This window comes from Oryctolagus cuniculus, chromosome 7, assembly GCF_051225735.1.
Source record: "Oryctolagus cuniculus isolate XC-2025 breed Fujian yellow rabbit chromosome 7, ASM5122573v1, whole genome shotgun sequence".
Taxonomy (NCBI): Eukaryota; Metazoa; Chordata; class Mammalia; order Lagomorpha; family Leporidae; genus Oryctolagus; species Oryctolagus cuniculus.
The window spans coordinates 61,140,852-61,278,693 of NC_142873.1; the positions used below are offsets into that span (position 1 = coordinate 61,140,852).

Sequence of the window (137,842 nt, forward strand, 5' to 3'; positions counted from 1 at the left end):
GCTTAACGACCGCCCGGGCGGCATGCAGGGGCCCCGCAGCCCGGGGCCGGGGGACGTTGGCGGGCGGGGGTTGGGAGCCGGTGGCGGCCGCGCAGGCGCCGACTTTGGGCTGTCTTCCCCCAGCTGGCGCACGCCATCCGCCTGCTGCTGGAGTTCACTGATACTTGCTACGAGGAGAAACGGTACACGTGCGGCGAAGGTAATGTTGCCCGGAGCTGGCCCTCCACCTGCCCGCTGTGCCCAGAGAGTGGCATCCCGCCGAGGTCCCACGGGACGTCCCCCCACCCCCGAAACCCGGGGAGCCCTGCTGTGCCCTGTGGGAGGAGAGCCGCATCCTCTGCCCGAACCCCGCCTAAATGCTTAACCAGATGGGCCCCAGACACGAAATGGTTAAGCCTTGGGAATTTGAGGTAAAGAAACTAAGCCATTTCTTTGGCTCTTTGCACTCCTCGTTAGGCAGGGTATTCAGGAGGTTGGGCCCCTAACGTCTCTCTCTTACAGCTCCTGACTATGATCGAAGCCAATGGCTGGATGTGAAATTCAAGCTCGATCTGGACTTTCCCAATGTAGGTGGCTTTAGGGGGAGAGGGAGCAGAGGGAAGGCCTGGACGGGTATCCATCCCCGCGGCTTCTTCCTGCTCCGAGGGGCAGGGTCATAGGGGCGTTTAACCTGGATGGATAAGACTCAAGGATCCTTGAGCTGCAGAGAGAAAATAAAATGTTTTCCTTTCCACTAACAAGTTAGCATCTCCTGTGGTGAAGTGATGTCAGTTATTAACCATGACTGTGTTTGTCACTGGTAGGGATCAAGTCTCCATATTCCATTAAATGTGCTGTGGGCATCTTTACTGTTATTTATATTCGCGACTTTGAAAGTGTGGTCACTCTTACTTCTGCTGGGCCACACATATTCACGTTTTACTGTGAGGATATCTCAAAAAGTCCATGCAAGCAAATTAAAAGATAGGTTTATTTTGGTGCAAAAATGTTGAAATCCATGCAAAAATGGATGGAAAATAGGAAAAGTATGCATGAATTTCAAGATTTTTTTTGCACTAAAATAAACTTTTCTTGTATTTCCATTAATCCAGAAACTTTTTGAAGTACCCTCCTATCATAATTTTGCTTTAAAATGTCTTATACTTGTGTAAATACATGAATTGGCTTTATGGTTTTGGAAAGCTTATTCTGAGAAAGGTGCTGTGGCCTGCACACACATGCACACACACGAGCCTAAGGATCCTTGCTAGACTCAGCTCAGCACCCAGCTGCCACCGGATTTTCTTCTTTCTCACACCATGGCACCTTTTCTCTCCTATTCACTGCCTTGCAAACTCCCTCTCCCCCAGGAGAGAGGTGGGGAGGCACAAGAGATGTAGGTTGCTCACTTGGCCTGTCCTTGCCCTTCCAGCTGCCCTACCTCATGGATGGGAATAACAAGATCACCCAGAGCAATGCCATCCTGCGTTACATCGCTCGCAAACACAACATGTGTGAGTGCGGTAGGCCTGGTAAGGGAGAGCAGGCGATTTGCTCACCTGGGGGTGTCTGATCCCAAGGGTGCATTGTTGTCATTTGGCCTGCAGGTGGTGATACTGAAGAAGAAAAGATTCGAGTGGACATCATGGAGAACCAAATAATGGATTTCCGTATGCAGCTGGTGCGGCTCTGCTACAACTCTGACCACGTGAGTTTCCTGAGCCACGCTGGCTGAATGTGGGGCATCAGGAAGAGTATTTAGGAACCCAAGAGTTACTTCTACTCCATTCTGCTACTGCTGCCTTCCCACCAGCCCCTGCAAAAATAAGAAGCAGATCTCCTTATTTTTTGGTTTTGCCATATAATTCTGCTGTTAGCCCCCTCCTTGCTTTCCTAACCCCTTCTTTCTCTACCACCACCCCTAAGTAAAGGCAGTGAGAGGGGGCTCCCAGGTGTCTACCCACGGCCTGCGCCGTGCTCAGCTGTGACGCTAACAGCCGTCCTGTCTGTGAAGGGGGTAACAGCGCTCCTTGCTCTCTTTGCATCTCTCTTTTCCCAGGAAAAAATGAAGCCTCAGTACTTGGAACAGCTACCTGGGCAGCTGAAGCAATTCTCCCTCTTCCTGGGGAAATACTCGTGGTTTGCAGGAGAAAAGGTGCGGAAAAGGGAAAGAAGAGGGAACCGCACTGTGTCTGCAGTGTCGATGAACTCCCCAGATCTGACCGTCTTACTGTCTCCTTCTAGCTCACCTTCGTGGATTTTCTCACCTATGACGTCTTAGATCAGAACCGGATGTTTGAGCCCAAGTGCCTGGATGAGTTTCCGAACCTGAAGGCCTTTATGTGCCGTTTTGAGGTGATGCTCTCTGATAACCCCATTCTTACAAAAACATGTGCCCACCCGCGGGTCCCAACGGACCCCACTATGAGAGATCCTGCCCACCACCAGCTTTTACCCGCAGGGATCTGCGGTTGGACACCTGTAGACCTTTGAGTCTTGGGAAAGTCCTGATATCTGCACCCCAGAGGCATTGGCTGCAAGACACGGGAAGGTGGAGACAGGCCGCCTGTGGACGTGGCGGGCTGTTTGGCTGGGCTGGGTTCTTGACAAGGGTTCGTGTGCTTTCCCATCAGGCTTTGGAGAAGATTGCGGCCTACATGCAGTCTGACCGCTTCTTCAAGATGCCCATCAATAACAAGATGGCCAAGTGGGGCAACCGAAGTCTGTGCTGAGCAGGGCGCACCGGTCGCTGCGTGCTCTCTCCCCACTCCCATCCCCAGGGGGCCTGCAGTCCATTTTCTCTGCTCTTTTCAATAAATTGTGCTTAAACTGGTGTCCAGCTGGCTTTCTCTTGGGCCAGAAGAGAATAAGGAGACGAATAGAAGGATCAGTGTCGGGATGGGAACTCGGCAACACTGAGATCCTCTTCCTCGCCAGTTTAGTGTCAGGGCCAGCAGGTCCTGCCCAAACCTTGAGAGTGGGTGCTGGAAATAAAGGTCACACGCCCAAAGATCAGGGCTTCTAAAGGGACTGGAGCCCTGTGAGGACCTGGTGGTAGCTGAAACTGCGGTACTGAAGTTCAGAAACCTGTGTGTATGGGAATTCAGTGTGATAAAAGTGGTGTTTTTAAAGTATTTATTTATTTGAAAGGCAGAGATACAGAGAGAGGAGAGACACAGAGAGATATCTTCTACCTGCTGGTTCACTCTCCAAATGGCCTCAAAAGCCAGGACTGGGCCTGACAGGAGCCAGGAGCTTCATTCAGGTCTCCTGCATAGCTACAAGAGCCCACAGAGTTGGGCCATCCTTCATTGTTTTCCCAGGCCATTAGCAGAGGGAGCTGGATCGAAGTTGCCGACATGGCAGGAGGCAGCTTAGCCTACTTCATCACAACGCCAGCCCTTAAAGGTGGTATTTCAAACTGGCAGCCTAGGAATAGTTGCTTACCAATTTAAAATAATAAAACACTAGCATACTATTCCCTAAAAATAATTTATGTGTGATTTATCTGATTTTTTTTTTCTTTTTTTTGACAAGCAGAGTGGACAGTGAGAGAGAGAGACAGAGAGAAAGGTCTTCCTTTGCTGTTGGTTCACCCTCCAGTGGCCGCCGTGGTCTGCACGCTGCAGACTGTGCACCACGCTGATCCGATGGCAGGAGCCAGGTGCTTATCCTGGTCTCCCATGGGGTGCAGGGCCCAAGTACTTGGGCCCTCCTCCACTGCACTCCCGGGCCACAGCAGAGAGCTGGCCTGGAAGAGGGGCAACTGGGACAGAATCCAGCATCCTGACCGGGACTAGAACCTGGTGTGCCGCAAGGCAGAGGATTAGCCTATTGAGCCACGGCGCCGGCCTATTTATCTGATATGTAAGGCCCAACATTAAACACAAAGCTGTTGGAGTTTTCACAGAACTTGGAGAATGTTTGTCATTGACTAGGAAAAATTTCTCTTATTAAGGCATAAAAAGTGAAAACCATGAAAGGGAAGGTTTACCAATTGAACAGCATCAAGTTCTAAAAATAAGCAAACTTAAATGACAAATTCAGAAAAAAGTATAAAGATTAAAGAACTGTCATGGCAGTTTTTAAAAATGGACAAAATATGCATAAGCAATTTAAATATAGAAATATTGGTGGCCCCCAAAATGTTTAAAAGATGTTACCCACGGAGCTGTGAATTAGAACAGCAAGTGACCGTTCTTCCATCAGGTGACCAAAGGTGTTGCTCTCTAAAGTGCTGGCAAGGCTTAGCACAGGGGTAGCACTTCTAGGCTAGTGGGTTTGTAAAGGGACACATATGTCAGTATCTTGAAATTCAAATCCTACTCTACGATGCATACACAAAGATGTTGGCTATGGCCTTGTTGGCAGTAAGTAAACAGCTGTCAGCAATGGAGTACCACATGGCAGTTAACAGAATGAGACTGATTTGTATAGACCTGGGGAAATCCCCAAGATACATCATTGAATTTTTTTTTTAAAAAAAAAAAGTAGCATTTTTTCAGATTTATTTACTGGAACTGGTGCTATGGCGTAGTGGGTGAAGCCACCACCTGCAATGCCAACATCCCATATGGTCGCCAGTTTGAGTACTGGCTGCTCCACTTCCAACACAGTTCTCTGCTATGGCCTGGGAAAGTAGATGATGACCTAAGTCCCTGGGCCCCTGCAGCCATGTGGGAGACCTGGAAGAAGCTCCTGGCTCTTGGCTTCGGATCAGCACAGCGCCTGCTGTTGCAGCCATCTGGGGAGTGAACCAGCAGATGGAAGACTTCTCTCTCTTTCTCTTCACCTCTGTCTGTAACTCTATCTTTCAAATAAATAAATAAATAAATCTTTTTTAAAAAAAGATTCAGAGGTAGAGTTACAGACAGAGGGAGAGACAGAAAGATCTTCCATCTGCTGGTTCATTCCGCAAATGTCTGCAGCAGCCTGAGCTGAGCTGATCAGGAGCCAGGAGCTTATTCCAGGTCTCCCATGTAGGTGCAAGCAGTTGAGCTCTCTCCCAGTGCTTTCCCAGGCCATCAGCAGGGAGCTGGATCGGAAGTGGAGCAGCCAGGACACAAACAAGCAGCCATATGGGATGCTGGCACCACAGGTGGAGGTTTAGCCTACTGTGCCAAAGCACTGCATTTTAAAATTAGTTTGCAGAGTGTTGTGTACAGTATGGCAGCTGTCATGATTTAAAAAGGTGTAGATCCATGAATGCATGTGGTCCGTAGCAGAGGGCCTGGTAACATCTCTTCAGGCAAATGGGAGAAAGGGTTAGGTTCCAGGGTGGAAGTTAAAGGGACTTGCAAAATAAGGCCAAGATTTTCTTTTTTTTTGCTGGGAGAGTGTGTGCAGGTATTTGTGCATTCCTTGTGTGATAAAATCACGTTTTAAAGGAAGAAAGCAAATGTCAGAGAAACAGCCCTGTGGAGATTGAATTGGCTGCCCTGTCCATTTGCATAGGAAAGTCTCTAGTGGCCTCCAGCCTGAGACAAGGAAGCACTGGCCCGAAGCACGCCCCTGTGGACTAGAAGCCAAGATCTCTCCAGTGAGGGTGGATGGAGGGCCCGAGTAACTAGGAGAGCCAGCACCCTCAGAAGGGATAGCGCAAACACAGGATGCTAAGTGGACACTTCAGCTGATGCCTTTGTCACCCCTATAAGCAGGAAGGCGCCTCAGGTGTGGGAGCCTTTGGCCGGAAGAGGTGGAAAGCTGACGAGTTTCTCTGCTGTCTGATAGGGGCTGCTGTGGGTTTCCATGAGGCAAAGGGTTGGAATACTGGAAGGGCAGATCTCTTGGATTTAAGGGCTGTCCGAGAAGATGAGGATGCCTCTGAGAGTAGATAGTGTGACCAGGAATCTAAAAAGGAATGTTAATTTCTTTATAAACATATACTGGAAAGGTAGTCTCTTTTGAAAGGTGATTTATTTGAAAGGCAGAGTTGGAGAGGTCTTCCATCTGCTGGTTCACTCCTCAAATGGCCACAACAGCAGGCTGAGCTAGACCTAGAACTCCATCCAGGTCTCCCATATGGGTGCAGGGGTCCACACACTTGGGCCATCTTCAGCTGCTTTCACAGGCCATAGCAGAGAGCTGGATTGGAAGTGGAGCAGCCAGGACTAGAACTGGCACCCAAATGGGTTGCTGGTGTGGCAGGCAGCAGCTTAACTGGCTAAGCCACAACGCCAGTGCCAGGAATATGCTGTTTATTCCTGTGTAACAGTATTAGCACAAATCGGACAACATTTATTACTTCGAGTTTCTGTGGGTGAGGAGTCCAGGGCCTGGTCCTCTGCTCAGGTGCCTCTCCAAGCTGCACTCCTGTGTCAGCCAGGGCTACAATCTTAGCAGGGCCACATGACTGTAGACTGACTTCAGTCCCTCGTGCCCTGCTGGACAGAGGGGCCTGTGTTTCTTCCTGGCTGGCAGCTGGAGGCCACCCCAAAGGGACCTGCTCAGTATGGCGAGTAGAGAAGTGTCCTGTGTGAGGTGTTCAGTGACGTCCTGACACCTGTTCTACTGCAAGTTGCACTCAGAGAGAGGACATTTCACAGGAAGTGAGTACCAAGAGTGGCATCACCACAGCCAGCTTCAAATCTGCTCATCACAGGACAGAAGGCAAGGAAACAGGAAGTTGGCCCTGTAGTCCTCGGAGCAGAGGATCCTGGGAAAGAAGATGGCTGGAGAGAACAGCCTGGTAGGGGGTGAGCCATGGGCAGGAGAAGTGTGTATAGCACAGGATGTGGATGAAGTGGATTTCACATGAATTCCAGATAGACCCCAGGCAAACCACGTGTTCCGCTTGTTCTAGGTACTGTGTGTGTTGGTGAAAATCCACCTGGTAGTTCTCCAGAACCAGGAACCTCACTGGCCCAGAAAGCACGCAAGGCCACCGAGGAGACCGGATCCTCCCATAGGAAAGGCGGGTTTCCAGTCCCAGGGCTTCTAACTCTCATTCTGACATAGCCCAGACGAGCCCGGGCACGGGGAGACACTGTGTCATCCCGTGGGCAGAGATACATGAATATTAAGAAATTAATATGCCAATGATGAGTTCATGCAAGTTAGCCTCAGGGAGAACTACTTAAAAAAAAAAACTTGTAACAATTGCATTAAGTTTGGGGTGCGGATCAACCCCTGAAGGCATTAAGAACTCATTTGTGTTCATGGTTGAGGGGTGAGCAGCTGGCTGACGGAAGGAAAGCGTTTCTGTGAGTAAAGGACAGGTCGCTGCGAAGCTGCTTCGCTGATACCACGGCGGAGTAGGGGTCAGTGAGGACGCGGCGCCGGTTTGGCGAGCTTCCTTATCTTCCAGCTGCGGCACAGGGGGCGCAAACGAGCTGCGCTGTGCCCATATCGAGGGACTTGGGAGTTCAGCGGGGCACTAGGGGAGAAAGGCGGAGTTGGGGTCCGCCAGTGGGAATTTGCTCGCATCATTCCCCTGCCTTAAATATTTGTAGTTCTGTAGCCTCGGCGAAACAAAACAGACTCTCCCCACGATCGGCCCGCCGCTTGCTTTCCACCGCGACTGTGGCAGGCGTCCACCCGACCTCACCCCCACCCCCCACCCCCCACCCGCAGCCCTAGTGTGCCTCTGGGAATCCCCGGGGAGCGGGACTCAGCGTCTACTCTGTGAACCGTCCCCTGTGAGCTTGTTAGGAGCACCCGCTCGGTACTTCTAGAACACTTGGAACAGAGCAACGTTGCATAATTGTGTCTTTATCAATTAGCCAAAAGCACTGTGTTCCCTTTTATATTGTCTCGCTGCGCTCCGATAATTGCTGTTCCCGCAGCCCCAGCCCCGAGCCCCTTTGGTCTGCCTAGTGCCAGGCTTGGAGGTCACACCAGATAGCCCTGGCAGACCGTTGATGACGGCCACAAGACTTTCCCATTGTTTTCCCTTTGGGCAAATTTCACGACTCTCTGAAATTCAGCTTAGCCCCGGAACTTGCGTTGGCCAAACACGTGTAGAAATCACACGTGCTTTCTAATAAGTCCCCAAACCCGCTTCCCACCATGGTTGTGAGTAGGAGCAGCTGCCAGGCTCAAGCCTTCATCAGTCTGGGTTTCTCATCACAAAGAGCAGGGCCCTCAGTGGCCCACACTGGTATGGAGCACAAGTGGGAAATAAGCCCCTGAAATCTGCTTTACCCTGGCCAACATTCCTCCTGCTTTTTTTCGTGGACACGTGACACACTGATCTCTAATTGCTTATTTTTTTTTTCTGCCACTAAATTGTTTCTGCCACTAAACTCTAAGTCACCTGGGAGCGGGGACTATGTCTTATGCAGATTCCTTTTAAAAATTTATTTATTTATTTGAAAGGCAGAGTCACAGAGGCAGAGGTAGAGGCAGAGAGACAGAGAGGTCTTCCAATCGCTGGTTCAATCCCCAAATGGCTGCAACCACCAGAGCTGTGCCGATCCGAAGCCAGGTGCCAAGAGCTTCTTCCAGGTCTCCCATGCAGGTGCAGGGGCCCGAGGACTTCTATTGCTTTCCCAGGCCATAGCAGAGAGCTGGATGGGAAATGGAGCAGCCAGGACTCAAACTGGCACCCATATGGGATGCTGGCACTGCAGACAGTGGCTTTACATGCTACACCACAGCGCCAGTCCCAGGCAGATTTTCAGTGTTCACCTAAAGCCTGATCCCCAGTAGGCACTCACAATCCTGCACTGATTCCCCGCGTTCTAATGAGAACTGGAGGAGAAGAGAAGAGCTTGCTTGACATAGCGTCTAATGCCCTCAAGGAACTGTTAAAAAATCTTCTGTGTTCCAGTTGGGAGACAAAACACAGAAAAATGGAATGCCCTGTTCTTACAACAGAGAGTTCAGGTACAAGTGTTTGAAGTTGGGGCAGAAGTCCAGGTTCTGGGAAGTCCTAGGGGGCCAGCCAAGAACTCTGAGGCTGGCCAGGGGCATAGGATGGTCCTGTGTTTGAAATAAACAAGTGTTGCTGTGTTACCAGGGGGAAAAGGAATAGGACCAACAGGGTAGCACCGCTGTTGGAAGACTGAAGGACAATTAGAGTTATTATCAGATCTATATTTCATCAACTCTGGTGCAGCATTAAATACACGTATTCTTTTCAAACTGTGAGCCCTACTGTGTCCTTTCCAAAACAGATGCTTTGGGGCTGGTGCTATGGTGTAACAGGTAAAGCCGCCGCCGCCTGCGGTGCTGGCATCCCATATGGGCACCGGCTGCTCCTCTTCCCATCCAGCTCTTTGCTGTGGCCTGGGAAAGCAGAAGATAGCTCAAATCCCTGGGCCCCTGCACCTGCATGGGAGACCTGGAAGACCCTTTCAAATAAGTAAATAAAAAAATCATTTTTTAAAAAGTAGATGCTTCAAGTAGGAAGAGAGCCGAAGGAAAGTGGGAAATGCAAGGGGACTGCAGGGCCGTGTGGGTAGGACTGTACCTCGGTGAGGCGATTGTTGGGGCCTCCCCCTGAGGTGAAGGAAGTTGAGAAAAGCTGGAACTGGCATCCATAGGAAGTGTGGTTCCGGACTCCGTCAGGGTTGGCCCGTCTCATGTGCTGCTTCCAAGTCTCTGGTTACCGTGTGGTGGCAGCAGGCGTGTGTGTTATCAGTAAAGGTTTCCCTTCCCATGCCACACATGCCACACATGCCACACAAGGTAGGAAAGTGTAGGCCAATGGAGGGGATGACAGCGAACCTGAGAGAGAGGTCACTGGCGGTGGAGACAAGAACCAGCGCAGGGAGCTGAATGTTGAGTATAAAAGGCTCATAATGCAACTTTGGAACTTCTCACCACAGCAGGGCATCCTATCAGCACAGCAACGAATGCAAAACAGCGGAGCTGCAAATCAGAATGCAGATCCCTAATTCCCCCTTTTCCCCACTTCCCATTCTCCTACTGTGTTTTATAGGGTGAACTGGGAGTCATGGACATTTAGCTTGTCACTTGCAAAATCTCAATCTCATGGGCTTTTCAGCTGGATCCAAATGCCTTAAGGGCTGATTCTGAGGCCAGAGTGCTGTTTAGGACATCTGACATTCTATGAGTTTGCTGTGTATCTTGCTTCCCATGTTGGATCGTTCTCTCCCTTTTTTATTCTATAGGTTAGTATTAGCAGACACTAGTCTTGTTTATGTGATCCCTTTGACTCTTAGTCCTATCGTTATGATCAACTGTGAACAGAAATTGATCACTTGGACTACTGAGATGGCATTGGTACACACCACCCTGATGGGATTGAATTGGAATCCCCTGGCATGTTTGTAACTCTACCATTTGGGGCAAGTCAGCTTGAGCATGTCCCAAATTGTACATCTCTTCCCTCTCTTATTCCCACTCTTATATTTAACAGGGATCATTTTTCAGTTAAGTTTCAACACTTAAGAATAACTGTGTATTAATTACAGAATTCAACCAATAGTATTAAGTAGAACAAACAAAAAAAACTAAGAGGGATAACGTATTAAGTTGTTCATCAACAGTCAGGGCAAGGGCTGATCAAGTCACCGTTTCTCATAGTGTTCATTTCACTTTAACAGGTTTCCTTTTTGGTGCTCGGTTAGTTGTCACCAATCAGGGAGAGCATATGATATTTGTCCCTTTGGGACTGGCTTATTTCACTCAGCATAATGTTTTCCAGATTCCTCCATTTTGTTGCAAATGACCGGATTTCATTGTTTTTTTACTGCTGTATAGTATTCTATAGAGTACATGTCCCATAATTTCTTTATCCAGTCTACTGTTGATGGGCATTTAGGTTGATTCCAGGTCTTAGAGTATTTCAGGCATGGAAAGCCAAGACACTGTCAAAAAAAAAAATGACCTAAATGAAAGATCTCCGTGAGTGAGATCCCAGTGGAAAGAACAGCTCATCAAGAAGGAGGTACCTTTCTCTGAAAGGAGGAGAGAACTTCCACTTTGACCATGGCCTTGTCTAAATATGATCAGAGTCGGTGAACTCAAAAGGCTTCCATAGTCTTGGCAACTCATGACAAGAGCCTAGGGTGATTACTGATGTCATAAACAAGAGTGTCAATTTGTTAAGTCAACAACAGGAGTCACTGTGCACTTACTCCTCATGTAGGATCTCTGTCCTTAATGTGCTGTCCAATGTGAAGTAATGCTATAACTAGTACTGAAAGAATATTTTACACTTTGTATTTCTATGTGGGTGCAAACTGTTGAAATCTTTACTTAATATATGCTAAACTGATCTTCTGTATATAAAGAGAATCGAAAATGAATCTTGATGTGAATGGAAGGGGAGAGGGAGTGGGAAAGGGGAGGGTTGAGGGTGGGAGGGAAGTTATGGTGGGGGGGGGAAGCCATTGTAATCCATAAGCTGTACTTTGGAAATTTATATTTATTAAATAAAAGTTAAAAAAAATCTCAATCTCACATGACCCGCAATCTCCAAAACTAAAACTCGGAGCTGGATGCAGTAGTTGATGGCCCTGTGAGCCGTTCCTGCTCTGGGGAGAAGAGAGCGCGTGTGTTTTGTTTGCACGGGGAAGTGTGAGTTGTGTTAGGCGGCAGCATTGTGTGGTGGCAGCTGGTGTGTTGTGTTAGACATCCGACCTCTGCATCCTTCGTCAAGTGTTGTGTTTGTTTTTCATTTTATTAAAGAGAGAGAGAAAATGAATCTCTCATCTACTGGTTCACTCCCCAAATGCCTGCAAGGCAGGAGCCTAGAAACTCAATCCAGGTCTCCCACATGGGTGGCAGGGACCCAAGCACTTGAGCTGTCACCCACTGCCTCCTAGGGTGCACACCAGCAGGAAGCTGCATTGGAAACAGAGGGGCCGAGACTGGAACTAGGCACTCCAGCGTGGTAAGGGCGCATCCCAGGCAGCGCGTTCATCATTAAAGCAGTTGTGTACCCCACCTCCTGCCCGTCTTTTGAACAGGTGTGATCGTTGAGGCTCTAGCTGCCATTTTGGACAGTGAGGTGACAGAGCATGGAAGCTGTGCTGAAGATGGCAGAGCACACCGTTAGGGAGCTGAGCCACCAGGTGCACTGTGGAGCCAGCGTTCCCCGCACTGAACTCTAACCTGAGAAATGAGCTTCGTCCTGTTTCAGCCTCTACTAGGTTTTGGTGACTTACAGCTGCACTTCGTCCTAACTAATTCCCTCTTCTTCCAGCCTTGCTGGTGGCGGAGGCGTAGCTGTGCCCCGGGTTCTGCTCCTCACACACAGGGGTGCAGGGCCTCAGTGCTAAAGAAGCAGATGCTACCTCGTCGGTTTACAACGGGGTGGTGCTGGGGATCAGGATTTGGGAGGCAGCCGTGGTGAGACTGACACTCAGCCCGCGCCATGAGCGGGGGCTGCAGTGTCTGCGCCTGGCAATGGCCGTGGATCTTTCTCCAGGACAGGCCCACGTGCACTGAGGTCAGCTTCCAAGGGCTACTCCGTGGACCTCCCGGAGATACCATGAGATACTTGATCTTCCTAGTAAGTTCTTCCCCTGTTCTAGCAACGAGGAATGCTGAATGATATTCCATTCCCTTTATGTCTGGCTGAAGATAAAGAGCTTGGGTTTAATACCTTAGCTTCTACCCTATCTGCTTTAAAGCATTCGCTCAAACCCGAGGTCTCTCCTGATTTGGATCTAAGTAAGCTTTATCCCCACTTTTAGGGGTGTGGGAGAGACTGCCCTTGGCCACCAAAGTGCCACACGGCCACATCTCAGCTGACAGGTGCCACGGGTGCCTGGCCTGCATAACGAACGTTGCTTCCTGGCCTGGAGCTTTTTCTCTCTTTTCCTTCCATAGTCAGCAAACAGCTTCAGCTGAGGCGATGAGCAAGCAGCTGGAGGATGCCGGAGCCGACGGCAGAAGGATCCCCAGCGCCGGGGTGACGCCGTGGCGCAGGTCCTCCTCGAGGCACGGGGACAGAAGGAGGAATCCGCCCGTGTCCTAAGCGCTGCGGGCCTGGGGTCTCCGGCTGTGCAACCCCTCCCTTCGTACGGGCCTTGTTAAGTACGGCAGCTGCGGTTAAGAGCAGACGACTTCGAGCCAATGAGGCAGCCACCTTCCCAGGGCGAGTCTGGGTTTCTAGGTCCAGAAGGGGAAGAGGCCAAATGACCCCGGGCTGGGTCCCCGGCTGCATCCCCGGCTGGGCCTCAGCCTCATCAGGCCTCCTTTTTTGATTGCCTAAATTCGAAGCCCGTGGTTCAGATTGCTTCTACCGGAGACTTGAAAATGTTCTTTTTCACCTTGTCTGATTTGGACCACACGGCTCAGAACATTGTTTTCATTCGCAGTTATTGTTGTTTATCACGGCTTCCCTCCTTTTAAATGTGGATTATTTGCTATGTGAGCCTCCTTGATAATCATCTTTTAAATTTCAAATATAATATTTGAGCTTTAATATAGCTATGCCCATCTAGTTTCAATTCCTAGACCAGGAATCAGGAAACCACACTCATCTGTTGTGCTGTGTTTTGTCTTTTTTTTTTTGACGATTAGACTGTATTTATTTATTTTTTTAATTTATTTGAGTCAGAGAGAGAAAGGTGGACAGACAGAGCTCTCCCCTTCACTTGTCCACTCCCCAAATGCCCGCACAACCAAGGCTGGGCCAGGATGAAGCCAGTAGCCAGGAATTCAATCCAGGTCTCCCATGCGGGTGCAGGGACCCGGCGATGGAACCGTCACCTGCCGCCTCCTGGGTACACAGTACCAGGAAGCTGGAACGGGGAGCGCAGCTGCACATCTGACCCACGCACTCCCACACGGGCTGCAGGTGTCTTAATGAGCATCTCCACAGCTACTCCGAGAGCCCGTCCCTGTTTCAGTCTTTATTGTTTTATTTTATTACAGTAAAAGGACATAAACTTCACTCCCTTAACAAGTTTAACATCACAGTGGTAGTAAATACAGTTATAATGTTGAGTAAGCAGCGGCACCATCCATCTCTCTAACTCTTCTCCCATAAAACCGGAAGTTACACCCATCCAGCAGTTATGCTCCCCTCCCCGGCTCTCAGCAAGCTGCCGTTCTGTGTTCCCGCTCTGTGACTTTTGACCTGATTATGTCCTGCAGGTGGAATCCTGTAATTTTCTTCATGCAGATGACTTAATTGCACTTGGCACAGGCCCTCGTGGTTGCTCCACATCGTAGCATGTGTGGGAATTTCCTTCCTTAAGGCTGCATGATAGGCTTTCATCTGTGTGCACCACAATCTGTTTATCCACTCATCTGTTGTCGACATTTCCATGGTTTTCACATTTTGTCTGTTGTCAATAATGCTGCTATGGGGCCGGTGCTGTAGCACAGTGGGTAAAGCTGCCTCCTGCAGTGCCGACATCCCATATGGACACTGGTTTGAGTCCTGGCTGCTCCACTTCTGATACAGCTCTCTGCTATGGCCTGGAAAAGCAGTAGAAGATGGCCCAAGTCCTTGGGCCTCTGCACCTGTGTGGGAGACCTGGAAGAATCTCCTGGTTCCTGGCTTCAGATCAGCCCAGCTCTGGCCGTTGTAGCCATTTGAGGAATGACCCGGAGAATGGGACACCTCCCTCTCTCTGCCTCTGCCTCTCTGTAACTCTGCCTTTCAAATAAATAAATATTTTTTTTTAAATAAGGCTTCTATGGGCCGGCGCCATGGCTCAATAGGCTAATCCTCCGCCTTGCGGTGCTGGCACACCGGGTTCTAGTCCCGGTTGGGGCACCGGATTCTGTCCCAGTTGCCCCTCTTCCAGGCCAGCTCTCTGCTGTGGCCAGGGAGTGCAGTGGAGGATGGCCCAAGTGCTTGGGCCCTGCACCCCATGGGAGACCAGGAGAAGCACCTAACTCCTGGCTTCGGATCAGCGCGGTATGCCGGCCATGGCGGCCATTGGAGGGTGAACCAATGGCAAAGGAAGATCTTTCTCTCTTTCTCTCTCTCTCTCTCACTGTCCACAATGCCTGTCAAAAAAAAAAAAAAAAAAAAAAAGAAAGAAAGAAAAAAGAAAAAAGTAAAAAAAAAAAAATAAGGCTCCTATGAACATGGGTGTACATATACAATTATCTCTTGAAGACCTTGCTTTTTTTTTGGGGGGGGGGGGCAGGCAGAGTGGACAGTGAGAGAGAGAGACAGAGAGAAAGGTCTTCCTTTTCTGTTGGTTCACCCTCCAATGGCCACCTTGGCCAGTGCGCTGCACTGATCTGAAGCCAAGAGCCAGGTGCTTCTCCTGGTCTCCTATGGGGTGCAGGGCCCAAGCACTTGGGCCATCCTCCACTGCACTCCCTGGCCACAGCAGAGGGCTGGCCTGGAAGAGGGGCAGCCGGGACAGAATCCAGCGCCCCGACCGGGACTAGAACCCGGGGTGCCGGCGCTGCAGGCAGAGAGGATTAGCCTAGTGAGCTGCGGCGCCGGCTGACCTTGCTTCTTTTTAAGATTCATTTATTTATTTGAAAGAGTATAGGAGGGTGGGGAGGGAGAGGGGGTCTTCTCTCCACTGATTCACTCCCCAAGTAGTCAAAACTGCCAGGGCTGAGCCAGGACAAAGTAGGAGCTTCACTCAGGTCTCCCTTGTGGGTGGCAGAGGCCCAAGCACTTGGACCATCATCTGCTGCTTTCCCAGGCCATAGACAGGGAACTGGATTGGAAGTGGAGCAGCTGGGACATGAACGGGCACTCATAGGGGATGTGGGCACTGTAGGCAATGGCTTTATCCGCTAAGCCACAGTGCTGGCCCCAAAGACCTTGTTTTTAATTCTTTCTAAGGAATACCTAAGAAATGGGATTGTTGCATCATATGGTAATTCTGTCATTTATTTATTTGTTTATTTTAAATATTTATTTATTTTATTTGAAAGGCAGAGTTACAGAGAGGCGGGGGGGTGGGGGTCATCCATCCACTAGTTTACTCCCCAAATGGCCACAACAGCTAGAGCTGAGCGGATCCGAAGCCAGGAGCCAGGAGCTTCTTCTGGGTCTCCCACGTGGGTGCAGGGTCCCAAGGACTTGGGCCATCTTCCACTGCTCTCCCAGGCCATTGCAGAGAGCTGGATCAGAAGCGGGGTACACAGGACTCGAACTGGTGCCCATATGGGATGCCAGCGCTGCAGGTGGCAGCTTTACCTACCACGCTGCAGTACCAACCCCCATTTATTTATTTTTGAGGGGCCACCCCACTGATTTGCATGATGGCAGTATCATTCGACACTCACACCCACAGAGCCAAAGGGGTCCAGTTTCTGCACATCCTCATCAACACTCATTTCACTCTGCTTTTTGGTTCTGGCCGTTATAAGGAGTGTGAGCGGTGTCTCATTGTAGTTTTCATCTGTGCTTCTATAGTGGTTAGTGGTGTTGAGTGATTTTTTTTTCATGTGCTCATTGGCCAATTGCATATCTTCTCAAAGAAATGTCTGTGCAAGTCCCTCACCCATCTAACCGTAGAGTTGTTTGCTTTTTTCTTGTCGTACTCACCTGTTTCTGTAAATTAAGTTCTGTTGGAACATAGCCCACATGTTCATTCATGGGTTGACTGCAGCTGATACTTTACAACAACGATGGAGTAGAGGACTTGGGACAGACATCAAACCAGGAACTTCCAGAAGCTGCCAGAGGACCGGGCATTGTGGCAGAGCAGGTTACGCCACCACACGGACACCTGCGTCCCTTATTGGAGTGCTTGGGATCAAACCCTGCTTCCACTTCTGGTCCAGCTTCCTCCCAGTGCACACTCTGGGAGACAGCAGGGATGGCTCAGGTCCTCAGGACCTGCCACCCCTTTCGGAGACCCAGACAGAGATCTGAGCTCCTGGCTCCTGGCCCAGCCCTAGTTGTTATGGACATTTGGGGAGTGGACCGGCAGATGAAAAATCTCTCTCTTTTTCTTTTTCTCTGTTGCTGTGCCTTTCAAATAAAAATGTTAGTGAATATAGCACTAAAATATAAAAATCTAAGTTTTATTTCTCAGCAGATGCTTCATCGAGTTCCAGATCTGGGAAGTGGTGATACCAGCCATTTCTTCCATCCCTAAAGAGCTGAGGGCCCTGGCTTAACCATGTCAATGCAGGGGTTTTTACATTATTAACTGAAGAAAAATCGGTGCTCTTTAAAAATTTATCTTAATAATAGGAAGCAAAAATAAGTCAGAAAGAACCAAATCAGGTGGATGCCCGATGACTTCTCATGCAAATCCTCACAAAACTGCTTGTTTGGAGAGAGAACTCAGCAGGAGCGTCGTCCTGGTGAAGAAGGAATCTCTGGGGAAGCTTTTCCTGCTGTTTTTCTGCTAAAAAGCTAGAGCTTTGGCTCATTTTCTCAAAACACTCATAATAGACAGATGTTATCATCTTTGGCCCTGCAAAAAGGCAACAGCAAAATGCCTTGAGCATCCTGAAACACTGTGGCCATGAACTTGGCTCCAGGCTGGTCTGCTTTTGCTTTGACTGGACCACTTCCAGGTAGCTTGGCTTGTGCTTTCTCTGGGGTCACATTGCTAAAGCCATTTTCATCTCCTAGTACCACGTGTGGAGGAAATGCTTCAGGATCTTGTTCCCACAAGTGGAAAGTTTCCTTTGAGAGTTCTGCTCTTATCTGCAGCCGATCTGGACACGCCGCGTTTGGCGCCCACTGAGCCGCAAGCTTGCTCAGCTGTGGTTGTGTGAGCTGAGCCGGCTGAACTGCCTCTGGTGCGGTCATTGTTTCTGCTGTTGGTCGTCAGTCCTTTGCAGTTAGGACACAGACAGGATGAAGCTTTTTCCCTTTGCAAATTGGTGCGGTCTGCCATAGCAGGCTGCATCTTCAGTGTTGTCCCTGCCCTTCTTAAATGAGTTTGCCGTTTGTAAACAGATTTCCTGAGGGCGTTGTACGCACAAACTTTTTTGTGAAGAATCCATGGTGTCACCATTCTTCCACTCAAGTTTCACTACGTTTGATGTTTGTTCTTAACTTCAATTTTAGCAGAATTCACGCTCCTCTAAAATGGAATCTTTTTTTTTTTTAAGATTTACTCATTTATTTAAAAGGCTGAGTTACAGAGAGGGGAGAGGCAGAGGTAGAGAGAAGTCTTCCAGTTGCTGGTTCACTCCGCAAATGATCGCAATGGCCAGGGCTGGGCCAGACCAAACTTAGGAACCAGGAGCTTCTTTTGGGTCTCCCACATGAATGCAGGGGCCAAGCACTTGGGCCATCTTCCACTGCTTTCCTAGGTCATTAGCAGGGAGCTGCATGGGAAGTGGAGCAGCCAGGACTCAAACTGGTGCCCATATGGGATGCCAGTGCTGCAGACAATAGGTTAACCTGCTCTGCCACAATATGCAGGCCCCTAGGGATTCTTTTTAAAGATTTCTGTGTGTATGTGTATATGTATGTGTGATGTGTGTTTGTATATATTTGAAAGGCAGAGCAATAGAGAAACAGATCTTCCATTTGCTGCTTCATTCTGCAAATGGCCTCTACAGCCAGGTCTGGGCCAGGCTGAAGCCAGGAGCCCAGAACTCCATTCCTGTTCCCCACATGGGGACAAGGGACCCAAGCCCTGGGGCCACCTTCTTCTGCCTTCCCAGATGTGTTAGTAGGAAACTGGACCTGAAGCAGAACAGGAAGGAGGACTCTGGTACTGAGTGCCCGGGGCGCCAGTGGAGGCTCAGCCTGCTGTGCCACCCAACAGCTAGAATAGGGGAGTCTGCTCAACTCATGGTCACCCCTTGAGTCCTCCTGCTTTGCAGGGACCTCGTGTGCAATACCCACAACACCTCTGACCACTTGGACTGAGACACTGTGGCCCAGCACACCAGGCCAGCCCATCTCAGACAAGTTGTTCCAAGGGCAGCCAGAGCCTCTTGAATGCTTAGGTTAGGGGCTGGCACTGTGGCATAGCGGGTAAAACTGCTGCCTGCAGTGCTGGCATCCCATATGGGTGCCGGTTCGAGTCCTGGCTGCTCTACTTCCGATCTAGCTCTCTGCTATGGCCTGGGAAAGCAGTAGTAGATGGCCCAAGTCCTTGGGCCCCTGCACGCACGTGGGAGACCCAGAGGAAGTACCTGGCTCCTGGCTTCAAATCAGCAATCATCCCATCCAGCTCCCTGCTAATGACCCATCCAGCTCCCTGCTAATGACCTAGGAAAGCAGTGGAAGATGGCCCAAGTGCTTGGCTCCTGCATTCATGTGGGAGACCCAAAAGAAGCTCCTGGTTCCTAAGTTTGGTCTGGCCCAGCCCTGGCCGTTGTGATCATTTGCGGAGTGAACCAGCAACTGGAAGACTTCTCTACCTCTGCCTCTCCCCTGGCTTTAAACCAATCAAATCAGTGGGATCCTGATGAAAATGCTGCCTGTGCCAGCCCCCCGAGGAGGGACTCACAAGTCGGGACTGTAGCAGACCACGGCGAATTGCACGCAGTCGTCCATAACCTGGTTCTCCAGAATGTCCAAGATGAGGTCGGACAGCTCCTTGCACCCCCGCCTTACCACATGGGTCAGTGATTGGCAGCTGTAGTGGTGCTGAGGGCTGACGGCTCCAGCTGAACTCTGCGCAGGTGTGTGTCCACGACTGCCAACCCCAGCCACACCACATCCACCGCCCCTTGTTGACCGGGGAGGTCCTCGATCACCAGCTCTAGGTGGTGCAGGTTCTCAGAGGCCACAGCTGATCCGCCAGAGGACGGCTGCAGCCAGCGCCTGTGACTCAGCCCTACCCAAATCCTCTCCTCTTCCGTCTCCCCACCTGCAGCCCACACCACAGAGACCTAAGCGGCCAGGCCCAGCCACGCCCAGGGGACGCCCCCCGCCCCCACCCTGCAGCCAGCCCCACTCACACAGGCCGTGCTTGTGGGCCAGGTAGCGCAGGATGGCGTTGCTCTGCGTGAGCTTGTGAGTCCCATCAATTAGGTAGGGCAGCTGCGTGGTGACCAGGGCAGTCAGCTGGGCTCCCAGGCTCCCAGCATCCCCTTCCCCGAGCAGGGGCAGACGGGACACCCGGCACCCTCTGTGCCCAGCCCATGGCAGGCTCTAAGCACACACTCTGTACAGTGAGTGAGTGAGCTATGACACAGAACATCATGGAAAAGTACTGCAGAGAACCAGGAAGGGCAGTGGTGAGCACAAGGCCCTGACCTCAGACCTCCAAGCTGGGGAAGGAGAGGGAGGCACAGATACCTTCTACCTCCCACCCCACCCTCCCACCCCCCATCCTGTCCCCTGCACCTACATTGGGAAAGTCCAGACCCAGGGTGAATTTCTCACTCAGCCACTGGCTTTGATCATAGTTGGGAGCTGTGGATTAGATGAAGTGAGAACAAAACCTCCCCAGTGTGCAGCCCTCTCCCCCAGGACCCTGCCGAGGAGTCTAGGGCAGGACCCCCTCCCCTGAGACAGGGGATCTGGGATGTGAACCACTCAGTCTCACATGACAAGATCCGAGGGGAAAGAATGATTATAAGGGCTCTGGACTCTACATGCCACAGGCTTACAAAAATGATAGAGAAACCATAAGGCAGAAGCCATAGTGCCCAGCGCCCTGCCTTGAGAGGTCACACTGCACCCTCCAGGGGACCCGGGAGGGGCGGGCTCAGCTCCAGCTGGTGAGGGCTGCACAGGTGAGCAGTAGGCAGCCACACAGGGACTGCTCTGTGCCAGTCGGCAGGGGCTGGGCAGAGGTGAGAGCAGGCAGGTGCATTACCGTCCCCCATCGAGTTCCTCTTCCTCATAGCTGGAGTCCTTGTATTGCAGGGGCTTCTTCCTCTGCCGCACCACACCACCAACCCCACAATGATGAATTTAAATTCAGAAACCAGACCAATCCCACAATGGGCCATCAATGAGGTGCTCAGAAATGTCCTATAAGTCAGCTAGGAGACTCTCACCTTGCCCTTGGCAGTGACCTAGAGAGCAGAGGCCACAGAGGGATTGTGAGCAGCCTATAGAACCTGATTTAGAAGGGCCCAGAGCCCTGCCCTACTGTTGACCGAGGACACAGCTGGTGTCCAGGGGAGAGCCTGGAGGACTCCCCACAGTGTAGGGTGGCTTGGCCAGGACGGAGCCTCAGCTGTCCTGGTCCATGGATTCTAGCGCTGGCTTTAGCCGCTGATGGAAGTGCTCTTGGGCAGGAGAGGGTGGCTCCACTGGCCTTTGAAGTCACTGTGACCTGTGACCTGCGCTATAACCTGCCCAAGAAAGACGTCCTGGGGCCAGCACCGTGGAGCACTAGGTTAATCCCCCGCCTGCAGCTCCGGCATCCCATATGGGCACCGGATTCTGTCCTGGTTGCTCCTCTTCCAGTCCAGCTCTCTGCTGTGGCCCGGGAGGGCAGTGGAGGATGGCCCAAGTGCTTGGGCACCTGCACCCGCATGGGAGACCAGGAGAAGCACCTGGCTCCTGGCTTCGGATCGGTGTAGCTCCGGCCATTGCGGCCATTTGGGGAGTGAACCAATGGAAGGAAGACCTTTCTCTCTGTCTCTCTCACTGTCTATAACTCTACCTGTCAAATAAATAAATAAAAATCTAAAAAAAAGAAAGAAAGACATCCTACCTGCCAGCTTCCATAGTGGACGTCAGAAGCCTACTTCAAAACCAAGAGATAGCCAATGAATGGGCCTGAGGTTGACTCTGCTGTTTTAACTTCCTAAGAGATACTGGATATATGAAGAGATGAGCGGCACATTGACAAAGAAATGGGTGTATAAGTGAAAGGGCACTGCAGAAACACAGGTGTGGAAATCAGCCAGCACTTCCTAGGACGGCAGGGTGGGAACCCCAGATGTCAACACAGGTTTCAACCCCGCTGGGTGAGGTGTGAAGTAGAGAACGCGGGGAGACTCCGTGTCATCTGTAGTAAGTCCTGGAAGTCAGGATCTGCATGGCACAAGGCAGAGACAATACCAGTGGATCTGGCCGAGTGCACTTCCTGTTGCAAATGTTCCCCACCTATTCAGACTGGCCCACGCCCCCGGCCTAGGCTCCCCACGTGGGTCCATTCTCAGGTAACCATCTCCTGATCCATTCTGTGCAGGGCTGCAGGCATGGAGCTGGTACAGGCTGGGGGTGCTGCTAGACATCCTGGCACACACAGCATAGCCACGCAGCAACAATTATGAGATCCACAGGTCAGCAGTACCAGTCCTGCATGGCTGAAAATCTGCCACTGGAAAACCACTGCCTTCAGAGTTCTGGCCCGCAGGGAGGAGACCGGAAGGCCACACCCCTGGAAACCAGCCAGCCAAAGGGGTCCTTGCAGGAAGGACACAAAGAATCCAGCTGTGGGGCACTCCCTGCAGGCTTTGGGCTGCAGGTGAGGAAAGAGAGGAGAGTGGCACAGAGACGGAAGTCGGCCCCGTGCAAGGCTGGGCAGCCTGGTCTTGCAGGGCTAGGGGTAGGGAGTGGTGGACTCTGAGGCAGCAGCCGCCAGCACAGCTCTCAGCACGTGGCTACAGGGCGGGGCAGCCTGGGTGCAGGGCCAGCTCAGTCATTCTTCCAGAACTGCTGGGACAGGGCTGGGCAGGATGAACTGAATTCTTCTGATATTAGGCTTCTCTTTATTTTTATTATTAGTTGAGAGACAGAAAAGCTCCCATTCACTGGTTCACTCCCAAAATGCCCACAACAGGCAGGGCTTGGGGCTGGGTCAAGCTGAAGCCAGGAGCCATAAACTCAATCCAGGTGTCCCACCTTGTTGGCAGGGTCTAAATGCTTGAGCCATCACTGTTGCTGCCCAAGGTGCAGACCAGCAGGAGGCTAGATCTGACGTGGAGCCAGAAAATGAACCTGAGGGCTCCAGTGTGGGGAACAGAGGAGTCCCAAGTGGCATCTTTTTTCTTTTTTTTTATTTCTTAAAGATCTTCCTTCCATTGGTTCACCCCCAAAATGGCCACTACGGCCAGTGAGCTGCACCTATCCGAAGCCAGGAGCCAGGTGCTTCCTCCTGGTCTCCCATGCGGGCACAGGGCCCAAGCACTTGGGCCATCCTCCACCGCCTTCCCGGGGCACAGCAGAGAGCTGGACTAGAAGAGGAGCAACCAGGTCAGACTCCAGCACCCCGAATGGGACTAGAACCTGGGGTGCCAGTGCCACAGGCGGAGGGGAGAATTAGCCAAGTGAGCCACAGCGCCGGCCCCCAAGTGGCATCTTAACCATGGCCAAACGCTCACCGCTCCTGATGTTATTCTTAGTTGGGGTTCAGCATGACTCAGAAGGGTGTGCAGACCTGCAGAGACCCTGCAGGTCTCTGCCGAATTATCACGGCCTTAAAGGTACCCTCCCCGCATCTCCCACCCTCTCACAGGGTGACCAAAAGCGCAATGCATAAGCACCTCATGAGCACCCCAGACATGGACAGTGTGATGGGGGCCACCAAAACCCCAGCCCCTTCCTCACTGCTCACCCACCGTCCACGCCTCCCTGAGGTCCTGGCTGAAGTGCAGGCAGGCAAGGGATTCCCTCTTTGGACGCCCTCAAAACAGTGACAAGGAACAGGGAGATTTAGGAGGACATCCATCCTAAGGTATGGCCGCCAATCCATTCCAAAGAGACAAGGTCCCAAGTTAGGAGACTGGCTCCAGCATTCTGTGTTCTCCTTGCCTTTACCAGCTTAGTCACTGATTACCTGGATCGGCTTGTGTATTTGGTCACTAGGTGCACTGGTCGGGTTGCGACATGAAGAAGAACTAATGGGTGGTACGGACACACTCCACTACACATACGTATGCATGCGTGCACATGGCGTCCTGGGCTTTGGCTACCATGATTGTGAAAGTGGAGAAGGTGTATGAACTGCTTTATGCAAGGAGAAGCATCTGCAAGCCTGAGAACCAGGAACACAGATGGCCCAGGGCGGGAGACAGTGGATGGCGCATCAGAGACAGTGAGTTCTCCCTGCTTATGTTTTATGTTCCAGGACGCCAGGTGGATTGGATGATGCCACTCCCATCAGTGAGGGTGAGGTCTTTCACTCCATTCCTGCTGTAAATTCCGATTCCTTCTGGAAACACCCTCATAAACCCACCCAGAAATAAGGGTGTAGCAGCTATGTGGGTGTCTCTTACCCAGCGAGATGACATGTTCAAGGAAGCTCGTGTGGTCTCCAGGAAACCCAGCACACAGCAGCCACGAATACCATGGTGCCTGCAGGAAAGGAGGGCGTCGCGCCCTACGCAGCTTCTGACCTCTCTCTAGGAATTCACTTAGCCTTGGGCACACAATGAGCAAGCAGAGAGTTCTAAACTGAAGGATTGACAGGCAGGGAGACCATAGACAGAGGGTGGAAACATGACCTGGAAACATGCAAGGCTGATAAGCAATTAACACGGGGAATGTAGAACGTCCCAGAGTGTTTATTATAAACCTACACAAGCATCATTGGGTGAAATTGTGGGCCTGCAGGTGCACCCTCCACTGCAGATTGAATTCTCATGGAGAGCACTCAGACAGTTGTTATAACAGCACACAGCTATTCTGACCCTTGTATCACAGGGCCTGCCTTGGGAGTCTCCCTAAGAAAGTAATTAAACTGGGGGAAGCCAACAAAGTCAATTGTGATGATGTAAAACCTACCTCTATTATGTCTCATATATTATGTATGCATTTGGGTTTACTGTCCGCTTCCTCCTCAGATGTCAATGGCAAGAGGGCATGTATTATTTTATAGGAGGAAGATATACATAATTTTTGAAGACAAAACATGAGAGAGAATCTTCCACCCACTGATTCAATCCTCAATGCTTGCAATATCCAGGATTGGGGCAGGCCAAAGTCAGGAGCCGAGAGCTCCACCCAGGGCTCCCACCTGAGCGGCAGGGAGCCAAGCACTTGGGCCATCACCTGTTGCCTCCCAAGGTGCGCATTAGGAGGAACCTGGCCGCTCATCCAGTATCTCGTATGAAGTTAAAACAAAGCAAAATCAAGGGCCGGCGCTGTGGCATAGTGGGTAAAACCGCCACCTGCAGTGCTGGCTTTCTACATGGGCACCAGTTTGAATCCCAGCCGCTCCTCTTCCCATCCAGCTCTCTGCTGTGGCCTGAGAAAGCAGTAGAAGATGGCCCAAGTCCTTGGGCCCCTGCACCCACGCGGGAGACCTGGAAGAAGCTCCTGGCTTCAGATTGGCACAGCTCCAGCTGTTGCAGCCAATTGGAGAGTAAACCAGCAGATGGAAGACCCCCCCCCCCCTCTGACTCTCCTCTCTGTGTGTAACTCTGATTTCCAAATAAATAAATAAATCATAAAAAAAGGAGACTGCAGTCAAAAGGGCATCGATCTCTTGCTCAGACATGTGCAACCTCAGACAGCAGTGGGTACGTGAACCCATCAGAGGGCTGAAGATCCCAAGTCTACAGTGCTGTACGCAGAGTATTCATGCAGTGGACACTGGGTTAAAGACTTCCTCCACAAGGCAGCAACTCGAGAAATGCATCCCACAGGTGTCCAGGGATGCGAGGAGGGAACCCAGGAACGAGTGTCCCGGTGACAGCTGTGCAGCCGGCCTGGGGAGGTCCCTCCAAGGCCACTGAGAAAATGAGTAGACAGGGCCCTGGACACCTAGCAGAGGGGACAGAGCCACACAGTGCGGAGGCCAAAGGCTCCCGGCTCCCTCTGCTGGGGACCCCACCCCGCTGGTCCTGCTTGCTGAGCTTCATGGCTCTGCACAAAAAAGCCATGGGGAACACACCATGGTGCAGGGGGCACGAATGAGAGAGGCCCAGGCCCAGAAAGGGCCACCTCTGTCCTCTAGGGAGCCTCAGGGGGCTGCCTGCCCTCAGGGGGTCACACATGGGAGCAAAATGGCTCCCCAGATCTCACTCATTCCTATGAATCCAGACTGCCAAAGTCACTGGTCAGTGCATCCCCTGGAGGACTGGGGGAGAAGGGCCTGTACCCCAGGCAATATAGCATCTTCAGGGAAGTGCCTGGGACTAAGCGCCCCAAGCCAGAGGATCAGCTGGGCTCCTTGGAAGAGACACAGCCACTGACAGGCAGGATGGTGGACTTGGTATTATTGGTATAAGACACAGCAATGGTGGGAACAGGAATTTACTGACATGAACACAAGGTGAGACTTTTAAGGGTATTTATGTGACAAGGATCTGGGGACAGCAAAGAGGGCCAGTGAGGCCTTGGGGCTGAGAAGGAATGAGAAGTAGGATAAAGGAAAAAAGAAGGCTGTGCAAGGATTCGGGCTGCACCCCAGGGCCCTGGGCAGCGGGCTGAGCGCGGGCTCCTCACTCGCATCTCCTGGCCTCTCTGGGCCCTACTTGTTGCCCCACGTGGCCATTTTCATGAACACAGGTCTCGGCAGGAAGCGGCTGGACTTCATGTGGGCTGATTTCTCCTCCAGGCCCTGAGAGTGGGGACAGGGACAGAGCTCAGGGTCTGCGGCCTCTCCGGGCTTCCAGCAGCCCCAGTGCAGGCCCAGCACGGCAGGACCCTGGCAGCTGCCTGCACGCGGGCTCCATGCCTGGAGAACCACACAGTCTCCTTAGGGTCCACGGCCCTGGGGAGCTCACTCTTCAGGGACCTTCGACTGAGGTCGTTCCTGAAGAGGACCCAGCAGTCAGGGAGACTCTGCACTGAGCAAGGTGGCTGCCCCGCTGGAGACGGCCGTGGAGGCCCAGAAAGTCTGCTCCACCGCCCTGCGAGTTCAGGTCTATATTTACCCAGAGGGAACCTGAGCTGCACGGAGGAGAGCCGCCTCCCCATGCTCACATTTCTTGTCCATGGGACAGGGCTGGGCACAGCCTGGCTGAGCCTCTGGGATCCTGTGCTCTGTGTGCACGCCCCTCCTCCCCTCCCACAGGAAGCCCTGTCCCTCTCAGTCTGCTCAAGAGGTCTCCTTTCCCTGGGAAAGTTCCTGGTTTGCCTGGGTTTGTTCACAAAGGAGGGACCTGTAACAACAAGGGGCTGAGAGCGTGCCAGCGCCTCTCGGAGGCCAGCCCCGATGTCACCCACTGACGCAGCAAATCCCCAGTGAAAGTGGATACAGGGAGGTGAAGCAGAAAAGGACGTGCAGGCCGGGCCCTAATCACTCCCCTGAAAGCCGGAAGTCCAAGCTTCTCCCCCTGGTGCCCGACAGCCTCACCATGCCCCAACCCCTCTGCCCCCAGCCCGGCCCCAGGTACCAGGCAGAAGGACACGCAGCTGTGTGCTCTCCGCCTTCTTACCAGGACTGCGAGCACCCAGAGAACCACTGAAAGAGCCAAAGAGATCGAGGGCTGCCTGTTCCAACATCCCAACACGGACAGGCCGCAGCTCCCTCCCACAGTCGGGCCAGCTCCTCCTGAGTCCCCAAGGCCACTCAGCCTGGCCCTGAGCCGGCGCTGCAGAGAAGCTGGCTGGGGAGTGGGACAGGAAACACAGTCTGGGGTGGACCAATGCCTCCAATGGCCAAGTCTGGCGTGAAGGAGGCTTTGCTGCTCCCAAAGAAGCTGAGTCTGGCTGATGGGTGGGTAGCCGGGAGCTGAGGTCAGCCTGTGCTCCCCGGCACCCAGGAGTGCCATGCACCCCACCCAGTCTGCCAGGCCTACAGCTCCCTAACTACACTCGGATCACTGTGCCTCACACAGAGGGTCAGGGCCCAGGAGTGAGAATAAGGACCTGCCCGTGTCACAGGCAGAACACGTGGGACCCTGGAGTAGAGAGAGGGAAATGGGGAGGGGTGAGACGTGCCTGCCATCAGATACTTGAAGCAAACTCCATCAACACAAGGACCCACATGAACACTCAAATCCAGCACCAGCCACAGCCCCGGGACCTCAGCGCTCCCCAGATGTCAACTCACTTCGGGCAAGGCACACCCCAGAGATCACACACAAGGACTGTGTGTGTCTCTGACCCCAATCCTCCAGCCTGCCTCATCTCAGCCCTCCTGAATCCAGCTGCATACACCCTGGTGGCAATCCTGACTCTCCCACAGGGTCCTGAACTAGAAACTCGGAACAGACAATGGCCTGAAGTTTTTGCTTCCGGCACAAAATTGGAAGAACCACTGAGTGCTGCACACAGATGCCAGGAGCCCTCAGAGAGCCCACAGGGAGCCCAGCACAGCCTCGACCAGCTCTGGGCTCAAGAGCAAATGACTCACTCTCTGCGGCCTCACTTTCCTGACCTGTCTGATGGCAGTGGTCACTCTGTCACCTGTGTAACGTTATGGGGCCTGACATTGTTCAGGCCAGCGTTGGGGCCCAGCAGGGTAAGCTGCCACTTGCAGAGCCAGCATCCCACATCAGCGTAGCAACTTGAGGTCTAGCTGTTCCACTTCCCGTCACACTCTCCGTTAGTGGGCCTACGCAGCCAGAAGATTATGGCCCAAGTACTTGGGTCCCTGCCGCCTATGTGGGAGACTCAGATGGAGGTCCTGGCTCCTGGTTTCAGCCTGGCTCAGTTCTGGCTATTGTGGGCCCTTGGGGCGGTGTGAACCAGAGGATGGAAGATCTCTCTCTCTCTCTGTTTCTCCCTCTTTCTGTCATTCTGCCTTTAAAATAAATAAATCTTAAAAGAAAAAAAAAAGATTAACAATGATGGAATGGGCATTTGCCCAGGGGTTAAGGTGTCAGTTGGGGACTGGTGTTGTGGTACAGTGGGTTAAGCTGCAGCCTACAATGCTGGCATCCCATATAACGGGCACTGGTTCAAGTCCCGACTGCTCTACTCCTGATCCAGTTCCCTGCCAATGCTCCTGGGAAGGCAGCAGAAGATGTGCAGGCCCTTGGGCCTCTGCACCCATGTGGGAGACCCAGAAGAGGCTCCTGGATCCCGGCTTTGGCCTGGTACAGCCCCGTTGAGGCCACTTAGGGAGTGAGCCAGCAGATGGAAGATATCTCTCTTCTCTCTCTCTGTAACTCTACCTTTCAAATAAGTAAATAAATCCTTTTAAAAATACCAATTGGGACATTGACATCACATATCAGAGAGCCTGGGTTCAACATCTGGTTCCACTTCCAATCCTAGCTTTGTGCTAATGTGCACCCTGGGAGGTACCACGTGGTGGTTCAAGTGCTTGGGTCTCTGCCACGCACATAGGACACTTGGATTGAATTCCCAGCTCCCGGGTTTAGCCTGGGCCCGACCTGGCTGTTGTGGGCCTTTGGAAAGTGAAGCACGGATGAGTGATCTCTCTCTCTCTCTCTCTCTCTCTCTCTCTCTTTCTCTCATAAACATTTTTAAATTTAATAATGTCACAATAGATTTGAGATTCTGAGAACAAGTTCTACCATAAACTCAGTCCTCAAGATATGCTAATTATCATTTTAGTTACATGACTAGGAAAGCCTCAGGAAAATGTGAGAGACAAAACATATCCAAGAGAAAAGAGAACCGGAAGCATCACCTCACAGGGAGACATAATGTCCCTCAGGTTGGAGAATGTGCCCAGACGCCTGAGACCAGGTGTTCGATGCTCGCCAAGGCTCATGATCAAGGAAATCCACAAAGGCAACCTGCAGAAGGCCAAGTTGGGTGGGCACGGATCTCCACGCCCTGAGAAGAATGACGACACCCACTTCCTTCCGTTGCACCTGGTCCCCTGCAGGCCACGGCTGCTTCCACAGACACTGTCAGAAGAGCTGCTCCTTCTCAGGGAATCCCTCTGAGTACTGGGCCTTCAGCTTCTCTTGTGGGAGAAAACAGCCGCCGCCTCCCCCAGACACAGAGAGGCAGCCCTTGCAGTGCCGTGCGTGCCCCAGCCGGCCCCGGCTGAGCAGCCATCTTCCACGAGACCGGCCCTGGGTGAGTGTCCAGGCCTCAAATGACTGCATCAGCATTGGGTTAGCTCCTCCTGGCTTCTAGATCCCCTCTGTGAGAGGCAAGGGAAAGGCAAAGAAATGACGACTGTGTCTCTGCACCTGCCACTACGCAGGGCCGACGACCCGTGGTTCAGATGCAGCAGTGCTGGGAGCAGATCCTAGTGCCAGACACTGAGCAGAATCAAGGAAGGAAAGAACAAGAACCCCAAAGCCAAAAGTTCTGCCCAGTGGGATGATGGAAGAATGAATTATATCGATGTGAGTAGTTTCCAGAAAGACAAGGAGCGTGTGAGGCCGACAGGCAGGGCGGGGAACAAAAAGACACACTGAGCTGACCTGAGCTGCCTCTCAGGAGTACAAGCAAACCGATGCAGGAGTCAATGAGACAGCACTGGGGACAGAGAGCAGTCTCAACTCCAGTGGGCCCTTCCAGCACTCCCTCCCCTTTTGACCTCCCTTTTTCATAGGTTCAGTCTGTGTGCAGGAGACGGATGTCATGAACCAGCTGGGTGGGATGATGCTTGGCAAAGATCAGAGGTGAGGGGTGATCAGAACATTGAACACGAGACTTTGTAGGAACTGAATGTCCAGCACAGGGAGGGGAGTGCCTCGGAGTTCTCATTTGATGTGGTTTGGGGTGAAGAGGCCATGGGGGGCAGCACAGATTCCCACTTGCAGTAAATATCTCTAAGGAGTTCACACGAGAAACTGGAGAGATGAGACGTGGGTTAGGAAAAGTCCCGGAGTCCTGGCTCTGGACCTAACTGCACGGGGCGACAGCAGACGACCCAGCTGCAGGAGACGCTGGCCAGCTGATGAGAGATGCCCAAAGACTGGTACAGTAGCCATCTCTTCTGTCTCCTCGCCTGCGCCCTCACAACAGAGACAGCCTCAGCGTCCCAGGGGACAGCCACCGCCCCTACGGCATATAGGTTGTGCTTGTACGAAAGTCGTAGTCAACAACAGGCGGGTACAGACCAGAGTGGGAGACACTAACATAGCCATGGGACAGAGACATCAGTGGCTCCTGGTCTAGAAGACAAGAGGCCCACTGCAGGGTGTGTGAGCTCACCCAAAGGATGCCAATCAACTCCCGGCAGCCCCTCACCCAGGTCCCAGCCACATCAATCACCTTTTTGGTTGCCTAATGTGAAGTCCACAGACTACTTCCATGCAAGACTGTCAATGTGTGTTTCCACCTTTATAATTTTGGCCCTGGGTAAGAACACTGCTTTCACTTGTAGTTGATACCATTTTCAACTTCCTGCTATTTTATTTATTTATTTATTTATTTATTTATTTATAGGCAGAGTGGACAGTGAGAGAGAGAGACAGAGAGAAAGGTCTTCCTTTGCCATTGGTTCACCCTCCAATGGCCGCCACGGCCGGCGCGCTACGGCCGGCGCACCGCGCTGATCCAATGGCAGGAGCCAGGTACTTCTCCTGGTCTCCCATGGGGTGCAGGGCCCAAGGACTCGGGCCATCCTCCACTGCACTCCCGGGCCACAGCAGAGAGCTGGCCTGGAAGAGGGGCAACCGGGACAGAATCCGGTGCCCCGACCGGGACTAGAACCCGGTGTGCCGGCACTGCAAGGTGGAGGATTAGCCTAGTGACCACGGCGCCGGCCTTCCTTCTATTTTAAGAAAGGCATTATTTTTTATTATTTTCCTTTAATAGTCATTTTAAAATATTAAATTTAATAAAATGTTTTATCTAAAAATAGATGCACCCTTTAAATTAGAGCTTTGAGATCAGGAACTTAAGGAGACTTAAAAAAGGTCTATGGAAAATGGAATTAAAAGACAAGTTTTTTGTTTGTTTGTTTGTTTGGTTTTTTTGACAGACAGAGTTAGACAGTGAAAGAGAGAGACAGAGAGAAAGGTCTTCCTTCCATTGGTTCAACCCCCAAATGGCTGCTACGGCCGTGTGCTGCACAGATCCGAAGCCAGGAACCAGGTGCTTCCTCCCAGTCTCCCATGCCGGTGCAGGGCCAAAGAGCTAGGGCCATCCTCCACTGCATTCCCGGACCACAGCAGAGAGCTGGACTGCAGAGCAGCACCGAGACAGAATCAGGAGCCCTGACCGGAACTACAACCCTGGATGCCAGCGCCACAGGCGGAGGATTAGCCAAGTGAGCCGTGGCAACGGCCAAAAGACAAGTTTATATCGGTTTGAATCAAAAGAATTTAGAAACCCATGCATATGAGGGACAAAAATGCATATTATGAAAATGCTACACACAGAATTCAAACTTTCTTTTGCCACAGAGTAAACAGATTACTTCATTTCCAAGAACATTGTGAAGAACTCTGACACAGCAACCTGTTGTTTTGTTGTGTCTTAAAGGTAGTATTTGTTATGCTGCTGATTACACGTACCATGTGCCACCCGCCCATTTTCACAGCTCAGATACCGGGAACATCCACAATGTGTTGCAGCCGTGACGACCACCCACCTCCATTACTGCTCTCCTCCTGCAAAACCGCAGATGGGAACATGACACCAATCCCCCCACCCCTGCCCTGACCCCTGCAACCACCTTCCATTTTCTGTCTCTGTGACTTTGGCCCCTACACTGCGTCCTGGCGCTGGAATCAGAAAGCTGTTGTCTTGCGGGACTGACGGGTGTCACTCAGCCTCATGCCTGCAAGGGTCACCCAGGTTGCCTCGTGCTCAGAATTCCCTTTGGTTTGGGCTCAGCAATAGAGCCTGCAGGTGGGCACATCCTGTCCTCACCCACTCCTCTGCTGGGGGACACTGAGGTGGGTGCATCCCTGTCGTGAGTGGGGCTGTTGTGGTCCTGGGTGGACAAACAGACCTTCAAGAACTTGCTCTTTTTTTCCTTACTTGCCCAGAAATGGAATTCTTCCATAATATGTAATTCTGTTTTGTTTTTTTGTTTTGTTTTGTTTTGTTTTGTTCTGTTTGGTGAGGAACCACAATGCAGATTTGCACAATAGCTGGGCCATTTTACATTCACACCACAGAGCATAAGGGTTCCAATTTCCTCAAGCCCACTGTACTTGCTCTGTACGGCTTTTGGCCACAGCCATCATAATGCGTGTGAGGGGCAGCCCAGTGCAGCGGCGCCTTGCCCTTCTCTGCTCAGTGCTGTTGGGAAACTTCCGGGTGCCTATTGTACATCTCCTCTGGGAAATGTCGGCTCGAGGCCCTCACCCATTAAGAACTGAGCTGCTTGGTCTCATTGTTTCTGCACCACGTGCTTGTGTAATCTAGTCGTGCTGGTCACAGCCCTGGCTCATTCCTGCACGTATTATCCACGGTTGATTCTTCACAAACGTGGGGTGGGGAACTCAGCACAGACTGTGTGCCCTGCAAAGCCTGAATACCGGCCGCTTAGGGAAGATGCTCGCTGCCTCCTGTTCCAGATGGACGTCTACCACCTGATTTACAACATGTCACCTGAAACTTCCAGGACTTTTCTCTCTTCTGACTTAAAGTGTAAGAAAACTTTGGCTTAACTACTTTTGCACTACAGGTTTCAGAAACATTTGGTTTGTCTGAACTCTGACCTTACAGACTGTATCTTTTTAAATTAATCATTTATTTTTTACTGACGCTACCAATAGTTCTACTGTGGATTTTTATTTGACTTCAAAGTGCAGCTTCAGGCAGTGATTGTACTGACAGATTCCAACAGGACAACCTTGTGGGTGCTACTCTACACCTCCTCTGGCTCAGGAAACTCCTCCCAGGGCGCCAAACCCCACGATGAGTGACAGGCAGGCACACCTGGCAAAGGCTTCTGTGAGGTAATTAGTCCATATTTCTAAACTTGGGGTACACCTCCTGTATGCCAGGCACCAGGACACAGGACTCAGGTAAGACACAGAGGGATGCCTCCTCCATGGGTCCATGACTCAGCTGGGGTTTCAAATACACACAGACAACAATGATTATACAGTGGGATGTTTTATTGAGAAACATCCTGAAACTGTAGACGAGAACATCTGTATCAGGGAAAGCTTCTGGGAGGAGGTGACAGAGGGGTCTGCCCAAGCCTGCTCAGCCCCGTCCCCATCAGCCCAGCGGCTCTCAGAACCACGGCACGGCTGCACGTGGCCCTTGGTGCCCTCCCTCCAGGGTGAAGGAACGAGGAACCCGGGCAGAGGAGAAACCCAGGGAGAGGAGCAGAGCGACATAGATAGGGCCCAGAAATGCACAAGGTCCCTCATAGCCCTGCATGAGCACCCACTCCCCCCACACTAATCCTGCCCCACCCAGCCATGCTGTGGCAGCAGAACAAAGAAAATCCCACAAGGTCTGCGAAGTCAGGGCCCAGTCCAGCACATCACAGGTGGTAAGAAGGGTCCCAGCTGAGGTCAGGCCCTCCTGGGTACTCGACAGCACTGGGGAGACCCCGCTGGGAATAGGGCCAGCAACCCAGGCACAGCCATCTTTCTGCGCTCGGGGAGCTCAGACAGGGCCCACAAAGAGAGATGAGGACCGTGGGGTCGGCTTAGTGGGGAAAGAGCAGCCTTAGAGAGGCCATGGCTGAGAAGGGTGGGGGCTGAGCCTGGCCAGAGCCTGCATAGTGGGGGCTGGCTCAGGACACAGGCAGGCAGCAGGTTGATGAGGGGGCGGAGGGGAGAGTTGGAAGAAGAAAGGGGTGAAAAGCTAGAGGAGGGCCTGGGAGACCTGAGCTCCCAGTGCACGCCCACCTCCTTCCAGGACCCTATATTCCCATCCATGTGGCCGTCTTTAAAAACAGAGGGACTCGGATGAAGCGGCTGGACTTCATGTAGGCAGAGATCTTCGGCAGGCCCTGGAGTTGGAAACAGAAAGCACAAGGAGTCAGGGTCTGCGGCCCCACTGGGCTTCAGGCAGCCCCAGCGCATCACGGCAGGTCCCCGACAGCGCCTCTGCCCAGGGCCTCACTGGCTGCAGGGAGTCTCATAGGACCACAGCCCTGCTGGGTCCACGCTGCCTTACTTACGACTCACGTCCCGCCTTCATGAGAACTATGGGTAGGAGACGCTGACAGCGCGGTGCAGACTCAGAGCCCACCCCACTCCCCGCAGGGTCCGTTCCTGGCCACCTTCCACCCGAAGGGAACCCGAGCATCACAGCGAGTCAGAGGCTTTCTCGGGGTTAAGGGACTGGGCAGGGAGACGGGCAGGACGCAGCCTGGCTCTGTCTCACTCCCACTCTGCCCTACCTCCCCACCCCACAAAGGCCCTGTCACCCCCATCTGCACAAACATTCTTCTTTTCACAATGAGGCTGCCGGCATCCCTGGGATTGCACACAAGGAGGGACATCCGATGGGACAAAGGGGCTGAGCGCACGCCAGGGCAGCTTGCAAGGCAGCCCGGCTCTCACCCAGTGACTCTGCAAGCTCTGAACTAGGGAACAGGAGGAGCTGAAGCAGCAGAGCAAGGCCAGGCCAGGCTCCACCCACTCCCCCTTGGACACAGGAAGTCCTCACTCCTGCACTCAGCGTCTGCGCCCGATCTCACTGCCTCAACCCTTGTCCTGAGCCCTGCTCCACACACAAGGCCAGGACACACATTGCCAAGTCCTCTACACCAGGACAACCGTGCCCAGCGACTTCCTAAGGAACTCAGTGGGGTGCACGGTGTTCTGGACCTAACGGGCCTGGCCTGTTTGGGCCCGAGGGTCCAACACAGATCTAATCTCTGCCTCTCCTCCTGGGAACACAGCGTTGAGCCGACTGTTGCAGAATCACCAAGGCCACAGGCCTGGACCTGATCCAGAGCTGATGGAGCTGAAAACAACATCTTTTGATGGCAGTGGAACAGAAGAAAGATTGGAGACTGGAAAAACCTGTTTTCCAAATGCCTCATATTTCAAATGTGTGATAAAGTAGGATTTGTTGGGAGCAAACAAGCCGTCCCTGGGAGATGGACGTGCCTGTGTGTGAGGTCAGGGCTCTGCTCCTCAGCACCACCACCCACCCCCCAGCTCTGCGGAGCCTGCAGCTCTATGCTCAGGTCCAGCATGGAGTCACCATGCACGTGCATCCGTGCAAAAACAGGCCCTGCGCTACGTCACAGGCAGAACAGTGGGGCGCTGCATCAAACAAGAGGGAGGGAGGGAGTGGAAGGAAGTCTGCATCGTCCCACAATCAGGACAGGATCCTGCACCAGGGGCGCCTGCATCACATCCATCCCGGCACCTGCACAGCCCTGGGACCTCAGTGCTTCCCCACAGGGACCTGATTGGTGGGAGCACACTGTCCATCATTATGATCGCTGCCAGTGTCCCTGACCTGAACCCTCAATCCTCCCTGGTCTCAGCCCTCCTGACCAGCTGCACACACGGCTGAATGTCCTGCCTCTCCCGTAGAGTCCTGGGAGGGGTGACACAGGCTGCACAAGGGCCTGAGGCTGCACCTCTTAGCACAAAATTGGAGAATCCCTGACTGCTGCCCACAGCCACCAGTGCTCACAGGGAGACCAGCACAGCCCAGCCTGACGCCGGGACCCCAAGCAATGGCCCACCACCTGCAAACTCAGTTTCTTTATGTCACATGGGAGGAGGACCTCGTGAAAATACACCTGACTCAACCGACATCGGATTCGAAGCCTGGGTCCTAAGTTCCCAGCTGGGCTGCACTTTAGCTCCAGGACTCTGAGCATGGAGGGACGGGAACAGGGAAAAGACAGCGCAGGGGGAGGAGGCTCAGGGGGTCACCTCGAAGTGGGACATGAAATCCTTCAGGTTTGGGAACGCGTCCAGGCACCCAGGCACAAATATCCGGTTCTGGTCAAGAACGTCGTAGACAAGGAAATCGGCGAAGGTGATCTGCAGGAGCCAGGATGACAGAGCTCAGTCCCAGAGGAAGACCCCCCCCCCTTCCGCCCCACCCCCCACCCCCACTCTACCTTGTCCCCTGCGAACCAGGGCCGCTTCCCCAGGAACTGCGAGTACAGCTGCAGCTTCTCAGGGAGCCCCTTCAGGTACTCGGGCTTGAGCTTCTCCTGAGGCAGAATCAGCTGTCACCACCCTCAGACACACAGCCCTGCAGACAGGCACCGCCCAGTGCTGCCTGGCCCCGCTGGCCAGGGCTGAGCAGCAGAGTGGCCCTGGGCAGTGCCCCCCTTCCACTTCGTTCATCAGCACTGAATAGACACCTACTGGGTACCACACCCTGCCTCTCACAGAAACGGGAAGTCACAGAGGAACCCAGCACTGTCCCTGATCCTGTCACCACCGAAGTCCACAGAACCTCTAAGGGTCAGAGCCAGGAGTGCCATGAGCACCTGCTTCCCCTGGACTCAGACGTGGGGAGAAAGCAAAGAGACAAAGAACTGAGAGATCTCGGGAGAGCAGCCGAACCCTCCCCTGGGCGACAGGGGAACGGAACAGGTATCTGCAGATACAGAAGAGGAGACTTCAACACTGAGCGGTGGAGGGAGAGGAACAAAGGTCCCTGGCTGACCTGGATGCCCACGGGAAATACGCTTATCCTTATGGGGGGCACGGAGACTGCCCTGAGAAACAGGGCACCATCTGATGATGCCCCATCTAGAGCTACTGTAACTCATGTACTGGACTTGGTACCCAGGCGCTGGCACACGGCAGGAACAGCTGGGAAGACTGCCTATGGCCAGGGGTCAAAGGTTAGATATGAACTGGATTCTGGGGCAATTACATGTTTAGAAACTGCAGTCCCTCCAGGGCATCTTGTTGTATCATAAGATTTGGGAAACTGATTCAAAGGTATTATTTCACCACATTTACAAGGTATGGAATCAACAAGTTGGACAGAGAGATAATTTCTGAAGAAGCGGGGAGTTCATTGGCAAACAGGACCAGCGCCGATGCGAACACAAGAGCACAATTCCTCACTGATCCCTGCCACGTCCAACCCAGCGGGCACTCACAAAGTCAGGACTGTAGGTCACCATGACGAGTTGCATGCGGTTGTCCATAACCTGGTTCTCCAGAATGTCCACGCGAATCCTCTCCTCTTCCGTCTCCCCACCTGCAACCCACACCAGAGACCTCAGCAGCCCAGCCCAGCCATGCCCAGCGGACGCCACCCGCCCCCGCCCTGCAGCCAGCCCCACTCACACAGGCCGTGCTTGCGGGCCAGGTAGCGCAGGATGGCGTTGCTCTGCGTGAGCTTGTGAGTCCCATCAATTAGGTAGGGCAGCTGCGTGGTGACCAGGGCAGTCAGCTGGGCTCCCGGGCTCCCAGCATCCCTTTCCCCGAGCAGGGGCAGACGGGACACCCGGCACCCTCTGTGCCCGGCCCATGGCAGGCTCTAAGTACACACTCTGTACAGTGAGTGAGTGAGCTATGACACAGAACATCACGGAAAAGTACTGTAGAGAACCAGGGTGACAGTGGTGAGCACAAGGCCCTGACCTCAGACCTCCAAGCTGGGGAAGGAGACGGAGGCTCAGACACCTTGCACCTCCCCCATCCCATCCCCAAATCCGTCCCCTGCACCTACATTGGGAAAGTCCAGGCCCAGCTTGAATTTCTCACTCAGCCACTGGCTTCTGTCATAGTCAGGAGCTGTGGAGTAAATGAAGTGAGAACAAACCTTCCCAGTGTGCAGCCCTCACCTCCAGGACCCTCCCGAGGAGTCAGGGGAAAGACCCCCTCCCCCAAACAGGCATCTGGGATCTGAACCACTGGGTGTCATATCCAGTTCTGGGGGAAAAGAGTGAAGGTAAGGGGTCTGGACCCTGCATGCAACAGGCTTCCAAAATGTGTGGACGTCTATGGGAGACCTCAACCCAATCACAGCCAGCGCCCTGCCTTGGGACGCCACACCTGCACCCTCCAGAGGACCCGAGAAGGGGCAGGCTCAGCTCCAGCTGGTGGGGCTACACAGGAGCCATTGGGTGGCCGCGAGGGGTTGTTACGTGTTAATCGCCACGGGCTGGGCAGAAGTCAGAGCAGGCAGGTGCATTACCGTCCCCCATGGTGTATCTCTTTTCCTCATAGCTGGTGTCCGTGTATTCCAGGAGCGTGCGGATGGGCAGAACCAGCTGGAGGAGGTGACCCGGGGCAAGGGACAGAGTTGGGTGGACTCTGCCTGCGGCCTCGTCTCCTCCCAGTGATCCCCCATGCTAGGCCTCATACCACTCCCTCTTCCCTCCATTCCCCCTACCCACCAGGGTGTCCATACTGGGAGCTCCGGAGAGCCTCAGTGGTGTCCACAAGTTCCTCCAGGAACCAAGGCCTAAAGCCTCCCCAGCTGCCCAGTGCCCCGCCCCCACCCCCCTGCCGAGTGGACCCCTCGCTCACCCCGCGGATGTCCCAGTAACCCAGCATCATGGGCATGGTGCAGCTCCTGTGGCCTCTGAGGAATGGCCTTGGGCAGACAGGCCTTGGGCTGGGGGAGTGTTGAGGGCCGGGAGAGGCGGGGCTGGCTGCGAATACGCCCCGCCCGGCCCCTAATTCCTTGCTTGCCCAGAGGCCCATAGAGCAGCTGGGGCCCAACCCCCAGGAAGGAGCAATACCCAATGCCGCCCCCAGGGTTCGCTGGAGAGTCGCAGCTGGCCGCGTACCCACTCCACTGTGCTGGGTACCCAGGGTTGGCAGTGCCTGTGACAGATGAGCCAGGGCCTTAACACAGGGTCACATTCCCCCTCCTTCCTCTGTTGGAATGGCTCCGCCTTCGTCCTCAGATGGCCCGCTCCTCCCCACACACTGGGTGATCTGGGGAGTTAGCTGCCAGTTCAGGCGAAAAAGCGGGGTTGGTGGCCCGAAACCATGGTTTAATTCAGCACCTATCGCTGCAAGACAGTCGGGCCAGAAGCTCCTCCAGGCCTCCGTAAGCCAGACTCCAGAAGAACAGAACCCCTGAAATGGGTGGCACCTGCACAAGACACAGAGAACACAAGGGTGAGTCCCTGAGGACTGAGTCTCTCAGCAAAGAGTGAATATTCTGGCCCAGGGAGGGCACGAGGTGCCACCCCCAGAAATGTCCTGCCAGGCAGCTGGGTTTGGCTGTGTCTGGTTTGGCGTCCAGTTAGAGTGACAAGTTCATCCCAATGCAGTAGCACTGAGAGACAGGATCTTTAAGGGGGAATAGCGTCCTAGGGCTCCTCACTCATTAAAAGATGAACTAGTTAGCAGCAAAAAAATCTGATTAAAAGTGGGGAAAAGCCATGAATACACATATTGGCAAACAATCTTTTTAAAGATTTATCTACTAATTTTAAAGTCAGAGTTACAGGGTGGGGAGAGCCATGGAGAGAGACAGAGAAGAATCTTCCTAACGCTTATTCAATCCCTAAAAGGCCAAAATAGCCAGGGCTGGGCCAGGCCAAAGCCAGGAGCCAGGAGCTTCATCTGGGTGTCCCTCATGCGTGCAGGGGCACAAACACTTGGGCCATCTTCCACGGCTTTCCCAGGCACATTAACAGGGAGCTGGATTGGAAGCGGAGCAGCTGGGATTCATATGGGATGCCAGCATGGCAGGTGGTGGCTTTACCCACTAGGCCACAGACAGGCCCTGCACACAATCTTTCTTAACACTTTGCCCTGCAATGCTTGCACTGTTTGAGGACATATCCAAATAAAATATCCAAAAATTGGGCAAGCTGTTATTTTAAAGATAATCATTGGGACCCGCACCATGGGGTAGCGGATAAAGCTGCCGCCTGCAGTGCCGGCATCCCATGTGGGTGCCAGTTCGTGTCTTGGCACTTCTACTTTCGATCCAGCTTTCTTCTATGGCCTAGGAAAGCAGTAGGAAGCAGTAGACCATGGCCCCAGTTTTTGGCCACTGTACGCATGTTGGAGACCCAGAAGAAACTCCTGGCTTCAGATCAGCTCAGCTCCAACCATTGTAGCCATCTGAGGAGTGAACCAGCAGGTAGACAACCGCTCTCTCACTCTCTCTCTCTGCCTCTGCCTCTCTGTAACTCTGCATTTCAAATAAATAAATCTTTTTCTAAAAAAAATTGCACTGCTCTAAAAATTGTTTAGAACAAAATCCACATGCCCAATAACATGAGAATGATTAGACACACTCTACTGAGTGTTCGTAGACATCAAGCTCATCTTCCCAAAGAAACAGAAGCAATAAAGACCAAAAGATTATTTGAACTGTCACCATAAAGTAAGACTATAATTGGCATAGTAACCATTTACAGAGCACCTACTAGCTTCAGGGACTTCCTAGGAGTTATACAAACATCTATAATACCAATGAACAGAGAGAGACAAAAACCCATGTCCTGCCATTGACATCTAAGGGAGTAGCTGACAATAAAGACACACACAGAGACACCACATGGTGTATGACATACGCACACTCTCACTGCAGGGTACCTCACATGCAGTGAAGTGCGGATGGTAAGTGTACATACCATGGGTGTACATACAATTGTGTGCTCTAAGTAATCACCACCCAGCTGGACAAAGAGAACATTTCCCGCACCTCACAAGACCCTGAATAAATGAACTTCCATCACCCCAAGGTCACCATTCATAGACCTCATCACCAAAGTCATTTTTCTTCTTAATTGATGTTCAGTTAAATGAATGATACAGTAGGTTCTTACTTTAATGTATCCGGGTCCTTTTACTCAATATTGTGTTTTTAATGCTCACCATATATTGTGGGTATAATATCAGCTTATTTATTATTGCAGAAATATAATAATTCATTACGTAAATAATGGAACTTGATTAATAATCCACAGGGTAGTTTTTTCCCATTCTTCTATTGATGATTGGAATTGTCATCAGTTATGACAAAAAAGGGGCTGTTTAAAATAAAGATGCTTTCAACACGATTGTACATAATCTTGGAGACACACACACTCCTTCTTGCTGGGTGCTGGGATTCCTGGGTTACAGGTAGAGTATCTTTAGCTCTAGTTGCTGTATCAGGAGTCTGAAGTGGTCAGCCCACTAGCAGTGTCTCAGCTTCAGTTACTCCATGAATTCTCTAAAATTCGGAACTTTGAATGGAAACCATTCTAGTGGGGAAACACTAGGATCAAGCGATGCTTGTAACTTCTCTGCAGCCTGATGAGGTTGCGCATGTTTCCACACCAGATTGTCATCCTGCACATTTGCTTCTCAGGAATGCCTGCTTGGGGCAGGCGCAGTAGCACGGTCAGTTACGCCCTCTGTGACGCCAGCATCCCATATCAGAGTGCCAGCTCCAGTCTCGGCTGCTCTGCCTCCTCCCCAATTCCCCGCTGAGGTGCCTGGGAAAGCAGTGGAAGATGGCCCAAGTGTTTGGGCCCCTCCCACCCATGTGGAAGACTTGAATGGGGTTCTGGCTCCTGGCTTCAGCCTGGCCCAGCCCCAGCCATTGTGACCATTTGGGAAATGAACCAGCAGATGCAAGATTCTCTCTCTCACTCTCTCTCTCTCTCTCTCTCTCTCTCTTTCTCTCTCTCTCCCTGTCTCTTAAATAAATAGATAAATATTTTTAAAATGCCTACTCAGGTCTTGACCTGTTTTTAATGGGCTTTACATTTGGTTATGTATTTTGGATAAGAGACCAGCTAGGGTTTGCACACGGCGGGAGAGTACCTCCCACAGGTTCCATTAGAATCTTGGTCCCCAGTGGGGAGATGTGCCAGGAGGCAGAGCCTTGACCAGCTGAGGCAGAGTGGAAGGAGGGTAGGTCAGGGGCTACCACTGTCATGGAGTTTAACAGTGGTCTTGCAGTGCTAATTTCTGCAAGAACTAAATAAGATAAAAGAGCAAGCTTAGCCAGCCCCAGAATCTCTGGTTTCCAAATCACAGATGTTCCATCATTGTGGAAAACTCTGAGCCAAATAAACTTCACTTCTTTACAACTACCCAGGCTCATAGAAGATACTGACAAAAGGCGGAGGATTAGCCTATTGAGTCACGGCACCGGCACACCGGGTTCTGGTCCAAGTTGGGGCACAAGATTCTGTCTGGGTTGCTCCTCTTCCAGGCCAGCTCTCTGCTGTGGCCGGGGAGTGCAGTGTAGGATGGCACAAGTGCTTGGGCCCTGCACCCCATGGGAGATCAGGAGAAGCACCTGGCTCCTGGCATCAGATCAGCTCGATGTGCCGGCCGTGGCAGCCATTGGAGGGTGAACCAACAACAAAAGGAAGACCTTTCTCTCTGTCTCTCTCTCTCACTGTCCACTCTGCCTGTCTAAAAAGAAAAAAGAAGATACTGACACAAGACTTGCTGGTTCGCGATAATCTCTGCCACTGAGCTTTGCCTGAATCGTGACCCACACACACTGTTGCTGGTGACACTGGGCATCGCTGAGCTATTACAAACTACCTCTTTGCAGCTCATCCCCCCGTGAGTCAGCGTGTCTGCAAGAGGAGGCGATGCTGGGGCCCTGGTGACTGATGAGTGAGGTGCAGGGAGCCTGCGCTCAGGGTGCTCCCGCAGCAAGAACAGCCTAGATTCCCAAGAGGCCTTCGGCTTGCAGCCTCAGGATGAGAGCCCAAGCCCCTTTCTTTAGTGAAGACGCAGGCATCCACACAGGGACCCAGGGCACAGCAGCGTCAGTCTTCTCATCAGGAACGCTGATGCCAGAAACTAGTGGGGAAATCCATCCGAGGTCAGAAGGTCTCCACTCAGATCCCATACCCCGCCAGGCAACTAATGGAGTGAGCACTGGGATAAGACAGTATCAGTAGGGCCGGGACTGGAGTGCAGCGGGTATAGCCGCCACCTGTGATGCCAGCTCCCATATGTCACCGGTTGGAGTCCCTGCTGCTCCGCTTCCAATGCAGCTCTCTGTTAAAGCTCAGGGAAAGCATCAGAGAATGGCCCAAATACTTGCGTTCCTGCATCCACTTGTAAAACCCAGAAGTTTCTGGTTTCTGGCTGATGACTGGCCAGCTCCAGCTGTTGCTGCCATTTGGGCACTGAATCAGAGGATGGAATTCCTCTCTCTCTCTTTGCCTCTGTCTCTCTGCATTTCTAATAAATAAATAAATCTTAAAAAAAAAAAAAAACTGGCACAATGAATAGCCCTTCCAAAAAAAAAAAGAAGAAGAAGAAGAAGAAGAAGAAGAAAACATTGATCAATAAAGACAAGACTTGACAAATGTATCTATTTTCCCATGACAGCTGTGCAGCAGGTCTGGGGAGGTCCCCCCGAGGCCGCTGAGAAAATGAGCAGACAATGCCCTGGACACCTAGCAGAGGGGACAGAGCCACACAATGCGGGCGCCAAAGGCTCCCGGCTCCCTCTGCAGGGGACCCCACCTTGCTGGTCCTTAAGCAACTTAAGGAAAATGGAATTAAAAGGCAAGAGTATTTTGTTTTAGATCAAAAGATTTTGAAACCCATCATTTGAGGGTCATCAGAAAAGTTCATGACAAAAATGCATATTATGAAAAAGCTATACAGGGGGCGGAGCCAAGATGGCGGAATAGTGAGGGCGCGCACCGATAGTCCGGGAAAATTTAGTTTAATAAAAGGGGAGTTACGGTAGCCTCAGAAAAAAGAACCAGGAAAATATTGCAGACAAAACTCTTCTGGATCCAGTGGGCGTGAATCGGAGGACCTACTGGGAGAACAAGGTCGCCCACCGCGCGCGAAAGCCGAACCACAGGACCGAGCCGCGGGACTGAGCTGCGCAAGCTGCAGGGTCTGCGCGCAAGTGCTCGAAGGGGAGTGCAACAGCGGGGAGACTTGGGAAGTCCAGGGCTCCGAGTCCACACATCGGCGCTGGAAGGGGAGCAGACCTGCGTGGAGAGCGTGGGAGCCCACAGTTTGGGACATCAGCGGCAGACTCAACACACCAGCGCTGGAACGCGAGGTGAGCCGAACCTCAATAACCCGAGACACCGGCAGGCAAGCGGAGAGAGGAGACTAGAGGGAACGACCCCCGGGGCGGGGGGGACTTCACCAAGCTAACTGGAAGAGAGAGAGAGGGAAAAAAAAAAAAAGGTGACTGGTATGGACACGGGTTTCTCTCTCTCCGCTCACCTCTCAAGGGCGAGCAAGACAAAGAGCAGGCGCCATCTTGGACATACGTCATAAGCAGAGCGACCTCAGGTCTGCACCGGCCCTGAGCCTAGCAGTAAAACCTGACTCTGGGTGGGGCGAATTAACAGGAGATTAGGACTTAGTAAATTTATGGTGCTACTGAACTGAGACTGTGAAAAAAGAGACGGTGGGGGAGAGAACTCACGGAATTCACGTGAGCACTCTCCAGAGACGCTACAATTCCGTAACTTTGGCAACCCAGTGGGAGACTGAAGGAGAATTTGAGCCCACTCTAAGGGCCGAACAGATTCCCTGTGTGGTCCTTGGGGAAGAGCTTCTGATCTCTGGCTCCTGTGGGTATATCATTTGCCTGCTAACTACCTCCAACTTTGTTCAGCTGTGCAGAATAACTTCCCTGTTGAATCAAAAAAAAAAAAAGAGAGAGAGAGAGAGAGAGAGAGAGGTTTACCACGCCTAACCTGGGAGTGTCACCTTTGGCACACCAAACAGAGCTCTCAGGCCACACCCATCTCAAGCCCTAAGGCTCCATCAAAAACAGATAGTCCACTTAATCTAGAGTCATAGTATAACAAGAAAAAGCACCACAGTGAAGAAACCAAATATCTCCAATATGACAAATAACAAATGCAAAAACCAAGGTAATAAAAACAAGGAAGTCACCATGAAGCCCTCAAATGAAAAAGACACCCCAATTCAAGATTATGAGGATGATGACATAGAAGAAATGCAAGAAGCAGATCTCAAAAAATTGATAAGAACATTAAGAAGTTCTCAAAAACAAATTCTTGAACTACAGAAATCCTTAATGGACAAGATAGAAAATCTCTCTCGTGAAAATGAAATATTAAGGAGGAATCAAAATGAAACGAAACAACTAGTACAACAGGAAACTGGGATAGTGACTGAAGTGAAGAATTCAATAGATCAAATGAAAAACACAATAGAGAGCCTTACAAACAGAATGGGAGAAGCAGAAGAGAGAATATCGGACTTAGAAGACAGAGAACAGGAAAGGATACAGTCAGACCAAAGAAAAGAAGAGGAAATTAGGAATCTAAAACATATTGTCAGGAATCTTCAGGATACTATTAAAAAACCCAACATTCGGGTTCTAGGAGTTCCTGAAGGCATGGAGAGGGAGAAAGGATTAGAAGGCCTTTTTAGTGAGATATTAGCAGAAAATTTCCCAGGTTTGGAGAAGGACAGAGAAATCCTAGTACAGGAAGCTCACAGAACCCCTAATAAACACGACCAAAAGAGACCCTCACCACGGCACGTTGTAATTAAACTCTCCACAGTGAAACATAAAGAAAAGATCCTAAAATGTGCAAGAGAAAAACGTCAGATTACTCTCAGAGGATCTCCAATCAGACTCACAGCTGACTTCTCATCAGAAACTCTACAAGCTAGGAGGGAATGGCAAGATATAGCCCAGGTACTAAGAGAGAACAACTGCCAGCCCAGAATATTATATCCTGCAAAGCTATCATTTGTGAATGAAGGTGAAATAAAGACTTTTCATAACAAACAGAAATTGAAAGAATTTGTTGCCACTCGTCCAGCCCTGCAAAAGATGCTTAAAGATGTGTTACACACAGAAACACAGAAACACGGTCATCAGTATGAAAGAAGGTAAAGGAAGGAAACCAAGGAAGGAAAGCTCACAGCAAAAGATCACAGGGAATTCAAAGCATATATTAGAACTTATCTTTGGCAAATGGCAGGGCAAAGTTACCACTTATCATTAGTCACATTGAACGTGAATGGCCTGAACTGTCCAGTTAAAAGACACCGTTTGGCTGATTGGGTTAAAAAACAAAACCCATCTATTTGCTGCTTACAAGAAACACATCTTTCCAACAAAGATCCATACAGACTGAAAGTGAAAGGCTGGAAAAAGATATACCATGCCAACAGAAATGAAAAAAGAGCAGGCGTAGCCATCTTAATATCAGACACCATAAACTTTACCACAAAAACCATTAAGAGAGACAAAGAGGGACACTACATAATGATTAAGGGATCAATTCAACAGGAAGATATAACAATTATCAATGTATATGCACCTAACTACAGGGCACCGGTTTATCTAAAAGATTTGTTAACGGACTTAAAGGGAGACTTAGACCCCAATACAATAGTACTGGGGGACTTCAATACTCCACTCTCAGAAATAGACAGATCAATAGGACAGAAGATCAACAAGGATACAGTAGATTTAAACGACACTATAGCCCAAATGGATCTAACAGATATATACAGAACTTCCAATCCTACAGCTAAAGATTATACATTCTTCTCAGCAGTACATGGAACCTTCTCTAGGATTGACCACATACTAGGCCATAAAGCAAGTCTCAGCAAATTCAAAAGAATTAGAATCATACCATGCAGCTTCTCAGACCATAAAGGAATGAAGTTGGAAATGAACAACTCAGGAATCCCTAGAGCATACGCAAACACATGGAGATTGAACAACATGCTCCTGAATGAACAATGGGTCATAGAAGAAATCAAAAGAGAAATCAAAAACTTTCTGGAAGTAAATGAGGATAACAGCACAACATACCAAAACTTATGGGACGCAGCAAAAGCAGTGTTAAGAGGAAAGTTTATATCAATAGGTGCCTACATCAAGAAATTGGAAAGGCACCAAATAGATGAGCTTTCTATTCACCTCAAGGATCTAGAAAACCTACAGCAAACCAGACCCAAATCTAGTAGGAGAAGAGAAATAATTAAAATCAGAGAAGAAATCAACAGGATTGAATCAAGAAAAACATTACAAAAAATCAGCCAAACGAGGAGCTGGTTTTTTGAAAAAATAAACAAAATTGACACCCCATTGGCCCAACTAACTAAAAAAAGAAGAGAAAAGACCCAAATCAATAAAATCAGAGATGAAAAAGGAAATGTAACAACAGACACCACAGAAATAAAAAGAATCATCAGAAATTACTACAAGGACTTGTATGGCAGCAAACAGGGAAACCTATCAGAAATGGATAGATTCCTGGACACATGCAACCTACCTAAATTGAACCAGGAAGACATCGAAAACCTAAACAGACCCATAACTGAGACAGAAATTGAAACAGTAATAAAGGCCCTCCCAACAAAGAAAAGCCCAGGACCAGATGGATTCACTGCTGAATTCTACCAGACATTTAAAGAAGAACTAACTCCAATTCTTCTCAAACTATTCAGAACAATTGAAGAAGAGGGAATCCTCCCAAATTCTTTCTATGAAGCCAGCATCACCTTAATTCCTAAGCCGGGAAAAGATGCAGCACTGAAAGAGAATTACAGACCAATATCCCTGATGAACATAGATGCAAAAATCCTCAATAAAATTCTCGCCAATAGAATGCAACAACACATCAGAAAGATCATCCACCCAGACCAAGTGGGATTTATCCCTGGTATGCAGGGATGGTTTAATGTGCGCAAGACAATCAATGTGATACACCACATTAACAGACTGCAGAAGAAAAACCATATGATTCTCTCAATAGATGCCGAGAAAGCATTTGATAAAATACAACACCCGTTCATGATGAAAACTCTAAGCAAACTGGGTTTGGAAGGAACATTCCTCAATACAATCAAAGCAATCTATGAAAAACCCACAGCCAACATCCTATTGAATGGGGAAAAGTTGGAAGCATTTCCACTGAGATCTGGGACCAGACAGGGATGTCCACTCTCACCACTGCTATTCAATATAGTTCTGGAGGTTCTAGCCAGAGCTATTAGGCAAGAAAAAGAAATTAAAGGGATACAAATTGGGAAGGAAGAACTCAAACTATCCCTCTTTGCAGATGACATGGTTCTTTATTTAGGGGACCCAAAGAACTCTACCAAGAGACTATTGGAACTCATAGAAGAGTTTGGCAAAGTAGCAGGGTATAAAATCAATGCACAAAAATCAACAGCCTTTGTATACACAGACAATGCCATGGCTGAGGAAGAAATTCTAAGATCAATCCCATTCACAATAGCTACAAAAACAATCAAATACCTTGGAATAAACTTAACCAAGGACGTTAAAGATCTCTACGATGAAAATTACAAAACCTTAAAGAAAGAAATAGAAGAGGATACCAAGAAATGGAAAAATCTTCCATGCTCATGGATTGGAAGAATCAATATCATCAAAATGTCCATTCTCCCAAAAGCAATTTATAGATTCAATGCAATACCAATCAAGATACCGAAGACCTTCTTCTCAGATCTGGAAAAATTGGTGCTGAAATTTATATGGAGGCACAAGAGACCTCGAATAGCTAAAGCAATCTTGTACAACAAAAACAAAGCCGGAGGCATCACAATACCAGATTTCAGGACATACTACAGGGCAGTTGTAATCAAAACAGCATGGTACTGGTACAGAAACAGAAGGATAGACCAATGGAACAGAATTGAAATACCAGAAATCAACCCAAACATCTACAGCCAACTTATATTTGATCAAGGATCTAAAACTAATTCCTTGAGCAAGGACAGTCTATTCAATAAATGGTGCTGGGAAAATTGGATTTCCACGTGCAGAATCATGAAGCAAGACCCCTACCTTACACCTTACACAAAAATCCACTCAACATGGATTAAAGACCTAAATCTACGACCTGACACCATCAAGTTACTAGAGAACATTGGAGAAACCCTTCAAGATATTGGCACAGGCAAAGAGTTTCTGGAAAAGACCCGGGAGGCACAGGCAGTCAAAGCCAAAATTAACTATTGGGATTGCATCAAATTGAGAAGTTTCTGTACTGCAAAAGAAACAGTCAGGAGAGTGAAGAGACAACCGTCAGAATGGGAAAAAATATTTGCAAACTATGCAACAGATAAAGGGTTAATAACCAGAATCTACAAAGAGATCAAGAAACTCCACAAAAACAAAACCAACAACCCAATTAAGAGATGGGCCAAGGACCTCAATAGACATTTTTCAAAAGAGGAAATCCAAATGGCAAACAGGCACATGAAAAAATGTTCAAGGTCATTAGCAATCAGAGAAATGCAAATCAAAACCACAATGAGGTTCCACCTCACCCCGGTTAGAATGGCTCACATTCAGAAATCTACCAACAACAGATGCTGGCGAGGATGTGGGGAAAAAGGGACACTAACCCACTGTTGGTGGGAATGCAAACTGGTCAAGCCACTATGGAAATCAGTCTGGAGATTCCTCAGAAACCTGAAGATAACCCTACCGTTCGACCCAACCATCCCACTCCTTGGAATTTACCCAAAGGAATTTAAATTGGCAAACAAAAAAGCGGTCTGCAGCCTAATGTTTATTGCAGCACAATTCACAATAGCTAAGACCTGGAACCAACCTAAATGCCCATCAACGGTAGACTGGATAAAGAAATTATGGGATATGTACTCTTTAGAATACTATACTGCAGTAAGAAACAACGAAATCCAGTCATTTGCAACAAAATGGAGGAATCTGGAACACATCATGCTGAGTGAAATAAGCCAGTCCCAAAGGGACAAATACCATATGTTCTCCCTGATCGGTGACAACTGACTGAACACCAAAAAGGAAACTTCTTGAAGTGAAAGGGACACTATGGGAAACGGTGACTTGATCAGCATAGCCCTGACTGTTAATGAACAACTTAATACATTATCCCTCTTAGTAGTTTTTTTGTCTGTTCTACTTAATATGACTGATTTAATTCTGTAATTAATACACAGTTATTCTTAAGTGTTGAAATTTAACTGAAATGTGATCCCTGTTAAACATAAGAGTAGGAATAAGAGAGGGAAGAGATATATAATTTGGGACATGCTCAAGCTGACTTGCCCCAAATGGTAGAGTTAGAAACATACCAGGGGACTCCAATTTAATCCCATCAAGGTGGCATGTACCAATGCCATCTCACTAGTCCAAGTGATCAATTTCAGTTCGCAATTGATCATAATGAAAGGACTAAGAGTCAAAGGGAGCACATAAGCAAGTCTAGTACCTGCTAACACTAACCGATAGAATAAATAAAGGGGAGAGTGATCCAACATGGGAAGTGAGATACTCAGCAGACTCATAGAATGGCAGATGCCCTAAATAGCACTCTGGCCTCACAATCAGCCCTAAAGGCACTCGGATCTGGCTGAAAAGCCCATGAGAGTATTTCAGGCATGGAAAGCCAAGACACTCTGGCAAAAGATCTCTGTGAGTGAGATCTCAGTGGAAAGAACAGGTCTTCAAAGAAGGAGGTACCTTTCTCTGAAGGGAGGAGAGAACCTCCACTTTGACTATGACCTTGTCTAAACAAGATAAGAGTCGGAGAACTCAAGGGGCTTCCATAGCCTTGGAAACTCATGACTGGAGCATAGGGAGACTACTGATGCCATAGACAGGAGTGTCAATTGGTAAAGTCAACAACAGGAGTCACTGTGCATTTACTCCTCATGTAGGATCTCTGTCCTTAATGTGCTGTGCATTGAGATTTAATGCTATAACGAGTACTCAAATAATATATTTCACTTTGTGTTTCTATGGGGGTGCAAACTGTTGAAATCTTTACTTAATGCATACTAAACTGATCCTCTGTAAAAAAAAAAAAAAAAAAAAGCTATACACAGAATTCAAACTTTCTTTTGCCACAGAGTAAACAGATTACTTCATTTCCAAGAACATTGTGAAGAACTCTGACACAGCAACCTGTTGTTTTGTTGTGTCTTAAAGGTAGTATTTGTTATGCTGCTGATTACACGTACCATGTGCCACCCGCCCATTTTCACAGCTCAGATACCAGGAACATCCACAATGTGTTGCAGCCATGACGACCACCCACCTCCATTACTGCTCTCCTCCTGCAAAACCGCAGATGGGAACATGACACCAATCCCCCCACCCCAGCCTGACCCCTGCAACCACCTTCCATTTTCTGTCTCTGTGACTTTGGCCCCTACACTACATCCTGGCACTGGAATCAGAAAGCTGTTGTCTTGCGGGACTGACGGGTGTCACTCAGCCTCATGCCTGCAAGGGTCACCCATGTTGCCTCGTGCTCAGAATTCCCTTTGGTTCGGGCTCAGCAATAGAGCCTGCAGGTGGGCACATCCTGTCCTCACCCACTCCTCTGCTGGGGGACACTGAGGTGGGTGCATCCCTGTCGTGAGTGGGGCTGTTGTGGTTGTGGGTGGACAAACAGACTTTCAAGAACTTGCTCTTTTTTTCCTTACTTGCCCAGAAATGGAATTCTTGCATAATATGTAATTCTAGGTTTTTTTTTTTTTTTTTGGTGAGGAACCACTATGCAGATTTGCATAATGGCTGGGCCATTTTACATTCACACCACGGAGCAAAAGGTTCCAATTTCCCCAAGCACACAGCACTTGCTTTGTCCTGCTTTGGGCCACAGCCATCACAATGCGTGTGAGGGGCGACCCAGTGCAGCGGCGCCTTGCCCTTCTCTGCTCAGTGCTGTTGGGAAACTAACAGGTGCCTATTGTACATCTCCTCTGGGAAATGTCGGCTCGAGGCCCTCACCCATTAAGAACTGAGCTGCTTGGTCTTATTGCTTCTGCACCACGTGCTTGTGTAATCTAGTCGTGCTGGTCACAGCCCTGGCTCATTCCTGCACGTATTATCCACGGTTGATTCTTCACAAACGTGGGGTGGGGAACTCAGCACAGACTGTGTGTCCTGCAAAGCCTGAATACCGGCCGCTTAGGGAAGATGCTCGCTGCCTCCTGTTCCAGATGGACGTCTACCACCTGATTTACAACATGTCACCTGAAACTTCCAGGACTTTTCTCTCTTCTGACTTAAAGTGCAAGAAAACTTTGGCTTAACTACTTTTGCACTACAGGTTTCAGAAACATTTGGTTTGTCTGAACTCTGACCTTACAAACTGTATCTTTTTTTTTTTTTTTTTTTTTTTTGACAGGCAGAGTAGACAGTGAGAGAGAGAGAGAGACAGAGAGAAAGGTCTTCCTTTGCTGTTGGTTCATCCCCCAGTGGCCACCGCGGCCGGCGCAATGATCCGATGGCAGGAGCCAGGTACTTCTCCTGGTCTCCCATGGGGTGCAGGGCCCAAGCACTTGGGCCATCCTCCACTGCCCTCCCCGGCCACAGCAGAGAGCTGGACCGGAAGAGGGGCAACCGGGACAGAATCCGGCGCCCCGACCAGGACTAGAACCCAGTGTGCCGGCACCGCAAGGCAGAGGATTAGCCTAGTGAAAGCGGTGCTGGCCAACAAACTGTATCATTTTAAATTAATCATTTATTTTTTACTGACGTTACCATCAGATCTACTGTGATTTTTATTTGACTTCAAAGTGCAGCTTCAGGCAGTGATTGTACTGACAGATTCCAACAGGACAACCTTGTGCATGTAACCCTACCCATCTCTGGCTCTGATAACCCTTCCCAGAGCACCAGGCCCCAACGAAGAGTGACAGGCTGACACAGACTACTGAGAGGGAATTCTTCCACATTTCCAAACTTCCGGAACACCTCCTCTATGCCCCACCAGATCATAGGACTCAGGAAGACACAGAGGGATGCCTCCTCCATGGGTCCGTGACTCAGCTGGGGTTTCAAATACACACAGACAACAATGATTATACAGTGGGATGTTTTATTGAGAAACATCCTGAAACTATAGACGAGGAGCATCTGTATCAGGGAAAGCTTCCGGGAGATGGTGACAGAGGGGTCTGCTCAAGCCTGCTCAGCCCCGTCCCCATCAGCCCAGCGGCTCTCAGAACCACGGCACGGCTGCACGTGTCCCTCGGCGCCCTCCCTCCAGGGTGAAGGAACGAGGAACCCGGGCAGAGGAGAAACCCAGGGCGAGGAGCAGAGCGACATGGATAGGGCCCGGAAATGAACAAGATCCCTCATAGCCCTGCCTGAGCACCCACTCCCCCCACACTAATCCTGCCCCACCCAGCCATGCTGTGGGCAGCAGAACAAAGAAACCCCCCCAAGGTCTGCACAGTCAGCGCCCACTCCAGTGCAACACAGGGAGGGGTAAGAAGGGCCCTGGCTGAGGTCAGGCCCTCCTGGGGACCAAACAGCACTGGGGAGTCCCCGCCTGGGAATAGGGCCGCAGCCCAGGTACAACCATGATTCTGGCAGTCGGGGAGATCAAACGGAGCCCACGAAGAGAGATGTGGACTGTGGGGTTGGCTTAAGGCAGGAAGAGCAGCCTTAGAGAGCCCATGGCTAGAAGGGTGGGGGCTGAGCCTGGCCAGAGCCTGCATGGCAGGGGCTGGCTCAGAACACAAGCAGGCAGTAGGCTTTTGGTGGGGGGGGGGAAGGTTGGAAGGGGAAAGGAATGAGAAGCCAAAGGAGGGATGGGAGACCTGAGCTCCCAGCGCCACGCCCACCTCCTTCCAGGGCCCTATATTCCCGTCCACGTGGCCTTCTTTAAAAACACAGGGACTCGGATAAAGCGGCTGGACTTCATGTAGGCAGAGATCTTCGGCAGGCCCTGGAGTTGGAAACAGAAAGCACAAGGAGTCAGGGTCTGCGGCCCCACTGGGCTTCAGGCAGCCCCAGCGCATCACGGCAGGTCCCCGACAGCACCTCTGCCCAGGGCCTCACTGGCTGCAGGGAGTCTCATAAGACCACAGCCCTGCTGGGTCCACGCTGCCTTACTTAAGACTCACATCCCGCCTTCATGAGAACTATGGGTAGGAGAGGCTGACAGCACGGTGCAGACTCAGAGCCCACCCCACTCCCGCAGGGTCCGTTCCTGTCCACTTCCCACCTGAAGGGAAATCGAGCGTCACAGTGGGTCAGCAGCTTCCTCGGGGTTAAGGGACTGGGCAGGGAGACGGGCAGGACGCGGCCTGGCTCTGTCTCTCTCCCACTCTGCCCTACCTCCCCACCCCACAAAGGCCCTGTCACCCCTGTCTGCACATTCTCCTTTTCACAACGAGGCTGCCGGCTTCCCTGGGATTGCACGCACAGGAGGGATGGCCACCGGATGAAGTGGCTGAGCCCACGCCAGGGCAGCTTGCAAGGCAGCCCGGCTCTCACCCAGTGACTCTGCAAGCCCTGAACTAGGGAACAGGAGGAGCTGAAGCAGCAGAGCAAGGCCAGGCCAGGCTCCACCCACTCCCCCTTGGACACAGGAAGTCCTCACTCCTGCACTCAGCGTCAGCGCCCAATCTCTGCCTCAGCCCCTCGTCCTGAGCCCTGCTCCTCACACAAGGCCAGGACACTCATTTGCCAAGTCCTCTACACCAGGAAAACTGTGCCCAGGAACTTCCTAAAGAACTCAGTGGGGTGCACAGTGTTCTGGACCTAACGGGCCTGGCCTGTTTGGACTACATGGTCCGCACACAGATCTAATCTCTGCCTCTCCTCCTGGGAACACAGCGTTGAGCCGACTGTTGCAGAATCACCAAGGCCACAGGCCTGGACCTGATCCAGAGCTGATGGAGCTGAAAACAACATCTTTTGATGGCAGTGGAACAGGAGAAAGACTGGAGACTGGAAAAACCTGTTCAACATATGCCTCCAATCCCCAAATGTGTGATAAAGTAGGATTTGTTGGGAGCAAACAAGCTGTCCCTGGGAGATGGACGTGCCCGTGTGTGAGGTCAGGGCTCTGCTCCTCAGCACCACCACCCACCCCCCAGCTCTGCGGAGCCTGCAGCTCTATGCTCAGGTCCAGCATGGAGTCACCATGCACGTGCATCCGTGCAAAAACAGGCCCTGCGCTACGTCACAGGCAGAACAGTGGGGCGCTGCAGTCAGAACAAGAGGGGGGGAGGGAGTGGAAGGAAGTCTGCATCATCCCACAATCAGGACAGGATCCTGCACCAGGGGCGCCTGCATCACACCATCCCGGCACCTGCACAGCCCTGGGACCTCAGTGCTTCCCCACAGGGACCTGACTGGTGCGAGCACACTGTCCATCATTATGATCGCTGCCAGTGTCCCTGACCTGAACCCTCAATCCTCCCTGGTCTCAGCCCTCCTGACCAGCTGCACACACGGCTGAATGTCCTGCCTCTCCCGTAGAGTCCTGGGAGGGGAGACACAGGCTGCACAAGGGCCTGAGGCTGCGCCTCTTAGCACAAAATTGGAGAATCCCTGACTGCTGCCCACAGCCACCAGTGCTCACAGGGAGACCAGCACAGCCCAGCCTGACGCCAGGACCCCAAGCAATGGCCCACCACCTGCAAACTCAGTTTCTTTATGTCACATGGGAGGAGGACCTCGTGAAAATACACCTGACACAACCGACATAAGACGCCAAGCCTGGGTCCTAAGTTCCCAGCTGGGCTGCACTTTAGCTCCAGGACTCTGAGCATGGAGGGACGGGAACAGGGAAAAGACAGCGCAGGGGGAGGAGGCTCAGGGGGTCACCTCAAAGCGGGACATGAAATCCTTCAGGTTTGGGAACGCGTCCAGGCACCCAGGCACAAATATCCGGTTCTGGTCAAGAACGTCGTAGACAAGGAAATCGGCGAAGGTAATCTGCAGGAGCCAGGATGACAGAGCTCAGTCCCTGAGAAAGACCCCCCCCCTCCTTCCACCCCACCCCACCCCCCACCCCCACTCTACCTTGTCCCCTGCGAACCAGGGCCGCTTCCCCAGGAACTGCGAGTACAGCTGCAGCTTCTCAGGGAGCCCCTTCAGGTACTCGGGCTTGAGCTTCTCCTGAGGCAGAATCAGCTGTCACCACCCTCAGACACAGAGCCCTGCAGACAGGCACCGCCCAGTGCTGCCCGGGCCCCGCTGGCCAGGGCTGAGCAGCAGAGTGGCCCTGGGCAGTGCCCCCCTTCCACTTCGTTCATCAGCACTGAATAGACACCTACTGGGTACCACACCGTGCCTCTCACAGCAACGGGAAGTCACAGAGGAACCCAGCACTGTCACTGAACCTGTCACCACCGAAGTCCACAGAACCTCTAAGGGTCAGCCAGGAGTGCCATGAGCACTGGCTTCCCCTGGGCTCAGACGTGGGGTGAAAGCAAAGAGAAAAAGAACTGAGAGATCTCAGAAGAGAAGCATAACCCTACCCAGGGGGCACTAGTGGACCAGAACTGGTATCTGCAGAGATACAGAAGAGGAGACTTCGACACTGAGGGATGGAGGGAGGACAAAGGTCCCTGGCTGACCTGGGCTGCCCATGGGAACTAAGCTTATCCCCTAGGGGCACGGAGACAGCCCTGAGAAACAGGGCACCATCTGATGATGCCCCATCTTGAACTACTGTAACTCATGTACTGGGACTCTCTACTCAGGCGCTGGCACATGGTGGGAACAGCTGGGAAGATGTTCCATGGCCAGGGTCAAAGGATAGATATGAACTGGATTTTGGGGCAATTACATATTTAGAAACTGAAGTTTTCCTCCATGGCATCTTGAAGTATCGTAAGATTTGGGAAACTGATTCAAAGGTATTATTTCACCACATTTACAAGGTATGGAATCAACAAGTTGGACAGAGAGATAATTTCTGAAGAATCAGGTTTGTTCATTGGCAAACAGGACCAGTGCAGATGCGAACACAAGAGTACAAATCTTCACTGATACCCCGCCACATCCAACCCAGCGGGCACTCACAAAGTCGGGACTGTAGCAGACGTTTACAAGTTGGAAGCGGTTGTCCATCAGCTGATTCTCCAGAATGTCCACGCGAATCCTCTCCTCTTCCGTCTCCCCACCTGCAGCCCACACCACAGAGACCTAAGCGGCCAGGCCCAGCCACGCCCAGCAGACGCCCCCCGCCCCCGCCCTGCAGCCAGCCCCACTCACACAGGCCGTGCTTGCGGGCCAGGTAGCGCAGGATGGCGTTGCTCTGCGTGAGCTTGTGAGTCCCATCAATTAGGTAGGGCAGCTGTGTGGTGACCAGGGCAGTCAGCTGGGCTCCCGGGCTCCCAGCATCCCCTTCCCCAAGCAGGGGCAGACGGGACACTCAGTACCCCCTGCGCCCGGCCCATGGCAGGCTCTAAGCACACACTCTGTACAGTGAGTGAGTGAGCTATGATACAGAAAAGTACTGCAGAGAACCAGGGAGGGCAGTGGTGAGCACAAGGCCCTGATCTCAGACCTCCAAGCTGGGGAAGGAGACAGAGGCACAGACACTTGCACCTCCCACCCTCACCCCTACCCCTGCCCTGTGCCCTGCACCTACATTGGGAAAGTCCAGGCCCAGGGTGAACTTCTCACTCAGCCACTTGCTTTGGTCATAGTTGGGAGCTGCGGATTAAACAAAATGAGAACAAAACCTCCCCAGTGCAGCCCTCTCCCCCAGGACCCTCCCAAGGAGTCAGGGCGAGACCCACTCCCCTGAGGCAGGCATCTGGGATCTGAATCACTGGGTGTCATATCCAGGTCTGGGGAAAGAGTGAAGGTAAGGGGTCTGGACCCTCAAAGCAACACGCTTCTAAAAGGTGTGGGGACGTCTATGGGAGACCCCAACCCAAACACAGCCAGCTCCCGGCCTTGGGACGCCACACCTGCACCCTCCTGGGGATCCGGGAAGGGGCAGGCTCAGCTCCAGCTGGTGAGGGCTGCACAGGAGTGCAAAGGGTGGCCGCGAGGGGTTGTTATGTGTTAATCGCCACGGGCTGGGCAGAAGTCAGAGCAGGCAGGCAGGTGCATTACCATCCCCCATGGTGTATTTCTTTTCCTCATAGCTGGTGTCCGTGTATTCCAGGAGCATGCGGATTGGCAGAGCCAGCTGGAGGAGATGACCCGGGGCAAGGGACAGAGTTGGGTGGACTCTGCCTTCAGCCCCTTCTCCTCCCAGTGAGCAACCACTCTGGGCCTCATACCACTCCCTCTTTCTTTCCCTTCACCCCCACACACTAGGTGCCAGCACAGGGAGCTCCGGATGGCCTCAGAAGCATCCAGAAATTCCTCAGGAACCACAGCCTAAAGCCTACCCAGCTGCCCAGGGCCCCGCCCCCGCCCCAGCGGCCGAGTGGACCCCTTACTCACCCCACGGAGGTCCCAGTAACCCAGCGTCATGGGCATGGTGCAGCTCCTGTGGACTCAGAGGAATGGCCTAGGCAGGACAGACCTGGGGCTTTTGAGAGGTCTGGGGCAGGAGGGGCAGGGCTTGCTGTGAACGCCCCCTCCCAGCCCCGCCCCTCTGTGTTTGCCCAGAGGCCAGGAGAGCTGTACTTGGCGCCACACGCAGGAAGGAGCATGACCTAAGGCTGTCCCCAGGGTTCTCTGGAGGGCCTCAGCAAGCCTGTCCCCGGATGACTGTACTAGATCCCAGGGGTTGGCAGTGCCCTTGGCAGATGAGCCAGAGCTTAACACAGCGTCACAGTTCCCCCTCCTTCCTCTGCTGGCATCACTCCACCTTCATCCCCGCCCCTGCCCCCGCCTCCAGCTCTTCCCTAGGAGGTTCTAGGAAGCTAGCTGCAGGCTCAGGCCAAGAAGGTGGGGGTGGGTGGGAAACCATGGTTTAATTCAGCACCTACCACTGCAAGACAGTCAGGCCAGAAGCTCCTCCAGGCCTCCGTAAGCCAGACTCCAGAAGAACAGAACCCCTGAAATGGGTGGCACCTGCACAAGACACAGAGAACACAAGGGTGAGTCCCTGAGGACTGAGTCTCTCAGCAAAGAGTGAATATTCTGGCCCAGGGAGGGCACAAGGTGCCACCCCCAGAAATGTCCGGCTAGACATATTTGCAAAGAATCTTTATGAAAGGTGGAGTTTGGGGGAGGGGCCATGGAGAGAGAGAGAGAGAGAGAGAGAGAGAGGGAATCTGCCTAATGTTCAATCCCAAAATGACCACCACAACCAGGGCTGGGCCTGGCCAAAGCCAGGGGCCAGGAGCTTCATCTGGGTCTCTCTCATGGGTGCAGGGGCACAAACACTTGGGCCATCTTCCCCAGCTTTCCCAGGCACATTAACAGGGAGCTGGATTGGAAATGGAGCTGCTGGGACTCAAACTAGTGCCCATGTGGTATGCCAGCAGGGCAGGTGGTAGCTTAACCCAGTAGGCCACAGCACAGGCCCTACAAACAATCTTTCTTAACACTTTGCCTTGCGGTGTCAGCTTTGGGTACATATCCAAATAAAGGAACAAAATACGGCAAGCTGTTGGGACCGACAGTTTGGCGAAGCAGGTAAAGCTGCCACCTGGAGTGCCGACAGCCCATATGGGTGCTGGTTCAAGTCTCAGCACTTCCACTTCAAATCCAGCTCTCTGCTATGGCCAAGAAAAGCAGTAGGAAGCAGTAGACCATGGCCCCAGTCCTTGGGCCCCTGCACCCTCGTGGGAGACCTGAAAAAAGCTCCGGGAACAAGATTGGCTCAGCTCCAACCATTGCAGCCGTCTGAGGAGTGAACCAGTGGATGGAAGACCTCTCATTCTCTCTTCCTCTGCCTCTCTGTCTCTCTACCTTTCAAATAAATAAATCTTAAAAAAAAAAACAAAACACATCTTACTGTTCTAAGAAATGTTTAAAACAAAATGAACAAACCCAGTAACATCAAATGATTAGACACACCCTACTGAGTGTCATGCCCACCTTAACTTGTGTGTCTGCTTATTTGTTTTTGTAGAAATATAATACTTAATTATGTAAATAATGGAACTAGATTAATAATCCACAGGGTGGTTTTTTTTTCCCATTCTTCTATTGATGATTGGAATTGTCATCAGTTATGACAAAAAAAAGGGGCTGTTTAAAATAAAGATGCTTTCAACACGATTGTACATAATCTTGGAGACACACACACTCCTTCTTGCTGGGTGCTGGGATTCCTGGGTTACAGGTAGAGTATGTTTATCTCTAGTTGCTGTATCAGGAGTCTAAAGTGGTCAGCCCACTAGCAGTGTCTCAGCTTCAGTTACTCCATGAATTCTCTAAAATTCGGAACTTTGAATGGAAACCATTCTAGTGGGGAAACACTAGGATCAAGCGATGCTTGTAACTTCTCTGCAGCCTGATGAGGTTGCACATGTTTCCACACCAGATTGTCCTCCTGCACATTTGCTTCTCAGGAATGCCTGCTTGGGGCAGGCGCTGTAGCACGGTCGGTTACGCCCTCTGTGACGCCAGCATCCCATATCAGAGTGCCAGCTCCAGTCTCGGCTGCTCTGCCTCCTCCCCAATTCCCCGCTGAGGTGCCTGGGAAAGCAGTGGAAGATGGCCCAAGTGTTTGGGCCCCTGCCACCCATGTGGAAGACTTGAATGGGGTTCTGGCTCCTGGCTTCAGCCTGGCCCAGCCCCAGCCATTGTGACCATTTGGGAAATGAACCAGCAGATGCAAGATCTCTCCCTCTCTCTCTCTCACTCTCCATGTGTCTCAAATACATAAATATTTTTAAAATGCCTATTCAAGTCTTGACCTGTTTTTAATGGGCTTTACATTTGGTTATGTATTTTGGATAAGAGACCAGCTAGGGTTTGCACATGGCGGGAGAGTACCTCCCACAGGTTCCATTAGAATCTTGGTCCCCAGTGGGGAGATGTGCCAGGAGGCAGAGCCTTGACCAGCTGAGGCAGAGTGGAAGGAGGGTAGGTCAGGGGCTACCACTGTCATGGAGTTTAACAGTGGTCTTGCAGTGCTAATTTCTGCAAGAAGAAAATAAGATAAAAGAGCAAGCTTAGCCAGCCCCTGAATCTCTGGTTTCCTAATCCCGGATGTTCTATCACCGTGCAACACTCTGAGCTAAATAAACCTCACTTCTTTACAACTACCCAGGCTCATGGAAGATACTGACACAAGACTTGCTGGTTGTGATAATCTCTGCCACTGAGCTTTGCCTGAATCGTGACCCACACACACTGTTGCTGGTGACACTGGGCATCGCTGAGCTATTACAAACTACCTCTTTGCAGCTCATCCCCCCTCCGTGAGTCAGCGTGTCTGCAAGAGGAGGCGATGCTGGGGCCCTGGTGACTGATGAGTGAGGTGCAGGGAGCCTGCGCTCAGGGTGCTCCCGCAGCAAGAACAGCCTAGATTCCCAAGAGGCCTTTGGCTTGCAGCCTCAGGATGAGAGCCCAAGCCCCTTTCTTTAGTGAAGACGCAGGCATCCACACAGGGATCCAGGGCACAGCAGCGTCAGTCTTCTCATCAGGAACGCTGATGCCAGAAACTAGTGGGGAAATCCATCCGAGGTCAGAAGGTCTCCACTCGGATCCCATACCCAGCCAGGCAACTAATGGAGTGAGCACTGGGATAAGACAGTATCAGTAGGGCCAGGGCTGGGGTGCAGCGGCTATGGCCGCCACCTGCGAGCCGGCTCCCATTTCTGCACTGGTTCAGGTCCCCAGAGTTAGCTCCCTGCTAATGCACCTGGGAAAGCAGCAGAAAATGTCCCAAGTACATGGGTTCCTGCATCCACTTGGGAAATCCTAAAGAAGCTCCTGGCCCAGCTCCAGCTGTTGCTGCCATTTGGAGGGTGAACCAGAGGATGGAAGACCTCTCTCTCTTTCTCTCTGCAAATTTGCCTTTCAAATAAATAAATAATCTTAAAAAATAAAAATAAAAATAAATAAAAACCTAGATCAATGACTAGCACTTAAAAAAAAAAAAAGACAACGATGATGACTTTATCAGAAAAGCCAAGACTCAAAAAATATATCTCAGGGTTCCTATGACTGCTGTGCAGCAGGTCTAAGGAGGCCCTCAAGAGCAACTGAGAAATGAGCAGACACAGGGCCCTGGAAACCTAGCAGAGGGGACAGAACCACACAGTGTAGAAGCCAAAGGTTCCTGCTCCCACTGCCGACCCCACCTCACTGGTTCTGCTGGTGGAGATGCATGGTTCTGCACAGCCTTGGGGAGTGCACCATGGTATATGGGCAGGAATGAAAGAGGCCCAGGCCCAGAAAGGGGCTACCTCTGACCGCTAGAGACCCTTGGGGTGCACCTGCCCTAAAAGGGGTCACACACAGGAGCACGAAATATGAGAGCCCCCAGGACCCCACTCATTCCCTATGAGCCCAGCCACTGCCAGGTCAGGGGTCAGCCAGCACTAGGAAGCAGCTGTGAGAGCTGGCGAGTGCAGGGAGCCAGAGGCAAGAAGTCGAGACACAGAGGAAACGTGCTCCAGGCTTTACTGGGGGTCCACGGGGCGGGGGCAGCGACCACCTGGAGGAGGGGCCTGCACTGTAAGCAATGCTGGTCCTTCAGGGCAGGGCTCCAGGAGCTCAGGGCTAAGGCTCCCAGGCCCGGGATCCAGTCTGGGTCCTCTGGGCAGACACAGCCACTGGTGGGCAGGACACAGGACCTGCAAGAGGGGGAATCCACTGGCATGAATGAGAGGGGAGTTCCTTAAGGGTATTTTTGGAACAGGAGTGGGGTAGGAGGAAGGAGGGTCAACACGGCCTTGGGATGAGAAGGGACTGGAAGGGAGAAGGTGGGGGCAGGGGTGCAGGGCAGCGGGCTGAGCGCGGGCTCCACACTCGCATCTCCTGGCCTCTCTGGGCCCTACTTGTTGCCCCACGTGGCCATCTTCGTGAACACAGGTCTCGGCAGGAAGCGGCTGGACTTCATGTAGGCAGAGATCTTCTCCAGGCCCTGAGAGTGGGGACAGGGCAGAGTTCAGGGTCTGCGGCCCCTCCGGGCTTCCAGCAGCCCCAGTGCAGGCCCAGCACGGCAGGACCCTGGCAGCTGCCTGCCCGTGGGCTCCATGCCTGGAGAACCACACGGTCTCCTTAGGGTCCATGGCCCTGGGGAGCTCACTCTTCAGCGACCTTCGACTGAGGTCGTTCCTGAAGAGGACCCAGCAGTCAGGGAGACTCTGCACTGAGCAAGGTGGCTGCCCCACTCGAGACGGCTGTGGAGGCCCAGAAAGTCCGCTCCACCGTCCTGCAAGTTCAGGTCTACGGTCACCACTTATCAGAAGGGAACTTGAGGAGCGGGCAATTGGCACAGTGTTAAGCCGCCACTTGGGACACCGCCACCCCACACCAGAGAGCCTGGGTTCGAGTGTCAGCTCTACTCTCCATTGCAGCCCCTTGCTACTGCACATCCTGGGAGGCAACAGTGACAGCTCAAGTGCCTGCGTCCCTGCAACTCACAGGGAGACCAGATTGAGCTCCTGGCCCCGGCTCCAGCCTGGCCAGGTGGCTGCTGGGAGCGTTGGGGGAGGGGAACAGTGGAAGGGAGATCTCTGCCTGTCCCTGCTTTTCAAATAAATGTAAAAGGAAAACCCGGGGACCTGAGCCACAGAGAAGTCAAGCACCCTCCTCGTGCTCACATGACTACTGCGGCAGGGCTGGAAGCTCCTGGCCGTGTCTCTCTCAGATTCTGGATCCCTGCTGCCCTGCCCCTCCCTCCCCTGGAAGGTCACTCCTGGTCTGCGCAAACTTTCTCCCCTTCCCAGGAGGCTCTTGGCTTGGCTGGGTTTGCACATGGAGTGGGGGTGCTAGCAGGCAGATGAGCTCAGACCACGCCTGCGCAGCTGGGAAGACAGCCCAGAGCTCACTCGGTGACACTGCTAAGCCTGCGCTGAAGTGACTACAGGGAGCTAAACTGGAAAGAAAAGTCCAGGCTCTAATCATTCCCAAGAAAAGAGGAAGCCCAGACTTCTTCCCCTGGTACCAGAGCCCAGTCTCTGCCCCAGCCTACCTCACTCCAGCCCTGGCACAGGGCACAAGGCCATACGGCAGCAGAAACACTGTGAACTGCGTTGCCAGGATTGAGAGTGCCCAGATAACAGCTTTTTCCCCCCTAAGAATTATATTTTGAAAGGCAGAGTGCCAGAGAGGAGGAGGAGAAAGAAGAGGAAGAGGAGGAGGAGGAGGGGAGTGAGATTCCTCCTATCTGCTGATTCATTCTCCAAATGGCCTCAACAGCCTGGGTTGTGCCAAGCCAAAGCCAGAACCTGGAACTCCACCCAGGATTCCCACGTGGGTGGCAGGGATTCAGGTGATTGAGTGCCATGTGCTGCTTCCCAGGCGCATTAGTAGGGAGCTGGCCAGGGAGCAGAGGAGCCGGCACTTGAACCCCAAATGGTGGCTTAACCTGCCATACTACAATGCCAACATATGCTCAGATAATTTCTAAAGGATTCAAAGAGATCCAGGACCCGCTGTACCCTCCAAGGCAAGGCACCCACAGACCACAGACTGCAGCCCGCCACTCTCTGCACCACCCTCCTCCTGCAGTCATGCCAGCCCTTCCGTAACCTCCAAGGCCATGTAGCCTGGGCCTGAGTCAGAGCTGATGAGAAGCTGCTGAGAAGGTACAGCTCCTGACAGGGAGTGGACCTCTAGGCTGAAAAGACCTCTTGGCTAATGCCTCAAATTCCCAAACCTGGGGCAGGCATTTGGTACAGCATTAAGACTCATTGGGATGCCCACATCCCGTATCAGAGTGCAAGGGTCTGAGTTAGATCCATTTTGATTTTCGCTTCCTGCTAATGTGCTCTTTGGGAGGCAGCAGATGATGGCACAGGCACTTGAGTCCCTGTCACCCACATGGGAGACCTGGGTTGAGTTCCAGGCTCCTGGCTTTGGTCTGGCCCAGCCCTTCCTGTTGCAGGTACTTTGGGAGTGAATAAGTGGATGGAAGATCACTCAGTTTGCCTCTACTCTGTCTCCCTCTCTTCACCTCTCTTATTTTAAAATAAAATGATAATCAATAAATTTTTAAAAAATCAAAAAAATTTCCCCATACCGTGATGAAGCAGGCTTTGGTGCTATCAAACACATTGACCCTGGGCGAGAGATGAGCAGCAGTGAGCGGAGGCCTGGCTGTGCTCCCCGACACCCAGAATACGATGCCCGCCCTCCCTCTTCACCTGCTGGGCCTGCGGCTCTCTAACTACGCTCAGGTCTGGGATGGGCTCCTCTGTGCACGTCCCCCTCTGCCTGGCAATGGCAAGGAGGCGGTCAGTGCATAGGAGAGACCTGCCCCACGTCAGTGACAGAACACGTGGAACACTGAGGGAGAAATGATGGTGTGAAACAGGTGAGGGTGAAGGTACATCAGACTCCTCCAGCCGAACTCCTCCGACAGGGGCCACCTGTGTGCACTGAAATGCAGCACAGGCTGGGACCTCAGCGCTTCCACACAGGGATCTGATCGGTACGAAGCTCACTGGAGAGCAAGAATGAGCATTGTCTGTGCCTCTGACACTGAGCCTCCACCCTACCTCGTCTCCGCCCTCTTGATGCCAGCCACGTACACACGGCATACACACTGTTGATGTCCTGCCCCTCCCATGGGGCCCCGGGCTGGGAAACCCAGGCTGGACAAGGGCCTGAGGCTGCACCTCTTAGCACATAATTGGAGAATCCCTGACTGCTGCCCACAGCCATCAGTGGTTCACAGGGAGCCCCGCACAGCCGAGATGGGCTCCATCTACCAGACTTGCTCTCCACTGTCTCAGTTCCCTCATCTGTCAAAGAAGAGTGATGAATCCCTGTTCATTTCAGAAACCTGGTACAGATAAGGTTCTCCCAGCAGCCTCAACAGAAACACTGTGACAGCTCCTGGAGTACAGCCAGTGCTGAATAAACGCTACCTTTCTGTATTTTAGCTCCAAGACTAGGAAGACCTCGTGGGAAGGCACAAAGGAAAAAGCACAGTGTAGAGGAAGGAGGACCGGGCGTCACCTCGAAGCGGGCGATGAAGTCCTTCAGGTTCGGGAACGCGTCCAGACACCGGGGGTCGAATACTTGGTTCCTCTCAATGACATCATAAGCGATGAAATCCACAAAGGTGATCTGCAGAAGGTCAAGGACGGTTAGTGGAGGCTCTGGAACTTAGGGCAAATCAGAGCCCTCCTCCACCTCCACCTGCCCTTTACCTTGTCCCCTGCAAACCAGGGCCGCTTCCCCAGGAACTGCGAAAGCAGCTGCAACTTCGCAGGCAGTTCCTGCAGATACCCAGGCTTCAGCTTCTCCTGAGGCAGAAAGTGGCTGTTACCCACCCAGGTATTCATGTTCGGCAGCAGGCAGCCTGCTCGGGGCTGTGCGCGGCCCAGCTGGCCGTGGGTGAGCAGCCCCTTTCCCTGAGACTGGCACTGGCTTTGAGAGAATGCGACAGGGGCTCAGACCCACAGGCAATGGATGTCCATCCCTGAATCTGTCACCTTTGGTACCCAAACAAACCGTGTCTGAAGGTCCGGCTCAGGAATGCCCTGAGCACCTGGCCGACCCCGACTCAACAGACAGAGCGAAGCAGCACAGAATTAAGAGTGCTGGGGCAGAGCAGTCAGGAGTGGGCTGGCAGAAGAAGGCAGCAGGCCTTGAAGAGTTTCAAAAGAGACGAAGCAAATTCGAGAGGTTAAGAAGAAGCCAGGAGAGGGACAAAGGCTTTTGGTGACGGTGAGCTGCACGCTCGGGAAATCTGCTTGTCCCTGCGGGAGTCAAAGTGACAACACTGAGCAAACACTGGGCCAATGTCCAGAGGTGAGGGGGCCGCTGCAGAGGCCCAGCCTACACTTCAGCTCCTCACTGACCAACTCTGCCTATTCCAGAAGCAGGTGATGCCATGAACCGCCTGGGAGAGCCGCCCGGACAGAGCGACAGAACGCTCTGAACACAACCTTCGCTGGCCAGTACTCACATCCCACCCTGGGGAGTCTACATTCTAGTCCGAGTCACTGCTTTTCTGAGGCTTACGGGTCAAGGTTGGCAGTTTAGGAAACCATTCGTAGCATCAGTGCTGAAAGAAGAAACTAGCAAGTAGGATGAGTGCCGATGGGATTGCAAGAGGCTGGGCACCTGACCCAGACCCTGCCTGGCCCAGCACAGGGAGGGCACTCACAAAGTCGGGACTGTAGCACAGTGTGGCCAGCAGCATGCGGGTGTCCATCAGCTGGTTCTCCAGAATGTCCACGCGAATCCTCTCCTCTTCCGTCTCCCCACCTGCAGTCCACACCACAGAGACCTAAGCGGTCCAGCCCAGCCACGCCCAGGTGACGTCCCCCCCCGCCCCCGCCCTGCAGCCAGCCCCACTCACACAGGCCGTGCTTGCGGGCCAGGTAGCGCAGGATGGCGTTGCTCTGCGTGAGCTTGCGAGTGCCATCAATTAGGTAGGGCAGCTGCGTGGTGACCAGGGCAGTCAGCTGGGCTCCCGGGCTCCCAGCATCCCCTTCCCTGAGCAGGGGCAGACGGGACACCCGGCACCCTCTGTGCCCGGCCCATGGCAGGCTCTAAGCACACACTCTGTACAGTGAGTGAGTGAGCTATGACACAGAACATCACGGAAAAGTACTGCAGAGAACCAGGAAGGGCAGTGGTGAGCACAAGGCCCTGACCTCAGACCTCCAAGCTGGGGAAGGAGATGGAAGCACAGACACCTTCTACCTCCCCTCCCCCCACCCTCCCACCCCCCATCCTGTCCCCTGCACCTACATTGGGGAAGTCCAGACCCAGGGTGAATTTCTCACTCAGCCACTGGCTTTGGTCATAGTCAGGAGCTGTGGATTAAACAAAATGAGAGCAAAAACTCCCCAGTGTGCAGCCCTCTCTCTCCCCCAGTACCCTCCCAAGGAGTCAGGGGCGAGACCCTCCTCCCCATACAGGCATCTGGGATCTGAACCACCTAGTCTCCTACTGCAACATCCGAGGGGCAAAGAGCCTTGTAAGGGCTCTGGCTCCTGCAAGCCAAAGGCTCACCAAAGACTTAGAGAAGTCCTAAGGAAGAACCTTATCACTAGCATGGCCAATCCCAGCACCCCCTTCCAGTGCCCTGCGTTGGGAGGTCAAAGTGCACCCTCCAGGGGACCAGGCAAAGGCAGGCTCAGTCCAGCTGTTGCAGGCTGCAGAGGTGAGTAACAGACGGCCACCCAGGGGTTGCCAGGTGTCAGCAGGGGCTGGGTGGAGATCAGAGTAGGCGGAGCATTACCGTCCCCCATCGTGTATCTCTTTTCCTCATAGCTGGTGTCTGTGTATTCCAGGAGCAGGCGGATGGCGTGGGCCAGCTTGAGGGGATGGCAGGGGCAAAGGTCAGAAACGGAGCTACCCTGTGGCCCTGAGGCCATCCTTATCTGCTCCAGGTGAGCCCCAACCCTACCCTTTATACCTCCCCTCCCCCCCACACAGGGGAGTGCCCGCAGTGAGCTCCTGAGGGCCTCAGGCAGAGGCCTCCACAGGTCCTAAGGGAACCACCGCCGGAAACCGCCCCAGCTGCTCAGCGCCTCTCCCTGGCCCGTGCCCCCACGGGGCGGATCCCTGGCGGATCCCTGGCTCACCCCGCGGATGTCCCAGTAACCCAGCGTCACGGGCATGGTGCTGCTGGAGCTGCGGTTTGGTGGTCAGGCCTCAGGGGGATGGGCTAGGGCTTTATGGGAGTAGGGGGCAGGGAAGGGCGGGGCCTGGCTGCCGGCCGCTTTTCCTCCCGCCCCGCCCCCAAGACCCACCAACCCGGGACGCCCAGCGCTGAGGTCCAGCCCCACCTGGAGGACAGCCCAGAGCTGTGGCGGCCTGCAGCTCCCAGGCTTGGTGGGCAGGGTCTGGGCGCCAGGACGCCGAAAGCAGGACCCAAGCTCGCCGCGTCCCCAGCGCAGCCCAGAGGCTCGGGCCCCCGGTTGTTGGCAGTGCCCTTGACAGATGAGCCAGACCTTATGAGAGCACCACAGTTGGCATCGCTCAGCCCTAGCACTCCCCGGATTCTGTTGCCCGGGTCAGGCCAGGGGCCCGGAGGGACAGCATCAGTAGAAGGAGAACAACCCCTAGGACAAAAGACAGAGAAAATGAGGTGAGAATTCAGATGACTGAAATCCTTGGGCACTGGGCTAAAGAAGAAGTGCATTGGCCTGTTTTGGTGCTTTGGCCCAACGATAAATCTAAATGTGAACCTGGCCTAGCCAGCATATGCAGATCCTGTTGGTCAGCCAGCAGGTTCTCACATTGACCTTGACAGTGACCTTGAGTGCAGTGGCCCCAGAGGGAACCAGAGCACAGGTGGCAAGGAATGTGACAGGAGCCCTGCCCCACTGCAGAAGAGTGGACAGAGGAGGGAGTGCAGGGAGGAGCTGAGAGGACTCTCCACAGGACCAGGGAGCCAGGCCAGGTCAGACCCTCAGCTCTGCTGCTCCATGATTGTAGCCCTGGCCCTGGCTCCTGGCTTGAGTGAGGTCTTTACAACGGGAGGGTGCCTCCAATGCCTTGGAAGTCACTTTGACCTGTGACCTATGTCCAACTCCACAGGAAGGATGTCCCACCTGCTGCCTTTGTTCTTCAAGCCAGAGCCTATTTGAAAACTGGGAAATGAATGTAGTAATTTGACCTGTTATTCATCTGGTTTTGCTTAGAAGGCATTAGAAGAGATGACGACGACATGAGACCAGATGCAGGGAACACTAAAAATCAAACGAAGCTACAAGTTAAAGGGCAAGGCAATCGCACTACAGAAAAAATAAATGTGAGATTTAGCTAACACATTAGTAAGACCATAAACCCAGAATGTCAGCAAAGTTTCAGCTTACCTGAAAACATAAAGTTTCAACTCACCTGGGATGGGGTTTGCAGGACAGAAAGCCTGCACCCCACCTGTGTTGAGGCAGAGAGCTCGGGTGTTTGTGGAGCTAGCAGCCGGGAGACAGTGTCGCTGGGGCTGGCAGAGTGCAGTCCCTGTGGCAGGTGCTCCCCAATCATCCAGGCGGGCCGGTCCTCCCAGCTCAGGCCCCTGTCTGTGTGCAGGCTCAGGAAACAGGTTGCAGCGTGGATTCCTTGGCAGGTTTCCCACAGCAGGACAATAGCACCATGTGCACACCCCTGGGCCTCACCCTCTCAACTGGTCCAGTTCTCAGCATCCATCAAGATTTGTCATTCTGAACTGTGTGCCTCTGAAGCCTAGAAAGATGGAATTTCTACATTCAATTGAGAAAAGACTCTCTAAATAGGCCAGCAGTGATTGGAGTAAGAATTCTGAAAGACACAGAACAGACTGGGTCACGTGGGCAGTCATCCCTTTGGTCACCCCTTTACTGAGAACTCAGTTGTTGGGATCCCGCCACTCCCTAGGCCCTATGCACAGAAGATCCTTCTAGGGGTCTGTGGCTTGGCCATCAAGACTCGCATAAGCGGGAACCGCAGGGAGGGACTGTGACAGCGCGGCTCATCACGGTGCTTCTGTGCCCTGAGACGGCACTGAGGCTGGGGCAGGAGACGGAGGCCGCGCTGCCCAGGGACAGGACTCTGAGGAGCTGGAAGCCAGGCCCCGAGCACAGCTGGCCCTGCAGAAGGAGGAGCAGGTGCTGCAGGAGGAGGGCGGACTGGACTTGCAGGCCTCAGAAGCACCCACGGGGCCGGGAGGTCACGGCAGTGGGTGAAGTGGGTCTGTGAGAGGCGGCAGGGAGAAGTGGGGATTAGGGACACTGGGAAGTGGTCTGAGAAGGGGTTGTGTCCTGTTGTTAGCGCAGAGACTCATCCCAGTGCTGTGGAATATCTGAAGTTCATGTGCTCCCCTCTGACTGTAACATGTGGACCAGTGTGGGGAGCAACTCGGACTAGACTGAGTTACTGGAATTAAGACTTATTCTATGCATCTGCTCTCCCACAATATGGCGCTGGGAGAGAAGAAAACAGCTTCTACGCAGCTGCCTCTTGCCAACTTGAGTGATGACCTCCAGGAGCTGATCCTGCTCCTGATTGGAGGAGAGCAGCGTACTCGGCATGTGGGCAGCCGAGTTAGGATTGGCGGAGGAGGACTATAAAGGAGGAGAGAGAACATGCACCAGGAACATCTAAGGGGAACACCTGTGCAGCCCCCGAGAGAGCTGGCCGGCGGTGTGCCGCTCCCCTGCGGAAGTGGGGAAAGTGGCCAGGGGGAACCGCCCTTCCACGGAGGTGGAAGGGACAGTAGCCAACCCGGGAAGAACCAGCAGCAAACCCGGGGAGGGCCGAGCAGACAAAAGAACAGCGCAGGGTCCTGTGTCGTTCCTCCACGAAGACGGGGAGCGACAGACCAGCTCTGCCTTTTTAAATGGCTGGTGTGCTGGGCAATCTAAAGATACTGTGTGCAAATCTCTGGGCCTATAGCATGATATCTGGATCTGATTCCATGATTGCTTGCACATCTTTTGCTAACACTCTAACTCTCAAGGCAAGTACACAGAAATTTTGCAAAACTGCCCTCAAAATTAATATATATTAGAAATAAATAGCAGAGTAGGCATTTGGTGTATCAGTTAAGTTGCTACTTGGGACTCCCACACTGTACAGTGGAGTGCCTTATTCAAGTCTCAGCTCCCTTCTCCATTCCAGCTTCCTGTCACTGTGCAGCAGGTGATGCATGAAGTACTTGGGTCCCTGCCACCCAATGGCAGACGTGGGTTGAGTTCCCAGCTCCTGGTTTCAGCCTGACCCAGTCCTGACTGCTGCAGGTTTGGGGGAGTGATCCACATGATGAGAGATCTCTCTATCTGGCTGCCTGTCAAAGAAAAACTAAATAAATATCAGCAAATTGAAATATGTCCTACCTTGTGGAAGTTTCTAAAACTTTCTTAAACATTATGTGAGTAAACAGGGAATCCAGAAAATAAAGAATATTTTTTAAAATATAAAATATAAAAACAGAAGTTACCATGTACAAGATACTGTCACATTGAAACTAACGGAAAAAGTTTGCCTGCATGTCTAAAATATTAAGAATAAGGCAAAACAAACTAGAGTATCAAGAAAGTAGAATAGAAACAAAGTTGAAAGTAACATTATAGTGGCTGGCGTCGTGGCTCAATAGGCTAATCCTCCGCCTGCAGCGCCGACACACCGGTTTCTAGCCCTGGTTGGGGCACCAGATTCTGTCCCGGTTGCTCCTCTTCCAGTCCAGCTCTCTGCTGTGACCCAGGAGGGCAGTGGAGGATGGCCCAGGTCCTTGGGCCCTGCACCTGCATGGGAGACCAGGAGAAGCACCTGGCTCCTGGCTTTGGATCAGCGCAGTGCGCCGGCCGCAGCAAGCCAGCCACGGTGGCCACTGGGGGATGAACCAACAGAAAAAGAAATACCTTTCTCTCTGTCTCTCTCACTGTCTACTCTGCCTGTCCAAAAAAAAAAAAAAAAAAAAAAAAGAAAGCAACATTATAGAAATCAAAACTAATACTAAAAATAAAAATATTGAAAAAATATTGAAACATTTACTAAACAAATGGTTGTTACTCTAAAAACATTAACTAAATTAACAGATCATTAAAAATGATCAATAAAAAACTTAAACATTATTAGGATTCCTAAAATTGGGAGAACCTTTTTTTTTCTCAGATACATGTTACATTACATCAAACAAAACAGCACCAAATTTGTAAAAGAAATTTTTAATGAAGATTTATTTGTTTTTCATTTTATTTGTAAGGAAGACAGAAATCTTCCATCTGTGAGTTCACTCCCCAAATGCCTCCTTTCCAGCCTTTAACTATTAAACCCAAACACTTTTATTTAGAGTTCCACTCACCCGATCTCACATATTCATTATGTCTTATAAAAATAAAAACAAAGCAAAGTCAACCACAGGTCAATTATTTGAATTCCTCTTAGTTTTGAAATAGTCTCCTGACAACAAATATTCAAGCTGGCAAGCAGGCCTTCGTTCTCAATGTCACTCATCACCGTGCCTTAGAGGTCATTGGAGGGGCAGCGTTTAAGACCCCACGAGGGATGTCTGCACCCCATATCGGAGGGCCTGAGTTGGAATCCTGGCTCCTCTTCAGATTCCAGCTTCCTGCTAACGTGCACCCTGGGAGGCAGCAGATGGTAGCTCTTGTACTTGGGTCCCTGCCACCCACGTGGGAGACTGGGTTTGAATTCCTGTCTCCAGCCTGTGCCCTGGCCCAGCCTGGGCTGTTTGGGGGATTTGGGGAGTGAAGACAATGATGGCACATCTCTCATTGTCTCCCTCCCTTTCAGATGAGAAACTTTTTTCATTAAAAACATGTATCATCTGTGGGCCTGGACAGCTGAGGGTCTGGCCTGGCCCCTGCTGCAGCCCTGCGGGGAGTCTCCCAGCTCTTCTCTGGACACCAGCCTGGGCTCCCCTGCTTCAGCAGAGGGCTCTCGTCCTTTCCTAGGTATGCTCTCCCTCCTTCCTTCAGATTAGCTCCTGGGACGCTGCCCACGCGGTCACAGTGCCGGTCAAGGAGGCCAGCTATCTGACAACAGGATTCCCAGCCTCCTGGATTCAGATTCCCGGACTGGGTCAAAACACTGGTGAATGAACCGTAACTCTTCATTGGGTGACCTTAGAACTGGATGCCCCAAATTCCACAAGGGACAACGTGAATCAGTGTTTTCCTCCTCCCTCTGCCCCGTGTCCAGCATCCTCTTCCTTCTACCGCTCCTGCCCTGGGCGCAGCCTGAGGCGCCTTGGCGGTGCCCGTGGCAGGTGCACACGTACACGCCCGGTTGGGGCACCCCTTGTAAGCCTGATCCCGGCAGCTCGAGCTTCCCAGAACCCAGGGGTGCAGACGAGCGATGCCAGCAGAGGCGGGAAAGGGGCACTGCGACGCTGTGTGGAGCCTGGCTCTCACTGCCAACTCCCTGGACCCAAGGAGAGGGAGCCGGGGAGGGAGCCTCTGGGCCGGGCTGGGGAAGCGGCGAGCCCGGGCTCTGCGTTCGGCCTCTTGGGCACCCAGCCCTCGCTCAGGGATCCCTGGGGGCTGGGAGCTGACTTGGAACTTTCTGCTCCCTGCGGGTGGGGCCCAGCGCCGCCGTCCAGAGCCAGGGCCAGGGGATCTGAGGAGCCACAGAGCTGGAGAGAGCACCAGGGGGGCGGGACGGTCGCCAACCCCGCCCCCTGCCCGCCCTGAGTATCTGGATAAAGCCCCAGGCCAGTCCGGCTGAGATCCATCCACTGATCCTCAGCACCAGCAGCCCAATGCCCGTGACCCTGGGTTACTGGGACATCCGCAGTGTGAGTGAGGTGTCCACCCGGCGGGGGCACGGGCAGCTGAGCAGCTGGGGCAGTTCCAGGCTGTGGTTCCTGTAGGACCTGTGAAAGCCTCTGCCTGAAGCCCTCAGGAGCTCCCAGGGGGAGCGGTGAGGTATTAAGTGTAGGGTGGAGGCACACCTGGAGCAGGTAAGGACAGCCTTGGTAGCTCACGCTCTGACCTCTGCCCCTTCCATCCCCTGCAGCTGGTTCTAGCCATCTGAATGCTCCTGGAATACATGGACTCCAGCTACAAGGAACCTGCCTGTTTTAACCTCTGCCCAGCCCCTAGGTGCTGACACCTAGCAACCGCTCAAGGCCACCTGTTGCAAACCTTTGCCGCCTGCACCCGCTGGAGCTGAGCCTGCCCCTTCCTCTGGAGTGTGCACTTCAGCCTCCCAAAGCAGGGTGCTGGGAGGCAGTGCTGAGCTTGGCCATGTTAGTGATTGGGACTGGTCTTTGGTGAGCCTTAGCATGTAGGATCCAGGGTCCTAATAGACCTCTTTGACCTCAAACCTGAACTGTGCAACCGAGTAGTTCAGATCTGGGTTGCCTGTATCCAGAGAAGGGAGGATCTTGCCCCTGACTCCTCGAGAGGGTCCTGAGGGAGAGGGCTGCACACTGGGGAGGTTTGCTCTCACTTCATCTAATCCAGAGTTCCCAATTATGATCAAAGCAAGTGGCTGAGTGAGAAATTCACGCTGGGCCTGGACTTTCCGTAGGTGCACGGCACAGGATGGAGGGGGAGGGGTGCAAGGTGTCTGTGTCTACATCCCCGATCCCCTCTTTGAAGGTTTAAGGAGCACAGCCCTCAGCCCAGCTCCTCTTCCTTCCTGGTTGTCTGTGCTGCCTTTCTGTGATGTTCTGTGTCATAGCTCACAGAGTGTGTGCTTAGAGCCTGCCATGGGCCGGGCACAGAGGGTACCGGGTGTCCCGTCTGTCCCTGCTCGGGGAAGGGGATGCTGGGAGCCCGGGAGCCCAGCTGACTGCCCTGGTCACCACGCAGCTGCCCTACCTAATTGATGGGACTCACAAGCTCACGCAGAGCAACGCCATCCTGCGCTACCTGGCCCGCAAGCACGGCCTGTGTGAGTGGGGCTGGCTGCAGGGCGGGGGCGGGGGGCGTCCCCTGGGTGTGGCTGGGCCTGGCCACTTAGGTCTCTGTGGTGTGGGCTGCAGGGGGGAGACGGAAGAGGAGAAGATTCGGGTGGACATTCAGGAGAACCAGCTGATGGACAACCGCATGCAATTCGCCATGATGTGCTACAGTCCTGATGTTGTGAGTGCCCTCTGGGTTGGATGTGGCGGGGTATCAGAGTTGCACTCTTTTTTTTTTTTTTTTTCCATTTCATTTTTTGACAGGCACAATGGACATTGAGAGAGAGACAGACAGAGAGAAAGGTCTTCCTTTTTGCCGTTGGTTCACCCTCCAATGGCCGCCGCGGCCGGCGAATCACGCTGATCCGAAGGCAGGAGCCAGGTGCTTTTCCTGGTCTCCCATGTGGGTGCAGGGCCCAAGGACTTGGGCCATCCTCCAATGCACTCCCTGGCCACAGCAGTGAGCTGGCCTGGAAGAGGGGCAACCGGGTCAGAATCCGGCGCCCTGACGGGGACTAGAACCTGGTGTGCCGGCACCGCAAGGCAGAGGATTAGCCTATTGAGCCACGGCGCCGGCCCAGAGTTGCACTCTTGTTTTCTCATCTGAACTGGTCCTGTTTGCCATTAAACTCCCTGGGGTACTGCTTCTCCAAGAAATTTCTTATTCAACCATCACATTGGTATTGTTACCCCAAATGTGGTGAAATAAAATCTTTGAATCAATGTCCACAATCTCAGGATACAATCGTGATACCCCAGGGTCAAAATTCAGTTCTTACACATGATGTTTGCTTCAGAATCCCCTTTGTGTCTAACCTTTGACCCTGGCCATGGGCTGTCTTTCCCAGCTGTTCCCACCATGTGCCAGCGCCTGGGTACAGAGTCCCAGTACATGAGTAGCAGTAGTTCAAGATGGGGCGTCATCAGATGGGTGCCCTATCCAAGGACTGTCTCTGTGCCCCCCACAGGGATAAGAGTAGTTCTCTGATGGGCAGCCCAGGTCAGCCAGGGACCTTTGTTCCTCTCCCTCCACCCCTCAGTGTCGAAGTCTCCTCTTCTGCATCTCTGCAGATACCTGATCCGCTTCTCTCCTGAGATCTCTCAGTTCTTTGTCTCTTTGCTTTCTCCCCACGTCTGAGTCCAGGGCAAGCCGGTGCTCATAGCACTCCTGGCTCTGACCCTTAGAGGTTCTGTGGACTTCAGTGGTGACAGGTTCAGGGACAGTACTGGGTTCCTCTGTGACTTCCCATTGCTGTGAGAGACAGGGTGTGGTACCCAGTAGGTGTCTATTCAGTGCTGATGAACGAAGTGGAAGCGGGGGGCACTGCCCAGGGCCACTCTGCTGCTCAGCGCTGGCCAGCGGGGCCAGGCAGCACTGGGCGGTGCCTGTCTGCAGGGCTCTGTGTCTGAGGGTGGTGACAGCTGATTCTGCCTCAGGAGAAGCTCAAGCCCGAGTACCTGAAGGGGCTCCCTGAGAAGCTGCAGCTGTACTCGCAGTTCCTGGGGAAGCGGCCCTGGTTCGCAGGGGACAAGGTAGAGTGGGGGTGGGGGTGGGGCAGAAGGAGGGGGGGGTCTTCCTCTGGGACTGAGCTCTGTCATCCTGGCTCCTGCAGATCACCTTCGCCGATTTCCTTGTCTACAACATCCTTGACCAGAATCGGATATTTGAGCCTGGGTGCCTGGACGCGTTCCCAAACCTGAAGGATTTCATGTCCCGCTTCGAGGTGACCCCCTGAGCCTCCTCCCCCTGCGCTGTCTTTTCCCTGTTCCCGTCCCTCCATGCTCAGAGTCCTGGAGCTAAAGTGCAGCCCAGCTGGGAACTGAGGACCCAGGCTTGGCGTCTTATGTCAGTTGAGTCAGATGGATCGAATGTCCCTCCCATCTTATTACGGTTCTGTGATTTTAGAGGGTGACTGAATTGGCCACTAGCCCAGGGCAGCCCAGGCTGTGCTGGGCTCCCTACAATCCCTTGGCTTCTATAACAACAGTCATTGGTTCTCACAATTTTGTAACAAAGGATAAAGCTCCAGGCCCTTGTGCAGTCTTATCTCTCATCCCTGGACTCAACGTAAGAGGCAGGGCTTTGAGCAGTGTGTGTGTGTGTGTAGGTGGCACCAGGAGGGCTGTGACAAGGTAGGGTGAATGTTCAGTATGTGAGGAAAGGACGGTGCCGCTGATCTCCAAGGAGCTCTGTGCCTCTCAGATCCTGGTGTGGAAGCACTGAGGTCCCGGGACAGCTGTTGGTGCAGGTCCTTTGTTTACACCTCTGTGCAGACCACATTGTTAGAGTGAAGCACAGTGTCAGGCCCAAAGGGACCAGCAAAGGCAGCAGTGCTGCAACTGACGGTACTTAGAGAGCAGCCAGCACCCGGATTGGGGGAGGGGTAACACCATGTGGGTACTTGGAGCAGTCTGACCTCACACATGGGGTCACACTCATCACCCACAGTCATCTTGTTTGCTCACAACAAATCCTACTTTATCACCGATTTGGGGATTAGAGGCATTTGTCAAACAGGTTTTTCCAGTCTACGGTCTTTTTCCTGGTCCACTCCCATCCAGAGCTTGCCTTCTCAGCACCTTCTCATCAGCTCTGGATCAGGTCCAGGCCTGTGGCCTTGGTGATTCTGCAACAGTCGGCTCAACGCTGTGATCCCGGGAGGAGAGGCAGAGATTAGATCTGTGTGCGACCCTGCGGCCCAAACAGGCCAGGCCCGTTAGGTCCAGAACACCGTGCACCCCCCTGAGTTCTTTAGGAAGTCCCTGGGCACGGCTGTCCTGGTGTAGAGGACTTGGCACATGCGTGTCCTGACTTGTGTGTGGAGCAGGGCTCAGGACGAGGGGCTGAGGCAGTGAGATTGGGCGCAGACGCTGAGTGCAGGAGTGAGGACTTCCTGCGTCCAAGGGGGAGTGGGTGGAGCCTGGCCTGGCCTTGCTCTGCTGCTTCAGCTCCTCCTGTTCCCTAAGTTCAGGGCTTGCAGAGTCACTGGGTGAGGGCCGGGCTGCTTTGCAAGCTGCCCTGGCATGGGCTCAGCCCCTTTGTCCCGTTGGCCATCCCTCCTGTGTGTGCAATCCCAGGGAAGCCAGCAGCCTCATGTGAGAAGGAGAATGTTTGTGCAGACGGGGGTGACAGCCTTTGTGGGGTGGGGAGGTGGAGGCAGAGTGGGAGAGAGACAGAGCCAGACCGTGTCCTGCCCGTCTCCCTGCCCAGTCCCTTAATCCCGAGGAAGCAGCTGACCCACTGTGACACTCGAGTTCCCTTCGGGTGGAAGGTGGCCAGGAACAGACCCTGCGGAGAGTGGGGTGGGCTCTGAGTCTGCACCGTGCTGTCAGCCTCTCCTACCCATAGTTCTCATGAAGGCAGGACGTGAGTCGTAAGTAAGGCAGCGTGGACCCAGCAGGGCTGTGGTCCTATGAGACTCCCTGCAGCCAGTGAGGCCCTGGGCAGAGGCGCTGTCGGGGTCCTGCGTGATGCGCTGGGGCTGCCTGAAGCCCAGTGGGGCCGCAGACCCTGACTCCTTGTGCTTTCTGTTTCCAACTCCAGGGCCTGCCGAAGATCTCTGCCTACATGAAGTCCAGCCGCTTCCTCCGAGTGCCTGTGTGTGCAAAGACAGCAAAGTAGAGGGTAATATAGGGCCCTGGAAGGAGGTGGGCATGGCGCTGGGAGCTCAGGTCTCCCAGGCCCTCCTCTGGCTTCTCACCCCATTCCCCTTCCAGCCCCTCCCCCATCAACCTGCTGGCTGCCTGTGTCCTGAGCCAGCCCCTCCCATGAAGGTTCTGGCCAGGCTCAGCCCCCACCCTTCTAGCCATGGGCTCTCTAAGGCTGCTCTTCCCACACTAAGGTGACCCCACGGTCCTCGTCTCTTTGTGGGCCCTGTCTGAGCTCCCCGACTGCAGAAAGATGGCTGTGTCTGGGCTGCGGCCCTGCTCCCCAGCAGGGTCTCCCCAGTGCTGTCTGGTCCCCAGGAGGGCCTGACCTCAGCCAGGGCCCTTCTTACCCCTGTGATGGGCTGGACTGGGCGCTGACTGTGCAGACCTTGGGGGGGTTTCTTTGTTCTGCTGCCCACAGCAGGGGCTGGGTGGGGCAGGATTAGTGTGGGGGGAGTGGGTGCTCAGGCAGGGCTATGAGGGACCTTGTTCATTTCCGGGCCCTCTCCATGTCGCTCTGCTCCTCGCCCTGGGTTTCTCCTCTGCCCGGGTTCCTCGTTCCTTCACCCTGGAGGGAGGGCGCCGAGGGCCACGTGCAGCCGTGCCGTGGTTCTGAGAGCCGCTGGGCTGATGGGGACTGGGCTGAGCAGGCTTGGGCAGACCCCTCTGTCACCTCCTCCCGGAAGCTTTCCCTGATACAGATGCTCTCATCTACAGTTTCAGGATGTTTCTCAATAAAACATCCCACTGTATAATCATTGTTGTCTGTGTGTATTTTAAACCCCAGCTGAGTCACAGACCCATGGAGGAGGCATCCCTCTGTGTCTTACCTGAGTCCTGTGTCCTGGTGCCTGGCATATAGGAGGTGTTCCGGAAGTTTGGAAATGTGGACGAATTCCCTCGCAGAAGCCTATGCCAACTATGCCAGCTGTCACACTTCATGGGGGCCTGGTGCCCTGGGAGGAGTTTCCCTAGTCAGAGGAGGTGTAGAGTAGCATGCAGAGTTTGTAAATGTGCAGGTACTGTAGTCTGAGCCAGCATCTGTATCAAACAGCAGTTGTAACACATCATCTATTCTGCGCTGTGCAGTCCCTGGGGAAGAGCTGAGGGTGCTGGCAGCTCTGCTCCGCAGTGTTCAGCAGGGGCCCTGCACCGTGCTGAAAGGGAAAGCCTCAGGCCCTGGTCCAGGCTGTGTCTCCCAGCCCAGGACACCGTGGGAGAGCCAGGGCGTCAGCAGTGTGTACGGAGCTGGCATCTGCAGGCTGAGACGAGGTAGGATTGAGGTTCAGTGTCAGAGTCACAGACGACGCTCGTGTGTGATCTCCAGAGCGTGGGTGCCCGCGTGGGGAAGCGCTGAGGGCCCAGGCCGGCCGCTCGTGCTGGGTTTGAGGGCGCACCTGGGAGCCCTGTTAAGCGGCATTGTCCCGAGCTGTTCACGGGGGGCACGTTCCTTCCCTTCCTCGCTTTGTTCCTTTTCGTGGCCACGTGTCCTGTGTGACATGGGCAGGTCCCTTATTTTCACTCCTCTGCACTGACCCTCTGCTCTGGGGGAGGCACGGCACCAGGCACGGTGGGTCGTGCCAAGGTGACCCCGTGCTGGGGAACTGCAGGCACAGCAGCTGGGCAGGCCGTGTGGCAGCACCTGCGTGCCAGCAGCACTGCCTGGGCCCCACCTCTCTGCTAATCACGTCCCAGGGCAACGCGTCTGATGGCAGCACAGCCTGGTTTATCACAGACTCAGGCATTGAGGCCACTGTCCCACCTCCTTTCAGCCTAGAATCAGTTACCCATCCCACCCTCCCACCCAGAGCTGCGCCTTCTCAGCGCCTTCTCTTTGGGTCTGGCTCAGGGTCAGACTTGCAGCCTTGGAAATGATGAAGGGCTGGTTGTGGGAGGGAGTGTTTACTGGGGACGCTGAGAAAGACAAATTCCAAAACTCTTTTGTAGTTTGTTTCTCTCTCTCTGCCTTGAGGCAGGAGACAATGCAGGGCTTATTAGAAGCTCAGAAAAAGAACTTGCAAGTTTGAGAAACTCTCTTTGCAGCTGTGTATATATAGGATAACGTTAGCAGGCTACACAGCAGATGACTTCAAATCCCCACTAAGGCCCCTCCCCAAGAGCAACCCATATAAAATCACAGCCCTGGTTATCTTTGGGGCCTAAAGTCTCAGTCTCAGTCTGAGCTTTGGTTCTTGACCAGCTTCTACTCCCTTAAGATGTGTACTTCCTCGGGGCTGGCGCCATGGCTCACTTGGTTAATCCTCCAACTGTGGCACCGGCATCCTATATGGGTGCCAGTCTGGTTCCAGTTGATCTTCTTCCAGTCCAGCTCTCTGTTGTGGCCCAAGAGGAAAGTGGAGGCTGGCCCAAGTGCTTGGGCCCCTGCATCTGCATGGGAGACCAGGAAGAAGCACCTGGACCCGGCTTCAGACTGGTGCAGCACCGGCCATGGCTGCCATCTAGGGAGTGAACCAACGGAATGAAGAGCTTTCTCTCTCTCTCTCTCTCTCTCTCAATCTCTCTCTCACTGTCTGTAACTCTACCTGTCAAATTAAAAAAAAAAAAAGTGCACTACTCCTATCCTAAACCTTAGCTGCTATACTTGTTGCTTGTGTGAGCATCATGTAATTCATTATCCGAGACTCAGAAGAACCTGTCTATTGGTGCATGTTCTTCGGCCTGGTCCCTGGGCTGGGCTGGAGGCGGGGAGGGTTGGGTAGCGGGAGACTGGGCTCTGTGCCCGCTGGGGAGGTCAGGACCTCCTGCTTCCGGGGCAGTGATCAGGGCCCCGCCTCGCTGTTTTCTGCGGGTTTACCTCCCTCTATCGATTTTCATCCAGGATTTGCTGAGTCGCTGGGTGAGATCTGGGCTCTCTGCCAGGCACACGTGCGTGCTCTAAGCGTCCTTGCTCTGTAAGAGTCCCCGCTCCGGGTGCGAACCCTGGCAATCCCGGAGCCTCCGAAGAGAGAAATCTGTGTGGACAGGGACTGACGGGCTTGCTGTGGAGGGGAGCAGAGAGCACACGGGGCAGAGTGCAGCTGGGGCTCAGGCACAGCTGTGCATCGTGGGGAGGCGGCTCTCCTCCGTGCAGCTCAGGTTCCCTCCGGGTAAATATAGACCTGAACTCGCAGGGCGGAGGAGGGGACTTTCTGGGCCTCCACGGCCGTCTCCAGTGGGGCAGCCACCTTGCTCAGTGCAGAGTCTCCCTGACTGCTGGGTCCTCTTCAGGAACGACCTCAGTCGAAGGTCCCTGAAGAGTGAGCTCCCCAGGGCCGTGGACCCTAAGGAGACCGTGCAGTTCTCCAGGCATGGAGCCCGCGGGCAGGCAGCTGCCAGGGTCCTGCCGTGCTGGGCCTGCACTGGGGCTGCTGGAAGCCCGGAGGGGCTGCAGACCCTGAGCTCTGCCCTGTCCCCACTCTCAGGGCCTGGAGGAGAAATCAGCCCACATGAAGTCCAGCCGCGTCCTGGGAGACCGGGGATCACCGAGGTGGCCATTGTGGGACAATAAGTAGAGTCCAGAGAGGCCAGTGAGGAGCCCGCGCTCAGCCCGCTGCCCAGGGCCCTGGGGTGCAGCTGATCTTCCTGTATCATAAGCTTGGTTCCTGTCCTTGGTGACACATCATAATAATGAGGACAAGGTTTGAGAATAAAGGGAACAGAAAGTAATGTGTCAACAACCAAGGACAACAGCAGATAAGCAATCTTAAGAACTACAGAACTGCTGTCCTGCACGGCGCCGGCCTGGCACTTCTGCAGGTGCTGAAGCCGGTTGCAGGTCTGATAACAGATATCTCGGCCTCGGCACAACTCCCTGGAAACTGGGTCCGTGGCTTGACTGCATCATGAGCAGGGACCAGCAGAACGTTCTGCAAATCTAAGCGGCTACAGAGTGTTTTCTGGCTGGAACCTGAAGGAGGCAACGTATGTGTTCCGGATTCCAGTGTTTCATCCACCAGGATGAAGCCCCCTCAGCCTGTGCCCTTGGTTATTTCTCCCCCTCACAGTCTGCTGCAAGGAATTTCAACCTCCGGTCTTTTGGCCTGGGAGGGCCAGATGATTGCAACTTGAACCAACTTCGTCAAGGCCAGGTTCTGGAGTTCCCAAGCAAGCATTCTCTATCCATTTGAACAGATACTTGAGGGGGTCCCAGGCTGAGTAGTTTGCTTTTCATCAGAATGTGAAAAGAAACAAAAATGAGTTTGGTTACAACTTCCCCAGCACCAACCCTTCATTCCACATCTGTGGAATAGGGGCTCTGACTCCATTCTGACGCCTTGCAGCCGACATAGGAGTCAAGGTCTGAACCTGCGTTTGTCAGGACTCGTGTTGAGTTTTGATGCTTTTGCAGCAGCTTCACGGAGATTGCTGATCAGTCAACAGGTCACTAATCAGCACAGAGCGGCCACTTGGGGAGTGAACCAGCAGATGGAAGACCTCTCTCTCTCTCTCTCTCTCTCCTCTCTCTCTCCTCTCTCTCTCCTCTCTCTTTCCTATCTCTCTCTCTCCTCTCTCTCCCCTCTGTGTAACACTGACTTTCAGATAAATAAATAAATATTAAAAAAAAAGAAATAGAAGCCTTTGGCATGGCAAAATACATATTTTTTCAGTTCTCTCCTTTAACAAGAGGAGGTCAAAGGTATTTGCTTACTCGTTAGTTTAGATGTCTATTTTCAAAGGTTTTGTATACAAAACATAACCATTTTAAGCCCTAAGTGAAATCCTGATTTTGTTACCAGGAGTGTTAACCTTAACTTGAAAATTTCTTTCAAAATTGACCTGATTTATCTGGCTGAAGAGCCCACGAGAGTATTTTAGGCATGGAAAGCCAAGACATTCTGGCAAATAAAATAAAATAAAATAACTAAATGAAAGAACGTCCACTTTGACTATGACCTTGTCTAAATATGATCAGAGTTGGCAAACTCAAAAGGCTTCCATAGCCTTGGCAATTCATAACAAGAGCCTAGGGAGATTACTGATGCTATAAACAAGAGTGTCAATTGTTAAATCAATAACAGGAGTCACTGTGCACTTACTCCCCATGTAGGATCTCTGTCCTTAATGTGTTGTGCAATGTGAATTAACGGCATAACTAGTACTCAAACAGTACTATACACTTTGTGTTTCTGTGTGGGTGCAAATCTTTACTTAATATATACTAAATTGATCTTCTGTATATAAAGATAATTGAAAATGAATTTTGATGTGAATGGAATGTGAGAGGGAGCAGGAGGTGGGAGGGTTACGGGTGGGAGGGAAGTTATGGGAGGCGGGGAAGCACTGTAATCCAAAAGCTATACTTTGGAAATTTATATTTATTAAATAAAAGTTTTTTAAAAAGAAAGAAAATTGACCTGATTTAAGATCCATCTAGGAGAACAAATTTAAAAACCAATTTTCAACTCCTTGGAAGTGGGGGTTTGATAATGCAGAGACTGTTGGAGCCAGGGGGCTTCTTTCTTTCCTTCCTTCTTTCTTTCTTTCTATTTTTCTTTCAAAGGTTTATTTTATTTATTTAAAAGGCAGAGTTAAGGCCGGCGCCACGGCTCACTAGGCTAGTCCTTCGCCTGCAGCACCGGCACCCCAGATTCTAGTCCCAGTTGGGGCGCCGGATTCTGTCCCGGTTGCTCCTCTTCCAGGCCAGCTCTCTGCTGTGGCCCGGGAGTGCAGTGGAGGATGGCGCAAGTGCTTGGGCCCTGCAGCTGCATGGGAGACCAGGAGAAGCACCTGGCTCCTGGCTTCAGATCTGCAGGGCGTGCCGGACGCAGCACCCTGGGCAAAACAGCATTTTGGAGGGTGAACCAACGGAAGGAAGACCTTTCTCACTGTCCCTGTCTCTCTCTCTCTCTCTCTCACTGTCTAATTCTGCATGTCAAAAAAAAATAAAATAAAATAAAAGGCAGAGTTAGAGAGAGAGAGAGGGAGAAATACAAAGAGATCTTCCATCTGCAGGTTCACTCCCCAAATGAACACAATGGCTGGAGCTGGGTCTGGTCGAACCCAAGGGACCAGGTGCTTCTTCCAGGTCTCCCATGTGGGCGCAGGGGCCCCAGCAGTTGGACCATCTTCTGCTGCTTTCTCAAGAGCATTAGCAGGGAGCTGTATCAGAAGTGGAGCAGCTGGGACTTGAACCAGGACCCACATGGGATGTCTGCATTGCAATGGCAGCTTAAGCCATTACACAACAATGCCGGTCCATTGAGTGCCTATTTCTTAATTTTTTTTTAGATTTTTTTTATTTATTTGAAAGACAGAGTTACAGAGAGAGGTAGAGACAGAGAGAGAGGTCTTCCATACGCTGGTTCACTCCCCAGATGGCTGCAATGGCCGGAGCTGGTCTGATCTGAAGCCAGGAGCCAGGAGCTTCTTCCTGGTCTCCCACACAGGTGGAGGGGCCCAAGCACGTGGACCATCTTCTACTGCTTTCCCAGGCCACAGCAGAGAGCTGGATCGGAAGAGGAGCAGCCGGGACTCGAACCGGCACCCATATGGGATGCAGGCACTTCAGGCCAGGACTTTACACCACTGCGCCACAGCACCAGCCCCCTATTTCTTAGTTTTATCAGTTCTTATTTTTATCTGGGATAAACATTAACATAAGCACGGCCATCATCTAGCCACCATTTAGACATCCTGTTCTATTGGAACACAAGCATCATATCTGGTTAGTATCCCTTTTAAAAAAAAAAAGACATTTATTTATTTGAGAGTCAGAGTTACACACAGAGAGAAGGAGAGGAAGAGAGAGAGAGGGAGGTCTTCCCTTCACTGGTTCACTCCCCAAGTGGCCGCAACAGCCAGAGCTGCGCCCATCCCAAGCCAGAAGCCAGGAGCTTTTTCCGGATCTCCCACATGGGTGCAGGGGCCCAAGGACTGGGGCCATCTTCACTGCCTTCCCAGGCCATAGCAGAGAGCTGTATAGGAAGAGAAGCAGCCGGGACAAGAACTGGTGCCCATATAGGATGCTGGCACTGTAGGCTTAGGTCCAGCCCACTATGCCACAGCACTGGCCCCTGAGAGCTACATTTCTTGACCATTTCCAGGGGCCCAGCTGCAAGTCCCAAGGTCAAAGGACTAAATTTGAAAAATGAAAGAAAGAATAAAAATCAAAATGCAACTCTTACAGATGAGACAAATTCTATTTGATGAAACTTTTATTTCAGTTAATCATGGCTGTATGTCCTGGATCACATGCTGCGTGTCTATATATTTTTTAATTTTTATATAATAGCAAATTTTGAGACTGCTTGCCAAGAATTCCTGTACACCCCAGACGTCAACCCTTTCCTCGTTGGCGTCTCCTCCCTTTCTCTCTCACCCTGCCTTCCTGCCTCTCCGTGGGGCTCTGCCCCTGCATCCCGTGTGTGAGCACAAAACCTTTTATCACAGCACCATGTTCTTTTCTACTTTTTTGTTTAGGAATATTTTATGTTCTCAAAGTATTTAGGAATTCTTTTTTTATATTTATTTTTTTATTTTTTTTTTTTTTGACAGGCAGAGTGGACAGTGAGAGAGAGAGACAGAAAGGTCTTCCTTTGCTGTTGGTTCACCCTCCAATGGCCACCGCGGCCGGCACACCACGCTGATCCGATGGCAGGAGCCAGGTACTTATCCTGGTCTCCCATGGGGTGCAGGGCCCAAGCACTTGGGCCATCCTCCACTGCACTCCCTGGCCACAGCAGAGAGCTGTCCTGGAAGAGGGGCAACCGGGACAGAATCCGGCGCCCCGAACAGGACTAGAACCCAGTGTGCCGGAGAAGCAAGGCGGAGGATTAGCCTAGTGAGCCGCGGTGCCAGCCCAAGGAATGCTTTATTTAGAAAATAAAGGCAATGGGAGTAGCTATTAGGTTCTAAAAGCACCCATGAATTAAGCCACTCACGTTCCCCACTGAAAAGACAAAACAAAACCTTAAACCACGTTGCTGCAAGCTTTCTCACAGCAAGCAGTGAGAGCAAATGATGCTGGAGCACAAAAACCCGCAGTTCTGAGCATGAAGATGATTCATTGATTAGACATCCGATTTATTCGAGCACTAGGCCTACTGGAGATAGAGTTACACACAGCTCATGGAATAGGAAAGGATTCCACCCTGCACCCACCCACTCCATGTCTAGTTTCCTAGGGACACAGTTCACCCACTCTGTCCTAGAGCTTCACCCTGAAGCGTCCACAGGTGCTTGATGCTGACTAACATGAATAGGATCTGAGCAAGTCTGTGTACTCTCAGCCTGGGAGCTATCATGGTGATGTGACTTTCAGAAACATCCTCAGACACAGAAATAGCGCTGCCTGCAGTGAAGAGTCTTCGATAATCAACGAAACAAATCCCATTACATAGAATCTTACACATGGAAGAAACATACATGCAGTTTTACCAGTGGATTGCTTTATATATCATGAAAAAAGTCACAAAGAGATTTTCTATGAGATCAAAAAATTAACTTTTAATTGATACTCAGGTGATTTTGTGGTATTAAAATCAGAAACAAATCAATTTAACCGAAGTGGAATTTAGGGAAGAAATGCAGGATTACTAGTATGCACGGGCCTGTGCTGTGGTATAGCAGGTAAAGCCGCCGGCTGCAGTGCCAGCATCCCATATGGGTACCAGTTCATGTCCTGGTTGCTCCACTTCCGATCCAGCTCTCTGCTATGGCCTGGGAAATAGTAGAAGATGGCCCAAGTCCTTGGGCGCCTGCACCCGTGTGGGAGACCTGGAAGCAGCTCCTGGCTCCTGGCTTCAGATCAGCCCAGCTCCAGCCATCATTGCGGCCACCTGGGGAGTGAGGATGGAAGATCGATTCTCTCTCTCTCTCTCTCTCTCTCTGCCTCTGCCTCTCTGTAACTGCCTTTCAAGCAAGTAAATAAATATTTAAAAAAAATAATATAGAATAACAGCTGCACTTCTTCTGCTAACTCATTAAAAATGCCAATTGAACATTCTCAGGAAAATTTTCTTTTAAAAAAAGAGCAGGTCAGCATTACAATTGAAGAATCTAATCTAAATATAGACACTTGACAATGAAGTACATCTTAGTATGGAATGGGAAAGGTTTTCCAAAAAATCCATCAAATGTATTATCTCCTAATACTCAAAATGTGTATCACTTCTGTAGGCCTTTGTTAAGTGGAATCATAAAGAACTTAACAATTATTGCTATGCAAACACATTTGTAGCACAGTAGTATGAATCTTGGGTATTAAGCATAATCTGTTGAATCAAGTTAAGGAGTTGAACATATGGTAAGAAATGTACATGTGTGTATGTGCGTGTGTGTGTGTGCACGTGTGTAAGCCAGCTGACCCAAGAGCAACCGAGAGACCTAGCTTGTTTGGCTGAGACTGGATATTAAGTTAAACCTTCATTTTTTAGAAGGCAATCAAAAATTACAATTCCAACAGCCCCCAAACCAAAGCAAACACTGTAGAAAGAATGAAAACTGCATTCAAAGAGCTGGGTTTTTTTAAGCTCAGTTTCAGCACCCAAGGAACGTAAAAGCATCCATGACTATCACAGATGAACACAAAATGCACGTCATTATAATCAGTTATTTTCCCCACTGAGGTATAAAATCTATGTAGAACTTTGATACTATACTATAACAAATTGTACTTCTCATAGTTTAGTTTTAATTCCCTTTGAACCCTGTTTAATACAGTTTTTATTGTTGCAAAAATGTTTTCATGATTCTGAATCCGATTCCAGTTCATTTTCATTTATTTTTATATCAATATTTAATATACTGGCGACCAGTTCTAATCAGGAAAAAATTCTTGGAAATCTCTTCACCATGACAGCACTTCAGTAGGACTTACTGTTGTGCAGGCAAACCATAAAAGGTGTAGCTCTCCGGAAAGCATATTGTTGCCTGTTTCACTGTCTGGATGGTCTTTCCCATGGCTCTTGAGGAGAGATCCTGCGGCCCTTGTCAAGGTCAGTGCGCAGTCTCACTACTCTGCAGTTTCCCGCCCTTGGACAGGAAGGCTGGGTCACAGCTGGTGCAGAGCTGGCAGAGTCCAAGTCTCCATTCTATGGCTGGGAACCCTTACATCCTGCACAGGAGGAAAGCACTTCTCCTTTTTTTTTTTTTTTTTTCTTCCTGAAGAGTGTGGCAGGAATGTATGCTGAGGTAGCCCAGTCGATCATTATTTTTTCTTTTTTTGTAAATTTGGTCTCAGACTATTTCTGGAAGTGTGACGTGTCGAAGACGCCGCTGCGGTGACCGGCTTCCACGGCAGTCTCTAATGCTGGGCACCTGGCTATCCTCTTGGGTGGCTTTGTCCAGGCACTGATTACTTCCACATGCCGTCAGGTTAATTCACTGGGTCATACTCCCAGAGCTGGGTGCCTTTTAGGTGGTGGCATGTGAGCATTGTGATCGGGCCATGAAGTTTGGAAACACCCAGGCACAGGCCATCTGTTCTAATTTCTCTGTTGGCCGTATACGAGCAAACCTGATTCCCTCCCATACCGTGACAATTGCAAATTCCTTCTTCATTCTCTTTTCTAGCCGTGTAATCAAGACACTGATTTGTTTCCACATTTCGATCTCCCCATGAGAAATAGTGACATGGAATTTGAGAATCAGGATAAATATTCTCTAGGTACCAAGAGAAAGGTTTGCACTGTAGCTTGTGTCTGAGACCAAGTCTCGATGATAAATCTCCATAATCTACGTGTGTTACACCTAAAGAGATTATCTAGAAAAAAATCTTGAATTCATCATCCACACTTCTGCAAGTCTTCTGTTATTTTTACTGATAACCTGCCCTGTGCCTCTTGGAAACGTGTAAGGCGTAGCTTTATGACACACATGTCCAACATGTGAGCAGTAACAATTCCCAAAGTTCCTCCACACTGCCAAATCCTCAAGGAAATTCCTGGGTTTTCTCCTCCTCAAATATCCACTGTTCTCCAGTCCTGTTTGATCCTGGCTACAGGAGGCTCCAGCTCCCCGAACTGCTCACTCACAATGAGCATCCAAACAGGTGATCACTTGGCCTTTTGACAGGGCAGCTCCTTTTAGCCTAGCTCTGATCAGTCCAGAACGTTGTTCCATTCGAATTACATGAACCGGTACCTTTAATGTTTTTCACATAACTCTCTAGGGGTCTTTTCAAAAAGTCTTTCACTGGCATCGTCTACTAGAACAATCTCTTCTATCACGTGTCTTGGTGAGCGACTGATGACACTGTGAACAGTTCGCAGAGGTGTGCTCCAAGCCTCATTGTGGAAAGCAATCACACACTTGTTGTAGGAAGACTATCTGGAGACACCTTTGTGTTACCCTTCTAGCCCAAATCTGGTAAAGATCTGTTGAGTGCAACCAGCTCGCTCGCCATTAAATTGAGCTGATTGGTTCTAAACGTCTCTTTCCTCTTTTCTTGATGCTCTTTAGGAATAACTACTGTTTCCCATTTCTCCAGGACTTCATGAGGCTTTTGTGTGGGCTCTGGAACATCCCTGGCAGGAAGTCCTCTCTCTTTTTCTCATCACATTTGTTGCATTCACTGAAGTAAAGCAGCAGGAACATATCCAAGAGGACCCAAATCAAGGGGTGACTAGGACCACCTTGCAGTATGCAAATTTTCTCATGACACTTTAAGTCAAAGGCAAAATTTTAAAATATATATATATATATACAAAGATCATCAAAATTATTCCAATCCAGTTTCATCAGAAATCACATTCATACCCCCACAGTGGTTTTTCAAATGAATTCATATCCCAAATCCATATGTCCCACACGTCCCCGCTTCGCGCGCGCGGCAGCGGCGGCGGCGAGCACTCCTCGGGGCTGGCCCGGCGGCGGGGGCGCGGTCCCGCGGGCTGCAGCGCGGGCGCGCCTCTCTGGCCGCCGTCCTCCGCGCGGCGCCGCGCCCGCTTCCGCCTCCGCCTGGGGCCCCGCGGGCTCGGCCTGCCGCCCGGGTGCCGCCGGCTCTGAACAGCCTAGGCGCGGCGCGCTGGGGCCACAGGACCGCCGCAGGCCGCCAGCTCGGTCCACACAGCGCGCCCAGTGCTGGGCGCGGCGGCCCGTGCGGCTGCGCCCATATTCTTGTCCCTAATATAACTTTCCTGATGTTTGAATTTAGGCTTATTGAGTGACATCCTCACCGCATGGCCATGCTAGTCAATAGTTTACGACCATTTATGTAATACATTTGTTTTTGCAAAGTTATGAAAAGTATCCTGTAGTTTCCCAGAGACCCCGTGTCCTGTTGCTATGCCTTCTGTCACCGCTACACTCAGCTCTTTCTTTTTTTAGCACATGGTTGTGATACTCATATTTGTTGCCCTTGCTGTAGCAGTAACATGCTGATAAAGCAGAATGTTCTCCCAGTTTAGAAATCGTTTCTACAAAAGTTTTTTTTTTTTTTTTTTAAGATTTATTTATTTGCTTCAAAGGCAGAGAGAGAGAGAGAGAGGTCTTCCATCCGCTGGTTTTCTCCCCAGATGACTGTAACAGCCAGAGCTGCGCTGATCCAAAGCCAGGAGCCAGGAGTTTCCTCCAGGTCTCCCATGCGGGTGCAGGGCCCAAGGCCTTGGGCCATCCTCCACTGCCTTCCCGGGCCACAGCAGAGAGCTGACTGGGAAGTGGAGCAGCCGGGACCGGAATCAGCGCCCATATGCTATGCTGGCACCACAGGCAGCAGCTTTACCCTCTACACCACAGCGCTAGCCCCAAAATCGTTTGTACAGTTTTTTTTTAGAAAAAGGATTCATTTATTTATTTATTTGAAAAGCAAAGTTACAGAGAGACAGAGAGAAAGAGAAAGAGTCAGAGACACAGAGACAGAGACAGAGAGAGGTCTTCCATCTGCTGGTTCACTCCCCAGAGGGCCGCAATGGCTGGAGCTACGCAGATCCGAAGCCAGACAGGAGCTTCTTCTGGGTGTCCCACACAGGTGCAGGGTCCCAAGGAATCCAACTAGCACCCATAAGGGATGCCAGCACTGCACGTGGTGGCTTTACCCGATACGCCACAGTGCCAGCCCCTGTACAAATTTTTAAATCTCCTTTCTTAAGTCTGATTTTTATTGATTTGCACTTTCTTTTATTGGTTTTGTTATTGGACTAATACTGTATGAATTTAGAAAATATTTCCTTGGCTATTGCTTTAACAAGGATATTGGTGGAAGGTTCCTTTTTTTTTTTTTTTGTAGTATTATTGTTTTCCATACTTTTTAAAATTGAGTTATGTTATTCTTCTAACATCTTGAAACTTTATTAAACTTTATTTTTTCAAACAAAAAATTTTTATTTAATTAGTTTGAAAGGCAGAGTAACAGAGGAGAGAGAGAGAGAGAGAGAGAGAGAAGGAGAGAGATCATCTATCTGCTGGTTCACTCCAAACAGCCGAGGCTGGGCCTGGCTGATACCAGGAAGTAGAAGTCCATCCAAGTCTCCCATGAGGTAGCAGGGCCCCAAGTACTCGGTCATCTTCTGCTGCCAGTAGACACGTAAGCAGGGAGCTGGATTGGAAGCGGCTTAACCCTCTGCAGCTGTGCAGCTTAATCTGCTGTGCCACAATGTGGGCCCCTTCAATCTTATTCTTAACATGGCTGGAACGTAGAAAAATTATTCTTAATTCCAGTTTGGCAATATCTTGTGAGTAGTGATTTTTATTTTATTTTATTTTATATCCAGATTTAAGAAAAGTACATACTTCCTGGATTTCCTGTTTGTCCCCAAGGGATTTTTAAGAGACTTTAAAATCATTTCAGTGGTCATGGCATTTGGGGTCAGGCCCAAGAATTAGAACCGTAATGGCAGTACATGCAGTGAGAGGAACTTCCCTGGAGGCGACAAGGAGTGACAGCTCCGTGAGGGCCAGCAAAGGTCGAGGGAATGCGATGCTTGTGCAGTGCATGCTCTGAGTCCCAACATGAAGATTGTCCCCATCCAAGTGCAGACCTGACACTCTCTGCCCCGGATGATTAAGGAAAATGAAACAGTAAGAAAAAAAAATCTCCCCTCTGGATCAAAGCAAAGCATAAAAGAGAAAATAAAATAAAATTTAAAAATTCCAATAAAAAAGGGCACATTTTAATTTGTCTGTTGTAATTATATCTGATACTTTATTTCTAAAGTTCTGAGGCCATCTTATGTTGAATTGCTTTGTATTTGCCTTGAGAGTGTTGGACAGTCAGCAGTGGGCTGGAAGGAGTTATGGGATCCAGGTCAGAGACCGCTCCATCAGACTTCAGCCCATTTGCTCACAGTATCTTTAGATTGCCCAGCACAGCAGCCATTTAAAAAGGCAGAGCTGGTCCACATGTTCTGTTGAATTATGGGTTCCGAGACCTTTCCCAATTAACCCACAAAAGACAGTCACCGATGCAAGGGCAAGAGGATTTACTGTTTTATTGCCAGGTGGCTGGGGCTCCCACCACACATACAACATAGTGCAGTGTGGGGTGAGAAGCTCCGCCTCTCTCCGTCACAGCGTTTTCATACACTTGAGTAAACAAGTATATTCGTCATTACGCACGTATGCTAGTTCCTTATTTTTTATATGTCAGTTACCTGAATTTGAGCATTTTATTGGTGCATCGCAGCAGTCCGCGTCTCAGAAGGAAGTGGTCACACAAGGAAGTAGGAGACCATTAATTTCAGGAAGTATTTATTAAGTTACATTTTCTAAGAATTGGGCCTGTCTGTCTTCCTGGAGTTTGTGAAGCCTGTCATGGAGGTACAATTATCCCCCCACACTTTATTACGCTGGACATCCCGCATTAAGTCATTGAGCAAGCAGCAAAAGTACAGAAGCAAAAAGCAATTGATATTTAGCATCCGCTAGTTCTATATATATATATATATTTTTTATTTCATTTCAACAGTTGCAGTCAGCAGGGAGCACATGAACTTCAGAGGATCCCACAGCACTGGGTTGAGTTTCTCTGTGCTAACAACAGGACACAACCCCTTCTCAGACCACTTCCCAGCGTCCCTAGTCCCCACTGCTCCCTGCCGCCTCTCACAGACCCACTTCACCCACTGCCGTGACCTCCCGGCCCCGTGGGTGCTTCTGAGACCTGCAAGTCCAGTCCTCCCTCCTCCTGCAGCACCTGCTCCTCCTTCTGCAGGGCCAGCTGTGCTCAGGGCCTGGCTTCCAGCTCCCTGGAGTCCTGGCCCTGGGCAGCATGGCCTCCGTCTCCTGCCCCAGCCTCAGTGCCGTCTCAGGGCACAGAAGCACCGTGATGAGCCGCGCTGTCACAGTCCCTCCCTGCAGTTCCCGCTGACGCGAGTCTTGCTGGCCAAGCCACAGACCCCTAGAAGGATCTTCTGTGCATAGGGCCTAGGGAGTGGCGGGATCCCAACAACTGAGTTCTCAGTAAAGGGGTGACCAAAGGGATGATTGCCCACGTGCCCCTGTCTGTTCTGTGTCTTTCAGAATTCTTACTCCAATCACTGCTGGCCTATTTAGAGAGTCTTTTCTCAATTGAATGTAGAAATTCCATCTTTCTAGGCTTCAGAGGCACACAGTTCAGAATGACAAATCTTGATGGATGCTGAGAACTGGACCAGTTGAGAGGGTGAGGCCCAGGGGTGTGCACATGGTGCTATTGTCCTGCTGTGGGAAACCTGCCAAGGAATCCACGCTGCGGCCTGTTTCCTGAGCCTGCACACAGACAGGGGCCCGCCTGGATGGGTGGGGAGCACCTGCCACAGGGACTGCACTCTGCCAGCCCCAGCAACACTGTCTCCTGGCTGCTAGCTCCACAGACACCCGAGCTCTCTGCCTCAACACAGGTGGGGTGCAGGCTTTCTGTCCTGCAAACCCCATCCCAGGTGAGTTGAAACTTTATGTTTTCAGGTAAGCTGAGACTTTGCTGACATTCTGGGTCTACGGTCTTACTAATGTGTTAGCTACATCCCACATTTATTTTTTTCTGTAGTGCAATTGCCTTGCCCTTTAACTTGTAGCTTCGTTTGATTTTTAGTGTTCCCTGCATCTGGTCTCATGTCGCCGTCATTTCTTCTAATGCCTTCTTAGCAAAGCCAGATCAATTACAGGTCAAATTACTACATTCATTTCCCAGTTTTCAAATAGGCTCTGGCTTGAAGAACAAAGGCAGCAGGTGGGACATCCTTCCTGTGGAGTTGGACATAGGTCACAGGTCAAAGTGACTTCCAAGGCATTGGAGGCACCCTCCCATTGTAAAGACCTCACTCAAGCCAGGAGCCAGGGCCAGGGCTACAATCATGGAGCAGCAGAGCTGAGGGTCTGACCTGGCCTGGCTCCCTGGTCCTGTGGGGAGTCCTCTCAGCCCCTCCCTGCACTCCCTCCTCTGTCCACTCTTCTGTAGTGGGGCAGGGCTCCTGTCACATTCCTTGCCACCTGTGCTCTGGTTCCCTCTGGGGCCACTGCACTCAAGGTCACTGTCAAGGTCAATGTGAGAACCTGCTGGCTGACCAACAGGATCTGCATCTGCCGGCTAGGCCAGGTTCATATTTAGGTTTATCGTTGGGCCAAAGCACCAAAACAGGCCAATGCACTTCTTCTTTAGCCCAATGCCCAAGGATTTCAGTCATCTGAATTCTCACCTCATTTTCACTGTCTTTTGTCCTAGGGGTCGTTCTCCTTCTACTGATGCTGTCCCTCTGGGCCCCTGGCCTGACCCGGGCAGTAGAATCCGGGGAGTGCTAGGGCTGAGCGATGCCAACTGCGGTGCTCTCATAAGGTCTGGCTCATCTGTCAAGGGCACTGCCAAAAACCGGTGACCCGAGCCTCTGGGCCGCGCTGGGGACGCGGCGAGCCTGGCGCACAGACCCTGCCCCACCAACCCTGGGAGCAGCAGGCTCCATGGCTCCAGGCTCTTCCTCCAGGAGGGGCTGGACCTCAGCGCTGGGCATCCCGGGTTGGTGGGTCTTGGGGGCGGGGCGGGAGGAAAAGCGGCCGGCAGCCAGGCCCCGCCCTTCCCTGCCCCCTACTCTCATAAAGCCCTAGCCCATCCCCTGAGGCCTGACCACCAAACCGCAGCTCCAGCAGCACCATGCCCGTGACGCTGGGTTACTGGGACATCCGCGGGGTGAGCCAGGGATCCGCCCCGTGGGGGCACGGGCCAGGGAGAGGCGCTGAGCAGCTGGGGTGGTCTTTGGGGGTGGTTCCCCTAGGACATGTGGAAGCCTCTGCCTGAGGCCCTCAGGAGCTCACTGCGCGCGCTCCCCTGTGTGGGGGGGAGGGGAGGTATAAAGGGTAGGGTTGGGACTCACCTGGAGCAGATAAGGATGGCCTCAGGGCCACAGGGTAGCTCCGTTTCTGACCTTTGCCCCTGCCATCCCCTCAAGCTGGCCCACGCCATCCGCCTGCTCCTGGAATACACGGACACCAGCTATGAGGAAAAGAGATACACGATGGGGGACGGTAATGCTCCGCCTACTCTGATCTCCACCCAGCCCCTGCTGACACCTGGCAACCCCTGCGCAGCCATCTGTTACTCACCTCTGCAGCCTGAAACAGCTGGACTGAGCCTGCCTTTGCCTGGTCCCCTGGAGGGTGCACTTTGACCTCCCAACGCAGGGCACTGGAAGGGGGTGCTGGGATTGGCCATGCTAGTGATAAGGTTCTTCCTTAGGACTTCTCTAAGTCTTTGGTGAGCCTTTGGCTTGCAGGGGCCAGAGCCCTTACAAGGCTCTTTGCCCCTCGGATGTTGCAGTGGGAGACTAGGTGGTTCAGATCCCAGATGCCTGTATGGGGAGGAGGGTCTCGCCCCTGACTCTTCGGGGGGATCCTGGGGGAGAGGGCTGCACACTGGGGAGGTTTTGCTCTCACTTTGTTTAATCCACAGCTCCTGACTATGACCAAAGCCAGTGGCTGAGTGAGAAATTCACCCTGGGTCTGGACTTCCCCAATGTAGGTGCAGGGGACCTGGTCGGGAAGGGAATGGGTAGGGGAGCTGAAGGGTGTCTGTGCTTCTGTCTCTTTCCCCAGATTGGAGGTCTGAGGTCAGGGCCTTGTGCTCACCACTGCCCTCCATGGTTCTCTACAGTACTTTTCCATGATGTTCTGTGTCATAGCTCACTCACTCACTGCACAGAGTGTGTGCTTAGAGCCTGCCATGGGCTGGGCACAGAGGGTACCGGGTGTCCCCTCTGCCCCTGCTCAGGGAAGGGGATGCTGGGAGCCCGGGAGCCCAGCTGACTGCCCTGGTCACCACGCAGCTGCCCTACCTAATTGATGGGACTCACAAGCTCACGCAGAGCAATGCCATCCTGCACTACCTGGCCCGCAAGCACGGCCTGTGTGAGTGGGGCTGGCTGCAGGGCGGGGGCGGGGGGCGTCCCCTGGGCGTGGCTGGGCCGGGACACTTAGGTCTCTGTGGTGTGGACTGCAGGTGGGGAGACGGAAGAGGAGAGGATTCAGGTGGACATTCAGGAGAACCAGCTGATGGACACCCGCATGCTGCTGGCCACACTGTGCTACAGTCCCGACTTTGTGAGTGCCCTCCCTGTGCTGGACCAGGCAGGGTCTGGGTCAGGTGCCCAGCCTCTTGCAATCCCATCGGCACTCATCCTACTTGCTAGTTTCTTCTTTCAGCACTGATGCTACGAATGGTTTCCTAAACTGCCAACCTTGACCCGTAAGCCTCAGAAAAGCTGTGAATCGGACTAGAACGTAGACTCCCCAGGGTGGGATGTGAGTACTGGCCAGCGAAGGTTGTGTTCAGAGCGTTCTGTCGCTCTGCCCGGGCGGCTCTCCCAGGCGGTTCATGGCATCACCTGCTTCTGGAATAGGCAGAGTTGGTCAGTGAGGAGCTGAAGTGTAGGCTGGGCCTCTGCACGGCCCCCTCACCTCTGGACATTGGCCCAGTGTTTGCTCAGTGTTGTCACTTTGACTCCCGCAGGGACAAGCAGATTTCCCGAGCGTGCAGCTCACCGTCACCAAAAGCCTTTGTCCCTCTCCTGGCTTCTTCTTAACCTCTCGAATTTGCTTCGTCTCTTTTGAAACTCTTCAAGGCCTGCTGCCTTCTTCTGCCAGCCCACTCCTGACTGCTCTGCCCCAGCACTCTTAATTCTGTGCTGCTTCGCTCTGTGTGTTGAGTCGGGGTCGGCCAGGTGCTCAGGGCGTTCCTGAGCCGGACCTTCAGACACGGTTTGTTTGGGTACCAAAGGTGACAGATTCAGGGATGGACATCCATTGCCTGTGGGTCTGAGCCCCTGTCGCATTCTCTCAAAGCCGGTGCCAGTCTCAGGGAAAGGGGCTGCTCACCCACGGCCAGCTGGGCCGCACACAGCCCCGAGCAGGCTGCCTGCTGCCGAACGCGAACACCTGGGTGGGTAACAGCCACTTTCTGCCTCAGGAGAAGCTGAAGCCTGGGTATCTGCAGGAACTGCTTGAGAAGTTGCAGCTGCTTTCGCAGTTCCTGGGGAAGCGGCCCTGGTTTGCAGGGGACAAGGTAAAGGGCAGGTGGAGGTGGAGGAGGGCTCTGATTCGCCCCAAGTTCCAGAGCCTCCAGACTACTCGTCCTTGACCTTCTGCAGATCACCTTTGTGGATTTCATCACTTATGATGTCATTGAGAGGAACCAAGTATTCGACCCCCAGTGTCTGGACGCGTTCCCGAACCTGAAGGACTTCATCGCCCGCTTCGAGGTGACGCCCGGTCCTCCTTCCTCTACACTGTGCTTTTTCCTTTGTGCCTTCCCACGAGGTCTTCCTAGTCTTGGAGCTAAAATACAGAAAGGTAGCGTTTATTCAGCACTGGCTGTACTCCAGGAGCTGTCACAGTGTTTCTGTTGAGGCTGCTGGGAGAACCTTATCTGTACCAGGTTTCTGAAATGAACAGGGATTCATCACTCTTCTTTGACAGATGAGGGAACTGAGACAGTGGAGAGCAAGTCTGGTAGATGGAGCCCATCTCGGCTGTGCGGGCCTCCCTGTGAACCACTGATGGCTGTGGGCAGCAGTCAGGGATTCTCCAATTATGTGCTAAGAGGTGCAGCCTCAGGCCCTTGTCCCGCCTGGGTTTCCCAGCCTGGGGCCCCATGGGAGGGGCAGGACATCAGCAGTGTGTATGCCATGTGTACGTGGCTGGCATCAAGAGGGCGGAGACGAGGTAGGGTGGAGACTCAGTGTCAGAGGCACAGACAATTCTCATTCTTGCTCTCCAGTGAGCTTCGTACCGATCAGATCCCTGTGTGGAAGCGCTGAGGTCCCAGCCTGTGCTGCATTTCAGTGCACACAGGTGGCCCCTGTCGGAGGAGTTCGGCTGGAGGAGTCTGATGTACCTTCATCCTCACCTGTTTCACACCATCATTTCTCCCTCCAGTGTTCCACGTGTTCTGTCACTGACGTGGGGCAGGTCTCTCCTAGGCACTGACCGCCTCCTTGCCAGTGCCAGGCAGAGGGGGACGTGCACAGAGGAGCCCATCCCAGAACTGAGCGTAGTTAGAGAGCCGCAGGCCCAGCAGGTGAAGAGGGAGAGCGGGCATCGCGTTCAGGGTGTCAGGGAGCACAGCCAGGCCTCCACTCACTGCTGCTCATCTCTCGCCCAGGGTCAATGTGTTTGATAGCACCAAAGCCTGCTTCATCACGGTATGGGGAAATTTTTTTGATTTTTAAAAATTTATTGATTTTCATTTTATTTAAAAGGCAGAGAGGTGATCTGTAGTGGAATTGCAACAAAGTGGTAGCTACTGTTGCCGCAGTTGTATCTTCTGCTTCACGATGTTTCCTGTGGTCAGAAATGCGCTAAGTCGTCTCCAGGTTCGAAGCATTCAACAAACAATGGCAAAGCAGAGCCACCAGACACGTACACCTGAGTTTCATGACAAATATGGTAATACTGTATTAGCTGGTGGAGCCGCGTTCTGTATTGCTGTATGGACATATACAGCAACACAAATTGGAATAGAATGGAACCTGTCCCCTGTTGGCAGAGTCACCCCAAAGGAATGGAGAAAACAGTAATCATCCTGTCGCGTCCCTCGACCAGCAAGGAAGACGCAACCCGAACTCTTCTTCAAGCAGTTTATTCAGGAACCTTGAACAAGCTTCTTCTTCCGCCTCCTTCCCTCTCCCATCCCTCTTATAGCCATCAGCACACCAATCAAAAGCAGCCAAGTGGCAAGGATTGATAGGTACAGCAATGCGGAAGCCGGAAGGGAGCTCAGCCATCTCCTTATTAGGAGTTGTTTGTTTCTCGCCAGTCCTTCCGGGAGAAAGGAGCCGGCGCCATCTTTAGGATGCCGTGCAATGGCTCCCCACATCATCCCAGCTGGTGTAATACTGAATTGCTTGAAAACCAACTCATAAGTGATGCCAAGTAAAAGCACTGTACCAGTCAAAATATTGCATTATTGAAGAAATAAAGTAAATTTGAAACATTAAAAAAAAAGGCAGAGAAGTGAAGAGAGGGAGACAGAGACAGAGGCAGACTGAGTGATCATCCATCCACTTATTCACTCCCAAAGTACCTGCAACAGGAAGGGCTGGGCCAGACCAAAGCCAGGAGCCTGGAACTCAACCCAGGTCTCCCATGCGGGTGACAGGGACTCAAGTGCCTGTGCCATCATCTGCTGCCTCCCAAAGAGCACATTAGCAGGAAGCGAAAATCAAAATGGATCTGAGACTCAGACCCTTGCACTCTGATACGGGATGCGGGCATCCCAATGAGTCTTAATGCTGTACCAAATGCCTGCCCCAGGTTTGGGAATTTGAGGCATTAGCCAAGAGGTCTTTTCAGCCTAGAGGTCCACTCCCTGTCAGGAGCTGTACCTTCTCAGCAGCTTCTCATCAGCTCTGACTCAGGGCCAGGCTACATGGCCTTGGAGGTTACGGAAGGGCTGGCATGACTGCAGGAGGAGGGTGGTGCAGAGAGCAGTGGGCTGCAGTCTGCGGTCTGTGGGTGCTTTGCCTTGGAGGGTACAGCGGGTCCTGGATCTCTTTGAATCCTTTAGAAATTATCTGAGCATGGGTTGGCATTGTAGTATGGCAGGTTAAGCCACCACTTGGGGTTCAAGTGCCGGCTCCTCTGCTCCCTGGCCAGCTCCCTACTAATGTGCCTGGGAAGCAGCACATGGCACTCAATCACCTGAATCCCTGCCACCCACGTGGGAATCCTGGGTGGAGTTCCAGGTTCTGGCTTTGGCTTGGCACAACCCAGGCTGTTGAGGCCATTTGGAGAATGAATCAGCAGATGGGAGGAATCTCACTCCCTCCTCCTCCTCCTCCTCCTCTTCTTCCTCCTCCTCCTCTCTGGGACTCTGCCTTTCAAAATATAAATCTTGGGGGGGGGGGCTGTTATCTGGGCACTCTCAATCCTGGCAACGCAGTTCACAGTGTTTCTGCTGCCGTATGGCCTTGTGCCCTGTGCCAGGGCTGGAGTGAGGTAGGCTGGGGCAGAGACTGGGCTCTGGTACCAGGGGAAGAAGTCTGGGCTTCCTCTTTTCTCGGCAATGATTAGAGCCCGGACTTTTCTTTCCAGTTTAGCTCCCTGTAGTCACTTCAGCGCAGGCTTAGCAGTGTCACCGAGTGAGCTCTGGGCTGTCTTCCCAGCTGCGCAGGCGTGGTCTGAGCTCATCTGCCTGCTAGCACCCCCACTCCATGTGCAAACCCAGCCAAGCCAAGAGCCTCCTGGGAAGGGGAGAAAGTTTGCGCAGACCAGGAGTGACCTTCCAGGGGAGGGAGGGGCAGGGCAGCAGGGATCCAGAATCTGAGAGAGACACGGCCAGGAGCTTCCAGCCCTGCCGCAGTAGTCATGTGAGCACGAGGAGGGTGCTTGACTTCTCTGTGGCTCAGGTCCCCGGGTTTTCCTTTTACATTTATTTGAAAAGCAGGGACAGGCAGAGATCTCCCTTCCACTGTTCCCCTCCCCCAACGCTCCCAGCAGCCACCTGGCCAGGCTGGAGCCGGGGCCAGGAGCTCAATCTGGTCTCCCTGTGAGTTGCAGGGACGCAGGCACTTGAGCTGTCACTGTTGCCTCCCAGGATGTGCAGTAGCAAGGGGCTGCATTGGAGAGTAGAGCTGACACTCGAACCCAGGCTTTCTGGTGTGGGGTGGCGGTGTCCCAAGTGGCGGCTTAACACTGCCAATTGCCCGTTCCTCAAGTTCCCTTCTGATAAGTGGTGACCGTAGACCTGAACTTGCAGGGCGGAGGAGGGGACTTTCTGGGCCTCCACGGCCGTCCCCAGCGGGGCAGCCACCTTGCTCAGTGCAGAGTCTCCCTGACTGCTGGGTCCTCTTCAGGAACGACCTCAGTCGAAGGTCCCTGAAGAGTGAGCTCCCCAGGGCCGTGGACCCTAAGGAGACCGTGTGGTTCTCCAGGCATGGAGCCCGCGGGCAGGCAGCTGCCAGGGTCCTGCCGTGCTGGGCCTGCACTGGGGCTGCTGGAAGCCCGGAGGGGCCGCAGACCCTGAGCTCTGCCCTGTCCCCACTCTCAGGGCCTGGAGAAGATCTCTGCCTACATGAAGTCCAGCCGCTTCCTGCCGAGACCTGTGTTCACGAAGATGGCCACGTGGGGCAACAAGTAGGGCCCAGAGAGGCCAGGAGATGCGAGTGAGGAGCCCGCGCTCAGCCCGCTGCCCTGCACCCCTGCCCCCACCTTCTCCCTTCCAGTCCCTTCTCATCCCAAGACCGTGTTGATCCTCCTCCCTCCACCCCACTCCTGTTCCAAAAATACCCTTAGCAACTCCCCTCTCATTCATGCCAGTGGATTCCCCCTCTTGCAGGTCCTGTGTCCTGCCCACCAGTGGCTGTGTCTGCCCAGAGGACCCAGACTGGATCCCGGGCCTGGGAGCCTTAGCCCTGAGCTCCTGGAGTCCTGCCCTGAAGGACCAGCATTGCCTACAGTGCAGGCCCCTCCCCCAGGTGGTGGCTGCCCCCCCCCCCCCGTGGACCCCCAGTAAAGCCTGGAGCACGTTTCCTCTGTTTCCTCTGTGTCTGGTCTTCTTGCCTCTGGCTCCCTGCACTCGCCAGCTCTCACTGCTGCTTCCTAGTGCTGGCTGACCCCTGACCCTGGCAGTGCTGGGCTCATAGGGAATGAGTGGGGTCCTGAGGAGTCTCAGACTTTGTGTTCTCATCAGTGACCCCTCTTAAAGCAGGCAGCCCCCGAGGCTCCGTAGAGGTCAGAGATGACCCCTTTGTGGGTTTGGGCCTCTCATTCATGCCTCCTGCACCATGGTGCACTCCCCATGGCTGTGCAGAGCCGTGCAGCTCCTGGAGTGGGAGCATCGGGGTGGGGTCCCCAGCAGAGGGAGCCGGGAGCCTTTGGCCTCCTCACTATGTGGCTCTGTCCCCTCTGCTAGGTGTCCAGGGCCCTGTCTCTGCTCATTTTCTCAGCTGCCGTTGGAGGCCTCCCCAGGCCTGCTGCACAGCTGTCATAGGAGCTGTGAGATATATTTTTTGAGTCTTGGCTTTTCTGATAAAGTCATCATCGTCTTTTTTTTTAAGGGCTAGTCATTGATCTAAGTTTTTGTTTTGTTTTGTTTTTTTTTTTAAAGATTTATTTATTTACTTGAAAAGCAAAGTCACAGAGAGAAAGAGAGAGAGGACTTCCATCCTCTGTTTCACTCCCCAGATGGCAGCAACAGCTGGAGCTGGGCCAGGAGTTTCTTCAGGGTTTCCCAAGTGGATGCAGGAGCCCAAGTACTTAGGCCATCTTCTACTGCTTTCACAGGTGCATTAGTAGGGAGCTGTGTTAGAAGCGGAACTGTGGGGACTCAAACCATTTTCAATATAGGAGTTGGCATTGCAGGAGGTGGCATTACCCACTGCACCCCAGCCCCGGCCCTACTGATACTGTCTTTATCCCAGTGTTCACTCCATTAGTTTTCTGACTGAGTATGGGGTCAGAGTGGAGACCATCTGACCTCTGATGGATTTCCCCACTAGTTTCTGGCAAATTTTCTTGAAGTCAACATGATAACCAAATAAAAAGGTTTTGTTCGTTTGCTGTATTTTTAAAAGACAAGCTGGAGCAGCAGAGCGGTGATGGAATCCAGTACCAGTCCGGAGGCCTGAGAGCTAGGTGGGTGGTTGAGAGCTGAAAGGCCACCACAAAGCACACCAAGCACCGGAGGAAGGGGAAGGGCTTATTGGTGGGGAAACCCGAGAGACTGTGGTAGCCCCTGACCTACCCTCCTTCCACTCTGCATCACCTGGTAAAGGCTCTGCCTCCTGGAACATCTCCCCACTGGGAGATACTCTCCACTGTATGCAAACCATAGCTGGTCTCTTATCCAAATACATAACCAAAGATACAGCCCATTAAAAATTGAGCAAGACTAGAATAGGCATTTTAAAAATATTTATCTATTTATTTGAGAGATGGGAGAGAGAGAGAGAGAGAGAAAGACTGACACTGCTGAGCCCTGGATCCCTGTGTGGATGCCTGCGTCTTCACTAAAGAAAGGGGCTTGGGCTCTCATCCTGAGGCTGCAAGCCGAAGGCCTCTTGGGAATCTAGGCTGTTCTTGCTGCGGGAGCACCCTGAGCGCAGGCTCCCTGCACCTCACTCATCAGTCACCAGGGCCCCAGCATCGCATCCTCTTGCAGACACGCTGACTCACGGGGAATGAGCTGCAAAGAGGTAGTTTGTAATAGCTCAGCGATGCCCAAAGTGTCACCAGCAACAGTGTGTGTGGGTCACGATTCAGGCAAAGCTCAGTGGCAGAGATTATCGCGAACCAGCAAGTCTTGTGTCAGCATCTTCTATGAGCCTGGGTAGTTGTAAAGAAGTGAGGTTTATTTAACTCAGAGTTTTGCATGGTGATGGAACATCCAGGATTAGGAAACCAGAGATTCAGGGGCTGGCTAAGCTTGCTCTTTTATCTTATTTTGTTCTGGCAGAAATTAGCACTGCAAGGCCACTATAGCCTTAGTACAGGAGTGGAGGGGACCACTTTCCCCTGGAACTGGCATTAAGGTAGCTGGATTTAAAGTGGAGCAATGCATTATTTTTATCTGAGGGTTTTCTAGAAGGAGGACCTGATATTTTAGTATTTTACTATGAGTCAGTGAGCATCCTTTTGTTCTAATAGAGAATTTATTTGATGTGAGGTATAAAGGGTGATATCTTGTCCCAGTGTGATTTTAGATGCCTCCTCTGTCAGCAAGGCAGCTGCTGCTATTATCCTTAGGCAGTGAGGCCATCCTTGTGCAACCATGTCTAAGGTTTTAGAAAAGTAGCCCACAGGTCCCAGATCCTGAGTTAACACTCCTAAGGCAACTCCCTGCCTCCCAGTGACATACAGCTGGTAGGGCTTCTCTGGGTTTGGCAGTCCTAACACAGGGGCTTTGGTCTTAGCATCCTTTAGCTGAGCAAAGGCTGTGGTTTGCTCTTTCTCCCAAAGCAGGGGGCTCTGCTTTGGCTCCCTGTTGAGAGCCTGGTTTAGGAGCTGTGCTATTTCCCTCTATCTAAGAACCTGTAACCTTATAGAGAAAAGCTGGGACTGCCTGAAGTTTGCAGAAGTAGGAATTTGCTGCATGACCCATATCCTCTCTGGGGCTGGTTTTCTCTCCCCAGGGGTGAGGATTAGGGTTAAATAATTAACACTCTAATGGACTGGCTATGCCTTTTTTCCCTCTGGATATCTAGTAACTAGTTTTGCTAGGAAGTTAAGCCAATATACAAGACTAGAGTCTCAGGCTGGGAAAGGAGACAGACTAACAAATCATTTACATTTAACCATCTACATTATGGATTATTGTGCACCTCCCTCAAGAGATAGCCCTTTAAGTCCTCAGTGAGGACCTGTCCAAATAGGTGCAGGACTATCTGAGTTAGCTGTTACTGAAAGCTCTGTTTTTTTAGGAACTGGCAGGAAGGGCTTTCTAAGCTTAATACTATTGGATAGACTTTTAAGTCCTGCCTGGGTGTGTGAGGCCCAGACCTATCCATGGGGTGCTGGAAGAGAATTGCAAGAGATGCGAATCTCCTTTTTTTTTTTTTTTTTTTTTTTGACAGGCAGAGTGGACAGTGAGAGAGAGAGACAGAGAGAAAAGGTCTTCCTTTTGCTGTTGGTTCACCCTCCAATGGCCGCCGCGGCCGGCGCACCACGCTGATCCGATGGCAGGAGCCAGGTGCTTATCCTGGTCTCCCATGGGATGCAGGGCCCAAGGACTTGGGCCATCCTCCACTGCACTCCCTGGCCACAGCAGAGAGCTGGACTGGAAGAGGGGCAACCGGGACAGAATCCAGCGCCCCGACCGGGACTAGAACCCAGTGTGCTGGCGCCGCAAGGCAGAGGATTAGCCTAGTGAGCCACAGCACCAGCCCACGAATCTCCTTTAAGGGAGGCACCCTGTTGACTCCCATTACATGGCTGGACTAGGAGGAGAGCTGAATAGGAGGCTGGTGCAAATAGGCAACTTATGTTTCACTGATCCTAGGCCATCCCCTCAATAGCAGTGGCTAGAGCTGGAGGCTGGGCAAAGGCTGGGCAGAGCCAAAGGCTTTTTAGCTCGAGGCCACAGGGTCTACAGTTCTGAACCAGGAGTCTTTAGGCACCCAGGGCAGTTCCATGTCCAGTGGCCTTGCTCTTGGCAGAGCTGACAGAAGCCAGTTTCTGACAGGACAGCTGCTTGCCCAATGCCCTGGCTCCTCATATCAGAAACAGGTGCCATTTGGGGTGCACTGGCCTTGCTGGGTCTCCTTGATGGCAGATCACCGTGCTAAGCAGCCATTGATTGGTCTGTTGCCTGTCCTTACATTGCTCCTGCTGCGAGCTTGCTCCTCGTTCTCCTGGTCTCTAATAAAGTAGTCCATGGAGGCAGCCTCTATGATATCAGTCAAGGGGATGCTCAACCCAACCCTGATTTTTTAAGATATTTTTAATATCATCAGGGTGACATAGAAGAGAACATTTTAGGTAAGATCAACTGTGGTGACCTGTTTATATATTTTGAGGTCATCAGTACAACTTCCTATCTTTCCCTCAACCTGGTTTAAAAGGGGAGTTCTGCCCATTTACCATGTACACCGAAAAATCAATCTAGCTGTAACATTATTTTATAGTTTAACCTCTCTTTTTCTGGCTATGCTGTTTGGTCCTCTATACTGTGGCCAGGCATTATTACAGAAAAGGTCAGTCATCCCTTACATAAGGTCTGGGGATCAAACCGTACATCACAGTGGAGAGTCCTGCAGAACAGTAGTAACTTCTCTTCTAGAAGAGAAAAGAGGAGAAGTGAGGCAGCGAGTCAGGTCTCTAGCCTGACTTCCTGGGCTTTCAGATTTAACTGGCATTTAACCAGTGTTCCTGCGTAGCCTGACTTAGAGGAGAAGTTGTGGCAGAGGTCTCTGCCATCCTTCGGCTTCCAGATATTTACCGTGTAGCCAGTGGGTTATGGGCCTGTGTTTCCGGGTTTAACTAGTCTTACCATGTAACCCATAGGTTTAAGTTTTTGGGCTTCCAGGTTTTCACCATGTAGCCTGTGGACACTAGAGCTTTCTTGGGCTCCTGGAACCCAGTTCTCTAGTATCTGACACATAACCATCTCCAATCGTCTCTAAGTCTCTTTTGGAACACTTTCTCCCTTTTGGCTAGACCTCCATTTGATCCACATTTGAACTAGCAATATATTTGAACTAGCAATGCCTGGTTATTCAGCATTAGCTGCATGGATACTTTGTCAGTCCCCCTTTAAAGATTCTGGCTTCTGAGCCAGAGACTGAAGCAGCTAGAAAAAAACAAGTGTACATCAGAAATTTAGCATCATTTCACATCTTGGCAACACTTTTAATCTAAACAGCCCGATTGGTTATTATCTCCGCAAGATGAGAGATATATCTTTTGACATCTCCAGGGGTCCTCTGAAAATATCAAAAGTCCAGAGAATTTAGAACTTTGATTTTAGAAAGTTCGTTAAAGATGCCAAGAGAACTTAGAGTATCTGGTCAAAATAGAATTCCTTAACATCCTGAAATGACCATTATTTTAAGTGTCAACCTTGACATGGCATTCATTTTTCTGTGTGTGTCTGTGAGAATATTTATGGAGAGATCAGCGTGTGAGTCAACAGAGCAAGTATAGAAGATCCACGGCCATCGTCCAGCACCAAAGCTTAACTAGAGAGGTAGAGGTGGAGAGGAGTGAGCTCCCTCTCTGTTAGCCTGCACACCCATCTTCCCTTGCCTGGGGACAGTGGCCCTCCTCGTTCTGTGGTCCTCAGACCTGGTCTGAGACTTGGACTATGGCTCTTGTTAGTGAAATGGCACAGTCTTACTGTAGTGCGATGTACGCCCCGGACACCAGCTTAGGCTCTAGCCCTGCTGCCATTGCTGGAAGCCAGGTGACCACATGGCCCCATCACAGGTGTCAGCTCCACCCCCACCCTCATGGGATTCGCTGCTCCTACTTCCCTGCCTGCCCCCCGCCCCCCTCCCCGGCAAAGTATTAAGAGAACCTATCCTGAACAGCACTCTCTCTCTCTCTCCCTCTCTCTCTCTCACTCTCCTCTCTCACTTTTTCCTTCTTCAGCCCTTCCCTCCAGTCTCTGGGGTTTCCCCACCAATAAACCCTTCCCCTTCCTCTGGTGCGTGGTGTGCTTTGTGGCGACCTTACAGCTCTCAACCACCCACCTAGCTCTCAGGCCTCCGCACTGGTACTGCATTCCATCACCGCTCTGCTTCTCCAGCTTGTCTTTTAAAAATATAACAAACAAACAAAACCTTTTTATTTGGTTATCATGTTGACTTCAAGAAAATTTGCGAGAGTTGAAGAATTCTGTAATACCCCAGGTGTTAACCTTTGCCACATTATTCCTTGATGGCCACACTTTTTACCTTGACTTTTGTTGCTAATCTACTTTCTTAGAAGCCTCCTTTATCTTCTCTTATTCCTAATCCATCTTAGCTAGATGGGAATTTTTTTCTCAATTGCTACTTGGTTCTATCTGTAAAGGGTGAAGTACATTTTCTCATTTTCAGATGTAAGTAAGCATCCTGGGTTTTCTAAATTCACCCCACAATAAGTCAAAGGCTTTACAACACACGCACATGCTCTAAGTGCATTCTTCTTTTAATTCTGGGATCATTTGAGGAAAGATTTGAAAATCGGCGTGCAGGGTGTTAGAATGTAAGGAGAAGATGGGGTGAGAGTTGCGGCGCAGTGGGCTGAGCTGTGCCTGGCTGTCCCCATCCCACACTGGAGTCCTTGGTAGTCTGCTTCCAATCCAGCTCCATGTCACATGCCCAGGCAGCAGCAGGTGATGGCTCAAGGACTTGGGAGACTCCCATGGAAGATGGAATTCCGGGAGTTCCCCTTGAAGGGTTCCTGGTCCTAGGGCTGGTGCAGAGTGGGCCCTCAACAACTGAGTTCTCAGTAAAGGGGTGACCAAAGGGATGACTGCCCACGTGCCCCTGTCCCTTCTGTGTCTTTCAGAATTCTTACTCCAATCACTGCTGGCTTATTTAAAGAGTCTTTTCTCAGCTGAATGTAGAAATTCCATTTTTCTTGGCTTCAGAGGCACACAGTTCAGAATGACAAAGTCTTGATGGATGCTGAGAACTGGACCAGTTGAGAGGTCCGGGCCCAGGGGTGTGCACATGGTGCTATCGTCCTGCTGTGGGAAACCTACCAAGGAATCCACGCTGTGGCCTGTTTGCTGAGCCTGCACACAGACAGGGGCCTGAGCTGAGTGGATGGGTTTGAGTCCCGGTTGCTCCACTTCTGATCTAGCTCCCTGCTAATGGTCCGGGAAACCAGCAGATGGTCTAAGTGTTTGGGCTCCTTTACCCACGTTGGAGGCCTGGAGGAAGCTCCTTGCTCCTGGCTACAGATAGGCCCAGCTCTGGCCGTTGTAGACACTGGAGAGTGAACCAGCAGATGGAAGACCTTTCTTTCTGTCTCTTCCTCTCACTGTCTCTAACTCTGCCAGTCAATAAATAAATAAAACCTTCTTTAAAAAAGAACTTTTCATACAGTTGTTGGCAATGTGCCTATCTTTTTTTGAGAAATGTCTAGTCATGCCTTTTCCCCATTTTTAATCAGATTTTTTGCTACTAACTAGGTCATCTTTTAATGAGTGTGGAGCCCTAGGACCTTATCCCCCTCAAAGATCCTGCCTCTCAGTGCTACTGCATTGGGATGAACTTGTCACTCAAACCGGACCCCAAACCAGACACAGCCAGACCCAGCTGCCTGGCAGGAGGCTTCTGGGGGAGACACCTCGTGCACCTGCTGGGCCAGAATATTCACTCTTTACTGAGAGGCTCATACCTTGCAATGGTAGATGCTGAATTAAACCAAGGTTTCGGGCCACTCACCTTCTTTTAGGCCTGAGCCAGCAGCTAACTTCCCAGAACTCCCAGTGTGTGTGTGGGGCTGCGGGGAGGCGGTAGCTGGGCAATCCCAGGACGAAGGCGGAGCCAGACAACGGAGCAAGGAGCGGGGAACTGTGACGCTGTGTTAAGCCCTGGCTCTTCTACCAATGGTGCTGCCCACTCCTGGGACCCAGCACAGTGGCCTGGGGACGCGGCCAACTACGGCCCTGCGCTGGCCCTCTGTCCGTCCAGACACCTATCCATCCAGTGGACCTTGGGGGCGGCCTTGGTCCTGCTCCTTCCTGTGGGTGGGGCCGAGCGCTGCTTTCCGGACCTCCGGGAACGCACGGAATTAGGGGCGGGGCAAGACGCGTTCACAGCAAGCTCCGCCCCTCCTGGCCGCCAAAGCTCTTCTAAAATCACCAGGCCCATACCACGGAAGCCATTCCTCTGAGACCACAGGACCTGCACGATGCCTGTGACGCTGGGTTACTGGGACATCCGCGGGGTGAGCGAGGGGTCCGCTCAGCCAGAGGGGCGGGGGCGGGGGCCTGGGCAGCTGGGGAGACTTTAGGCCTTGGTTCCTGGAGGACCTTGTGGACACCTCTGAGGCCATCCGGAACTCACCGAGCTGGCCCGTAGTCGGGTGGCGGGGGGGGGGGGGGGGGGGGGGGGAGTGGCAGTAGGCCTGGGTGGGGGGGAGTGGCAGTAGGCCTAGGGTGGGGGCTCACCTGGAGGAGACGGGGCCGCAGGCAGAGTCCCCCCAACTCTGTCCCTTGCCCCGGGTCATCTCCTCCAGCTGGCCCACGCCATCCGCCTGCTCCTGGAATACACGGACACCAGCTATGAGGAAAAGAGATACACGATGGGGGACGGTAATGCACCCGCCTGTCTGCTCTGACTTCTGCCCAGCCCGTGGCGATTGACATGTGAACCCCTTGTGGCCACCCTTTGCACTCCTGTGCAGCCCCCACCAGCTGGAGCTGAGCCTGCCCCTTCCCCGGTCCCCTGGAGCTTGCAGGTGTGGTGTCCCAAGGCAGGGTGCTAGGCTGGGATTGGTTGGGGTCTCCCATAGTCGTCCCCACACCTTTTGGAAGCCTGTTGCATGCAGGGTCCAGACCCCTTACCTTCACTCTTTTCCCCCAGAACTGGATATGACACCCAGTGGTTCAGATCCCAGATGCCTGTTTGGGGGAGGGGGTCTCGCCCCTGACTCCTCGGGAGGGTCCTGGAGGTGAGGGCTGCACACTTGGGAGGTTTGTTCTCACTTCATTTACTCCACAGCTCCCGACTATGACAAAAGCCAGTGGCTGAGTGAGAAATTCACACTGGGCCTGGACTTTCCCAATGTAGGTGCAGGGGACGGAGTTGGGGATGGGATGGGGGAGGAGCAAGGTATCTGTGCCTCCGTCTCCTTCCCCAGCTTGGAGGTCTGAGGTCAGGGCCTTGTGCTCACCACTGTCACCCTGGTTCTCTACAGTGCTTTTCCGTGATGTTCTGTGTCATAGCTCACTCACTCACTGTACAGAGTGTGTGCTTAGAGCCTGCCATGGGCTGGGCACAGAGGGTGCCGGGTGTCCCGTCTGCCCCTGCTCGGGGAAGGGGATGCTGGGAGCCCGGGAGCCCAGCTGACTGCCCTGGTCACCACGCAGCTGCCCTACCTAATTGATGGGACTCACAAGCTCACGCAGAGCAACGCCATCCTGCGCTACCTGGCCCGCAAGCACGGCCTGTGTGAGTGGGGCTGGCTGCAGGGTGGGGCGGGAGGCGTCCCCTGGGCGGGGCTGGCCGGGACACTTATGTGTCTGTGGTGTGAGCTGCAGATGGGGAGACGGAAGAGGAGAGGATTCGCGTGGACATTCTAGAGAACCAGGTTATGGACAACCGCATACAATTCGGCATGATGTGCTACAGTCCCGACTTCGTGAGTGCCCCCTGGGTTGGGTGTGGCAGGGTTCAGTGAGTTGCACTCTTGTGTTCACATCTGCACTGCTCCTGTTTGGCATTAAACTCCCTGGGGAACTGCTTCTCCAAGAAATTTCCTATCAGTCCAACATGTTGATTCCATACGAGGGGAACTTCAGTTTCAAAATATGTAATTGCCCCAGAATCCAGTTCATGCCTAACCTTTGACCCTCATCAAGGGCCGTCTTTCCCAGCTGTTCCCACCATGTGCCAGCGCCTGGGTACAGAGTCCCAGTACATGAGTAGCAGTAGTTCAAGATGGGGCGTCATCATATGGGTGCCCTATCCCAGCGCTGTCTCCTGCCCCCCACAGGGATAAGAGTAGTTCTCGATGGGCAGCCCAGGTCAGCCAGGGACCTTTGTTCCTCTCCCTCCATCCCTCAGTGTCGAAGTCTCATCTTCTGTATCTGCAGATACCTGTTCTGTTCCCCTGTCGCCCCGGGGAGGGTTCGGCTGCTCTCCCGAGATCTCTCAGTTCTTTGTCTCTTTGCTTTCTCCCCACGTCTGAGTCCAGGGCAAGCAGGTGCTCATAGCACTCCTGGCTCTGAACCTTAGAGGTTCTGTGGACTTCGGTGGTGACAGGTTCAGGGACAGTGCTGGGTTCCTCTGTGACTTCCCGTTGCTGTGAGACAGGGTGTGGTACCCAGTAGGTGTCTATTCAGTGCTGAGGAACGAAGTGGAAGCGGGGGGCACTGCCCAGGGCCACTCTGCTGCTCAGCCCTGGCCAGCGGGGCCGGGCAGCACTGGGCGGTGCCTGTCTGCAGGGCTCTGTGTCTGAGGGTGGTGACAGCTGATTCTGCCTCAGGAGAAGCTCAAGCCCGAGTACCTGAAGGTGCTCCCTGAGAAGCTGCAGCTGTACTCGCAGTTCCTGGGGAAGCGGCCCTGGTTCGCAGGGGACAAGGTAGAGTGGGGGTGGGGGTGGGGTGGGGCGGAAGTGGGGGCGGTCTTCCTCTGGGACTGAGCTCTGTCATCCTGGCTCCTGCAGATCACCTTCGCCGATTTCCTTGTCTACGACATCCTTGACCAGACCCGGATATTTGTGCCTGGGTGCCTGGACGCGTTCCCAAACCTGAAGGATTTCATGTCCCGCTTCGAGGTGACTCCCTGAGCCTCCTCCCCCTGCGCTGTCTTTTCCCTGTTCCCGTCCCTCCATGCTCAGAGTCCTGGAGCTAAAGTGCAGCCCAGCTGGGAACTGAGGACCCAGGCTTGGCGTCTTATGTCGGTTGAGTCAGGTGTATCTACAAGGTGTCCCCTCAAGGTGGATAAAATCGTCTTCTCATCTGAAACTAACAAACTAAGAGTGTAGGGGTGAGCCAGTTGCTCAGGGTCCCGGCGTCAGGCTGGGCTGTGCTGGGCTCCCTGTGAGCACTGGTGGCTGTGGGCAGCAGTTGGTTGATTCTCCCAATTTTGTGCTAAGAGGTGCAGCCTCAGGCCCTTGTGCAGCCTGTGTCTCCCCTCCCAGGACTCTACGGGAGAGGCAGGACATTCAGCCGTGTGTGCAGCTGGCCTCAGGAGGGCTGAGACCAGGGAGGATTGAGGGTGTGCGTCAGGGACACTGGCAGCGATCATAATGATGGACAGTGTGCTCCCACCAATCAGGTCCCTGTGGGGAAGCACTGAGGTCCCAGGGCTGTGCAGGTGCCGGGATGGATGTGATGCAGGCGCCCCTGGTGCAGGATCCTGTCCTGATTGTGGGACGATGCAGACTTCCTTCCACTCCCTCCCTCCCTCTTGTTCTGATGCAGCGCCCCACTGTTCTGCCTGTGACGTAGCACAGGGCCTGTTTTTGCACGGATGCACGTGCATGGTGACTCCATGCTGGACCTGAGCATAGAGCTGCAGGCTCCGCAGAGCTGGGAGGTGGGTGGTGGTGCTGAGGAGCAAAGCCCTGACCTCACACACAGGCACGTCCATCTCCCAGGGACGGCTTGTTTGCTCCCAACAAATCCTACTTTATCACACATTTGAAATATGAGGCATTTGGAAAACAGGTTTTTCAGCCTACAGTCCTTTTCCTGGTCCACTCCCATCCAGAGCTTGCCTTCTCAGCCCTTCTCATCAGCTCTGGATCAGGTCCAGGCCTGTGGCCTTGGTGATTCTGCAACAGTCGGCTCAACGCTGTGATCCCGGGAGGAGAGGCAGAGATTAGATCTGTGTGCGACCCTGCAGCCCAAACAGGCCAGGCCCGTTAGGTCCAGAACACCGTGCACCCCTCTGAGTTCTTTAGGAAGTCCCTGGGCACGGTTGTCCTGGTGTAGAGGACTTGGCATGTGTTTCCTGGCCTTGTGTGTGGAGCAGGGCTCAGGATGAGGGGCTGAGGCAGTGAGATCGGGCGCAGACGCTGAGTGCAGGAGTGAGGACTTCCTGCGTCCAAGGGGGAGTGGGTGGAGCCTGGCCTGGCCTTGCTCTGCTGCTTCAGCTCCTCCTGTTCCCTAAGTTCAGGGCTTGCAGAGTCACTGGGTGAGAGCCGGGCTGCTTTGCAAGCTTCCCTGGCGTGGGCTCAGCCCCTTTGTCCCGTTGGATGTCCCTCCTTGTGTGCAATCCCAGGGATGCCGGCAGCCTCGTTGCGAAAAGGAGAATGTTTGTGCAGACGGGGTGACAGCCTTTGTGGGGTGGGGAGGTAGGGCAGAGTGGGAGAGAGACAGAGCCAGGCCGTGTCCTGCCCGTCTCCCTGCTCAGTCCCTTAACCCCGAGGAAGCAGCTGACCCACTGTGACGCTCGGGTTCTCTTCGGGTGGAAGGTGGCCAGGAACGGACCCTGCGGGGAGTCGGGTGGGCTCTGAGTCTGCACCGCGCTGTCAGCCTCTCCTACCCATAGTTCTCTTGAAGGCGGGACGTGAGTCGTAAGTAAGGCAGCGTGGACCCAGCAGGGCTGTGGTCCTATGAGACTCCCTGCAGCCAGTGAGGCCCTGGGCAGAGGCACTGTCGGGGTCCTGCCGTGATGCGCTGGGGCTGCCTGAAGCCCAGTGGGGCCGCAGACCCTGACTCCTTGTGCTTTCTGTTTCCAACTCCAGGGCCTGCCGAAGATCTCTGCCTACATGAAGTCCAGCCGCTTCCTCCGAGTGCCTGTGTGTGCAAAGACAGCCAAGTGGAGGGGAATATAGGGCCCTGGAAGGAGGTGGGCATGGCGCTGGGAGCTCAGGTCTCCCAGGCCCTCCTCTGGCTTCTCATTCTTTCTGCTTCCAGCCCCTCCCCTGTCAACCTGCTGCCTGCCTGTGTCCTGAGCCAGCCCCTCCCATGCAGGCTCTGGCCAGGCTCAGCCCCCACCCTTCTCAGCCATGGCCTCTCTAAGGCTGCTCTTTCCCCACTAAGCCGACCCCACGGTCCTCATCTCTCTTTGTGGGCCCTGTCTGAGCTCTCCAGACTTCCAGAAACATGGTGTGCCTGGGCTGTGGCCCTGCTCCCCAGCGGGGTCGCCCCAGTGCTGTCTGGTCCCCAGGAGCCCCTGACCTCAGCCAGGGCACTTCTTACCCCCTGTGATGCCCTGACTCTGTGCTGACTGTGCAGACCTTGGGGGATTATCTTTATTCTGCTGCCCACAGCAGGGGCTGGGTGGGGCAGGATTAGTGTGGGGGGAGTGGGTGCTCAGGCAGGGCTATGAGGGACCTTGTTCATTTCCGGGCCCTCTCCATGTTGCTCTGCTCCTCACCCTGGGTTTCTCCTCTGCCCAGGTTCCTCGTTCCTTCACCCTGGAGGGAGGGCGCCGAGGACCACGTACAGCTGTGCCGTGGTTCTGAGAGCCGCTGGGCTGATGGGGACGGGGCTGAGCAGGCTTGGGCAGACCCCTCTGTCACCTCCTCCCGGAAGCTTTCCCTGATGCAGATGCTCTCGTCTACAGTTTCAGAACATTTCTCAATAAAACATCCCACTGTATAATCATTGTTGTCTGTGTGTATTTGAAACCCCAGCTGAGTCATGGACCCATGGAGGAGGCATCCCTCTGTGTCTTACCTGAGTCCTGTGCCCTGGTGCCTGGCATACAGGAGGTGTACCCCAAGTTTGGAAATGTGAACAAATTTTCTCAGAATCCTATGCCAGTTGTCACTCTTCATGGGGGCCTGGCACTCTGCGAGGAGTTTCCTGAGCCAGAGGAGGTGTAGAGTAGCACCCACAAGGTTGTCCTGTTGGAATCTGTCAGTACAATCACTGCCTGAAGCTGCACTTTGAAGTCAAATAAAAATCCACAGTAGAACTATTGGTAACGTCGGTGGGAAACAAATGATTCATTCAAAAAGATACAGTTTGTAAGGTCAGAGTTCAGCCAAACTAAATGCTTCTGAACCTATTGTGCAAAAGTAGTTAAGCCAAAGTTTTCTTACACTTTAAGTCAGAAGAGAGAAAAGTCCTGGAAGGTTCAGGTGACATGTTGTAAATCAGGTGGTAGACGTCCATCTGGAACAGGAGGCAGCGAGCATCTTCCCTAAGCGGCCGGTATTCAGGCTTTGCAGGACACACAGTCTGTGCTGAGTTCCCCACCCCACGTTTGTGAAGAATCAACCGTGGATAATACGTGCAGGAATGAGCCAGGGCTGTGACCAGCACGACTAGATTACACAAGCACGTGGTGCAGAAACAATGAGACCAAGCAGCTCAGTTCTTAATGGGTGAGGGCCTCGAGCCGACATTTCCCAGAGGAGATGTACAATAGGCACCTGGAAGTTGCCCAACAGCACTGAGCAGAGAAGGGCAAGGCGCCGCTGCACGGGGTCGCCCCCCACACACATTGTGATGGCTGTGGCCCAAAGCAGGACAAAGTGCTGTGTGCTTGGGGAAACTGGAACCCTTATGCTCTGTGGTGTGAATGTAAAATGGCCCAGCCATTGTGCAAATCAGCATTGTGTTCCTCAGAAAAATGGTAATAAATAGAATTACAAAATTAGGCAGGAATCTCACTTCTGTGTAAGTAGAAAAAAAAAAAAAAAACAAGTTCTGAAGATCTGTTTGTCCACCCAGGACCATGACAGCCCCACTCACGACAGGGATGGACCCACCTCAGTGTCCCCCAACAGAGGAGTAGATGAGGACAAGATGTGCCCACCTGCAGGCTCTATTGCTGTGTTGAGCCAAAGCCAGGAGCCAAGAGTCTCTTCCGGGTCTCTCATGTGGGTACAGGGGCCTAAGCACTTGGGCCATCTTCTACTGTTTTTCCAGGCTATAGCAGGGAGCTGGACTAGAAGTAGAGCAGCTGGGAATCAAACCTGCGCCCCTATGGGATGTCAGTGCTGCAGGCAGAGGCTGAACCTACTACACCACAGCGCAGGCCCCCAAATGATACATTTGAAACACAACTGGAAGCAACAGTTTGCTCTATGAGGGTATTTAAAAATATGAAATCGATGTTTATTTTGGTTCAAAAGTGTCTGAAGGGATGGCGCTGTGGCCTAGCTGGTGGAGCTGCTGGTACAGTGTTGGAATCCCATGTGGGCACCAGTTTGAGTCCCGGCTGCTCCACTTCCAATCCAGCTCTCTGATATGGGCTGGGAAAACGGTGGAAGATGGTCCACGTCCTTGGGCCCCTGCACCCTTCGTGGGAGACCTGGAGAAAGCTTCTGGCTCCTGGCTTGGGATCGGCACACCTCCAGCTGTTGCAGCTCTCTGGGGAGTGAACCGGCAGATGGATGACCTCCCTCTCTCCCTCTCTCTCTCCGCCTCTCTGTAACCCTGCCTTTCAAATAAGTCTAAAGATAAAGTCTGAAATCCATATGTAATTTTGTAGAATATGCATTTTTATGAACTTTCTGAAGATCCCTAGTATGCACAGGTTTCACAATCCTTTTGAACCAATATAAACTTAAGTTTTGGTTGTATTTTCCATGGACTTTTTTGAAGTCCCTTCTAGTTCTCCTTGGTCTCAAATCTCAAATTCAAGGGTATTTCAGGGCTGCACTATTGTGCAGTGAATTAAGACGCCCTTATAAAAGATGAAACATGCATTTCAAATCCTTGGACAGAAGTAGTCTAACTGTGAACTTCAGATTTAGGCAAGCGCAAAAGTTGATCTGATATCGCGTCTCAGTCTTTTGATGAAATCAAGTGTAAAAGTTGACCTGATGGGACTAGGACCTAGCTGGGGATGGTTTGGCGTCTCCTGGGTGATTTTGCTCTGAAGGAATGGCTGCCTGCATTGTGTCTCCTGCCTCTGTTTGTAATCTGCTGCTGCCCACTACAATGTCTATGCCTAATATCCCCACTGTGGAACCAGTAGGAAGAGACCAACCTCCAAGAGGTGCCAAGACAGCAGCTGTAACACATCATCTATTCTGCGCTGTGCAGTCCCTGGGGAAGAGCTGAGGGTGCCGGCAGCTCTGCTCCGCAGTGTTCAGCAGGGGCCCTGCACCATGCTGAAAGGGAAAGCCTCAGGCCCTGGTCCAGGCTGTGTCTCCCAGCCCAGGACACCGTGGGAGAGGCAGGGCGTCAGCAGTGTGTACGGAGCTGGCATCTGCAGGCTGAGACGAGGTAGGATTGAGGTTCAGTGTCAGAGTCACAGATGACGCTCGTGTGTGATCTCCAGAGCGTGGGTGCCCGCGTGGGGAAGCGCTGAGGTCCCAGGCCGGCCGCTCGTGCTGGGTTTGAGGGCGCACCTGGGAGCCCTGTTAAGCGGCATTGTCCCGAGCTGTTCACGGGGGGCACGTTCCTTCCCTTCCTCGCTTTGTTCCTTTTCGTGGCCACGTGTCCTGTGTGACATGGGCAGGTCCCTTATTTTCACTCCTCTGCACTGACCCTCTGCTCTGGGGGAGGCACGGCACCAGGCACGGTGGGACGTGCCAAGGTGACCCCGTGCTGGGGAACTGCAGGCACAGCAGCTGGGCAGGCCGTGTGGCAGCACCTGCGTGCCAGGAGCACCGCCTGGGCCCCACCTCTCTGCTAATCATGTCCCAGGGCAACGCGTCTGATGGCAGCACAGCCTGGTTTCTCACAGACTCGGGCATTGAGGCCACCATCCCACCTCCTTTCAGCCTAGAATCTGTTACCTGTCCCACCCTCCCACCCAGAGCTGCGCCTTCTCAGCGCCTTCTCTTTGGGTCTGGCTCAGGGCCAGACTTGCAGCCCTGGGGATTTAAGAACAGCCGGTGCACCTGCATGAGGGAAGGGAGCTTTGGGTTGCAGCTTGAGCTTGGGGGTCAGGCAGCCCTGGATCTCTGCAAAGCCTTTGTCCACTACCTGAGCCCTCTCTCTCCTAATAAGAAGGTGCACGGGGCTTGGCTGGGCGTCCTTCAGCCTGGTCCCTGGGCTGGGCTGGAGGCGGGGAGGGTTGGGTAGCGGGAGACTGGGCTCCGTGCCCGCTGGGGAGGTCAGGACCTCCTGCTTCCAGGGAAGTGATCAGGGCCCCGCCTCGCTGTTTTCTGCGGGTTTACCTCCCTCTATCGATTTTCATCCAGGATTTGCTGAGTCGCTGGGTGAGATCTGGGCTCTCTGCCAGGCACACGTGCGTGCTCTAAGCGTCCTTGCTCTGTAAGAGTCCCCGCTCCGTGTGCGAACCCTGGCAATCCCGGAGCCTCCTGAGAAGAGAGAAATCTGTGTGGACAGGGACTGACGGGCTTGCTGTGGAGGGGAGCAGAGAGCACACGGGGCAGAGTGCAGCTGGGGCTCAGGCACAGCTGTGCATCGTGGGGAGGCAGCTCTCCTCCGTGCAGCTCAGGTTCCCTCCGGGTAAATATAGACCTGAACCTGCAGGACGGTGGAGCGGACTTTCTGGGCCTCCACGGCCGTCTCCAGTGGGGCAGCCACCTTGCTCAGTGCAGAGTCTCCCTGACTGCTGGGTCCTATTCAGGAACGCCCTCAGTCGAAGGTCCCTGAAGAGTGAGCTCCCCAGGGCCGTGGACCCTAAGAAGACCGTGCGGTTCTCCAGGCATGGAGCCCGCGTGCAGGCAGCTGCCAGGGTCCTGCCGTGCTGGGCCTGCACTGGGGCTGCTGGAAGCCCGGAGGGGCCGCAGACCCTGAGCTCTGTCCCTGTCCATGTTTAGTAGTCTATGTGTGTGAGAGAGGCCTAAGGAAAACAAAGCAGCTGCAGAATCTCACCTTGGAAGCAGCCCAGGATTTTACACTGCAAGGTCCTGCCCGGTCCCTGTGACTTTCAGGTGGACAGGTTCCACCCCCACCCCCCAGTAACACCTCCCCTCAGAATCCTCTCTCCTTAGCACCAAATGGGTTACCTGGCCTGGGGACACTGAGCCATAAAACCTTCACGTCCTTTCTCCAAGGCAGGAGCCCTAGGGTGGGCTCCCTAGTCTGATAGCACTGGGTCGTGAAACTTGGGAGGAATTTTACCTGATTCATATCCAGCAACTCTTTGTCCTGGGGGAGGAGAAGGAGCAGAGGAAGGAGGAATGGCGGGAAGAACTGGACCCCTTTCCCTCATAAGTCCCAGTCTGAATAGAGACTGAGCGCTCAGCACTCCGCTCTCTGCCGAGCCTCCCGCCTGGCCTGCCAGGTGTACTCTCTCCATTAACCCATGCATCCTCGCTTCCTGAGTCTGTGTGACTGGCACTCTCTCTCGGGTTCTGTCCCATCCATTCTGATGGACGTCCTGCGCCATTAAACCTTGCTGCCTTGCTTACCGCTGTTCTCTGTCTCACTGAATTCTTTCTCGCAGGAAGACAAGAACCTACCCCACCCATCTCCGCTAACACCCACTCCTAGGGCCTGCAGAAGATCACTGCCTACGTGGAGTCCAGCCGCAGCCTCCAGAGAGCTGTGTTCACGTAGGCGGCCACCTGGGGCAACAGGTAGGACTGTGAGAGGCCAGGAGATGGCAGTAAGGAGCCCGTGCTCAGCCTGCTGCCCAGGGCCCCGTGGGTAAAGCTGGTCTTCTAGAACCCCTGGCTCTGCCTTCTCCTTCCTTTTATTCCCTTCTTGTCCCCCAGGTCTTATTGGCCCTCTCTCCTCCCGCCTGACACCTCTCACACCAGGCCCTTTACAGCCTCTGCCGTAAACTTCTTCACCTCTTGCACTAACGCCAACCCCACCAGCCTGGCCGTTGGTGGTTAGGGCTTCTTTGGGGAGCCCAGCTGCACCCCTGGCCTGTGGAGCTCTGCGCTGGGCTCCTGCAGCACTGCCCGGAGGACCCAAGTTGCCTGGGTGCAGGCCCTGCTCCCTGGTCTGGTGGCTGCCCCAGCCCTGACTGTCCTCAGTGGAGCTGAAGCAGGTTTCCTCCATGTCTTGTCTTATTCCCTCTGGCTCTGTGGATTGGCCAACTGTTAGTGCTGTTCCAAGGGATTGACCCCTGACGCTGGCAGTGGCTGGGCTCATAGGGAATGGGTGGGGTCCTGGGGGGTCTCGGACTTTGTGTTCCCATCAGTGTCCCCTCTTAGAGCAGGCAGCCCCCCGAGGCTCTCTAGAGGACAGAGGGGGCCCTTTCTGGGCCTGGGCCTCTCACTCATGCCCCCTGCACCATGGCGTGCTCCCCATGGCTGTGCAGAGCCGTGCAGTTCCGTGAGCGGGACCAACGGAGTGGGGTCCCCAGCAGAGGGAGCTGGAAGCCTTTGGCCTCCGCACTGTGTGGCTCTGTCCCCTCTGCTAGGTATCCAGGGCCCTGTCTACTCATTTTCTCAGTGGCCTTGGAGGCCTCCCCAGGCTGGCTGCACAGCTGTCGCCGGGACACTCGTTCCTGGGTTCCCTCCTTGTGTCCCTGGGCACCTATGGGATGCATTTCTTGAGTTGCTGCCTTGTGGATGAAGCGTCCACTCCATTGATACTCCGGCTGGGAACAGCATTGTGGAATCAAGACCTTCAGACTTCTGGTAGATTTATTTGCTCTTTTCTGCTAGTGTCCATTTCTGATCAGAAGGCAGACACTAGACTAACTTGAATCCCTTCACAGATGGCCTGCTTTTTGACTTTTGTTTTTATTTGGTTTGTTTTGTTTTGTTCTTATTCTGTGATCTCTAAGTTGAAATCTGTGTATGGATCAAAGGCTGAACTTTTCCTGCTTCGTGTCCGTCCATGAACATTGTAAGCACAGACTTCACACACCTGACTCATCACTCCTGGTTCCTTCATCTGCATGGCATCTTGAGAGAATTTTACATCACACTTCAGACCAAGCTGCCTCACAGCAGGCTGCTAGTCACTCAGCATTTCCTACACTATTATGCCAGAAAGAGGTGTGGTTTTGTCAGTCAGGTATTCAGACACAGCTCAGCTAAGAGTGAACCATCGAATGGAAGACCTCTCTCTCTCTCTCTCTCTCTCTCTCTCTTTCTCTGCCTCTCCTACTCTCTCTGTGTAACTCTGACTTTCAAATAAATAAATAAATCTTTAAAAAAAATGGGTGGAGACTTGAATAAGTATTCCCAATCGTGAATATCCAAATGGCCAATAAGCATATTGGCAGAGAAGTTAGAGACACCATCCGGTCCTACCACAGACCCACTAGAATGACAGTCACCCAAAGGACTGAGCCTTGTTGGTGAACTGGAGGAACTGGAACTCTCATATGCTGCTGTGGGACACCCACTTTTGAATCCTGGCAATATCACCTAGAGCTAAGTATACATCTACTTACAACCCAGAAATCTCACCCAACAAAAATGAGTACTTATATCTTTGAAGAGTCACATACAATAATGAGGGAAGCAGCTTTATTTTAAATAGTTGATAACTGATGATACTCCAGACGCATCTGTAGATGAGTGGACAAATACACCGTGGTTGATTACGTAGCCCCGTTGTTTATACACAGGAAGTTGAATGCTATAGTCAAAATCAACATACTGGGGCCAGCACCATGGTGCAGTAAGTTAATTCTACGCCTGCGGCACCGGCACCCCATGTGGGCGCTGGGTCACATCCTGGCTGCTCCTCTTCCAATCTAGCTCTCTGCTGAGGCCTGGGAAAGCAGTAGAAGATGGCCCTGCACCCTCCTGGGAGACTGGGAAGAAGCTCCTGGCTCCCAGCTTCGGATTAGCAGCTCTGGCCATTGCAGCCATCTGGGGAGTGAACCAACGGAAAGAAGACCTTTCTGTCTCTCCCTCTCACTGTCTGTAACTCTACTTCTCAAATAAATAAATAAAATCTTTTGAAAAAAATCAATGTTCTGATGATACATGAACAACACGGATGAGCTTCATGGACACAATGTTGAGTAAAAGGATCCAGACATGAAAATCAAGGAGAAGGAAAATGACTGTGTGGTGATAGGGGTGAATGAATGGTGACCTTTGTGGGTGTGGATGGTGTTCATGGAAGGGACCTTGTCCAAGTGCTGGAAATAGTCTCTACCTGATCTGGGTGGTGATTACAGTAGTACAGTAACATCAGCACCCACAGAGGTGTGCACCCAAGATCTGTGCACATTCCTGCATGCAAGTTACACTTATTAAAAGTAACATGCTTTATGTATGATGTATTATTTTGTGTGTGCTGTTATTATCTGCTTCCTTCCATATGGTGTCAATGGCAAGATAGTATGTATGTTTTAAAAAGATTTATTTCACTTTTTTTTTATTTTGAAAGTCAGAATTACACAGAGAGAGGAGAGGCAGAGAGAGAGAGAGAGGTCTTCCCTCTGCTGGTTCACTCCCCAATTGGCTGCAACAGCCGGAGCTGTGCTGATCTGAAGCCAGGAGCCAGAAGCTCCCTCTGGGTCTACCCACACGGGTTCAGGGGCTCAAAGACTTGGGCCATCTTCTACTGCTTTCCCAGGCCATAGCAGAGAGCTGGCTAGGAAGTGGAGCAGCCGGGATGCGAACTGGTGCCCATATGGGATGCTGGCACTGCTGGCAGTGGCTTTACCCACTACACCACAGTGCCGGCCCCATATTTCATTTGTTTTAAAGGTAGAGTGACACAGAGAGAGATCTTCCATCTTTCATGTATGTTCTCTAACTGGCCCTGATGTGACAGGGGCCAGGTGGGAGGAGAGAGGAACAATAAAGTGTTGGGGGTGGGAAGGGATGAAAAGCAGGAGACAGGAAGGAGAAGGTCCTGCCTGGGGTGCACGCTGAGCACGGGCTCCTCACTGCCATCTCCTGGCCTCTCTGGGCCCTACTTGTTGTCCCACAATGGCCACAAAGGTGAACACAGGTCTCCACAAGAAGCGGCTGGACTTCATGTGGGCAGAGATCTTCTCCAGGCCCTGAGAGTGGGGACAGGGACAGAGCTCAGGGTCTGCGGCCCCTCTGGGCTTCCAGCAGCCCCAGTGCAGGCCCAGCACAGCAGGACCCTGGCAGCTGCCTGCCCGTGGGCTCCACGGCTGGTGAGTTAACTCCTCCAATGTCCTTTATTTAATGTCTACCCCGAGCTTGGGGCTTGATACCCTTTAGAAACGACACTGTGGGGGCCGATACTGTGTTGCAGCAGGTTAAAGCCCCAGCCTACAGCGCTGACATCCCATATGGGCGCCGGTTCAAGTCCCAGCTTCTCCACTTCCAATCCAGCTCTCTGCCTTGGCCTGGGAAAGCAGAGAGGATGGCCCAAAGACCCTGCAACCGTGTGGGTAGACCCAGAGGAAGCTTCTGGCTCCTGGCTTCAGATTAGCTCAGCTCTGGCCATTGCAGTCATTTGGGGAGCAAACCAATGGAATGGAAGACCTCTCTCTCTGTCTCTACCTCTCTCTGTAACTCTGTCTTTCAAATAAATAAAATAAATATTTTTTAAAAAAAAGAAAGAAATGATGCTGTGGGTTTGGTACTAGCCTCAGAATCAGCTCTCTGATTCCCACATATGAGAAGAGAGACTGAGCTGCACACAGGGTAAGCACCTTCCTCGTGCTCGTGGGACCAGTAAGCAGCTTGGGGCTGGACTCAGCCTGGTTCCTTCCCGCCAACGCTGTGCTCTCTCTGCTGTGTGCCCGCCTCCCCTGCCCCCAGGGAGGCCTGTCACTCTCCTCACCACCACTGCCCCCTCAAAGAAAACCCTTATTTAAAAAAAATTTTTAACTGTAGTTGAAAGGCAGAGAAACAGAGGGAGAGATTCACACAGAAGAGATCTTCCATCTGCTGGTTCACTCCCCAAAAGCCCACAATAGCCCGGGCTGGACCAGGCCAAAACTAGAAGCCCTGGATTTAACCTGGGTCCCCCACGTGAGTACCAGGGACTCAAGCACTTGAGCCATCAACTGCTACCTCCCAGGGTGCACATTAACAGGATCAGAAGTAGACGAGGTATGGGATGTAAGCAACCCAAGCAGTGTCTACACTGCTGTGCCAAATATCAGGCCTTCCAAAATAATTAGTTTTCTGAGGGAGACTCCTGGCTTGCCTGGGTTTGCACATGGAGCAGAGACCTCTCACATGACTAAGGGGCTGAGAATAAGACTGGGCAGCTTGAAATATAACCCAGATCTCATCCAGCAACTCGGCAAACCTGCATTTAAATGAAGGTTGAAGGACCAACAAAGGCCAAGATGAACTCCGATATTCCTGGAAAGCAGGGAGTGCCAGTTTCTCCACCTGGAGCCTGAGCCTTATCTCAGCCCTGCTGTAAGACACAGGACATAGTGCACTGTGGGTGCCCTCTACGGGATGCAGCGTGCCCGGATAATTGTTTAAGCATCCAAAGGGATCCAGGAGTGCTTTTATCCAAAGGGCCAAGTTTAGGGAGGCCACAGTTTGCAGCCCTGAGCTTTCCTCCATCCTTCCTCCAAAACCACAGATCTTCCTTAACCCCAAGATCACAAGCCTGGACCTGAGCCAACACTGATGAGAAACAGCTGAGGAGCCGCAGCTCTCAATGGGGAGTGGGCCGGGAAAAGAGCCCAGTCTGAAAGCCCTGTTGGAATAACGCATCAAACCCTAAGGCTGTGATAAACCAGGCTGTGGCGATTGGACAAGATGATCCCGGGAGACAGATGAGTAGTTGGCTGCTGAGGTCGAGGCGGTGCTCCCCAGCAGCCAGTGGGTATCACAAGCCCCGCCCAGCCTGTGGTGCCTGCAGTTCTGTAACTACGATCAGTTTCAGCAGGGACTCATCTTTGCACACTGCTGTGCCTCCCACAGAGGTCAGTGAGATAGAGGACTTGCCCCACCTCACAGATCACGTGGGAGGCTGGGGTCCAGGAGGAGATGGAGAGGGGGAGGGAAAGGAAGTCTGCATCGCCAAGCAAATCAAGGAAGGATCCTCTACTAGGGCACCTGTATTCACACTGAAATCCAGCACCAGCACAGCCCTGGGACCTCAGGGCTTCCACGCAGGGATCTGATTGTTGCCAAAGCTCTGTAGATCAAGTACAAGGACTGTCTGGGTCTCTGACACTGAACCTCATTCCTCCTGCTTTTCAGCCCTCCTGCTGCCAGCTACATACACACTGCTGAATGTCCTGCCTCTTCCACGGGGTCCTCAGGCTGGACAAGGGCCTGAGTCTTACCCTTTGCCACACAATTGGGAGAATGATTGATTGCTGTCCATAGACGCCAGTGGTTCACAGCAAGCCCAGCACAGCTGAGACTGGTTCTGCCAAATGAGAGTTCTTGTTCCTTTGACCTTATAGGATGTTGTAGAGAATAAAGTTGTCACAACAGATGTTCGATGTTGGGGCCAGCACTGTGGCATAGCGGGTAAAACCGCCTCCTGCAGTGCCGGAAACCCATATGGGCGCTGGTTCGTGTCCCGGCTGCTCCACTTCCAACCCAGCTCTCTGCTATGGCCTGGGAAAGCAGTAGAAGATGGCCCAAGTCCTTGGACCCCCGCACCCATGTGGGAGTCCTGAAAGAAGTTCCTTTCTCCTGGTTCTGATCAGCACAGCTCCGGCCAGTGCGCTGGGCAGAGGTCAGAGCAGGCAGGTGCCTCACTGTTCCCATGAAATATCTCCTTTCCTATTAGTTTGCATCTGTGTGTTCCAGGAGCAAGGGGATGGCGTGGGCCAGCTGGCAGAGGTCAGAGAGGGAGGGACCCTGACTGCTGACCTCGGCTACTCCAAGTGAACCCCAGTCCTACCGCTAACATCCCACCCGCCCTCTCCCCTGTACACTCTCCACCCGCACCTCCACCCCCACCCCCACCACCGGAGCTCCTGAGGGCTTCCCACAGAGGCTTCCACAGGTCCTACAGGAACCATGGCCTGGAACCTTCTCAGCTGCTCAGCGCCACCATGCCGCCCACCCCCAACCCGCCCCCAACCCGCCGGACGGACCCCTCGCTTATCCCACGAAAGCCCCAGGAACCCAATATCCCAGGCAACGTGCTGGTGCTGCGGGCCCCGCAGGACCGGCCTAGGACTTTTTGCACAGTGCCCCGCCCCCGCACTGATTCCCGCAGACCTGCAGCGCGGGAGCTCAGCGCCACCCTCAGGGAAGAGGAAGATCCAGTCGGCCCCGCCCCCAGGGATCCCCGAGCGAGGGCTGGGTGCCCAGAGGCCGAACGCAGAGCCGGAGCTCGCCGCTTCCCCAGCCCGGCCCAGAGGCTCCCTCCCCGGCTCCCTCTCCTTGGGTCCCAGGGAGTTGGCAGTGAGAGCCAGGCTCCACACAGCGTCGCAGTGCCCCTTTCCCGCCTCTGCTGGCATCGCTCGTCCGCACCCCTGGGTTCTGGGAAGCTCGAGCTGCCGGGGCGTGTACGTGCGCACCCGCCGCGGGCGCCGCCAAGGCTCCTCAGGCTGCTCCGGGGCGGAAGGGAGAGGACGCCGGACACGGGGCAGAGGGAGGGGGAAAGCGCCGAATCGTGTTGTTCTTTGCGGAATTTGGGGCATGCAGTCCTTAGGTCATGTGACTGAGGACTTGCGTTCATTCACAGTAAATGTTTTGACCCAGTCCGTGGATCTGAATCCAGGAAGCCGACCCAGGAGGCGGCGAGGTGTGGGGATGTGTGAGGTTCCTCTGCAGAACCCCCTGGTCAGTCTGATAGGTGTGGCTCATGTTGGCCTGGGCAGTGACCCTGAATGCAGGGGTCACAAAGAGAATGTGAGGACAGGGGACAGTCACTCAGTGGAAGCTGGGGCTGGCTGTCCTAGCGCAAGGCATGGACAGAGCCTGGCGTCCAGAGAGCAGCCTGGATGGCTCCCCACAAGACCACAGGCAGCTGGGCCTGGTGGGACCCACAGCGGTCCTCTCGGAGGCATTCTGGCCCTGGCCCTGGTCTCTGCCCCACGGACAGTCTTGAGTATGAGAAGGTAGCCTTTGAAGTCGCTTGTCACCTGGGACCCCTGGAGCAAACTCCGCAAGAACAAATCTTACTGGCCAGCTTTCTTCTCTGAAGGCAGAAGACCGATTCACAACCAAGGAACGTGCAATAAATTGGCCTGTGGCGGACTTTGCTTTGCTTTTAATTGACAAGAGAGAATGCACATCTGAAAAGAGATGAGTTGAACAAGAGAAATAGGTTTCCAAGTCGAAGGGCTGGGGTGCTGCCCTGCAGAGACGGAAGCTTTGGAAATCAACTCACATTGTGCTAGGGCTGTGGGGTGTGAACCCAGATTTCATCTCACTGCTGTTATGTCACAGAAACCAGGGGTCTATGTCTCAGGGAAGCTGGGCAGCTGGGAGACGGCGTTGCTGGGGCTGGCAGAGTGAGGTCTGTCGCTCCCCCTCTTCGTGGAGGAACGACACTAAGCCCTGCCTAGGCTTCATATCCGAGTCACGGCACCATTATGTCGCTCCCCCTCTTCGTGGAGGAACGACACAGGACCCTGCGCTGTTCTTTCTGTCTGCTCGGCCCTCCCCGGGTTTGCTGCTGGTTCTTCCCGGGTTGGCTACTATCCCTTCCACCTCCGTGGAAAGGCAGTTCCCCCTGGCCACATTCCCCACTTCCGCAGGGGAGCGGCACACCACCGGCCGGCTCTCTTGGGGGCTGCACAGGTGTTCCCTCAGATGTTCCCCTTAGATGTTCCTGGTGCATGCCGTCTCTCTCCTCCTTTATAGTCCTCCTCCGCCAATCCTAACTCGGCTGCCCACATGCCGAGTACGCTGCTCTCCAATCAGGAGCAAGTCCTACAGTTTATTGGTTGAACTGGAGGCAGCTGTGCGGAAGCTGTTTACTTCTCTCCCAGCGCCATATTGTGGGAGAGAAGATGCATAGAATAAGTCTTAATTCCAGTAACTCAGTCCAGTCCGGGCTGCTCCCCACAAGGTCCCTGTTGCAGATGCCCCCCCCCAATCCATTCAGACTGGGTCAGTCCTCCCAACGCAGTCCCCCATCAGTGTCCAGCCTCAAGAAGCAGTATCAGGATCCAAAGAGATCCCTGTAGGTGTGCCTACAGTGAGACCAGAGGGCCATGCACACATGAAAGTACCTGGCCCTGTGAAGAGTTGTGGTTCTTGGGGTCAGAATTGTGGTGCAGTGGGTAGAGCTGCCACCTGCAATGCCAGCATCCCATGGCGGCATCAATTCGAGTCCCGACCGCTCCACTTCTGATCCACATCCCTACTGGTGGTCTGGGAAGGGTGGCAGAGGATGGCTCAAGTACTTGGGTCCCTGCCACCCACATGAGAGACCTAGAAGAAGCTCCTGGCTCCTGGCTTCAGCCTAACCCAGCCATGTGGCCATCTAGAGAGTGAACCAGCAGATGGAACCCCCTCTCTCTCTCTCTAACTCTGACTTTCAAAAAAATAGAAGTTACAGTTCTCATCCACTGAAGATCTGTCTTTCTGAGGTTTTGTGCTTTGTTTTTTTTTTTTTTTTTTTTTTGGATTTTGAAAATTATTTTTTTATCTACTTAAAAGGCAAAGAGAGAGAGAGAGAGAGAGAGAGAGAGAGAGAGATCTTCCTATCCACTGGCTGGTTCATGCCCCAAAAGCCAGGACTGGGCCAGACCAAAGCCAGAAGCCTATAACTCCATCCTGGTCTCCCATGTGGGTGACAGGGGCCTACCCAAATGAGCCACCACCTACCGCCTCCCAGGGTGTCTTAGCAAGAAGCGGGATCCGGAAGCAGAGCTGCTGGGACTGGATCCAGGACTCTGATACGAGTGCAGGCATCACAAGCAGCCCTGTGCACACACTGTACCACAATGCCTCATCTTCTTTCTGAGTTTTGTACATCTTGAACTTGGAAACATAACATTTCTAATTCCCACTGAGCTAATAATTTTTAAGGCTAACATTAATTAGAAAAATAATTTTTGAAAGACTGAGAACAGACATTGCTACATTAATATTTACACCTTGGGATCCTTCCCTGATGAAACAATACACACAATTGTTGAGATCCTCCCATATACTAGGCACTGTAGAGTTAGCCCTTCAAGAACAGTAGTTTGGTTAGAGGCCAGAGTTAGGAAGTACAGAGGACAGGTTTTGAAAATGGGGCACAGGGGCCAGTGCTGTGGTGCGGTAGGTTAAGCCTCCACCTGTGGTGCAGGCATCCCATATGGGTGCCAGTTTGTGTTCCAGCTGCTCCTCTTCTGATCCAGCTCTCTGCTATGGCCTGGGAAAGCAGTAGAAGATGGCCCAAGTGCATCCAAGGGCCCTTGCATCCACGTGGGAAGACCTGGAAGAAGTTCCTGGCTCCTGGCTTTGGACTGGCCCAGCTCTGGCCATTGCAGCTATTTGGGGAGTTGAACCAGCAGATGGAAAACCTCTCTCTCTCTCTCTCTCTCTCTCTCTCTTTCTCTCTCTCTCTGTAACTCTGCCTCTCAAATAAATAAATAAATCTCTTAAAAAAGAAAGAAAATATGGGGCACAACTTAATGTTGTCATACATTTTTAATGGCTACAACTGGGAAGTGGTCCCAGAATGTAGTAGGTTGAGTATGCTGCTAAAAAGCCTGCAGTGCACAGCCCAGCCCCCACCTCCCTCAACACACACAAAGAATAACGCAGTCCAGAATGTCAGCAGTGTCCAGGTTAAGGAACCCTGGTGCCTGACCCGTGAACGAGTCAAGCTCGTGTTGGACAAACACTGTCCTCAGAATGCTGGCCAGTAGGAAGGCAAGCAGAGCGGCCACGCCCCCGGAGACCAGGCAGCAGGAGGTGTACCTTGTAGGGGGGATCTCATGCCTGCAGGTCAGGAAAGAGACGAAGCCCGGGCAGGGAATGGGACTTCCAGGGCAATGTAGTCTTCCAGCGCTCAGGGAAGGGAGTGGTGTGACTCACACACGGCAGCCTCCAGCAGGGCTCATGGAGCTCAGTGCCATGGGTCATTCTCCAGGAGATGCCGGGGTAGGGCTCAGCAGGATGAGCTGTGCTTGTTTTTTTGTTGTTGTTGTTGTTTGTTTGGTTTTTTTTGTTTTGTTTTGTGTTTTGTTTTTTAAAGGTATTCACCATGACTGAGAAGCGTGTACAGAGAGATCCTTCAAGTCATTGCCAACTTAACCACGGCTTGACTGCTCTCAACACTGCCCCCTCCAGGGGGTGGCCAAAAGCTGAATGCATCATAAGCAGCCGGTGAGTACCCTGGACACGGACAGCCCAGCCGGGCGGAGGCCACCAGAGCAGCGGCCGCTTTCCTGCTCTCCACGCACCTTTCCACACCTCCCAGAAACCCTCGGGCCTACACAAGGCACACAGATGACCCTCCCTCCGGACAGCCTGAAATGGGGATTACATCCTCCTCGGAGCTGTGTTTGGATGAGCCTCAGCTAGTACACCCCAAATGGAAGAAGCGGGCCCCTCCCCTCAGCGGATACACCTCATGGGTTTTTTTTGTTATATTTTGCAAACAATTTCAGTAATTATTGTGATCAGTTTGTGTGAACAGTTTTGAAATCGATGCAGGGCCAGCATTGTGGCATGGCGGGCTAAGCCCCTGCCTATGACACTGGCATCCCATATGAACTCTGGTTCATGTCCTGGCTGTTCCACTTCCAGTCCCGCTCCCTGCTAATGGCCTGGGAAAGCAGCAAAAGATGATCGAAGTGCTTGAGCCACTGCACCCACGTGGGAGACCTGGATGGAGTTCTGGGCTCCTGGCTTCAGCCTGGCCCAGCCCCCACCACTGCAGCCATTTGGGAAATGAACCAGCAGGTGAAAGACATCTCTCTCTCTCTCTCTCATTTTGCCTGTCAGTTTCACTCCTCCTTCCCTCCCCCTCCAAAAAAGCACAGCACGGAGGCTCCAACCAGCGCTCCAGTGTGGGATACTGGCATCAGAAGTGGCAGCTTAACCTGCTGCACCACATTGTTGGCCCCAGAACCACACACTGCTGTTGAGTGGGTCTCCTGGGTCATAAGGACATGTGTGTTTTGCTCTAGCTGACATCGCCAAGATCCCAAAGTGGCCGTCCTCCAAGCAATGTGTGAGTTCCAGTTACTTCCGAAACTCAGTGTCACTGCTTTGGGTGCTTGCTGTTCCCTGGGCGTACAGGTGATCTTACAGTGCTCGTAACTCCTCTGCTATGGAATGATCTTGTCATTTGCTTACTGGCCATTTGGATATGCACTTCTGGGACATGACTGTGTAAGTCTTAACCCCTTTTTTAACAAATGTTTTTGGGTACATAGTTTTGGGGTAAGAGTTCTGTGTTGATGTATGTTTTCTCCCATTGGAGCCATGCATGGATAGCTGACCACAAAATCAACAACTCTTTCTATTAGCATGATTAGGGAACTGAACTACTAGAAATTTTCTCTGAAACAACTCGCTCTACAGTTTTTGATTTACAGTTAGAACTGTCTCATGGAACTCCAGGGACTGCTTTCAGGATCCCCGTGGTTCCCAAACCTGCAGATGCTCCAGTCTCTTGTAGAAAATGGTGCAGTATTTACATAAGCTACGCACATGCTCCCACACACTTTAAATCATCTCTCCATTACTTACGATCCCTAGGACAATGTAAGTATCATACAAATTTTTATTGTACTGCAGCATCTAAGAAATAGTGATCCCAAAAAAGGTCTGTGCATACTCGGCATAGACATATTTTTTGTTGATTTTCAAGTGCAGCTGACTCGATTCATGGAATGGAACCCAGAATATGGAGAGCCACACACATCGAGAGGGAGTGATGAAGACGAAGGGATGGATTCACGCATCGGGTGGAGGAAGCCTGTGCTTAGACCATCCACAGGGACATCAGACTGCATGATCCCGCATTTGCTTCTTTTTTAAAATTTTTTTTCTTTTTTTTCTTTTTCTTTTTTTTTTACAGGCAGAGTGGACAGTGAGAGAGAGAGAGAGAGAGAGAGAGAGAGAGAAAGGTCTTCCTTCCGCTGGTTCAATGGCCGCCGCAGCCGGCGCACCGCACTGATCCGAAGGCAGGAGCCAAGTGCTTCTCCTGGTCTCCTATGTGGGTGCAGGGCCCAAGCACTTGGGCCATCCTCCACTGCCCTCCCGGGCCACAGCAGAGAGCTGGACTGGAAGAGGAGCGACCAGGACAGAATCCAGCACCCCGACTGGGACTAGAACCTGGGGTGCCAGCACCTCAGGCGGAGGATTAGCCTAGTGAGCCACGGCGCCAGCCAAAATATTTTTTTTTATTGGTCTCCTTGGGAGACCAGGAGGAAGCACCTGGCTTCTGGCTTCAGATCGGCGCAGCGCGCTAGCCGTAGCGGCCATTTTGGGGGTGAACCAACAGAAAAAGGAAGACTTTTCTCTCTGTCTCTCTCTCACTGTCTAACTCTGTCCAAAACAACACTTTTTTTTTTTATTTGTTTGAAAGGCAGAGTTAGAGAAAGGCAGACGGAGAGACAGAGAGAGAGAGAGAGAGGGAGGGAGAGAGAGAGAGAGAGGTCCTCCATCTGCTGGTTCACTCTCCATACGACCACAATGGCTGGAGCTGCGCTGATCTGAAGCCAGGAGCCAGGAGCCTCCCCAGGGTCTCCCACATGGGTGCAAGGGCCCAAGGACTCCAGCCATCCTCCACTGCCTTCAAGGCCACAGCAGAGAGCCAGATCGGAAGTGGAAGAGCCAGAACTCAAGCCAGTGCCTGCATGGGATGCTGGCGCTGCAGGCAGCGGCCCTGCCCGCCACACCACAGCGTGGGCCCCTGCGTATGCTTCTGATGACAGAATCACAGAAAAGCACCACATGCAGAGCACCTACAAAAGGATTCAACTCAGACGAACATTAGCCTTCTCAGAAATGCTTGCAGCCGGCGCTATGGCATAGTGGGCTAAGCCTCCACCTGCAGTGCTGGAATCCCATATGGACGCCAGTTCAAGTCCTGGCTGCTCCACTTCCGATCCAGATCTCTGCTGTGGCCTGGGAAAGCAGTGGAGGATGGCCCAAGTCCTTGGGCCCCTGCACCTGCATGGGAGACCTGAAAGAAGCTGCTGGCTCCTGGTTTCGGATCGGTCCAGCTCTGGCCGTTGTCACCATCTGGGGAGTGAACCAGCGGATGGAAGACCTCTCTCTCTGTCTGTCTCTCCCCTCTCTCTGTCTGTCACATTACCTCTCAAATAAATAAAAAATTAAATAAAAAATGCTTGCTATCAGAAAACAATGAATCCACCAGAGGACTAAAGGTCACCATGCTATAGTTCTATACCCACCCAAAGTAATAAAGATAAAGATGTTATCAGTAAAGCAAGGACTCAGAAAATGCATCCCACAGGTGCCCAGGGAAGCAAGGAGGGAACCCAGGAACGAGTGTCCTGGTGACAGCTGTGCAGCCAGCCTGGGGAGGCCTCCAAGGCCACTGAGAAAATGAGCAGAGACAGGGCCCTGGACACCTAGCAGAGGGGACAGAGCCACACAGTGTGAAGTCCAAAGGCTCCTGGCTCCCCCTGCTGGGGACTCCACCCTGCTGCTCCCACTCACGGAGCTGCACGGCTCTGCACAGCCACGGGGAGTGCACCATGGGGCGGGGCGGGGGGGGGGGCAAGACGAGAAGCCCAGGCCCAGAAAGGGCCACCTCTGTCTTCTACAGAGTTTTGGGGGGCTGCCTGCTTTAAGAGGGGTCACACATGGGAGCACGAAGTCTGAGACCCCCCAGGACCCTATTCATTCCCTATGAGCCCAGCCACTGCCAGGTCAGGGGTCAGCCAGCACTAGGAAGCAGCAGTGAGAGCTAGCAAGTGTGGGGAGCCAGAGGCAAGAAGATGAGACACAGAGGAAACGTGCTCCAGGCTTTACTGGGGGGGGGGGGGGGGGGAGGCAGCCACCACCTGGGGGAGGGGCCTGCACTGTAGGCAATGCTGGTCCTTCAGGGCAGGGCTAGAGGAACCCAGGGCCGAGCTCCACAGGCCAGAGGTCCAGCTGGGCCCCTGCAAGCAGACACAGCCATTGGTGGGCAGGATGCCGGCTGATCTTAGTGCTGGACACAGCCACGCTCAGCACGGGAGCTGAGGCTTTCAAGCACCTAGAAGCGACTGGAGCCAGGCGGGAGGGAGGTGGGCCGGTGAGGCCCTGGGGATGGGAAGGGAATGAAACGGAGAAGGCAGTGCCAGGCGCAGGGAGACGGGCTCCCCAGGGCCCGGGCAGCAGGCTGAGCTCCGGCTCCTCGGCTCCTCGCTCGCGTCTCCCGCCCTACTTGTTGCCCCACGTGGCCACCTTTGTGTACAGCGGTCTTGGCAGGAAGCGGCCGGACTTCATGTAAGCAGAGATCTTCTTCAGGCCCTGGCAGAGTGGGAAAGAGGAAGTCAGAACTCCGCACCTGCTGAAGCACACAGAGGGCGAGCAGGCCCCCAGGCCTGGCCGAGTTCCTCCCCATTCTGTGCTCTCTGCTGCACTCCCCTCCTCCTTCCCCACGGGAAGCCCTGGCGCTGTCTGCTCAAACATTCTCTTGTTCTCATGGAAAAGCTCCTAGTGTATCTGAATTAATACACCTAAGAGGACACGGGGTTTAAAACATGACAATGCATGTCAGAAGCTAGCCCCGATCTCCCCCAGTGACTCAGCAAATCCTGGGTGAAGGTGGATACAGGGAGATGACCCAGCAGAGAATGGTCCAGACCAGCCCTTAATCATTTCCATGAAAGGAAGAAGTCCACATTTTTTCACACAGAACCTGAGCCCAATCTCTCTGTGCCCCAAACTAGCTCATTTCCAGCCAGCCATAGCAGACCAGGCCAAAGGAAATGCATGCACCGTGCCCCCTCTTACCAGGGCAGGCAGGTGACCAGCCCAGATAACTGTTACAGGTTTTAAAGAGATCCAGGTCCGCCTGCAACCAAAAGGCCGGGCGCAGGCCAAGGGCTGCACCCCAGTCCTCCATTCCCCCCGCTCGCTCCCACAGCCACCAGCACCTCCTCAATCCCCATGGCCACAAGCCTGGACCGGAGTAGCTGAAAGGGGCATCTCTTCATGGGGAGTGGGACAGGAAATAGACCAGAGGCTGAAAACCTGTTGGACTGCTGCCTCAAATTCCCAAGTCTGTGATAAATGAGGCTTTGCTGCAATCACACAAGCTGAGCCCGGCTGATGGAAGAGTGGCTGGGAGCTGCGGTCAGGCTGTGCTCCCCAGCATCCAGGGGGTGCCACACACCCCGCCCACTCTGCCGGGCCTGCAGCTCTCCAACTACGCTCAGTTCCAGCACGGAGTCGATCTTTGCATGGCCCCCTGTGCCTGACACCATGGCTCTCCCCAAGGAGAAGGTCAGTGCATAGGAATGAAAAGAAATGTCCTAAGTCCCATGTCACAGACACAGAGCACGTGCGACCTCAGAGGAGGAAAAGAGTGCCCACCGCGAGACACTTCATGGGGCACCCACCCGTGCACTCAATTCCAGCACCAACATCAGCGCTGGATCTTGGCGCTTGCCTGGCTGTACTCTGAAAGTGCAAAGTGCTCTGAGTTCACAAGCGAGGATTATCTGTGACTCTGACCCTGAACTTCAACCCTACCTTGTCTCAGCCCTCCTGATGCCAGTTATAAACACGCTGCCGAATGCCCTGCCTCTCCCATAGTGTCCTGAGAGGCAAGACCCAGGTTTGTCCTTTTAGCACAAAACCAGAATGATTGACTGCTGTCCATAGAAGCCAGAGGCTCTGGAACTTACTGGGCCTCTACAGTTCATTTCCTCAACTGTCAAATGGGAGTGATCATTCTATGAACTTTATAGCAACGCGGAAACGACTAAAATGATCACAATAAAGATGCCGAGCGTGGCTCCTGGCGTAAAGCCAGTGCTTGAAAACACCGGCCACCGTGCACTGGAGCTCCAGCATCGGGGAAAGGGGCAGGAAAAAGAGCCTCCAAGAGGAAGGAGGGCCGGGCGTCACCTCAAAGCGAGCCACGAAGTCCTTCAGGTTTGGGAACGCGTCCAGACTCCGGGGCTCAAAGACGCGGTGCAGGTCGAGAATGTCGTAGGCCAGGAAATCCACGAAGGTGAGCTGCAGGAGGCCGAGGGTGAGGGTGTGCAATGCTGTATCCCGGCTGGAACGACCCCTCCTCCTTCCCTGCGCTTTACCTTGTCCCCTGCGAACCAGGGCCGACTCCCCAGGAACTGCGAGAAGTGCTTCATGGTCTCCGGGAGCCCCTTCAGGTATTCGGGCTTCAGCTTCTCCTGAGACAGAAATCAGCTGTCAGCGCCGGCAGAGCTGCCCAGCAGGAGGCGTGGCCCCGCTGAGACTGGCACTGGCACTTTGATTTCATTCAGTGGCATTTACCAGAATTCTAATGGGTACCGGACCCCATCACTAAGAGGCAGGCAAAGAGGACTCCAAACACTGACGCTCACTCTGTCACCACTGATGTCCAAACAACCTCCTGTGGGACAAACCTATGAGTGACAGGAGGACCTACCAGGCTCTGGACCCTGACATCGGGCAAAAGGAGAGAAAGAAACAAAGAAAATAGTTCAAGGAATGAAGTCAAAAGTTCCAGGGGCCGGCACTGTGGTGTAGTGGGTAAAGCCGCCGCCAGC

General features: G+C 52.7%; 8 protein-coding genes, 1 long non-coding RNA gene and 2 pseudogenes across 11 annotated transcripts in view; 5 read left to right on the forward strand and 6 right to left on the reverse strand.

Annotated features, from left to right (window-relative positions):
• The window catches only part of GSTM3 (glutathione S-transferase mu 3), a 3,122-nt gene extending 310 nt beyond the window's left edge, over positions 1–2,812 (forward strand). Inside the window, exons 2-8 of the mRNA XM_002715792.6 lie at positions 124–199; positions 502–566; positions 1,412–1,493; positions 1,587–1,687; positions 2,039–2,134; positions 2,224–2,334; positions 2,613–2,812. Of these exons, the coding sequence (XP_002715838.3) occupies positions 124–199; positions 502–566; positions 1,412–1,493; positions 1,587–1,687; positions 2,039–2,134; positions 2,224–2,334; positions 2,613–2,711 (630 nt within the window). The 3' untranslated portion in view covers positions 2,712–2,812. The remainder of the gene's footprint in view (positions 1–123; positions 200–501; positions 567–1,411; positions 1,494–1,586; positions 1,688–2,038; positions 2,135–2,223; positions 2,335–2,612) is intronic.
• A 23,296-nt stretch (positions 2,813–26,108) lies between these two features.
• LOC138843049 (glutathione S-transferase Mu 1-like) lies at positions 26,109–39,576 on the reverse strand. Of its 2 annotated transcripts, none has more exons than XM_089300194.1 (8): positions 38,863–39,512; positions 38,528–38,603; positions 38,060–38,124; positions 37,675–37,756; positions 37,485–37,585; positions 36,483–36,578; positions 36,292–36,402; positions 26,109–26,213 (listed from the first exon to the last, which is right to left on the reverse strand). In XM_089300194.1, exons 1-8 carry the CDS (start codon positions 39,037–39,039, stop codon positions 26,124–26,126), a joined length of 798 nt encoding a protein of 265 aa, XP_089156320.1. In that variant the 5' UTR covers positions 39,040–39,512; the 3' UTR covers positions 26,109–26,123. The 2 variants fall into 2 exon arrangements, with proteins under 2 accessions (XP_089156320.1, XP_002715840.4); XM_002715794.5 differs by lacking the exon at positions 26,109–26,213 and adding an exon at positions 33,532–34,400 and having other exon boundaries at positions 38,863–39,576.
• Positions 39,577–53,125: 13,549 nt separating this feature from the next.
• Positions 53,126–58,511, reverse strand: GSTM2 (glutathione S-transferase mu 2 (muscle); the record flags this gene model as incomplete). Its single annotated transcript, NM_001082252.1, is given in 10 exon segments — positions 53,126–53,993; positions 55,883–55,890; positions 55,892–55,901; positions 55,904–55,993; positions 56,081–56,176; positions 57,086–57,186; positions 57,278–57,359; positions 57,657–57,721; positions 58,130–58,205; positions 58,466–58,511. Coding segments are annotated over 10 exon segments (654 nt in total). The 3' UTR covers positions 53,126–53,903.
• A 4,023-nt stretch (positions 58,512–62,534) lies between these two features.
• LOC100357148 (glutathione S-transferase Mu 7) lies at positions 62,535–68,708 on the reverse strand. Of its 2 annotated transcripts, XM_002715796.6 has the most exons (8): positions 68,644–68,708; positions 68,298–68,373; positions 67,805–67,869; positions 67,410–67,491; positions 67,215–67,315; positions 66,253–66,348; positions 66,059–66,169; positions 62,535–63,014 (listed from the first exon to the last, which is right to left on the reverse strand). In XM_002715796.6, exons 1-8 carry the CDS (start codon positions 68,677–68,679, stop codon positions 62,925–62,927), a joined length of 657 nt encoding a protein of 218 aa, XP_002715842.3. In that variant the 5' UTR covers positions 68,680–68,708; the 3' UTR covers positions 62,535–62,924. The 2 variants fall into 2 exon arrangements, with proteins under 2 accessions (XP_002715842.3, XP_089156321.1); XM_089300195.1 differs by lacking the exons at positions 67,410–67,491; positions 67,805–67,869.
• Positions 68,709–74,518: 5,810 nt separating this feature from the next.
• On the forward strand, positions 74,519–79,813 carry LOC100339996 (glutathione S-transferase Mu 1). The gene is made up of 6 exons (XM_070077923.2): positions 74,519–74,750; positions 75,319–75,400; positions 75,492–75,591; positions 76,848–76,943; positions 77,024–77,134; positions 78,955–79,813. The coding sequence occupies exons 3-6, from the start codon at positions 75,544–75,546 to the stop codon at positions 79,030–79,032; spliced, it is 333 nt and encodes a 110-aa protein (XP_069934024.2). The 5' UTR covers positions 74,519–74,750; positions 75,319–75,400; positions 75,492–75,543; the 3' UTR covers positions 79,033–79,813.
• Positions 79,814–89,187: 9,374 nt separating this feature from the next.
• Positions 89,188–90,766, reverse strand: LOC138850315 (polypeptide N-acetylgalactosaminyltransferase 1 pseudogene; annotated as a pseudogene).
• A 4,254-nt stretch (positions 90,767–95,020) lies between these two features.
• LOC108177691 (uncharacterized) lies at positions 95,021–110,408 on the reverse strand. The gene is made up of 3 exons (XR_016210806.1): positions 110,270–110,408; positions 96,278–96,396; positions 95,021–95,156 (listed from the first exon to the last, which is right to left on the reverse strand). It is a non-coding gene; the product is annotated as an uncharacterized LOC108177691 (long non-coding RNA).
• On the forward strand, positions 95,802–102,647 carry LOC138850585 (glutathione S-transferase Mu 7-like). The gene is made up of 8 exons (XM_070077922.2): positions 95,802–96,093; positions 96,353–96,428; positions 96,853–96,917; positions 97,226–97,307; positions 97,399–97,499; positions 98,365–98,460; positions 98,546–98,656; positions 102,445–102,647. Exons 1-8 carry the CDS (start codon positions 96,058–96,060, stop codon positions 102,532–102,534), a joined length of 657 nt encoding a protein of 218 aa, XP_069934023.2. The 5' UTR covers positions 95,802–96,057; the 3' UTR covers positions 102,535–102,647.
• Positions 99,617–100,114, forward strand: LOC100357660 (cytochrome c oxidase subunit 7B, mitochondrial pseudogene; annotated as a pseudogene).
• A 302-nt stretch (positions 110,409–110,710) lies between the features above and the next one.
• Positions 110,711–116,106, forward strand: LOC100357917 (glutathione S-transferase Mu 1). Its single transcript, XM_008264729.5, has 9 exons — positions 110,711–110,774; positions 111,066–111,141; positions 111,551–111,615; positions 111,919–112,000; positions 112,090–112,190; positions 113,037–113,132; positions 113,217–113,327; positions 115,245–115,348; positions 115,902–116,106. Exons 1-8 carry the CDS (start codon positions 110,739–110,741, stop codon positions 115,332–115,334), a joined length of 657 nt encoding a protein of 218 aa, XP_008262951.3. The 5' UTR covers positions 110,711–110,738; the 3' UTR covers positions 115,335–115,348; positions 115,902–116,106.
• An 18,984-nt stretch (positions 116,107–135,090) lies between these two features.
• Positions 135,091–137,842, reverse strand: part of LOC100358177 (glutathione S-transferase Mu 1) — a 5,391-nt gene continuing 2,639 nt past the window's right edge. The window contains exons 6-8 of the mRNA XM_002715799.6: positions 137,387–137,482; positions 137,199–137,309; positions 135,091–135,593 (exon numbers count right to left, since the gene is read on the reverse strand). Coding sequence (XP_002715845.3) covers positions 135,504–135,593; positions 137,199–137,309; positions 137,387–137,482 — 297 coding nt within the window. The 3' untranslated portion in view covers positions 135,091–135,503. The remainder of the gene's footprint in view (positions 135,594–137,198; positions 137,310–137,386; positions 137,483–137,842) is intronic.

What these genes read in the sequence shown, in the direction of transcription:
- LOC138843049 (XM_089300194.1), bottom strand. Translation starts at nt 39,039, where the DNA reads ATGGGCCTCTGGGCAAGCAAGGAATTAGGGGCCGGGCGGGGCGTATTC. An exon ending in TGACCTACAGTCCTGACTTT is followed by an intron (nt 36,579 to 37,484) that starts GTGAGTGCCCGC and finishes ATTCTGCCTCAG; the next exon opens with GAGAAGCTCAAGCCCGAGTA. An exon ending in CCTGGTTCGCAGGGGACAAG is followed by an intron (nt 36,403 to 36,482) that starts GTAGAGTGGGGG and finishes TGGCTCCTGCAG; the next exon opens with ATCACCTTCGCCGATTTCCT.
- LOC100357148 (XM_002715796.6), bottom strand. Translation starts at nt 68,679, where the DNA reads ATGCCCGTGACGCTGGGTTACTGGGACATCCGCGGG. An exon ending in GAGATACACGATGGGGGACG is followed by an intron (nt 67,870 to 68,297) that starts GTAATGCTCCGC and finishes TTTAATCCACAG; the next exon opens with CTCCTGACTATGACCAAAGC. An exon ending in GGCCCGCAAGCACGGCCTGT is followed by an intron (nt 67,316 to 67,409) that starts GTGAGTGGGGCT and finishes TGTGGACTGCAG; the next exon opens with GTGGGGAGACGGAAGAGGAG.
- LOC100339996 (XM_070077923.2), top strand. Translation starts at nt 75,544, where the DNA reads ATGGACAACCGCATGCAATTCGCCATGATGTGCTACAGTCCTGATGTT. An exon ending in TGTGCTACAGTCCTGATGTT is followed by an intron (nt 75,592 to 76,847) that starts GTGAGTGCCCTC and finishes ATTCTGCCTCAG; the next exon opens with GAGAAGCTCAAGCCCGAGTA. An exon ending in CCTGGTTCGCAGGGGACAAG is followed by an intron (nt 76,944 to 77,023) that starts GTAGAGTGGGGG and finishes TGGCTCCTGCAG; the next exon opens with ATCACCTTCGCCGATTTCCT.
- LOC138850585 (XM_070077922.2), top strand. Translation starts at nt 96,058, where the DNA reads ATGCCCGTGACGCTGGGTTACTGGGACATCCGCGGG. An exon ending in TGGGTCTGGACTTCCCCAAT is followed by an intron (nt 96,918 to 97,225) that starts GTAGGTGCAGGG and finishes GTCACCACGCAG; the next exon opens with CTGCCCTACCTAATTGATGG. An exon ending in GGCCCGCAAGCACGGCCTGT is followed by an intron (nt 97,308 to 97,398) that starts GTGAGTGGGGCT and finishes TGTGGACTGCAG; the next exon opens with GTGGGGAGACGGAAGAGGAG.
- LOC100357917 (XM_008264729.5), top strand. Translation starts at nt 110,739, where the DNA reads ATGCCTGTGACGCTGGGTTACTGGGACATCCGCGGG. An exon ending in TGGGCCTGGACTTTCCCAAT is followed by an intron (nt 111,616 to 111,918) that starts GTAGGTGCAGGG and finishes GTCACCACGCAG; the next exon opens with CTGCCCTACCTAATTGATGG. An exon ending in GGCCCGCAAGCACGGCCTGT is followed by an intron (nt 112,001 to 112,089) that starts GTGAGTGGGGCT and finishes TGTGAGCTGCAG; the next exon opens with ATGGGGAGACGGAAGAGGAG.